General features: G+C 48.3%; 1 protein-coding gene across 1 annotated transcript; it reads right to left on the minus strand.

Annotated features, from left to right (window-relative positions):
* Nucleotides 1-8,656: 8,656 nt before the first annotated feature.
* HUNK (hormonally up-regulated Neu-associated kinase) lies at nucleotides 8,657-119,256 on the minus strand. Its single transcript, XM_042902983.1, has 11 exons — nucleotides 118,996-119,256; nucleotides 74,893-75,185; nucleotides 61,270-61,325; nucleotides 55,299-55,434; nucleotides 41,372-41,499; nucleotides 34,650-34,785; nucleotides 28,842-29,004; nucleotides 24,797-24,880; nucleotides 19,559-19,606; nucleotides 14,667-14,847; nucleotides 8,657-11,914 (listed from the first exon to the last, which is right to left on the minus strand). Exons 1-11 carry the CDS (start codon nucleotides 119,254-119,256, stop codon nucleotides 11,256-11,258), a joined length of 2,145 nt encoding a protein of 714 aa, XP_042758917.1. The 3' UTR covers nucleotides 8,657-11,255.
* Between the last annotated feature and the right edge of the window lie 24,923 nt (nucleotides 119,257-144,179).

The following is a 144,179-nucleotide window of genomic DNA, read 5'->3' on the forward strand; positions in this document are numbered from 1 at the left end:
ATTTCTCCTTCCTGCATTGTGTTCTGTTCAGGCTCTCAAGGAATTGAGTAGATGGCTGTCTACACTGGAGAGGGTAATCTACTTTACTGTGTCCTCCAATTCGGTAATGCTAATCTCATGTGAAAACATGCTCCCAGACACCCAGATGCACCGTTTAATCTGACCAGCACTCCAAGGTTAGTCAAGTTGACGGGGGAAATTGACCATCACAGACAGGATAAACATTTTAAGTCTGCACCATGAAGATTTCTGTGTGTCCAAAGAGGTGGCCTATGAGGCTGATGAAAGTCAATGACTAATCTTAAAAGGAACTTGCTCCAACCCGTCTGTGCCTGAGTGAAAATGACTGGAGGTTTTAAGAGCAAAAGATCTCAAAGTTTGTATAAAGCAAAACAATGGGCGTGCTAGACATTTGCTGGCATTAAAAAGAAGTATTTGGAGAAAAAGCCAAGAACAGATTGCAAAGAAGAGAGGTTTTGTCCCTTCCTTGTCACGGGAGGTTTAAGGAAGGCAGGAGACGGTTCAGCAATGGAGCACAAAGGAATGGCCTTGTCACTCACGAGAGCGATGGAAATACTGAAAGGTCAGCACGGGGGACAATGAATCGTGCGCACGCTGGCTGACGCGTATGTTCACATGGAAAAGAACTTGACCACCGGGGGAATTTCTGTGAAAACTTGCCAAGGATTCTGACTGATGAACTTAAAAGCAAAAGGCCTTGGCATTTGCTCTGATTGTTCGGGGCGGGGGGGGGGGGGGGGGGGTTGAAACAATGAAAAAAAATAAAATAAAAAAAGCACACATTTTTGAGTGCTCTTTTTCGATCACCGAACGTGGTGTTTCTATTATGATCCCGAAGCAAAGCGCCAATGTTAGTGGGAGAAAGCTTCCACATCCCTAAGACTGCGAAGAAACACCCATTTCAAGAGTGAAAGTGAAGACAGTGCTCATTTGTTTCTTTAACGTCCGTGACATTGTTCACGCTCACAAAACAGAGTGGACCAGATTTTTTTTTTATGCATAAACCATAGGCAATAGTTAATAGTTGCTGCTTCTACATCACACACTTTGCCCCAGAATGTACTGGGTGTCTTGTATATATTAACGAAAGAATCTCATTTACCCTATTACCTCAAATTCTTATTTTGCAGATGGTTCTGGGTCTGATGAGGCGTCCACTGATGCATCATGCTAAACGGCAAGAGCGAAAAAAAGAGTGGGTTTCATGCCTCTCATGTGGAGTTTGTACCGATGGCCCTTGCTAGCCCCTCATCTTTGGAGGATGGAACTGACGGGCTTTGTGAATGGGCCACATGTGGGAGGTGAGGGGAGAGTGTGGTCCAGGATGATGCCCAGGTTGGGGCATCAAGGTAGAGTCTGGGATGCCCTTTACCACGGGAGGGAGCACAAGAGAAGCTGGTGTGGGGCGTGAGATCATTTAGTTTGAATATACTGAGTTAATGTGAACCTTCTCTGGAGCTCGGTAAACATGCCTGAAGCTCCAGAGAATATTCTGTTCCAAAGATAGAGTGGATGAGTTGATAGACTTGAACTGGATTTTGTGGGGAATCACAGGTCGCGTCAAGATCCCATAAACCCCTGGGCACAGCATTCCCAAATTCAGCACCCCACCCCCTGGTTGTCCCTCTCTCGGGTTCCTTTGAGAAAGTCTGTGTCAGGAGGTGACCAGAACGTCGACCCGCTTCAATGTCTGCCTTCCTTGGGATGGGCACGCCAGTCACTTCAGGTGGTCAGATATGGATTCCTCTCTTCTCCACCTCTAAGCATCCCCAAGTTTCCACCTAAAATGTCACTTGCTGACATACTCTATTCTGGACATCTCAAGACTTTGCAGAGTTGGCTTCCCTTGTTGTGCCCAAGGGCCCATGTCAAGTGCAGATCTGCCAGGCTTCCGGCCCTGGTGACAGCAGAATAGGACCCTTAACCAGTATAGTGTGTCGTAGAGTGTCTCCTCCAAAATTCATGACCACCTGGCACTCCAGAATGTGATCTGATTTGCGGATGTGATTAATGAAGATGAGGTCATTTAAGATGGCTCTAAATTCAGAGGCCGGTATCTTTCGAAGTCATGCGAAGACACACATTCTACATTCATGTGGAACGCCACGCAAAGATGGAGCAAACATTGAAAAATTAGACCCTGGAGTCAAAGAACGGCAAGGTTTGCCTAGAACCACCAGAAGCTGGAAGAGGCAACGAAGGATCCTCCCTCAGAACCTTCAGAGAGAGACTCTGGCCCTGCTCCACCTCGATTCCAAACTTCCCTTCTCCAGAACCGTGAGGGAATTAATTTCCGCTGTTCGAAGGCACCAAGTTTGTGATCTCTTACAGCAGTCCCAAGAAACTAACGCAGCCCGATAAATGGGATGAGAAGACATCCTACCACCCTGTGACACACAGAGTGCACAGATGGACGATGGCCAGATCAAATACGACAGAACCCTGACTCGCGACCGCCGCGGTAACCAGCCTATGAAGCCCAACCCCTCCGCAACAGTCAGCCCAATTAGGCCTTAGTCAGTGACTGCCCCTGCTTCCACCTCAGAGCCAACCAGAAAAAGCCAGATGTCCTCCCCTAAGCAATCACAAGGGACGCCCCCCTCGGAGTTGGCCTGCTTCCGGCTTCCCCATGACAACCAATCAGGGCACGCCTGAAACCTTCCCTTTATCCCACTGTGAAGCTTTCCCACTCCCCCGCCTGCCGCGGAGTCTCTGTCAGACACAAGTGACGGCTCTGTCCCCTTCGCTACAGCAAAGCTCTGATAAATAGCCTCTGTTTGTTCTCGTTGGATGGTCTCCCTTATTTCCACACCTGCGATTTGTGGGTGTGTTGGTTTGCTATGGCTTCCATAACAAAATACCGCAGACTTGAAAGCATACACAACAGCAATTTATTTTCTCACAGCTCTGGAGGCTGGGCGTCCACGATCAAAGTGCCGGCAGATCGGAGGACTCTCTCTTGGGCTTGCAGATGGCAGCCTTCTCGCTGTCCTCACACAGTCTTTCCTCTGTGTTCTCGCACCCCTGGTGTCTGTGTAATCGAATCTCCCCTTCTTAGAAGGATACCGTCCAACTGGATGCGGGCCCACCCTAACAGCTGCTCGTTTTTAACTTAATCACCTTTTCAAAGACCCCCGTCTCCAAACACACTCGTATCCTGCCATACTGGGGGCTAGGCTTCAACAGATGAACTTTGGGAGAACACAGCGCGGCCCACGTGGGTGGAAGAAGGTCAGCTGGAGTGAGACAGAGAACGCCGTCTCCGTCAGCCACACACCAGCCTCGTAAAAGCGCATTATCTGTTTGCGGTTTTTAGATGCTTTGTGCGCAATAGAGCCAGAAACTTGGGGTGACGAGATGGGAGAATGAGGTTATCGGTATTTCAGGGTCAGCATTAGGAGGAGTCTGGGCCTCAGTGCACAGGCCAGTAAACACTGTGTGAGTGGAGGAGGGAGGCCAGGGAGCTGTCCCAGCCTCTCTTACAGTTTCCTCATCTTCTTGCCAAATCTCTATAAGGTCACCAAAGTTAAACCGTCAAGTGAACGTACGGGCATTCGGCAGATGAGGACAAAGGCTTTGCCACACAGCCAAGGTCTAGGATTACTTGTTTCCAGGTGGCAAATGGACTTACAGTAGGAGGGGGCATTTCTCTGGCTGCCCTCTGTGAAGGACATTGGTACTCAAAGTTAGTGCCCTCTTTATTTTCCGGGCCCATCATTGTTATGTTTATTAAGTATTTTGAGGGCTAGTACCCTGAATTAGGGGAGTATTTCCCACGCCCTTAAGTGCCCTTCAACCATTCACTAATCTAAATCATTTACATCCTCTCAACATTTATTTTCAATCCTATTCATTCCTCATTCCATCCACCCACCCATCCATCCATCCAACCACCCACCTATCCACCAGCTCTCCATCTACCATCCACAGTCTATGTGTTCACCACCCACCCATCCATCCACTATCCACCACTCACCCACCCATCTATTTACTATCCATCCATCCATCCATCCATCCATCCACCACCCATTCATCCATCCACTAGAGGCCAATGAGGGTTGGAGTCACAAGACTCACACTGACTTTGTATCTGAATACATGACACATTAGTCCTAAGTAAGAAAAAAAAAAATTAGCAGGAAGTTACAAACACTCTGCTCCAAGCAATTGCTTTGTGTTTATTCTAACAGCCCACATTTCCTGGTGCCTTTAGAGGACTGCCCCAAATTCCAGAGGACTGAGCCTAGGGCTGGGTGACCCCCAAGGTCCCTGTGATTCTGCGGCTTGGGCCTGAATGTTCCGAAAGTGGGAATGGCTCATGTAATCGAAGCGGTCGTAAGTGGGAAGGACTCTGAACGGGCTCTTTGGCGCTGATTCAGATGACACGATTCGTCTCTTAGTACAGGGGACACTTGTCCAACCTGTGGTGACACTGCATCATTCAGGTGTGAGTAATGGTGATGATTCCCCTATGAGGCATCATTCAGCTTCACGTCTCTTCTAGATTTAGACTTGTTCCCTCTGACTTTCGGGAAGCTCTTTCTTTATAAGCAATAAGAACCCATTTTCGAGAGGCCATTCACAAAGAGAAAAGGAACGCGGCTTGAATGGAAAATGATTTGTGTACCAGAGCGATGCCCCGTTCTGCGCAGATGAAGGCAGGGATGAATCTGAGGGTGAGGACTAAGTGGCAGTGGCAGATTCCTGACCAGGACAGCTCTCCTGAAGCATCGCCACGTCTGCGGATGGCAACCAGCCTTGGAAACCCACTGAAAGCAATACAGGAAGGGGCAGCAAAGAGGAAGGCCAGGTTCTCGCCTCACCTCCCAATCCCCTTAGGTCCAGTCCCTTCCCGACACCCTTCTCCGGTTCATTACTATGAATGACGCCTCCTTCCAAGCACCTACTGGCCCAGATACCACAAAAAAAGCTCTTCTCTTTCTTGCGGGTGGTAAACGAACACCCGTAGTGTATGACTCCAGTCCTGGGTGTGCGGACCAGGCAAACTACCTAAACTTACGGGCAAGAGACAACACGACCACGTTCCCGGGTTCTGGAGAAGGGGACAGCAGGAAGCTGAAGGGTCAAAGTCTGCTGTGGCCTGTTTTTATGTGCCCACCAGGTAAGAATTATTTTCACATTGTTTAAAGAGTTATAAAAACAAACACAAACTGAAAACAAGAAGAAGAATACACAACAGGCTGCATGATCGTCCACTAAATACAAAATATATTTACTACCTGGCCCTTTACAGAAAAAGTCTGTGGATCTCTGGATTAAAGGAAGAAGTATGCTTGAAAATAAATGGCACCAGGGCCTAGGGCACCGGGGACATTTGGGAAGGTGGAATTTCACCGCAAAAAAGAAAAGGACCTCCTGAGAGTAGTTTAGTTGTCAGAAAATGGTCAGTGGGATGGAACATGTGATTTGTGGCCTATATAAGTGTTTCTAAGTGTCTTCCCTGCCGCATTAGTCTTCTACGGCTGCCGTGACAAAGTGCCACATCCTCAACAACAGAAAGAAATTGGTTTCTCTTTAGTGCTAGAGGCTGGATGCCCAGGATGAAGGTGTTGGGAGGTTTGGTTTGTCCCGAGGCCTCTCTCCTTAGCTTGCAGACGGCCGCCTTCTCTTTGTGTCTCACATGGTCTTTCCTCTGTCTGGTATTCCTCTCTGTGTCCACATTTCTCCTTCTCCTTCGTTCTCCTTCTTTCTCCTCCTCCTCCTCCTCCTTCTTTTGTTAATGTTTATTTATTTTTGAAAGAGAGAGAGAGTGTGTGAGCCAGGGAGGGGCAGAGAGAGAGGGAGACACAGAATCCGAAGCAGGCTCCAGGCTCCGAGCTGTCAGCACAGAGCCCAACACGGGGCTCAAACTCGCGAACCGTGAGATCATGACCTGAGCTGAAGTCAGACGCTCAACCGATTGAGCTACCCAGGCGCCCCCTTATTATAAGAACACCAGTCAGATTGGATGAGGTCTTACCCTAACAGTGGCCTTATTTTAACTTATCTCCTTAAAGGCTCCGTCTCCAAAGACAACCACATACTGAGGTACTTGGGAGTTAAGGCTTTAATATATGAATTTGGGGGAGATACAATTCAGCCCATAACACTCCTTCCCTTAAATTAAATGAAACGTTAATAATTAACAAGGCTTATCCCTTTAATTAAAACAAATAATCCATACAACACGAAGAAGCGTTATACGTGTAACTATGGGAAAGACCAGTCCAGTCTTAGAGGGCCTTTAAGTGGTAAGCATCTTTACCTTCCCTGTGGCAGAAACAGTAGCTGTACCCCAAATGTCCACATGCGCCCCCACATTTCTCAGCCTCTGGCTCCTAGGAGGGCCATAGGACTAGTTTCAGCCCTCACAGCACACTCGAGGGCAGCAGAGAACCCTCTAGCTCGCAGCCAGGGAATCACGGTGAGTGGATGGAGCCATAGGTAGGAAGCAGCCTGGACCCCCGAGTCACCACATGGAGACGGCTGCTGTGGGACTCAGCCAAATGGCATCAAAGCGCGTGTGGGAACTAACCCTTCATTGGGCAAGTCACAGACATTGGGGGTTTACGTCGTTATCACAGCAAAGCCTCACCTATCCCACAGCAAAGCCTCACCTATCCCACAGGCTGGGTTGCCAGAGAAGACGTGAACACGGGTGAAGGGGTCACGGAAGGCATTCTCCTCTCACACCTGCCACGAGTTCACCGCCTAACTTTGGACGAGAAGCCTCGTTCCCGGCACAGGCTCGCACCCTTTTCAGCTGGCTCTCGTCACGAGGCCTGAACAGATATATTTGTGTTATTCCCAAGGGTTTATAGTGCCGGCCAAGGACTTTCCTTGCAAAATAGCTAATGGGTCGTCTGAGCAGGGCGTATGTTGTGTAAACAGCTCAGACCTATCTTTTTCGTCCACCTGTGAATAACGCAGCCTCCTGATGCCGCCCTCTCTGCCCCGTGCCATCGTTCAGTTTCACGTCACTAAGCTCCAGCTGACCCCTGGGTTTGCTCCACATCAAGCTACTCTACAATGACAGAGCTGGTTCCCCAAAAAGCCTCCTTCTCCACACGTCAGCTCCGACGTAGATCTACCCGTGGAAGGGGACTGCCAAGGCTGAAACGCTCCCCACGCTTCCCCCACCCCAGTCCCTTGGTGCCACAAACATCAGATCTCGGAGATAACCGTGTGTCATGAAAACGGGCCCACAGAAAAGAAGTTCAAAGGTGTATCCCATTTGTCTTTGGAACCAGATGTCTGAAAAGCTCCCTCGACGAAAAAGCTGCCACAAATAATACACTCATTTACTACTCAGGAAATACGCTCCTTTCATTGAAAAGTGATGACATTACATTGAACCAGTTCCCAGTACTGCTCTGAATTATTCGTACCGCGCCTGTAGCACATAGAGGGTCCTACAAAGAAAACAAATACAATAACTAAGAGGCTTCCGGATCCCCCTTAACAATATCAGTCTTGTACTCTTTCTGAATTTGTTTCATTTCACGACATGGCTATTTAAAAAATGTTTTGTTGATTGAATCTAGTAAAACCCAACAGCCTTTTAACAGCAAAGCAGATAACAAAGTATCCAGGGGTTGCTGCTTATTTGGAAGATCTGCTGAGAAAGAAAAAGTCTTTCTCTGTCTTCGAGAGTCGGTGGTGGACGGTGGAAAAGAGCGGGATACACAGAATCTTAAGGAGCTGTACAATTCTGATAATGACTTAAAAATGCCTAGACCTGGGGGGGCGCCTGGGTGGCTCAATCAGTTAAGCGTCTGAATTCAGCTCAGGTCATGATCTCGTGGTTCGTGGGTTCGAGCCTCATGTTGGGCTCTGTGCCGACAGCTCAGAGCCTGGAGCCTGCTTTGGATTCTGTGTCTCCCTCTCTCTCGGCCTCTCCCCTGCTCTCGCTCTCTCTCTCAAAAACAAATAGACGTTAAAAAATTTTTTTTTAATTAAAAAAAAAAAAGTTGGGGTTGAAGCACCTCATCTCAGGTCTCTTTCTGTTCTAAAATGTTCTGCCCCCTAAAAGAAAATAGCATCACCACAACTAGATACTCATTGTTGCTTCCCAACCCCATCAAACTTCAGAGAAACTCCACTTCCTCCATGCCACCCTCTGAGCCACACCGCCCAGGGGGACCCCAGGGTTCCAGCAAGGTGGTTATGTATGAAAACCTTTTGCGAACGGTAATGAATAAAGTCAGAGCTAGGACAATCCAACCCTTCTGCTCTACCTCATCACCCTTCTTTCCCATCCCTCACCAATCCCTAAGGCAAGGACAAAAGCTAGAGATAATGCTCACAGATGTCACTTTTCATGTGCCATTTTCAGAATCTCCAAGAGAGACCCCGAACCTGCTAAAAAAGAAAAGAAAAATGCTGAATTCTCTTGCACCGCCATTCGCTGTGTGCCGGTCGAAGGAGACTTCTTACATCACACGTGCTGCAGCTGAAATGAAGCAGTGATGTGGGGGCAGAAGATGCCCTCAAACACCCCACAGCGCGATTCCCACCGTATCCTGTCAGTTGCAAGGCCAAGGACTTTACGGAGAAGACAGCTCAGCGATTGCAACATACTCAGTGTTTGGAGATGTGTCAAATGCAAGTGAATGAAACAGTCATGGTGAGGGAATAGTGTATTTCACAGTCATTATAAAAGTACATATACTTAATGGTGACATCAATACAGTCCTTACTTACGACCAAATCACACAATAAAGTGGACTTTTCCTCCTGGACTTCACACGGTGACAGTTCAGTCATTTCCGTCAGTGACTACAGGCTGACTGAGGTCATGGGCACACACTAATGAGAGACAGTCGTGGGTCAAACAGACAACATACTTTGTACTTACCAAAGGTCCAGTTTCCCATATAAATATAATAAAATAATAAAGAATTTAACATCTCCTCTTTCATTCGGTTTCATAGATTTGTCAGGTGCTCACATACAAAAAAATACAGTTGACCCCTCCCCCCTGCCTCACTCTCACCTCTCACTGGGTCTGGAATAAACCTGAGTTCACAGTTCAAGCTACCAGTGGTGACACGGTCCGTGAGTCGTACGACGGTCTGCGGCTGTTCCTGAATCGAGGGACAGAAAGCATGTCCCAATGAGCTTAACTGACAGCGATACGGAAAAAACACTCGTGTTCTCAAGGAAAGTACAATACAAGGAAGAGACATAAGGGGAGAGAAGTTCACAAGGCACAGGGACACAGCCCGCGAGTCGGCGAGTCGGCAGAGCACGACACTTGAAGCCAGCAACCACGTTCGTAAAGGGTTCCTTCGCTGGTCGGAAACCAGACACGCTTCGTGTCAAGTGGAAAGAGGCCGCTTTCAGATGCTTTTCTTCTCTCTGCTTAACAAGCGCCACTTCCAATGGAAAGTTCTGGAACCCGGTCTGGAGCCACACAGAAGAACGACACCACAGCCAGGAGCCTGGCTCCCTCCTCGCAAGCCCCAGTGCCGGGATGATCCCATCGAGGTGGGACACAGCTGCTCCAGGTCTTGCGAAGTCAGCCGAGCCCGGGCATCTCAGTGGCTTCTAGAGTCAGCCAAATAGCCACGCTTTTCCTTGCTCAGCCAGAAACGTGTGGGGCAGGAGGAGGTCACCGCTGCTGAAGGAGAAAAGCTGAGGAAGCACCTCAGGGCTCTCTGGCACGGGCTGGTTGCCAGGGGAAACAAAGGCAGGCGTTGTTGTTCTCAAGGGCCGAGGCCCGTTTCCGAACCAGCGGGCAAGCCCCAGGGTGACCACAGCTGTGGGTCTGCTCACGCCTGCGCCAGTCAACAGCCGAAGACCCCAAGCCACTGTGTCACCTGTCTCCCGAGCTAACCGCTATCCGGCCTGTGCCAATTCCTCCTCTTTCTCCAATTTTGCTCATGACCGGTGGTCGCCACCAAGTGCCAGGGCCCGGGGCCCTGAGAGGAGACGGACCCCAGCAAGCTCCTGCTAGACAGGGTCAGACAACACTGAGGTCCACAAAATGCGCACACGGGGATGGCGTGGACACAGAACCGGAGACGCATCTTTGGTTCGATCCTTGACGAAAGGCGTGAAAACAGCGCGGACTCTAAGCGTGTTTGAGGAACGCTGCTTTCCTCCAAGAGGATACGGTGCTGAGTTTTTGGACACGATCCCCGCCAGGCAAGCCCTCTCACAGCTCACAGCAAATGAACTCAGCTCTAAGCCACCCTTGTTATCTTGGCAGCTTGAAAGCCGCACCGCACAGAGGTAACGGTGCCTTCCGAACGCATCCAAATTCAACCTCAACCTTTTCTCTTCCTAAATAACCAGCCGTGGCCATGTCCTATGCCTTCCAGAAGGATCAGGTCATGTTGACACAACGGGAGGGACACGGGGCCAGCTGCGATCAAGCCCTCCTGCAGGCCACGGGAGGCCACCGGCCACTGAAAACATCACGTGGGAGAGCTTCCGTGCCCTCCACGCTTATCCTTGCGTGAAAACGTGAATTTGGTAGAATCGCTTCTCATGGTCTCTCCAGCCGGGTTGTTTTTTTAATTATGTTACTTCAATTTGACATCACATAAAGAAACACCATCTTGGGAAAAGATCATTGAACCATTAGCAAGGTCAACCAAAAAAGATGGCAAAGGCGTGTCCCTTTGGGCCCTTCCTTTCACCAGGGTCCCCACCGTTTGGATCGGTCTTTGCCCCGATGCCCCCTTCCACTCAGAGGGGGTGGTGCTGCTTCCTGTCTTCCTCAGGCAGCGGGCTCACCAGCGACCACGGTCTGCGAGAGGAAGGGGAGCAGTGGCCTGGACGAGTCACTCTGTGATGCCGCCTTCAGTCCCCGGGTGACTGGCTGACTGCTGAGAAGATCACAAAGTGAGGAAAGATCTCATAACAGTCTGTGATCTGAGAGCTCAGCGGCCGGTGTGGGGTTTTCACCCAGCAGCCCAGCAGTGGGAGGTGGGCAGAGGGTCGTGGGTGGGTGGGCAGAAGGAGGACACAACTGGTTGAAACCGCACCTGTAACCACCCCTCCTCGTAAATCCCAGCGACTCCAGGGTCCCTACGCGAGCCTGGGGAGTGTAGGCTTTGGGTCTGTGGGTTTTAGCGGTTCACAGTGGGGACATTCCGTGGCAGGGGGCGGTGAGACCCTGAAGGAGGCTCCCATGAGGCCTTTCAATCTTCACACCCTGACAGATGTGAGGAGCTCTGTTCCACCGCTGTCCTTAGAAACACCCAGAATCCCGCCACTGGCCCGGGTTAGCACTGGCCTTTGACCCCATCAGGCATGTCGAAGGAGAGGCTCACGGGGGCCATGGGCTGCAGGGGGGGCATGCTGGCCTCCAGGGGCCGGTCTGCGGGGGTCTGCAGGCTCTGCTGTCGCTTCCTCAACATCTGTCCGATGCCCATCATGGGGAACCTGCCGCGGCTCTTTACGCAATTCGGGCTCCCCAGCGGCTGCGTGGCACCGTTACTGGGAGCCGGAGGTGGGGAGCACACGCCCTCCTCCTTCGGGGGGCTGCTCTTCTCTTCGTGAGCAAAGGAGACCAGAGTGGGATGCAAAGGAGTCTGCAGAGGGGACAGGCTTCCGGGCAGCAGGGCCGGGGAGAGCGTCCGCTCACCGGGATTCCCGCGGGCCAAGCCCCCAGGTGAGCTTAGAATCCGATAGTGATGAGACGGGGACAGTGGTTCAGAGTGGTCCTCGCGGTCCACGGACTCGAAGGAGCGCACCATATCCAGCACCGGGGGGTCTTCCTTGAGGGGGATGCCAGGGCCCCCAGGGCCCTGCGGAGGGGGCTCCGGTCTCTTGACGATCCTGGGGGTCCTGGGGGGTGGGACGGGGATGAACTCCATGGAAGAAGAAGTCACACAATTGGAGTCTGAGGTCTTGCGGAAGATATTGCGGCGGCCAAAGGAATCTGCACGCGAGAAAGCAGAGGAGACCATGAGGACGGCGGTGAGAAGGGCCCTCCTGCTTCACCGAGACAGACGGTTCCTGGGGAGGCCAGAAGGAAGCAAGAAGCAAAGGGCCCCCGCGTCCAGCGCTCCCCACAGGGGACCAGCTGCTCTTTCTAGAATGGAGGGGACAGAAGGCCGGAGACAGGAGGCCTCCCGAGTTCTGACGTGCCCACGGCACCACCTTAACATCTGCCCTCCTCCTGGCTGCCTAACATGCGGGACCCTGCCAACGAGTCTTTGAATCAAAAAGGTACCCGACTCAGAAGAACGCCACCAAACTGCTAGGAGCACACCCAGCCCAGGACCCGTGAACTTGGTCCTCAGATAGCCAACACTGGAAGGAGGGTTTCCCTTGTGCTTCCTTTTTTTTTTTTTTTTTTAAATTGTGGTTAAAAAAAAAAATACGTAACATAAATTTCTCATCTTAACCATTTTTAAGTGGATGGTTCAGTAGTGTTAAGTACGTTCACACTGCCGTGAAACAAAACTCTTCGTGTTGGGAATCTAAAAACTCCGTACCCACTTGGCAGTAACACCCATTCCCAGCCCCTGGCAACCTCCATTGGACTTTCTGTCGATGCATCTGACGTCGCTGGGTGCTCCATATAAGCGGAGTCTACGGCATCTGTCCTCTGTGACTGGCTCGTGTCCCTCAGCTGAATGTCCTCCTGGCTCACCCGTATGTAGTAAGTGTCCGAATCGACTTCCTTTATAAGGTTCCCTCCTGACTCCTGATCTTACCGGGGCCTCATCCGGTTCTGAAGGGGTGAAACAGTCCTCATCTATATCTTGAGGGCGATGAGCCAATCCCCCTGGCTTCCATCTCAAATTGGCACAGACCGGAATCCAGGGTTGCGGACTGTGCCAGAAAAGAGAGGGGAAACCCCACAGATCTGAAGCTGAGGGAAATAGAGCCAAGTTCCTGCAGAACGAGCTCTTAGCTTGGCTTTTCTACCATCGCGTGTTCTAGGCCCCCGTCGAGGCTCAGCTACAGGAAGAAGCAGAGTGATTCAGGAGCAGCCGAGGGCATAGGGCATCCTCGTGGCCTCATATAAATAAATACACAGATCCCAAAATAAATCGCCTCCTCAGGCCACCACAGGTGCCTGAGAGTCACCAGCAGAGAGAAGCAAAATTTCATCGGCGGCTGACGAATCCGGTGTGACAGCCGGGCACTGCAGCATCTCGTCCCCTCCCCTTCCGGCGATGGCCTTGTCCTCCAAATTTGTGGCCCAGGGTCCCCCTCTGCCCAGTGCTGCATCCTTCCCTTCTCCGGGTGATGTAGATCCTGAGAGGAAGCCTCCCACATTCGCCCTGCTAATCTCCATCTAGAGTCAGCCCCCCAGGGCCCTGGCCGGCACACTCCATCACCCTGGGCAGGAAGGACCTGGTCACCAGCCCCACCCTGTGAGCGCACCGGCCGGCTCCTCACCTTCCATCCCTATCAGGACGCAGGGGCCTGCACCAGTCAGGAGAGAAAGCTCTAGAGCCAGGCGGCCGGGTTGGAAATCTGGACTCTGCCACTTACGAGCTCTCTGACTTCGGCCAGTTCTCTCTGCCTATTTCCTCTGCTTCAGTAACAGAGGTGAGAATAACCTCACTGGGGTGAGCTGAGAGCTTGACACAGTGCTTGCCCCATGGCGAGAGCTCGGTCTTAGCAATTACATAGGGTGTCCACGCTTCTAAGCTAACATGCTCTCAGAAGGAAAAACTCGAAGAAACAAATGATACTTGGCCCAGGAAACTGCCAGGATGGAATCCAGCTCTGGGGTGGCAAAGTTATCCAACGCATCAGCACTGACCTAGACTTTGTTGGGGACATCCATGGGATGTCTCCGTCAAGGGCCTGAATTTGCTGCTGGTTACAAAGCCAGAAAGGAGAATCACTCAGGAGGGACAAGCAGAGTCATCCTGTGAGACCCGCTGCCTTTCTGAAACCTCAGGAAGGAAACGGAATCAAATGGAATTTTCCTCTCTGGCTGAGAACCAGGTCTCTCTTAGGGTAACACCTCTAGTCCTCGGTGCTGTTGGAACCTCCCCAACACTTTCCTGCTTCCCCCACGTCCCTCAGTGCTGTCCCGGAGGAGGGAGCCTCGCATTTATCAGTTACCTGATGTCCCACACTCTGAAAGAGGCGGACAAGCCAACCTATGTATCTCATTTAATCCACCCAGTAGCTCCAACGGGTGGGCTTCCTTTTGCCAGTAAGGGAACCAATTTTGGTCCTCTAAGGGTAAGGAGCTTAACCCACAATAAGCCACAGAGCTGGCTCTGAGCACCCCCAGCCCCACCCCAGAGCCCAGACTCCATCAACCATGCCTCAGTGTCTCTAGGTGTTCGCTATTCTGGGCAGGCTCTCGCCACACCGTGCCGCCAATCCCCAATTTCTGTCCCTGCAACAATGAACACCTGTCCCTCGTTCCATAACACTGTGCACCCCAATCCCTACTCCTGAAATACCTTATACCCTGATCTCTGCTCCCACAATGCAATGCACCCCACCTCTGCTTTCTCAAACCCTGCCTGCACGGGTGGCCAATACCACCCCGTCTGGACCTCCAGTGTTCTTGGGTTGCCTTGGGTGTGTTCACTGCTTTCCCAGGGCACAGGAATCGTGTATGTCCCAGGGGGTCCGCACAGCCACCCGGGAGGGGTACGCATGGCCGTGCAGCTTAACACGAGTGGTCTAGACTATACCTGGAGCTGACCCACCTTTGTCGGGGAAGCCGGACTTGGGGGCCTTCCGGTCCTTCAGCAGGGCTTTGGTGTTCTGAATGTGCGTGATGAGCGAGGCCGAGGGCTGTTTGTGGGAGGGGAGGTTCCTGTCCAGCTTCTTGGAAAACGGCCGATGAAGAAAATCCCCTCTCTTTTCTTGTTCTTTGGGTTTTTCATCCTTCAAGTCAGAAGTAAACACATGTACTCAGACACAGAGACATATACAATGTGACTCCCCTTTGAAGAGTTATCCAAGTGGATTTGAGAAACCCCAGCCTCTCAAAACTCCGTTCTCAGCTGCACGTTGAACAAGGGAGGAGCAGAGGCCCAGCAGATGCCCCAGGGAACCCACCTCCCTCTCCCTGGGCCACAAGCAGGCTTCTGTCATCCCCAGCTCCCCGCACGGCCCTATTTCAAGGTGTTCCAGCAAGGGCAAGTTCATCCCTAGGAGGTCAATTGTTCTAGAACAAGATGAAGGAACTGAGGCAAAACACATGAGGATTTCTGGAAGTCTGTGGTCTTACTCAGAATAGGGCTCTAGGATTTTGCTCACAGCAGTGGTTTTGCAAAGGTAACTTCGCAAATGAAACATAACCATTTCTATCTTAATGTTTACTCTTGTGTGTTCAGTCAGGCCAAGGAGGTGGACGGCAACCCCAGGAGCCCTGTGCCATCCTGGGTGAGTTTCTGACCCTTTTCCGCCCTCGGTCATGCAAGCCCTTGCTTGCGTCACTATGTGTCACTTGTGTCCCTCTGACTGGAGTGAATTTTACTATTTTATGTATCTTCAACCCCACAGCCTCTGGCATAAAGCCAAGCACATAGAGAAGACTTAATAGTTATTGAAATGTAAAAAAAAAAAAAAAAAAAAAAAAAAAAAGCCAGTAGAAACCAAACTGAATTAAAATTGCGTTCCAGCTTCTGGGAAGGGCGATACCACTCAGAAGTTTCTTCTCCAGCCGTAAAGACTTTGATGTTTACTGTTCAACAGATTCAACCGCATCCCTGACCTCACCACCAGATTCACGGTTTTTGCCTTAAACGTGAAGAATATTTACAATTCAAGAGAGCTCATCAGCTCCTCATTGATGTTGTTGAAAAGCTTCTCCAGGAAGCTTCTCCTTGGGCTTGCACAGCCCCTTCCAATGGGGATTTTCAAAGCCTGTCCAGATGGGGGTTCCTGATGCCCAATCGGCGGGTGGGAGAAAACAGCAGGGGAGGAATGGGAAGTGGGGGTGCCACGCCAACCCTGAGGGTCACCGTGAGGGCTCCAGTGCCTTAGGGCCCCAAGCCTGGGCTGCCATGGCCATCCCCAGTGGAGGGCTGAGGAGGGAAGAGAGGAGGGGTGAAGCTTCGCAAACTCCCTCCCCAGCATCCGAAGAGCCTTTTACGGGACGTCGAGTGCCAGGTGCTGCACTGAGAGCATGACCTGGGACAAAGCACAGCTGTCACCCCATCACGGACCAGCAAACAGCCAGAAGCGGGTTGAATAATTCATCTGGGAGCCGAGTGAAAACTCACGCCCTCTGGAAGCCTGGGGCAGGACGAGTCCGGGGCAGAGAGAAAGGCAGACACACGGGCCGGTGAGGGACAGGGACCAGGCTGTAGTCCCAGGGTTCCAGGTGGGCATCCGGGATTCTCGGGAGGAGGCTTGAGCCCCAGGTCATTAGCAGAATGCTACGAACGGGAAAGGGGGCCACCTGCTCCAGACCATCTGGGTCAAGGCCGCATCCCTCTCCTGGTTTCTGTGACCCCCCCAACAGCCCCCTTCTCTAAGGCAAAGGGGAACGAGCTGTCACACCCCCGCTGTGCCCCAAGCATCGAAGGGACGTGACAGGCTTGTCCTGAAAAGTCTGGCAAAATCTCTTCCTCTTGTGCTATTCTTCCTGTCTCTGTTCTAATGAGAAAAATCACCAGTTCTACCTGTTTACACTTTAAATGGTAAAAAAGAAACTGAATGCACTTCTATGAAACCACGTAAAACAGTGTTTGGAAGAAAAGACAAAATTGCAGATCCTCCCCCCCCCCCCCCCCCCCGCCATTTTCAGGATTGTTTTCTAGAATAGTGAGTACAGGGGCGCCTGGGTGGCTCAGTCAGTTGAGTGTCTGACTTCGGCTCAGGCCGTGATCTCATGGTTCGTGAGTTCAAGCCCCGTGTTGGTCCCTGTGCTGACAGCTCAGAGCCTGGAGCCTGCTTCCGATTCTGTGTCCCCCCTGCCCTCTGCCCCTTCCCCACTCACATTCCGTCTCTTGCTCTCTTCCTCTCTCAAATAACATTTAAAAAAGAAAAAAGAATGACGAGTACAGCTTCCTTCGGGGTGCTCCGTGATCCCTACACTTTAGAGGAAGCTGCTCTGCCTTTGGCTTCATGGCTTCATCTTGGCCCCTCCCCAACTCTCTTTGGGTTCTCCAAAGCCAAAGGATCAAGATGCAAAGTTTCTGGGGGGCCAGCATCACCACCCAGCTAGAGTTCATCAGCACTGAGAGGTGTACAGGACGTGAATTCCCTGTAGAAAGAGCCCAACGTTGGCTCTAAAAAACCTCTCTGGGAACTGACAAAGGGATAGCACCAAACAGAAAGCCTGCTATTGGGGCAGAGGGATGGGGAAATGACCTCAGGAACCCTGCTGGAGCCACCCTGTTGAACTTCATCCCAGGATCCTGCACCCGGGTGTTTTCTCCAAAAGCTCCCAGAACACCCTTGTCCAACCCAAAGAATGGGTGATTTCATAGTTACCAGTTTCTTACGGGCATGCCAAGAATCCACCACCCAAGAGACCCCTGCCGGGGACACACGGCTGGATCAGTCGTGTGGATGGGTCACCAGCCCACACAAGACATGTGTTTGTACAACCAGCCAATCTCAGCGCCCTCCAGGCACAGGTGACCAAATGCAACCCATCATCCCATTATACCTTTTCATTTGCATACCCTATTTTCTCCACAAGAGATCTTCCAGGGAGCAGGATGCTAAAGCACCTTATGTAACAGAAACAGATCTTCAGAGGGACTCATTATATTTCCCCTTCGATGTGCCTACACCCACTCCCGTGCTCCCCTCCCAGCAATCCGGCTGCCTGCACGGTCTCTCTGGCTTTCTTCTGAGTCTCATGTGCTCCCCACACCCACCCCGCCTCCCAAACTCCCCAAGGCAGATCGGAGAGGGGGCCACATGAGGCCCCAGAAGCCAGCCCCACACAAAACAGCTTCTGGTTTTCTTTAAACCACTTTCTACCCACTGCACATGTGCACGGACATTTACTAAACCGGACACTTTGAAAATGTGGCCTCAGGGCACCCAGGTGGCTCAGGTTAAGCATCCGACTTCGGCTCAGGCCATGATCTCGCGGTTTGTGAGTTCGAGCCTGGCATCGGGCTCTGTGCTGACAGCTCAGAGCCTGGAGCCTGCTTCAGATTCTGGGTCTCCCTCTCTCTCTGCCCCTCCCCTACTTGTGCTGTCTCTGTCTCTGTCTCTCTCTCAAAAATAAACATTAAAACAACAAAAAAAATGTGGCCTCACAAAGGTTTGTCTACTCAAGACTCTTACAGTGTCACAACTGTTTGGTAGAAGAGAGGAAGAAGCCAGGGAGTATGCTGCATGGGGCTTTCTGGAGAAAAGTAGGTTCTTGGCCTCTGACATCTGAGCTCCAGAGCTGGTCCCTTTGGGCTCGTCCCTGTGACTCCAGCCTCCTGCGTTCCAAAGAGCGAGAGCCCTCCCCCTTCCTCCCCAGCTCTGTTCCTATAGATACAGCAGGGTACACATCAGCAGCACACGGCCCCTTGAGAGAAGTGTTTCCCCACCTGCAACCGAAAGTCAGCTCTTCAGGCATAAACATGAACCTCACATCTCATCTGCGTCACAGTCTGAAAGGCCAACGCAGCCATTTCACAGGGACAGGGGCGGCCACACCTCCTCCCCACCCCGGGCTGCATAAGAGCTGCCTTGCACCCTCACGCGGTGGAAACTGACCACGGATGGCGTGATGCCGCAGCCAAGAGCCTGGGGTCTGCAGGTGAGCTGAAGCTGTTTTCTTTGGATGATAGTCCAGCTCAGCACGGGCTCTTCTGGAGCCTGCTGTCCCCTTGCTGACGAGCTAACCTCATGTGACTGTTTGGAACGTCAGAATCAGGTGTGGATCGTGAATACCTGGGGCGGCCCAGGTGCCCAGGCACTGCCTGCCGGTTGCTTTGGAAAAGCCACAGAGACCTGATTTTGCCACGGGAAAAACACAATGCGGCTGAGAAAGAGAGGACTTCGTTCATAAATTAGGCCACTAAGCTGGGAAGCTCGGGACTGTTGCAAACCCCACTTCTCATATAGGTAAAAACATGAATGCACAGCCCAGTGTGCAGCGACAGCAAGACAATTAAAAATGGTCAACAAAGAAAGCACCTGTCTGATCTGAAGGGATTCTGATAAACCCACTCACCATCGGACTCTGCGTTTTAATTCAGGACAAGGAAGGAGGTATGTAGAATCCAGAGCCCTAAGCAGAGATCCACCAGCCCTCAGGGTCACATGTGATGGTTCATTTCAAGTGTCAACTTGACCAGGCCACAGTATCCAGTTTTTGGTCAAACAGCAATCTAGATGTTGCTGTGAAGGTATTTTTCACATGGGATTAAATTAGTAGGCTTTGAGCAAAGCAGATGACCCTCCACAAGGTGGGTGGGCCTCATGCAATCAGGTGAAGGCTGTAAGAGAAAAAGTCTGAAGTGTCCTGAGAGAGAAGGAATTCTGCTTCCAGAAGGCCTTGGATTTTGAGCTGAAACATCCACTATTCCCTGGGTATCCAAGCATGAGACAGACAGACAGACACACACACACACACACTGTTGGTTCTCTCTAGAGAACTCAGACTAACCCATCATAACTCCCATGTTCTTACCTGCACAGCATGGAATTCAAGGTCTCTTGTCCAGGTGTCCAGGGAGGCCTGTGAAAAGCAACATTTTCAACAATTTGAGTAGCTGTACCTGCTATTTATTCCCTAAACTCTCTCTCCCCTACCACTTGCAACTCTGGGTTTGAGAATTATTCCTTTCAATGTTTAGAGACCAGAAACGAGACTCCTAAACCATCATGCAAGCGGGCAGCAGATGTCCTAATTCAGGCACCGAATAGATTTTCTAGGTGAGAAAATCTATTTTATTCAAGTCTAAGACATATAACGGAGGAGTGCTCTCAAGGAGACTGAGCTGCTCAGTCAACGCATTCTCTCCAAGAGCAAAAAATGTGCATGAGAGCTCCACCCGGATTAAGATATGGAGCCCAACCGGCCCCACCCGGAACCCCCTCCCCCCCCATCCTTGCCCTCTCCCAGTCCCCAAAGGGAACTACCCTTTTCATTTCCAACAGCACTGATTGTCTAATCTGATTTCAAACTATTTTTACAAGCTGCATAGATGTGAAATAAGATACAAAGTGAACATTTTAATATTTTACCTTCTAGCTTACTGCCCCTCTTATGGGTGGAATCGTATTCCCCCCCCCAAACTGGTACCCAAGAGTCCTAACCCCCAGGAGCTCAGCACGTGACCTTCTTTGAAGACAGGGTCAGGACAGGCCTATCGTGTCCCCTTTGATGCTTTGGAAGGGGGGAGGAGCACATGGAAAGCTCACTCTCTTTTGCCTTTGGGGAGGGGGCCTGTTGGTGTCGCCTTTACAGAGGTAACCCAGCCCTCCTGCAATGGGTCTGGTATTCTCATAAAAGGGAGAAACTGGACACAGAGGCGCACACACAGAGAAGGCCAAGGGAAGGTACAGGCAGAGATCGGGTGGTGCTTCTTTCTACAAGCCAAGGAATGAAGCCCAACGATGTCAGCAACCAGCAGCAGCCAGGAGGCAGGGGACAGGTTCTCCTCCACAGCCCGTGCAGGGAACCAACCTTGATCTCAGACTTCCGGCCTCCAGAACTGAGAGTCAGTGAAACTGCTGCTGTTGAAGCCCCCCATCCCATCCCACCCCACCCCACCCCCGGTGTGTGGCACTTTGCTCCAACGGCTGGTCACACTGATGCCGTCCCTCTGCCGCCCTCCACGCAGCTCTCTTCCAAGCCTGCCTCGTTACCCTGTGCTACCCAGAAGCCCTCCCCGCTCTATTTTCCACTGCTCTACAAATTAACATTTTTGGGGAAAGATTGTAACACAAATGGCCTCCGGCTCTATGTGGCTTTAATAAGCCAGCTTAAAAATGATGACTGGCCCCCCTGCCTCGATCTCCACGGTCCTTGAGGGCCTCTTTTTTTTTTTTTTTTTTTTTTTAGGAAGAGGAGTCTCCGGGGCCCATGCTCGAGGTGCTCTTGGATGAGACACGTGTCCCACTTTCACAGACATATCTGCTACCCTTTAAAGGCAGAGGAGGTGGAGAACGTGGTAAAGTCGTACAATAACAGCACTGTAATCCCAAGGGGGACGTTTTTGCAACTTAATTCAGCTGCTTTGTCTCGGAGGAGAGAAAGAACTGGGACTCAGAACAACGCAGAGGCCTCGCTCACTCCCCAGCCAGCCTGCGCACGACCTGAAACCCATCCGCCTCTCGGCGGCTTCTCCAGGACCAGCCGACGGCAACTGGAAAGAAGCCCACGGAGGCTCTGAGTGGGCTTTACCTAGAAAACCTGGGCCCTTTCAGATCTTCTTAACACTTTTCCGAGCTGGCCCCATTCCACTCTCTACGTTCCAGCAGAGGCGGGCTGGATGATCCAGTAATAGCCCGTAATTTAATTAGCACAAGTATCACTGCCGTTTGGAGAAAACAAATGGATCACAGAGAAGTGAAATGCTCTTTTCCCATTAGTGTTCCTATTTAAACCCTAACCGTTAAATATTTCAACAAATGTTTAAAACGCTCTCCATGTGTTTTCAGGCCAAATGAGATAATCATCCAAGGAAAATAATCTGGGTGAAAGAAAAGGCCCCTTTCCCATCATAGACGCTTTCAAAACAAACAAGCGCAGGGGTCAGGTTCGAGGGCAACCGAGGACATGGGCGTCAGCAAAGTGGAGTGGAGGCCACGTAGGGCACACAGATGGGACGCTGGGTGCATCTGTTCACATTGCTCCTTGAGGCCCTAAAGAGTCAAATGCAGATCCAGAGGCAAGGGAGCCTAGCCGTGAATTCTGCACTCTCTGCACGCCAGCCGAGGTGATAAGCCCTCAGAGCCCGTGACCGTGAGACGGCCCTCCCTGCTTCGGGGCATGGTCATCTGTAAGGATAACACGACTTGCACGCTATGCTCCAGGCGTTCCCCTGCTTTAGTCAAGCTAGCTGTCCTTCCTGGATCATTCCACCTTCTCCCCTTGGGAATCCAATTCTACCGGAGACCCCGGTCAAGGCCCACTTGCTTCTTTCCTTTGTTCGTTTAGCGAATGCCAGGCATCGTGTAGACTCTAGGGATACTGTAAGGAGCAAAAGGGACACAGTCCCCGCTCTCATGGAACTCACAGTCCAGAGTGGGAGAAAGACGTGAATCCAACACTCCCTGAGCAAACAAAACATGCGCATGGGACAAACCCCAGGATGCAGGATGCAGGATGCAGGATGCGGGCGGGGGTGAGTCTGTGCTGGAGAGATGTGATCCGATGGCAAAGGTCAGAGAATGGCAGGGGTCCGGGATGAAATGACCCTGCCTTGGAATCTGAAGACATAAAATAGTAATCAGCAAAGAGAGCTGAGGGGAACATTCTGGAAGAAGGGGCAGGGTGTGCATGGTGCTGGGAGCCAAGAGAGCACAGAAGTCTTAAGGCCTGCAGGAGCGAGCACGGAGCGAGAAGCAGGGCTGCGCGTGTGGGCCCGGGGGACGAGGCTCGAGAGGCCAGCAGACCACGGTCTAATCTGTGACGTGGTGGCCATGTCACCGACCGTGCCTTCCAGCTTAAGGAGGCATGCCTGGCGTGCACGAGGTGCTCAGTAAACATGTGCTAACTGGAGCAGGGAAGGGACGAGATTCCGTCTGAGCGCGGACGGCTCAGCTCCGGCTGGCGTGCGGAGAAGTGAGAGCCAGGTGTTCACGGAGAAGGGGGTAGACCGGTCAGGGCTGTGGCAGACATCCCCGCCAGAGGCAGAGGTGACAGTGGCTGGGATGGGGAGGGAGGAGAGAGACCAAGGCGGCGGAGGGGATCTGAGAGGTTGAGGAGTCACACTGGCAGAACTTGGGGACGGCCTGGCTCTGGGGGTGAGAAAAAGTACCTCCTGAGTTCCTGCCCTGTACCGAGGGTGGGGCTGCCATTTGGAGACAGACACTGGGGGCTCCAGGCACGATGGACTGGAGACACCTTCCCTCACGCAAGAGGAAGCTGAGGAAGCAATTGGCCTGAAGGGTCTGGAGCTCAGGGCAGTGTGGTCCCGACATCACCTCCTGCCCTCGGCCTGAAAGCCAAGCATGACCCACCCCCCCAAAGACTCCTCTGCATCCTCATCATGCAGGTGCCGGAGCCTGTCTCAGAGGCAGGAGGCCTCCAGGCCGTGGTCAAGGCTAAGCCCCACCCCAGCCATCCCTGGATTTCCTCTCAACTTCCCCCACCCTCACTCCTCCCCAACCCCAGCATCTTTCAGGCGGGGGGCTGACGTCTTTTCAGGGGGGCCAACGTCACCCACAGAGAGGTCTATGCTCACTGTCTTCACTTCCCCTCCTCCTCCTCTTCCGGAACCCAGGCCATCTCTTTCTGCCTTTCCCACTTCTGCCCAGCTGGTCTCTGTAAGGGCCCAGGACAACTAACTGCTCGGTCACCACCACTGACCACTTTGACCACAGAAAACGGAAGAGAGAAGTGGGCAGGCCCATCGGCCTCATGTAGGGCATGGAGGAAGGCTCCCTTTTGATTTCTGCTCAAATGAAAAAACTGTTGGGGCACACGGCAGAGGTTGCGAAGGGGAAATCAAGTGGGTTCCCAGGAAGATCACTGAGAAGGCCGAGGGGTCGCGTTTGACAAAGCATTGCATGAAGAGTCCTGGGCGTTGGGGGTGGGGGGACACCCTCATCCTGTGCCCCTGGCCCTGGATCCAGATTCCCAGGCACAGTGTCTTCCCAAGCACATATTTGGGGTCCAAATTTGGTACAACTTGCCAAATGATACTGCTTATTTTTAAAAAAAATTTTTTAATGTTTATTTATTTTTGACACAGAGAGAGAGAGAGAGAGAGAGAGACAGACAGAGCATGAGCGAGGGAGGGGGGGAGACAGAGGGAGACACAGAATCCGAAGCAGGCTCCACGTTCTGAGCTGTCAGCACAGAGCCCAACACGGGGCTCGAAATCACAGACAGCGAGATCATGACCTGAGCCGAAGTCAGATGCTTGACCGACTGAGCCACCCAGGCGCCCCATGATACTACTTTGTACTTTGAAATCAAAGGATCTTGGTATTTTAAGTATGTATCTAGCATCAAGTTGTCCTAGGATGCCTAGAAATACTTGTTTTCATCCAAAACTTTTTCCTGTCCCTCATTTTACTGCCTCCTTCTGATGCCAAGCATTACACTCATGTACAGTTTTGAGCATCTCATTTTTACCTTTTGAAGAACTGGCAGTGGTTTCCAACCTTGGCCACTCCATGGAATCTGCCAGGGAGCTTTGAAAACTACTAACGTGCGCCCACTTTCCCATTCCTGCCCCATGAGTTTCAGGAGAATTATGTGAGGTGCAATCTGGGCATCCAGATGTTTACATTTTTTATATATATATATTTTTTAATGTTTATTTATTTTTGAGAGAGACAGAGACAGAGAGTGAGCGGGGGAGGGGCAGAGAGAGAGGGAGACACAGAATCCGAAGCAGGCTCCGGGCTCTGTGCAGATAGCTATCCGCACAGAGCCTGACTCGGGGCTCGAACCCATGAACCATGAGATCTTGACCCAAGCCAAGTCAGACGCTTAACAGGCTGAGCCACCCAGGCGCCCCTCCCCCGGCGACTCGACCGTGTAGCCACAGCTAAGATCCACAGTCTAACAACTGAGAGACAGTGGCTCGGCCGTACGCCATTGTTTCGGGGACCCAGTTAAGTGACTAGTTGTCTCTTGCTGCTTTTCTGTCCCACAATAACCGGTTTCCTTTCCACTTTGCTCTCAAAATGGAAACCCACTCTTCCTAAGCGATCCTGGATTTTATTTTGGGGGGGGGGGGTCACTCACCTCATAGGGCTCCTTGCTGGGCCTGCACTTCTCTATCTGGTAGAGCTGGGTCTTGTAGCAAACGCTGTCCTGGATGTCAGATTTCTATCCGAGGAGAAAGGCGGGGAAAAAGCATGGCTTAACTCACAGGAAATAGAAGTGTCCATTAAGCAGTCATTAATTTTTAAACCAGCACTTGGCTGAGAAAGTGCCGAAACTGGTTGGCAAGCCAGGTAATCGCAATGCAAAGCCTCTTTGGAGGGTGGCCTGCAGGCATGATGCAGCGAGGGGACAGCCCCGGACCCAGAGTCGGGCAACCTACTTCTGTTATGGCTCTGCCAGGACAGGGCCAGGTGACCCTGGGCACGTCACTGCTCCTTGCTGGCCTCAGTTCTTTCATCTGTACGATGAAGACTACTCTGAGATGTGAAAGCAGAAACCGGATACGTGAGCTCGAAAGAATAACTCATTTTATTGACCTACCAAACAAGATACAGATCTTGCTTATTTCCTTAGTGAAAAACAGCCCGCATCCCTGCCCTCCCCTGCCCAGTGAGCCACAGCAATTCATAACACAGCTTACAGATGACAGAAAACCATATCTAGGATGATCTAGGTGCACGACTGAGGTGCCGGCCTGTGTGGAGAAAGGTGAATTAAATGACTGATGCATCTACCAACCAACAAAGAGTCACGGAACGGCCTTCCAGGCTCTCCAACACAGAATCCACGCTTCTTGGTTTTAGAAAGAGAAAACAAGAACGAAGAGAGAAAGGGAGAAATGACAGATAAGGTAGGTATTTTACTTGTCAGTTCACGAGTTTCGGTCTTAAAATTTTACGTGGGTTGTCAGTAATTGGTTGATGAGATTAATAGACGGGACAGTGCACACAGGGCAGTTAAATTAGCCGTGTGTGGAAATTACTGAGCTGACCGGCTGTAGCTGTCTGTGGGGATTAATTCACCCTAGTTAAAAGCAGCCACTCACCCAGACCCTAGTTCTCAAGACCAGGTACGTCCTAGGCTTTAAGGGTTAAGTGTGAAACAGACACAATAAAATAACCTTCTCCAGCTGGAACTACATTAGCCGAGTTTCCAGGGAACATTCTCAACAGACAAAGCCATGCTCAGCTTTGCAAGACTTGCACGCAACCTTTATGCCGATGCTCAGGCCGGGCAGAGAGGAGGTGCCGAAACCAGCAGATGGGAAGAAACAAAGACAAATTAAGACACAGCCTGAGAGCTTCAGGGATTGCTCAGGAAGAGCGTGAGTAACCAAAGTTCGTATCTGTAGCTGTGGAGGCAGAACAGAGGAAGGAAAGTATTTGAAAAACTAAAGTTCCTTGGGGTGCCTGGCTGGTTCAGTTGGTGGAATGTGTGGTTCCTGATCTCGCGGCTGTGAGTTCGAGCCCCACGTTGGGTGTAGCGGTTATTTAAAAACAAAATCTTTAAAAAGCAAAACAAAAAACCCCTAAAGTCCCTGCACATTATTGATCGGCATCCAAAGAAGTTCTGCCAAAAGAATGTTTGCTTAGGAAAGTAGTAATTTTTCCTTTAAACATGAAATTGTGAATTTTATAGTCAGTTTCAGCGGAGGCACTTTTTAAAAACTAATTTTTGAGTAACAGTCATCATTTGAAAAAAAAATCAGTGCGTTGATCCTCTTTCCTTCCTTTTAGTTGACAGCTATTTAAATTCTTGGGGCACCTGGATGGCTCAGTCGGTTATGCATCCGACTTCAGCTCAGGTCACGATCTCACAGTCCGTGGGTCCGAGCCCCACGTCAGGCTCTGGGCTGACAGCTCAGAGCCTGGCGCCTGCTTCAGATCCTGTGTCTCCCTCTCTCTCTGTCCCTCCCCTGCTCACACTCTGTCTCTCTGTCCTTCAAAAATAAGTAAACCTTAAAAAAAAAATTAAAAAAATAAAAATTAAAAAATAAATTCTTAACTACTGTTTTCTACCACAGTCATCCCCAAATGGTGCGACCTTGAACCCATATGAGTGGAAAAGGTATAGGAAGGGACCTATAATATATGCATATTTATTTATAAATTATAAGCATGCACCTCTGTACTAACATATCATGTACATCATAAAACATATAACCAAATAGGGATTTAAAAAGATAAGAAATTGGGGCGCCTGGGTGGCTCAGTCGGTTGGGCATCCGACTTTGGCTCAGGTCATGATCTTATGGTTCGTGGGTTCGAGCCCCGTGTCGGGCTCTGTGCTGACAGCTCAGAGCCTGGAACCTGCTTTGGATTCTGTGTCTCCCTCTCTCTCTGCCCCTCCCCTGTTCACGCTCTGTCTCTGTCTCAAAAATAAATAAACATTAAAAAAAAAAAAAGTATAAAAAGATAAGAAAGAAACAGGGGGCATGTGGTCTTCTTATAAAAGGGAAATGAGAAGTAGCTTCAAGTCCAATTATCTTTAAGTTCATCATCATGGAGGGACAGAGAACCTGGGCACAGTACAAGAGATGCTCCTAATCATTCCTTATAGTAAAATGATATAAAAAATATACTGTGTCAAAGGTCCTGTCTTTCTGGCCTCAAATTCCTCTCCCGCAGTAGCTCTCCTGTGACTGGACACCATCCCTCACATCCAGTCTCAAAGCTGCAGATTTGTCCCCATCAGAAGTGTCACCCCAGCAGGGCTTACACGGGACATGTATGTGCCATCCCACCCCCCAATAAAACACCGTTGTTATTTTCAAAAGCCTCTTATTTGTTGAGAATGTTTCTTCTCGAGTACAATTTTTCCTCTGGTGGTTCACCCAAAAAGTACTTCTGTGGATAATTTCCCACTGGAGCAAAATCTAGCAAATTCCCTAAGCTGACTCAGCTTAGAAACACCTGTGCTCTCATCCAACTGTTCAACAAACCTCCCAAAGAGCCTCTGTGTCTATTCAGCAATGTTTTGTAGACATCTCCCAAATCCATTTGCTAAAGAGACGCACTCTGACCATCTCGCCTTCTGGGCCTTATTGTGTGGTCATTTCTGCCAGACAGGGAGAATATCATTTCCCCAACTGTAGGTGGATTTTCATTTTAGCTCCAATCGAGAAACCTCACCAAAGGTTTCTAAGCCTTTTGCGAGATACTGGGTTGACTCTCACATGACTTTAAATAGCACTGAAAATGCACTAGAAGTTCTTCATGTTCTGTTTTCTACACGTGTTCCTAACACTGACAGCCCCATACCATCAGATCTCAGGGCACCACATACACAGGGTGATGGTCACCCTTCGTGACCGTGGATCTGAAATCAAATTTCCGACAGGCTTCCTGACAATTCTCAATCTCTCTAGCAGGCTGACCTCCCGTCAGAACTGGTCAGTCTCCTCTATTCGGAGTAGGAGAAACAGGAGTGGTCTGCAGAATTCTTTTCAAGTGGAGAGAGGATTTAGTCAGAAGCAGACACTGAAGCACATCAATTCCTTCCCCAGGCGCACATGAACTGCTTGTGGCGGAAGACCAAAGGCGACCGACGCATGAGGGTACCACCGTCCACCCCCATCCTAGGCTGCAAGACTCCCACACTTCCTCCCGTGGGGCACAGGACACCTGTGCTCTGTCACCCAGACTGAAGGCACCGGGGTCAAGCCAGCAAAGCTCAATTTCATTTTCACCTTCTGGAGAAGTACCAGTAAGTAATGCCTTCCTCATTAAATCATGCTTTCGAGATCAGTGCCTGAGAGGCTCTGCTCCCCAACTTTTACGACCACAGAAATCCCCAATGCCTTTAACATGGGAACCCAAGGAGCTAAGAGGTAGGCAGAGAAGGCAACGGAGAAACTGAAGGGAAAAGAGGCTTGACTCTCTCACAGTGCTGCCCAGGGCTTAACTCCGAGGGAGGACATTTGAAAAATACCTCAGATAAAAAGCGAGAGCTACCTGAGAAGCAAGTTTAGCTACTATTTTATCCCACATTCAGAAACTCGGCCTTCCATTAGTTCAAATTAACAGCTTAGATCAAGTGTCAGCAAGTGAGAAACACTCGAGGTCTAAGAAGAGCTCCTTTTTCCACAGAGAGCAGAGAGAACAGCCACCAGGGCCCCACTCACCCCTGACAAATAGCGCTCGAGTTTCTTGTTTAAGAGGAAGTAGATGGCGAGGATGTGGCAGGCGCGGTTGGAGAGCACAGTGTTGATCACGTCGCTGTTCTTGTAACCCAGCTTCTCCGTCATGTGAAGCACCACACTCGGGCTCAGGTCCTCCAGGGAAATCCTGCACCGTAGAGAGAGAACCGGTCACTTCTCCACGGCCACCGAGAGGTTCTGGATCCTCCTTGGTGGGGTCACAAACATGGCGGCACAAAGCACAGCCCCCCTCCCCATCCCAGGCCCTTGGAGACACTCAGACCCGTTCATTCATTCGTTAACTCATTCATTCTTTCGCTTGGCTTTTTGTGATGAAGAATTTCACACAGGAAAGTCGAGGGAACAGTAATAAATACCCTTTGTGCACCCAACACCAGAATATACCGCTGTTAACACTTGGCCATATTTTCTTCCTTTGTTTCTTGTTTATTGCTTATTTATATTATATATATATATTGTTTATTTACTGCCTATTTATTATTATCAAGTATTTTGAATCACACACATCATGACATTTCATTCCTAAACACCCCAGTGTGCACCTTTAAGATCCAAGGGCATCTCCTGCAGAATCACAATACCGTCCACACACCCAACAAAATTTTAATAATTTCTTGGTGTTCTCTAATATCTGGATTGTATTCAGATTTCCCCAATTGTCCCCAAGTTTGTTTGCACTTTGGCGTTGCTTTCTAAAAATGTACTTCTTGGACACGGGTGGAGCCTACACTTGTGTTGGGTGTAAGGTGGGTTAGGAAAGGAGTGCGTTCAGAAGCCAATGCAGACTGTGTTTAAAGAAACACCAAGAGCTCCCACATTCACAAATAAGAGTCTGGGGCGCGGCTGTAGGGTACTGTTATTTTCCCCATTTTACCAATGGAAGAAACTGAGGCCAACAGCTATGAAGTAACTTGCCCCGGGTCACATAGGCAGGAAGTTGCAGCCCCACAATACAAACCCTGACAGCCTAGCGCAGAATCTAGATGCGAAACCTCTACACTCACCGGCTCTCAAGTAAACAGATGTGTCAAATGGCTGTGGAGAACATGAAAGCAGGCTGAGGAATACAGAGTGTGTGTGTGTTGGTAACAGGTACATCATCAAATAGAACTTTCTAAATCCCTTAAGAGAGATACAGATAGGGCACTCTGAGCAGAAGGAAGGCACATCTGGCCCGAGAGCTCTGTAACCCACCCCTCACCCCCAAGGGTCTGAAGACATTTTTTTATGGGACTTCAGACCGTAACACCCTGAGAAACCACACAGGACAACTCCACACTGGGATACAGAAGAGGAAACTGACTTGCCAAATTCACAAGCCAGCTGAATAGGGCAGCAAGGGCAGACCTAGGTCTGCTGGCCATCTTCCACCACCCATCCATGTAACCTATGACAGCACTCCCTCGCTAGATAGGAGTAAGCGCCATCCAAAGAAAACGGGCCCAAAGAACCACGAAATCCGCCTTCCTCGCCCTGTTGCCCATAAAATCACAAATTCTAGATCACAGTGGTGGGGTGGAGAGCGGGGAGTAGAAGGACTACTGGTAAAAAATAACTTTTGTTAAAAAAATAATACTTTTGAAGTTTGCCAAAGCACTTACTAACGCCGAAAACTCCATTGTTGGCAACTCCCCAGTAATGTCTGCACGGGAGTGACCCTGCTCCTGGCCAATCAGATGACTGCCGTGTGCCTTGTCCTTGGCCAATCAGACCACAGCCTCATGGCCTTGCCCCTGGCCAATCAGATCAGGGCCACGCAAGGTGCCCCTGGCCAATCGACCCAGCAACACCTTGGAAGCCTGTTCTCCCCAGGAGCAAGCAGGGGAAGAGAGAGCTCTCTAGGAGAAGGGTGGAGGTGAAAAGAGGCCAGTAAACGTGGGCAGGCACTCCAACTCTGCCCTTCATGTCCACTGTCTTCAGAAATAGGAGAGCTCTGCCAAAAGACACTGCTGACTCTCTTGATTGAAAGTACTATTTTTTTTTTTTTTCATTTGAGAGGGAGAGAGAGAGCGTGTGCATGCATGGAGCCCCAGATGGGGCTCTATCTCACAACCCTGGGATCATGACCCGAGCCAAAATCAAGAGTCAGATGCTCAACCGACCGAGCCACTCAGGTGCCCCTATTTTAAACATGTTCAGGGGCGCCTGGGTGGCTCAGTCGGTTGAGCGTCCGACTTCGGCTCAGATCATGATGTCGCAGTCTGTGGGTACGAGCCCTGCGTCGGTCTCTGTGCTGACAGCTCGGAGCCTGGAGCCTGCTTCCGATTCTGTGTCTCCCTCTCTCTCTGCCCCTCCCCTGCTCATGCTCTGTCTCTGTCGCAAAAATAAATAAAACATTAAAAAAAATTAAAAAAACATGTTCAATAAGTGGCATGTATATTTGGTATTCTGCAGCATCAGTTATTTAATTTGTATCATCTCCTCTTTTTTGGGCAATACAGTCACTAGTCAAACGTTCTGGAACACTAGGTGCAATTCTAAGTAAATTCGCATTAAATCCCGTGTTAGACCACTTTGGCCCAATTCCTTCCTGTGTTACCCATGACCTCCTTCCCCTCCCACCCATCTGCAGAGCTAACTGGAGGGGTGGGAGACTGTCCAGGCCCCAGAAGGAAGATGGAGGAAAGCAGCCAAGGTCACCTCCATAAAAATATCTGCTCCCAGAACAGGGAGGCTAGCCTGGCACATGGCAAAACTGCTGACGGACTGGCTTGAACATTTATTATAAAAAGTGTACTTTTATACGTTTAAATTGTAAATATACAATTTAAAGATATTTTCCTCTTGCCTTTTGGAGATCAACTTGGAAGCCCAAATGACATAACAAAAGGCTTTACAGAAGAGTGATACAAAACGTAAGCCCTTTATTTTATCCATTTCCCAGAAGTAAAACCCTTTTTTTTTTTTTTTTTTAATTTCTGAGACAGAGAGAGACAGAGCATGAGCAGGGGAGGGGGAGAGAGAGAGCAAGATATAGAATCTGAAGCAGGCTCCAGACTCCGAGCTGTCAGCACAGAGCCCGACGTGGGGCCCGAACTCTCGGACTGTGAGATCATGATCTGAGCCGAAGTCGGATGCTCACCCGACTGAGCCACCCAGGCGCCCCACAAGTAAAACACTTTTAACAACATCTAAAATAATAAAATCTGAGGCTAGGTATGTTGAGAAGCTGTAAAATATACTTTATAATAAAGCCTATATTCCTTTCCCTGATCACATGTTCTTACTCCATTAATCTGTGTACTGGTCAAACCAGAAAAATAACTACCAGGGGCACCTGGGCGGCTGAGTCAGTCGAGCGTCCGACTTCGGCTCAGGTCGTGATTGCATCGTTGGGGAGTTCAAGCCCCGCCTCAGGCTCACTGCTGTCAGCATGGGGCCCGCTTCGGATCCTCTGTCCCCCTCTCTGCCCCTCCCCTGCTTGCGATCTCTCAAAAATAATTAAAAAAATAAAACCTTAAAAAACAAAAAAAAAGAACTATCAAAAGCACATTTTTTGCCTTATACGTTTTTCAAAATAAAGACTGTAAACAACATCTGCCTCCCCCAACAGTTTTGATTTCTGGTTCCAGCACTTTAAAACCCAACATTGGGGCGCCTGAGTGGCTCAGTCGGTTGAGTGTCCGACTTCAGCTCAGGTCATGATCTCACGGTCTGTGAGTTCGAGCCCCGCATCGGGCTCTGTGCTGACCGCTCGGAGCCTGGAGCCTGCTTCACATTCTGTGTCTCCCTCTCTCTCTGCCCCTCCCCCGCTCATGCTCTCTCTCTGTCTCAAAAATAAATTAAAACACTAAAAAAAAAAAATTAAAAAAAAAAAACCAACATTAACCTGCCTCTGGTACAAAATGAGCGACGGGCCACACGAAAACGGAAGGCAGCGAGCTGCTGTTTTCTTTGACATACAGGATCTTAACGGTGGTCCGAACCCAACTAGTTCACGTGCAGCCTTTATGCTTCTGACCAAATCCAAATGCAAAAATCACTGATCTGGCAAAACCAGCAGACGATACCTGGGTTGAAGTTGTAATCCACAAATGCCTATCTGCGACCTGTGGAAAAGCTATGGAATGAGGCGCCCGGGAACGACTCCTTGCAAATGAAGATGTGGCCATCAGGGAGGGGCAGGCTGTGTTTCTACTACCAGAGCCGCTTCCTTCCAACGGCTGCCATGTTGAGTGGATTGATTATACTCATTTAGGCAGCGATCACATTCACGTAATGACTCCTGTGGCTGTCACCAGTGCCCCCTCCTTTAGCAGACAGCATACCTGTGTGCTGCCACCTTTCGTGAGCCCTGGTAATGAGGCATGGCTCCTCGGCTTGGCTTTCCAGCTCACGTTGAGGTAATCTTTCTGGTGTCTGTTTCAGGTACGGGCCGAGGGGAGCCAGCGCTGGAAACGAGCAGTCTATTTCCAGGTTCCCTTGGTAACCTAAGTAACTAGACTTTGTTTAAATTACTTCTCATGAGTCAAATGCTAGAATTCTAGATGGCGGCTGAGTGAAACCACCTCAGCCCTGGTGAGTGTAAATCTGGCTCTGTGGCATGGATACGGACTCCACCCACGGCCTCTTAAGTTCTTCTAGAACTTTCTTCCCAAGACAGAGCCCTGCCTGCCCATCCTATTTGAAGAACTCAGTGTGACAGCTTTCCTAAGTCTTGATGGATGTTTCCAGACCTTCCTGGACATCTTGAAAATCTCTGTCCCTCCTTCATCAGTGGTCCTTTTGTCCTCATCTGAGCTTCAGACTAGAGTGAGCAGGCCCGGGACCTGGCGTGTGGGTCCCAGTCCTGGAAGGTATTTGACCTTCGTGGTGTTCATGTTTGCTCTAAGGGAACCAAGGTGAGGGTCCTCATGCCTTCACTTGGGTTGGTTAACAATACGTCCGATGAGTAGGAAGGAAGTACAAGCTAATGTTTTCTTATACTTGTTTTTCAATGTGTAGTCACTACAGCAGTGACAGAGACGTGTGGGCCATCACGAGGTGCCCCTCAGCATTTCCATGCCGCGGACCCCCGCCTGCAAGCCTGCCTTAAAGCATTCTCCTCATGGAAGCTGCTAAAGTGAAGCCTTCACAGGAAGTCCACAGGGAAACACGGCCTGAAGCGGCTGACCCCTCCTACTGCCTTTTCTTCCTGACCCCAACGTTCTAAGGCAAGGGACTCGGTGCTAAAATAAACATCAGAGCAAACAAGTGTCAGAAGAGGAGCCCAAGGGGTGGTCTGAAAGGGGAGAGGGGCAGTCCCGCTGGACTCTGCCTGAGGCTGGCAGGAGAGCCCACGGATGGATCTCACACACTCAAATACAACCACGTACACTCACAGACACAGACACGCACACACACAAACGCAACCAGATACGGCCACAGACACGCTCAGCACAGACACGCGCCCGCTCGCTCGGGCCACAGCAAGCCTAAATGGTCCCTTTGTGTGAATTAGAAAGAGGTGCCACTCTGTGAAGACAGAGGACGTGGGCCCCCGGGGCACGTCTGACAAGGGGAATGGGGTGTGGAAGGCAGCCTCCACCCACCCTCTGCTGGGTGCCCCGTGCAGGGTGAGCTCTGCATAGCCGCATGGGACGGCCCCGTCTACACTTCCTCTCGTGCGCTGAGGTGGGCTAGTCGGTGGCTGTAGGGGCCCGGAGGGGAGGGGGCGGCCAAGGGGAAATGCAGCTTCTCCTTGAATCACGCACAGCTTCCTGCCCAGAAGTGGTCAGGGCTCAGGCCTCGTGTGGCCCGAGAGAAGGGCCCCCTCTGCGTGCACTCGATTACCTGTTGGGATAGGTGACGTTACACGGCACTTTGCCCGTGTAATTCTCATTAAGCCAGCGATTGGCCAGGGCTTGCTGGATATTGGGCCTCTTCACAGGATCCGGTTCCAGGAGAGAGCGCAGGAAGTTGATGGCCCCTGTGAAGACATTCGGCAGACAGACATCCGCGTTACAGGCTGAATGCAGAGGCCACCGAGACTCAAGGCAGGTGCCCGACCATCTCTCCGGAGTCAATGCCAGCATTGACCTATTCCCTGGATCTCCGGGTGCCTCGAGTCCGACGAGTTTAAGGTATCTGTCCAAGGAATACAACTGGTACACGGTAAAGTAAGAGCCGATTCAGGTCTCTCCCCGTGCCCTGCACTTCCCAATACTGCGGTCTTAGCTTGGCGGGTCCATCTCTAAAGGTGAGCCAGAGGGATGTGAGACATACAGGCTGGTAATACAGGGATGAAAGGAAGTAAAGAGAAAACACTTGGCCTCAAGGTGGGTTTTTGAGTACTCAGAAAGGAACCAGAGAATGAAGGCATTCAAAATTCTCCCCTCTAACTTGACCCTCACCATGCAACACACAGAGTCTCCTGAGACCCAGGGAGGTCGTGCTCTCTTTCTGGTCCTTTCTTTTAAAGCCATTTTGCATGGCCATCTACTTAGTCCCCGGACTCTGGACTGATGACACAGCACCCAGATCAGCTATAGCCCACGCCTGTGAAGCCAGGCCAATCAGAGGGCCAGTCTGGGTTATGGTGTAAGTAAACTTTGTGACTCAATTTTTTTTAAAAAAATGTTTAATGTTTATTTATTTTTGAAGGAGTGAGAGAAAGAGAGTGACAAGTGGAGGGTCAGAGAGGGAGAGAGAGAGACCCAGAATCTGAAGCAGGCTCCGGGCTCTGAGCTGTCAACACAGAGCCCGATGCGGGGCTCAAACCCATGAGCCACGAGATCATGACCTGAGCAGAAGTCAGACGCTTAACCGAAGGAGCCACCCAGGCGCCCCTGTAACTCAAATTTTAAATTCCTTAGTTTGTGTACAATGTTGCAGAAAGCACCACACTATAAAACCACATCTACTTGAGGGGCCCATTCCTTTTGTGCATTCCCTCAAAATGAAGGGGCAGCTTGGGCAGGCTGTGTTGCCAATAAAGTCTGTCCTTATCTGGCAGCCTACTGGACTTGGCTGTGGTCACGTTAGTTAGGCTGAGCATGGTAGGTAAGGAAAGAGTATGAGAAGCAACTGAGAAGCCAGAAGATCCCTACAAACCCCTTCCCCTCCGTCCCAGGCAAAAGCCACAGTGATTTTTTCAAATGTCCTGGGTGTCCTTTCATTAAATGAACATTTACAAAGCACCTGCTGCCCAGCCAGGCACTAGGGATAGGAAGCTGGTTCATCTCTAAGGAGACATTTCCATCCTTTACGAGTATAACAATGGAGATAACTACACGACGTGGAAAAAAATATCTGAATAATGCACAGGAAGGTCACAGGCTCCAAAGCTGCTAGTGTGACAACAGGCATGAACACATATAGAGACAAAGAATGCCAGGGACTGATTACTTCCAAATGAAGATGGCCTGTCTTGCTTGAGTTGTGGGACTGTGATTTTGTTTTTATTCTGTACTCCTTATCTTACTGTCGTATCATCTTGGCACTATAAAAAGTATCCTTGGGGCGCCTGGGTGGCTCAGTAGGTTAAGCATCTGACTTCAGCTCAGGTCATGAGCTCGTGGCTCGTGGGTTCAAGCCCCATGTCGGGCTCTGTGCTGACAGCTTGGAGCCTGCAGCCTGCTTCCGATTCTATGTCTCCCTCTCTCTCTGCCCCTCCCCCGCTCATGCTCTGTCTCTGTCTCTCTCAAAAAGAAAAACATTACAAATAACTTTCTAATAATATTCTTTTATGTAGCCTTGCACATGATATCCAATTTCCAACATACCAAGTAATAGATTCCAGGAAATAATCCCGATTTGCTTGGTTCCCAAACTTTTCTATCCTTCTCCCCAAAGCTATCTTTCAGTTTTCTAACATAATCTAACCTTTCAAAGAAAAGTCGTAAGAATTCCCACATCCTCATAGGCTTTGGCTGTCATTTAGTTACCGTTCTTAGAGAATGGTGGGTGTTTTCTGTCATTGTTTTCCGTAGGGCAGAAATCAAGCCATCAAAAGAGGGGCTGATGGTGATGCCAGAATCAACCCAAAAGAAACAATTTTTACCACCAAGTAACTCCTCCAGTGGGTTTCCATACAGTTGGTGTGGTCATCAGGTTATTTCTCTTTAAGAATGTAGCGGGTAAAAGTACATGTGTAGACACAGTTATGACGGACATTTAATATTCTGAGGTTTATAGCTGAGTCTCCAAATAAAACTTTCCTAAAATGTTGTTCAATGGTCTGAAAAGCAAACAGATGTCAAACAAAAAAGAAAAAAAAAAAAAGGAAAGAAAGAAAAAGGACGTTTCTCTTTTTGGAACCTTTATCCCTCTTCTCTCGACTCCCGTTCATTGCAAGAGTCATCTGGATGCTTAATCAGGGACATCTACTGATCAAATAAAAAAGATGCGGCCTTAATGAATTGAAATGCGGAGGCTGTGAGTTCCGGATATTTCTGCGACATCTCTGTCGCTTACCCTCAAAGGACCCGTACAAGCCAGGCTACTGCCAGGCTTTTTCAGAGTATGATTAACCAGAAGAGCTAAGAACAGACTGGATGTGCGTTTTTGTTCTATTTTCAGAACCACGCACTCTGCACCTTCACAAACTGCTGATGAGCACAAGTAATTTTAGTTCTGATCTCTACTGATGAATTTTATTTCTTTGGACATCACAAACGTGGCATTACTATCCAAAAAGGACTTTGAAAATATCGTTAGAGTTCTTTGAAAAAGTTTGTGTTGGGGCCTTGAAAATCCCTATGTTTGGTGACCCCAAAGGGATTAAAATTCTCCATTTTCCTGGAAAGCCACGGCAGGCATGGCCACTCCTTGCCCCCTTGACAGAGAGAGACGGAGCATGAGCGGGGGAGGGGCAGAGAGAGAGGGGGACACAGAATCCGAAGGAGGCTCCGGGCTCCGAGCTGTCAGCACGGAGCCCAATGCGGGGCTCGAACTCACGAACCGTGGGATCATGACCTGAGCTGAAGTCGGATGCTTAACCAACTGAGCCACCCAGGCACCCCTGCCCCCCACTCTTCTAAGCTAGGAATTGGGGTCTCCATTCAGGCCCAAGGGTAGGGCTGACCCACACAGAGAGCTCCCTCTCCGTGTTCCACATCATATGCATCATACACTTCTGGTGCAAAACCTACTTTCCTCCTCCTTTCCAGAGTCTGGACTGGTTTGTGTGAGCGCCGTGACACTGTGCCCAGGGAAAGGGCTATAGGACACAGACAGAGCCATCGGACTTTTTGCAGTGGTAAGCCCATCACTTGCAAGTGGAGTCCCATCCCCACGCAAGTCTCCTTCCCTATCATTTCCTAGGCAAAAGCATCAAGAACAAGAATTTGACGGTTGAACCTTCTCAAAAATCTCAACTGGCATCGGCTCAATCCTTACAAAACGCGAACAACTCACCTTCAGCTTCACTTCCGTGATTTCATGGTGCAAAACCCTCTTGATCTGAAGTGATTGTTTGGAATGTGTAAGCACCATCACTGAGATGTAGTGATGTAAAGGTAAATTGTCTGAAAAACGCGTAAGCCACGAAAGGCATTCCCGACCCTGTGATAGGCAAGTGCCAACAACAAGCGGAAAGAGACTGTCTAGAAGCAAGAATTGCAAAGATCCCAGAAGCTTAAGTTCTCAAAGTACATGGTAGAGATGAGGGGCAATTCTTCGAAAGCATGCATAGTGGACTCACAAGGGCAATAACACTGAGGTTGTTTTGTTTTTTTTTTAACTCGGCCAAAATTCTCCCAACTGAATCTAATTGTACTATTATACGGTACACATGTAGAGATCCTTACAAATACGAATGATAGAATCATTAAATTAAAGATGTGTTGGCAAGACATTTAATGAAATTGGCGTATTTTCAATTTGGGCATCTCAATTTTGACATTACTCAAAACGTAAAAACAACAGATCATTCCCCCCAAATCTGGAGGAAGGGGAAGCATCTTACAGCAAATAAAATAAGGAAAGGGAGAGAAGCAGCCTGATATATTAGGCAAATCCAGGTTTGAGGGTGAAGCAGACATAAAATCAGAAACAGAGAAGCCACATAAGCTCATTGAGACTCTGTTTCCTCCCTGATAAATTGGGAATGAGAGTACTTACCTTGCAGGGTTGTTACGAGAGTAAATGGTAATGTACAAAGCACTTATACCTGGCCATTCAGCTGGTCTTGTTACTGGTGAGTATTTGGGGATGTAAACAAAATGGTGCCACACAGTATCACAAATGACGGGGGGGGGCCAGGCTAGTCGGGAAGGAGAAGAGGTAAAGCTGGCAGGGCATAAAGGGCAAAGGGTTGGAGAAAGCGGGGGCTGTCAGAAGGCATGGGAGTGATCCCCAAAACTGAAGTCATTCACTGTGTAAACAAGCCAACATCCTTTGCACTGCCCCGGCAGCCAGCATACAGCTCTGGGCCCCAGGGTATCAGGTCAAGTCCCATCCCTGAGCAGCTGGGCGGATCTGTGCCTTCCTGGGCCACACGCTTTGCCAGCAGAGTAAGCAACCTAGATTCCCTGAGCATCTACTCTGTGTAAACACTATGCTTGGTACCTAGCACGGAGCAGTAAAGCCCTAGTCGAGGAGAAACACTCACGAGCCAACTCCAGGGAGGCTAAAATCACTCAGAACATTTCTAACGCATCTTCTTTGGAAGTTCCTCTGGACTATGTTTTAAATACCTTCAGGGGTGTGGCTTTTACTTCTTTAAGGTAAAGTTAAAGTTCCCCATCAGAAAACACTTAGAGCCCAGCCTGCTAAGTCCAGGTAATATTACTAGGGTTAAAACAATGTCGGTTCTGACGCAGTTAAGAATGAGTTCCTGGGCTGCTCATCTACCTGCCTTGCCCTGCCGTGCAGCCCACCCCGGGGAGTATCACAGGCCGGACCATCTGCTCCTCCTCCCACAGCCTGTGACTCACACTCATGATGTTCAACAGATATTTCTGGCTTTCTGCCTTCTAGACACACAGTAGGGTTGTATTTCCCCATCTGCTTTAGTTAGGTGAAGCCAGGTGACATGCTTCAGAAAGTTGGGAGTTGTGAGCGAAACGCCGGTAGGAGACTTAATTGCTGATGAGAGGTGGTTCTAGACTTTTCTTTTCCTCCGCATGGACCAGATATGTTTGAAATGGTGGCTGCTCCATCAGTCTGGGACCCTGACTGACTAGGATGGGCAGAATCCTTCAACTCTGGAATCAACCCTCCACAGATACGTGGTATGAATGAGAAAGAAGTCGTTGTTGTCTTAAGCCACTGAGATTTGGGAGCTACTTGTTACTGTGCATTAACCTGGCCCATCCTGACTAAACCAGTGAGAAGCAGTTCTCCAGTTCCTCGGGATCTCACTGGGATTCAAAGTGAGCCCTGTCTGCCTTTTCCAGGCATGAGGGTACAAGAGATTCTATCCTCCCTAGCAAAGGGGAAGTACAGACCAAATTAGATCATTACATACAAGAATGCATTTCATGGGACACCTGGGTGGCTCAGCCAGTTAAGCATCCGACTCTTGGTTTTGGCTCAAGTCATGATCTCACAGTTCATGGGTTTAAGCCCCACATGAGGCTCTGTGCTGACAGCATGGAGCCTGCTTAGGAATCTCTCTCTCCCTCTCTCTGCCCCTCTCCTGCTCATGTTCTCTCTCTCTCTCAAATAAACAAATAAACATTTTTTTTAGAAAAAGAATGCATTTCAGCTTGGATTCCATTTGGCAAACATAAATTCAAGGTCGGCTTTCATGGATGCTTTATAAACTCAAGAGAAAAATGCCTAACAGTAGTAAAATAAAAATGTTGTATTTTAACCGTGTATCATAAGTTGAAATTAAACAATTACTTTTTTTTTTTTTTGTCACATGCCTTATCTCAGTGAAGCTGAGTTTATTCTAAGGAGCCAATTAAATGATCACCAGGACCAACCTGAGGCCAGGAACTTGAAGTGAATTGTGACCAAAACAAAAGAATGAATTGTGCTAATTTATAGGATCTGAAACCAAATCTTAATAACAACCTGTTTACTGAAATGTGAGCCACGTAAAGTTTGAGAATACTTTCCAAACACACCTGATGATTTAGTCTAATCGAGTTACTGAAACTATATATATTTCAAAGATTTTGAACAGGCTCAAAACCTCAAATAGCAAGACAAATCACAGACCAAACTTGAATGAATCTAGTATTTCTTTACAGTGAATTGACTAAGGAAAACACAATAGACATGTGATTATAAAAGCTTTTTTTCAAAGTCAACAGTACAATATGGTGAGTTTTAAAGCAATCAAGACTGCATTTCTTTTTCCAAGATCCTTTTGAAATATCGGTTTTGTGCAGAAGGAGGAAGAAGGAAGTCAGGGGTTCAGAATTATAGTGGAGAAGAAAAGGGTCAAGGTGAGATGAAGGGTTGCTTAGCGATGGGAAACTCAGCCACTCTTGAGTCACGGTTTAATCCTAGGAAAAGGCCTAATATCATTTCTGCAAAACAAATACTACTTCACAGATGGACCAAACCTGGTAGGCGCCCAAGTCCTGAAACCAGGAACCCAAGAGTAGCAGGCACATTACCTGTGGAGAGCTGGGTGGGGAGGGGGTTCATTTCCTTGTCCACCATCTTCTGGTACAAAGCCCTCAGGCTAAAAGGCTCCACTGTGAAAGGCAGGGTCCCAGTCAACATGGCATACATGTTCACGCCTCTGGAAAGAGAGACACCAAAGCATGAGACCAGACTGAGGCCCCCAGGAAGGGAAGACAGATAGGGCACAGGCTTGGCAAAGCTTCAGCCCTGTCCCTTTCATGCTGACCTCAAGGGGCCTTTTGTCTAGAAAACTCAGCACCACACTGAAGCAGCAAAAGTGAAAGGCACGGGTAAAAGCTTCCTTGTAGACTTGGACAGTGGACTGTGGAGATCAAAGGAGTCTAAGAAACTTCAAGAGCTACCCCCTACGGAAGGGAAACCAGGTCCTTCCTTCTGGAAGGAAGTCCAGACGAAATTATGCGAAAAATACCAGGAGCATGCTAGGACCCTTGAATAAAAGTCGTCTTGCCGTTACGTGGTTTTCCAAGTGTGGCTTACAAGATGCAGCCTGGAGGCGGCCAGAAAAAAAAATATGGGGCAAGACCCTGCCACGGAAGGCAAGCCACAGCCTAGCCAGCAGGCCTGGTTACCTTTCAGCCCTTTGAAACAAAAATCTCATATCCAAAACTGGCCGGTTGCTCTTCCCTTGAATGCTGTTTGGGCTTTTGTAACTAGAGAATTCCCTCAGGGGGGTGGGGGACGGGGAGGTGTCTCCTTCCCACTCTTATTTTTTATATCATTGTTCATTGTGAGATTCTGCCACCCGGCCCGGGCCCAAAACGTCAGATGTGGTCGAAATACCTTCTAAATGGGCTTAACTGCTTACATCCACAGCCAACCTAGCGACATCTTCTTGGAGGACTTTCATTTTCCTGATGTGCAAACCTAATATCATTTTGATGAGATTTCCTGATGAGGATGAAATGCCTGCCTGCCAAGAGGTCTCAAGTGTTCAAAAGTACCCAAGGGAATATGTTTTAAAAACAGGCAATAGGATTTCCAGTCAAAACAAATCCAATGAGACTGATGGAAATTAAAACCCTTGGGGGTCCGTTCCACTGAGGCACCCCTGAATTACAGGGCCCCAGATCATGACAGGTACAGAGCCCGCGGGGCTCCAGCCAGAAATCACTCTCATATCGCAGACAGAACGCTAAGCCTCGGCTAAGACGGTGTAACTCACAGTAGAGTTACACAGATTCGTACACATTCTGTCCACAAACATTTGCTGGCTGGCTCCCCCCCCCCCCGGCCCCCCCCAGGCAGTGCTACGGGTGCTGGGTAGGGCTGAACCAGACAAAGCCCTGCCATCTTGGCCTGTAGGGGAGAGACGGTCAACAAGTAACCAAATAACTAAGCACAATCCTTTCAAGGAGCAACGGAAGTGGGGGAGTTAAGAAATGAACACTGCTGCCTCTGACCACAGAGGGTTCAATTAGGGGAGGAAGAAGTCTACGATAAGTACTTGAAGACAGGTGGCCTGCGGGGGGAGGGGCGAGTATACGCGTGTGAGCTTCTGTGTCTTTCGGATGCGGGCAATAAACTGGGCAGACAAGAAATGGAGACAAGAACGAACCGGGCATACACAGAGCCATTTAGAGCGTTTCCCTATGTATTTGGGGGAACACGTTCCCCAGGATAAGAACAGATGTCAGGTGAATAAAAGTGCCACAGCCAAATGACTGGGGAAGCAGTCAGCTGGTATTAAGTGGATATCAGGGGCTCAGGATGGGGAGCAGGAGCCAGGGGCAGTGAGTGGGCACGCTGCTGGCGAAGTCTGAATGGGAGGGATAGCGGGCCACAGAGAGAAAGGCTAATAAGCACTAGATATCTGAAGGCGATGTGCCAAGTTGCAAACCTGGGAAGCGAGAAGAATGGTGGGAACAGTGTCAGGATTGAGGAAACTGAGGAGAGGGGAAGGGACGGAGTACCGGGGCTGGTGACACGTTTGGGGACCTACCACGCAATGCTGCACCGTGGATATGTTTGAGATACAGCTAAACATCCCAGCTTAAGGGATTCTTAGAGACCAATAAGAGAGAAAACTAAAATCCCCCCCCCCCCCCCCCACCAACTGTAGAATGTCCGCATCCAAACGGGTCTTGGACGCGTGGCTTTTGTAAATAAGAGCGCCCTCCCCCCACCAAAACATCCACAAAGTTGTTGTTGGAGGCCCCTCAGCAACCTTCAAGACAAGGGTTTCCAACCTCGCCAGTGCAGCTCATTCCATTGAGGGCAGCTCTGGGCACAAGGAAGGCTTCTCACTACAAAGCTGCGGTCCCTCTCTTCTACGCTGAGGTTAAGGGACAAGCCCAGTCCTCTCTGTCCCTGCTCGCTTCTGTGCACCTTTGTCTCGGTCCAACGTTCATACCTAAAGCTGAAGAGCCTGGTACTTACACAATATCATTTTTCCCCACAGGTGAATGTTTTCTTTTCTCAGACTGAGGTAGGCAGGACACGTCCTCAGGGGGTCAGCAGTTCCGTTTTTTATTTTCTTTTGGTGATAGACTAGAACATCTTGCAAATATCAACCCGGGCCATCGGACGGCCACCATATAACTAAGTACACACTGGATTTCAATCTTATAACCAACTATGCGCTGGATTTCAGCGCTTGCTTTTGCATTCGTGTTTACCAACACACCATCTTTGCCAAAATATATCACTTTCATTGTCACAGGCTAACGAGAAGAGGACATAAGTGGGCTTCGGGGTGATTCCCAAAGTGTGGTGCTCGGTAGGGCAGCAGCGTGACCTGGAAATGTTAGATCTGCAAACTCTTGGGCTCCACCGCAGACTCATGGGATCAGAAACTTTGCGGGGGGGGTGGTGGGGGGGGAACTCCGCAATCTGGGTTTTCCCAAGCCTGCCAGGTGCTTTGGATGCACTGTCAGGTCTGAAAGCCCCTGGAAGGTGACAATAGTGGGAGAATTGGGTGATCACACGACCATGCGCTGACCAGCTCGGAGCCTGTGCCCGGCAAGAATTACACCCAGAACGCGTCAGGCAGTTCAGTCCCCACAAAGCAGCAGCCACAGCAGCTAACTAATGCTGCTGGCTTTAATATTTTGCGATTCTTTTAGCCTTGGTTATACTTAACTTTGTAAATCAGTTTTCGGGTCTTATTTGCACAGAGCCATAAATGAAAAGAATTTAATTTTACATTCATGTACATTAAGCACAGTGTAAATAAAAACAACTTGAGTCAACACCGGGGATTACCAAGAATGTCCTTCCTTTTTTTATTTTTTTTTTTTTTAATTTTTTTTTTTCAACGTTTTTTATTTATTTTTGGGACAGAGAGAGACAGAGCATGAACGGGGGAGGGGCAGAGAGAGAGGGAGACACAGAATCGGAAACAGGCTCCAGGCTCCGAGCCATCAGCCCAGAGCCTGACGCGGGGCTCGAACTCACGGACCGCGAGATCGTGACCTGGCTGAAGTCGGACGCTTAACCGACTGCGCCACCCAGGCGCCCCAAGAATGTCCTTCCTTTAAAAGAAGAGTATATAGGGGCGCCTGGGTGGCGCAGTCGGTTAAGCGTCCGACTTCAGCCAGGTCACGATCTCGCGGTCCGTGAGTTCGAGCCCCGCGTCAGGCTCTGGGCTGATGGCTCGGAGCCTGGAGCCTGTTTCCGATTCTGTGTCTCCCTCTCTCTCTGCCCCTCCCCCGTTCATGCTCTGTCTCTCTCTGTCCCAAAAATAAAATAAAAAAAAATTAAAAAAAAAAAAGTTGAAAAAAAAAAAAGAGTATATAACACTCAAGTGTAAAGACCACTGCCCTTATATAATGATCTTTTGTTATTTCCCTTTATCTTTAGGGGACACAGAGTTTCCTATCACAGATGGAGTGCATAAAATAGTGCAGGATGTTACAGAGGGAAGACACTATGGTAATGGAGGGGAATCCAACTGAAGGAGTTGGGTGAATGTAGTAAGCAGTATGAAGCCAGAGAAGCGACTCTAAAACCTTTATGAAAGTTTCTTTCTTCGAGGAGTCTTGGAGACCTCTCCTTGCCCCCAACAGGCTTCAAAAGACGACATCCCGGGCACTGCCTTTCTCCAGTATCTGGCTGGGACCACAGATAAAGGTAAGCGCTTGTGTTAAAGACAGTGCTGGTGCACCTGCTCAGAGTAGTCCCACCAGAACCGAGCGAGTGGTTTTGATAATAACTGACTAGGTTACGAAACTGGCTGCAGGATTTCATTTTGCTTGGCGAAGGTTCTCATCAACAAAAACAGTCACAAGTCCTTAAAGAGGACCCCGCTCTCTCATCCAGGGTCTCTCGTCTACAAAACGTGGGTGACAACAGTACCTACCTCTCAGGTTGTATGAGGGGCAAATGAACGAAGCCACAGAAAGTGCTGGATGCTGGGCCGGGCAGATTCAGTACCTGATAAATGTGATCTGTTGTTTCATCACAAAACTTTTAAAAATAACACATACGGAGCTACAATTAGATTTGCGTCCCGTTGCCAAATAATGATGGAAATCTACATTAAGAGGCATCCAGTCCCAGGAGATTTTGTAAAGGAAACCAGATTGAGCATTTTCATTCCTCTCCCCCAGAGTTTTCATACATGTTTAATATCGGGATAAAGAGAAATCTCATCCCTTTGACATTTCGGAAGTATGTGAGAATACCAAGGGAAAAATGTGGAATGCAGTTTATAAACCTCTGTAATCCCGTAGAATTAGTAGGAGTCTTCAGACATGTTCAGAATTTCCTGACGTGTCTTTTGAAATATGGTCCAGGACTTTCTAGCCTCTCCATGGTACACACGGAGCCCCCAAGCATCACAAATGGTTTTAAAGAAAGAGAAGGATGACGGACTGGAATGAAGGACGCAACAAACAGACACACTCTGGGTTTTTCCAAACAGAATGAAGCAAGGCTGAGTCATCAGTGGGTGACAGAAAACCCAAAGGTACTGGCCAGTGTGGAGTCAAAAGAGCAAAATAAAGTGAATGAAGAACAACTAGAGGATGAGGAGATAGGACCCCATGAAATATAAATGGGGAATTTGGGGGATTAAGTCAGGAGCCCAATGGTGGTCCTCATATTCAGTCGGATAATGAAACACTCCCTGGAGGAAAAGCTGGATTGTCACCTATCATCCAAGGGAGGAAAGACAGAGTCACACCTTCCTGGAGAAGTCGGTCGGCACCTTTAACAAGACACAAGGGACAAAGCAATTGACAGAGCTGGGCTGGCCCGTGGGGGGTCTGGCTGCTGTTCATGCAGGGCTGTTGGGCAGGATCCTCGGGAACTGCCCAGGGTAGGGCAGAGTGAAGCTGAGAGAATCTTCAGCTGACACGCCTTGCTTCTGTGTGGTTCTTCAGAAAAGGAGCTGCCTCCGAAAAATTAAAAATAACCCTCTGGCCAGGGGCACCTGGGTGGCTCGGTCAGCTAAGCATCCGGCTCTTGATTTCCGCTCAGGTCATGATCTCAAAGGTCATGGGATGGAGCCCACATCGGGCTCCAAAGGTGTCATCGGAACCTGCTTAGAGTTCTCTCTCCCTCTCTCTCTGCCTCTCCCCTGCTCATGTGCACGCTCTCTCTCTCTTCTCTAAGTAGGGAAATAAACTTTAAAAAAATGTTGTTTAGCTTTAAAAAAGAATGACTCTCTGCCTAAAAGCAACATCTTCCCATTCTTCCAGTATCAACTTTCAATACAACTTCCAATTTAAAGTCTTAAAAATAGAGTGGGAACAGATCTGTCCATTTGGAAAATGTCAAACGTCGTGCCTGCTCCATTAAATGGTCTGTGTTCTACAAGAAATTACCTTCTTGTGGATGTTAAGACTTTTGCTTCTTTTTCCTTTCCTCTTTCCTCTCTTCTATTTTATAAACCTTTTTTTTAATGTTTTTGATTTTATTTTTGACAGAGGCAAGTGCGGGAGGGGCAGAGACAGGAGGACAGAGGTTCTGAAGCAGGCTCTGTGCTGACAGCAGTGAGCCCAACATGGGGTTTGAACTCATGAACGTCAATATCACGACGTGAACTGAAGCTGATGCCCATGTGACTAAGCCACCCAGGCGCCCCTCCCCTCTTCTACTTTAAATGCACACATTAGCTACCAAATACATATATATATATATATATATATATATATATATATATATATATATCTCGTAGAGTTTACAACTGAAAAATCTCAAAGGCTAAAGGAGATTTCTCCGTTAAGTCAAAAGCCCTAACCTACCTAAAAGAAGCCATAGGTCTGTTTCCAAATCCTTCTCCTGCCATTTTGAGGGGGTATACATGGAGAGAAAACGCTAACTTCGTATTTGACCACTGGGGCTATAGCTGGTGGAATCTGGTTTACTCTATTTACAAAATAGAGTCGAAGGGTTGATTGCCTAGGTCTATATGGGGATAGTAGGGCTCAAAACAAGATGGCTGCTCTCAGCCAACTTGTCTACCCAAAGGGACAGCATGTGGGAGAGATTTTTTTTCCCACTAAGTGAAAAGAGATTCGGTGAGACTGGGACAGTGGTTCTGGGTGTGCTGTGCACGACCTCCACAAGACACCAGGACTTCACACAAATGCTTCATCCGCCCCAGGCACCCCCAGGAGAGGAAAGAGGAGCTTTGGTTGAAACAATCTGGCATTTCCAATGCTTTGGGGATTGGACTCTCAGTTTCCACTTTCCTTACTCTTAGAGATTCACCAAAGTTCTCCGAAGAGCACTGGAATATTCTGAAAATAAAGTCAATTTTTAATCTTTTCATTTAAAAAGTATATCTGCGTTAGTTTGTTTTTTTTTTTAACTGGCCCATATGTCACTCTGAGGAAAAGTCAGTTAACCATGAAAGGTTCACTACCACAGAATGACCATTTTTGGTTTTGCGTCTGAAACCTCAAAGTTCACTTGGAGATCAAGATATTCCTGTCATCTCGATTAAAGGTAAGAAGCAGACGATTTGAAAGATATTCACGTACAAAAATGAAGACCATCGAAAATAATGGAAGGGCCCTAAGACAGGGTGCACCGTTTCCCACTGACATGGTTAGTTCCTGATTCACTAGAGGAGGGGGGTCCTGGGGGCCCCATTTGTCAGAAGAGCGTTCCTTCCCCTGGTTTCCTTGAGTCACACGTTGGTTTTCTTCCCAAGACAGTCCCAGGAGTCTTGGAGAAGGGCCTCATCCATCTGTCAAGGTCCAAAACCTCTAGAGAGAGAAGTTTGCTTTTGATTTTGGAAGTGAGCTTTTCATTCTGTTGTTTCACAGCGATAAAAAAGGGATGTTCTACAATAACAGTGTCTGACCCAGAAAGAAAATTGGTCCCATCTTCACTCTTTCTTAAACAGCCTTTTAAATTCTCTTTGGGTTTTCCGTTTCCAATTCTGCCAGCGAAGTCACTGAGCACCGAACAGAAACCTAACCACTATCTCAGACACAACACCCCAAAGCAGTGGAGAATTTCTCTCTTAAGGAAGGCTCTGAAGTTTTTCACTCTCTCCAAGATCAAGAATGACAGTAACCAGGTTTTCACACCTTCCAGCCTCTGCATATACTATTCCCTCTGCCTGGAAAGCTTCCTCTCCTCTCCTCCACCTGGCAAACTCCGCCTCATGTCTCAGAAGCAGATCCGACCCTCCTCGGATGCCTTCTTGAACTGACCCAGCTCTGCAGCCCGATTTGTTCTCTGCGCTGTGCCTCCTGACACGTCGTATTTGTTTACGGGTAAGTCGGTGTCTCAGTCAGCTCAGGCCGCCGTGACAAAATACCACAGACGAGGTGGCTCGGCCAACAGACATTCTTCTTCTCGCAGTTCTAGAGCCTGGAGTCTGAGACCAGGGTGCCGGCACATCCGGGGTGTGGGGTGCTCTCTTCCCAGGTTTTCTTGTTTTGTCCTCACTGTCCGAGAGCAAGCAAGCTCTCTGGAGTCTCTCCTTATGAGGACACTTAGCCCGTTATGGGGACGCTACCCTCGTGACCTCTCAAAGGCTCCACTTCCACCACACTGGGGAATTAGGGCTTCAACATATGGAATTAGCGGGGGATACACTTCAGTCCGTAGCAGTAGCTAAGTGTGTTGAATTGCAAAAAACAAAACAAAACACAACAAAAAACCCAAAAAACCAAAGCCCACAAATTCCTTGCCACTCCCCCACCACAGGGTGGGATCTTCTCTTTCTCCTCCTGCTTCTGGGTTGGCCATGCAGCCGGCTTTGCCCACTGAAAGGTTAGTAAATGTGACACAGAGGCTTCTTGAAAAGTGCTTACGCACGAGGGCTTGCCTCTCTTACTCCTGGGGACTCCTTCCACCATCGAGGGAGCAAAATTCTGCGTACCTTTGTGGTGTTCTTTGTTTCTGGTTTTCATGCAGCCAGGAACATATTACCTACAAGTAACAGCGATGATTGAGAATTTGGATTTACAATCAAACCATGCGGTGCTCTCTGCCGGGTGGCTGAGGGGGGCTGACACTCTGTTGGGTAAGGGATGACCAAGAATGCGGTTAGTCGACCTGAGGTGTCTGTCGGCGAACCTGATTCAGAAAAGAGATTCTTTCACACTTCCTGGGAAGGAGAATGGCTCTTGGGATCTGGAGCGGCGAGTTTTGTACTCTTCAGTTTACCTTGGAGCTTGCCTGAGATTTCAGAGCTTAAGCAACAGAAATTGATTTTCTCACAGTTCTGGAAGCTCGAAGTCCAAGAGGAGAGTGTCAGCAAGGTTGGTTCTTTCTGAGGGCCGTGAGGGCAGACCCACTCCATGCTGCTTCCAAGAGCTTCCCTCGGCAATCCGGTGTTCCTCGGCCCGTAGATGCATCACTATGATCTCTGCCTTCAGCCTCACACGGCGCCCCCCCTGTGTCTCTGTCTGCAAATCCCACCCCCCCCATTATAAACATGTCTGTCATACTGGATTTTATGACCCCGTTTTCACTTGATTACCTCCATAAAGACCTTCTCTCCAAATAACGTCACATTCTGACACACTGGGGTTAGGACTCCAGCATATCTATTGGGAAGCGAACACAATTCAATCCGTGGCGTTTGGTTACCCACCCGCTTATAATTTTCCAGCGGTCTCTCGCCACCTTTAGGGAAAAACCCAAACTCTTTCCCACACTTCCCCACCCCACAACCTTCTCACATCCTGTTCCCTGTGTCCAGGGCCTTCCTCCCTTAACACTCCTTCTTCCCAGAGTTCAGCCCTTCTCATCCTGAGGATTTGGCTTTGAGGTTTTCTCGGCTAGAGGCCGCCCCCATCCCATTCGATACCTCCCACCCACCTCTCCACAGCAGTCACCACACCCCGCTTATAGCTTTTATAAAAACTGTCTGCGCCACTAGAATGTAAACCCCACAATAAGCAGCACAACAAAATAGAAGCAAAAGCAGGAGAGGGTGGCAATTTAAGGCAAACTCTAGAGTCAAACCACCTTGATCAAATCCCAGCTCTACACCTAGTGGCAGTGCTACCTGGGCAAGTGCCTAAGACTCTTAGTGCCTCAGTTTCCTCATCCATAAAGTGGGATAACAGAACATTCCCTTGGAGGGTTGCTAGGCATGTGAGACGAGTTAATACTTGTGAGGCCCTTAGAACACTGCCTGTTGGGGCGCCTGGGTGGCGCAGTCGGTTAAGCGTCCGACTTCAGCCAGGTCACGATCTCGCGGTCCGTGAGTTCGAGCCCCGCGTTGGGCTCTGGGCTGATGGCTCGGAGCCTGGAGCCTGTTTCCGATTCTGTGTCTCCCTCTCTCTCTGCCCCTCCCCCGTTCATGCTCTGTCTCTCTCTGTCCCAAAAATAAATTAAAAACGTTGAAAAAAAAATTAAAAAAAAAAAAAAAAAAAGAACACTGCCTGTCACTCAACTGGAGGTACACGAGCATGAATAATAATCTTTGCAGGAACAGGGACCGACCAAGGCCCTTCGACTCACCCCTGCGCGCTCAGAATCCGGCACAGTGCCTGGCTCAACAAATATTTGCCAAACGAACAAATTTCTGGTAAGCTCTGTGTTGCTCACGTGACTTCTTTTTGTTTTCTAAGCTTTATCAGCAGCTTCTAAAGGGGCCTAATTTACGCCATCCCTGCGAACCAGACTTACGTCATGTGGCCTCATCCCCTAGAGAACGTCCCAGGTCGGCTAGCCCAGAGTTGCTCTGGGGAAACCTGGTTGATAAGAAATAAAACAAGGCCCTTCGTGGCTAAACAAGGGTGAGAATCTCCACCCCAGCCCCCCACCACGGGGCACCGGAACACGGACTCGTGAGCTCGCAGCTGCTAGTCTATGTAGAGACCCCACAACCCACTGAAAGACCAACATCTCTGCGGGGGGTGTTCCTAGTTATCAAAGACTTTCCCATACGTCACTCTGTGGCACCAGGACTAAGAATGAGGCCCGATCAGAGCTTTTCAGGAGACCTCAAGCTACACATCACCTTCTTGCGGCGGGGGGAGGCAACTAAGCGGAGGTTAGCAAAGAAATGTCCAGCTGCTCCAGACAGCCCCCCCAGAAGCCAGGGTAGAGGAGGGAAGGGAGTGTTTTGGGTCAAGAGAGACACAAAACAGGTGGCAGCAGACCAGGTCCCTTGACTCCAATCATGGGGCCCCGAGACTGAGAAACAGAGCACCCGTGACCGTTACATGCGGACTCCTTTCCCAAGTCAAGGGACTTGGCAGGTGGGGCGGGCACAGGGTCTGAGCTTACACCTGACCTCACACGGTGCTGCCTTTTGCCGCCGTGCTTTTCAGCCTCCCTCGGATTTCCCCAGACGGGAGAAATGATTTACTCCCAACCTATGGTCCGCACGAGGGGACGAGAGGTCCCGTGCAGGTGATGCAGGCCCGGGAGCTCCCCTCCAGCTCTGACGGCCCACCAGGCTCCCTCCTTCTACCGACACTTCTAGACCGTGAGGAGCCACCGGCTTCACCAGTCATGGAGTGGAAAGGTCCCCCTTTGTAGGCTGAGCCTCGTCGTCATGACAACTCGTGATGACGCTTCTCCTTCAGTCCCCGGGAGAGCAGGACACCAGGCTGTAAACTGTCACCTGCTCTCCAACCGCCGACTTCTCTTCCCCTGTGGTCATGATGCCTCCCACCCCCTCCAGTTACATGACGCCTCGAAACCTCCTGGTCTTTCAGGCTCCCTATTCCGCACAGCCTTTATCGTGCGGGTACACAAACCGTCCCTTGCGTAGCTCTCCGTTTAGCAAAAGTGAGTTCCCTACCTATTGAGGAGAGAAGGTGATTATAGACTCACACATGTATATTCATCCACTAATAAATACTTACCGAGGGCAGATTATGTGCCAGACATGTGTGAAAATTCTTAAGCATTGAAAAGGACCAAGAATGGATTCTATCTCAAGTGTGGACTCTGATTCATTGGCAGTGCGTCCTGACAGCCGTGTTGAGAAGGATTCTGAGGCCCTTTATTCTGGGCACAGAATAAAGAGTCTGTGAATTTGCAATGCCGGCCAAACGACCCGGCCGGCCAAACGACCCGGCCAAACGACCTCGAAGAGAAAGCTTCTCTGCCAGGGTTTCCTGCCACCATTCCCATCCCCCTGACAGCCCCTGCCCGGCCCCCTGCAGGGGTCATCAGCACACACAGAGCATGCTCTCCGTCTACAGCCCTGCCCACACCTCCTCTTGAGACGTCAGGAAAGTAACCGGGGGCTCAGGCTTCTGTGCAAGGAGCCCCGAGTGCAAAGTCCACCCCACCACTTACACACGCACCGCCAGGCCTCTCTCCCATCTGGGTCAAATGACCTCTGAGCACTTGGCCTGCCCAGGAATGGAAGCGGACTCCCCAGTGCCTTGTGGCCAGCTGTGCCCAGAGCCCAGGGGATCCTGTGGTCCTCAGAATCTCATGCTGGGCTCTGGTTCCCCTCACCTCCAACTGGAGCCTCCTGACCTCCCTTGACTTCCAGAACCTTGTACTGGGTCACATTCCTCTGTTTGCTTCCTCTGCCAACTATAGCCCCTGACCCTATAGCTTCTGTTCTCCAGGATGAAATGCCTGTCCCTCCCTCCCTTAGCCGCCTTCCTTTCCTTCCTTTCTCTGGCCGGGCTCCGTGCCATCGGCCTACAGTGCAGGGGGTCCTGGGAGGTGAGCTGTGACTGCAGGGCGAGCACCAGGGAAGCAGGGAGCAGGAAACCGACAAGACACCAGAGGCTCAAGGCCAGCCTGCAAGAGGCAGGGGTTGGGGGGGGGGGGGGGGGTCTGCCCAGGGGAAGTGGCATCCCAGAAAAGAAGAGGGAAAGAAAACGAGGACAGGACCAGAAAGAATTCCTGGCTAAAAGAACAGTGCACACAAGGGACAGGAAACAGCTAGAGAATGGATGGCGGGGGGGGGGGGGGGGGGGGGAGAGAGGGAGACAGAGAGAGAGAGTATAGCTTCCAATGAGGCAATGGGGCCATGTTCAGAATTCAGTACTTTGAGACCCTGAAGTCCTCGGTTCAAATGTCAGCTCCACTACTTAGTTAACCCTATGACCCTAAGAAATGTTATTAATCTCTCTTGTAATAAGCTTCCTCTTCCGTAAAATGGGGATAAGAGAGAGTAACGGTTTCACTGGGTTAGCATGAAAATGAAATGGCACGGTGCCTGCCGTGTGCCAGGCATGTAGCAAACGTTAGCTCGTTTCCAATCTGGACAAGGGAAGTGTAGTGAGGGTGGAGAGAAGGAGAAGGCATCTAGAAATGTACTGGATCAACACACCCTTGCTTCGATTAGCCCCTCTCACCTCCAGCTTCCCTCTTACTCGGGAGCCCACTCTCTGTTTACAGCCCAGCTCCTCTTGATAAGGAATTTAGTCCCCACCCCAGACTCCAGCACCCGGTATGGTTCCCTGCACCATTCACGCATGATGACGAGAGGCTTGCTCGGCATGGGGACCCCAAGGGACCTGGATTCAGGAACCAGAGCCCCTGTAGCAATTCGTCCCTTCAAGGTTGACGGACTTTGCCCCAGTGGCCCACACCGGGTGAGACGCTGGCGAAGCCGACCAATAATGGACCCGTCTCCGTTCAGTGTCCTTCCCGACTGGGGAGACAGACAATAAAATGATAGGCTGTGATGGGTGAGAGGGACTTGGGACTTGAGAGGGCGAGGAGACAGAGTCGTGGGGGGCCTCCCGACAGGGAACCCGAGATGGTCTCTGCAGTGGTGGCACTGGATCAAAACGGTCACATGGGAACAGACGGGCCATTTGAAGAGCCGGGAAATGATATTCCAGGCAAAGGAAATGGCAAGTGCAAAGCCCAGAGGTGGGAAAGATGAAACAGAGGCCAGCATCCCTGAAGAACCGTGAGCAGAGGGTAGGGTAGGAGGTGGAGAGGCAGGAGCGTGGGCCAGGCAGGGGCTGTTTTCTTCTGGTGCTGATAGAAAGCTAAGGGGCGATTTTAAGCAGGGGAAGGATGTGAGTGACTCATAAAACCAGATCGTGAGTTCTGTGGGTTCAGGACTTGGTTTTCTTGTCTCCCCAGCAACGGAATGAATTTTGGTAAAAGCCTCTCCGGTGGTCTATGGAGAACAGACCAGAAGGAACAGAGCGGGAAAGCTGCCCCCCGCCCCAAAAATCACCAAGTATCTATCTGAGAGCCTGGAATAGAACACGTCCTCATCAAATACTCAAAGGTTATGGGGCGCCTGGGTGGCGCAGTCGGTTAAGCGGCCGACTTCAGCCAGGTCACGATCTCGCAGTCCGTGAGTTCGAGCCCCGCGTCAGGCTCTGGGCTGATGGCTCGGAGCCTGGAGCCTGTTTCCGATTCTGTGTCTCCCTCTCTCTCTGCCCCTCCCCCGTTCATGCTCTGTCTCTCTCTGTCCCAAAAATAAATAAAAAACGTTGAAAAAAAAAATTAAAAAAAAAAAAAATACTCAAAGGTTATTTTGTAAGAAATGGAGAGTAAAGACGACCAGAGAGAGCATCCCCTTTTATAAGCGCCATAACTCACATGGACCAGACATCGATTTTGGGGCCATATTTCTTCCTGGCAAGAAGTTCGGGGGCGGCATAGGCTGGACTGCCACACTGCGTGCTGAACGGGTCCGAGTGGCCCAGGATCCCAGCACAGTTGCTCAAACCAAAGTCTGCAAAGAGAGGAAGACAAAACCAGCTCTGAATGAGAAAACCGTGAAAAAGAAGAAAAAAAAAAACCCAAAAAACCAACAAAAAAACCAGGGGGCAGCAGGAAAGGAAATATTCTCTCAGGCTAACACATCATTTAGCATCCCCGAAGGAAAACCAGCAGGGGCAGACCCTCATCGCCGGATATGGGTCTTAAGACTGGAAACCGTTTCTATCAGGCCTCACTATAAAATCCAGCTAGAGCTGAAAGTATGTTGAACCAAAACATATTTTCATCAAACCTTGGAAATGAGTCATCCAGGAAAAAGAAAGGCTTCGCTTTCTAGGACTGGGGCGGGAAGAGAGAACGAACAGAGGCCTTGGAGGCAGCAATCTGGCTTCCCAATGGCCACGTGGGGAAAAAAGCTGAAGAAAGATCCATTTTCCCTGGCTGGGGTCAGAGTCACCCCAAGTGACACGCGATCCCACCATTTAGAGTTGACTTGTTCAGTTCAATGTTTTCATTTCATGCAAGTCCCTTAAAAATGCTCCCTGTGCATGTGGCAACGTATGGGGATTTAAAGAGGGAAAAAAATACACACCCAATGATTTAGAAACGCTAAGTGTTGGCTGGAAAACTAACGCCAGGAAGACAGCAATGAAAACTGAACTAAGCGACATCATAGCACTGCCTTGTTCCCGGATGATTACGGCAAACGGGAAAAACACAGAAGAGGCTGCTGCGTCCAAAGCTATGCTGCGTCCAAAGCCTTTTGTTTCGTGTTCACTTTTTTGAGCCTAAGAATATGGCAACTGACAGGTAATCAGAGCTGTCTCGGTCCTCATCTGATACCTTCCCTGAATCTTTGCTGATCCCAGAATTAAGATGATGACTTAGGGGCCCCTGGGTGGTTCTGTCAGTTGGGCATCTGACTCTCGATTTCAGCTCAGGTCTCACGGTTTATGGTTTGAGCCCCCCATTGGGCTCTGCGCTGACAGCACGGAGCCTGCCTGAGATTCTCTCGCTTCCTCTCTCTGCCCCTCCCCCCTACTCGCATTCACTCTTTCTCTGAAAATAAACTTACTAAAAAAAAAAAAAAAAAAAAAAAAAAAAAAAAAAAATCATGGCTTCTCTTTGAACTTCAATGTAAATATTATGGTTCTAGTTCCCCAAACAGGAGATTCTGTCCACAGGGCTCAGTGGCCAGGACTGTCTCCACGTCTCGACAAAACCCTGTACTTTCTCAACTGGCAGGACTTCTATCTGATTTCACTACTGTGTTTTCTCCTTGACCAACGTGTCTCCACCTGCAAAGCACATGACCGCTGTAATAGCTCAGGAAAAGAGGAACACGGGACGCGGTGTGAAGTAACCGTGAGGCCATGAAGTGACTCACACCATGGGTCAAAATGCACCACCAGAAACTCTCCCAACAGTCACTGGCTTAGGCTGTATAATGACAGAGCGTTCCCAAAGAGAACCCCGTCCCCCCGCCGCCACAGGCAGAGCTCAGAAAACTCTTGAAGGCCCTGGGCTTGAAGATGAAGACCCAGAATCTACCCAGGGATGGATGTGGACACCTTTAACTCTTCCTTTGTTTTTGTTTTTTATGATTCTATCTTTTTATCTCATAACTTCCCTTTACTACCTACCCCCGCTCGGCCCCCATTTCCTTCCCCCCCCAGCCCAGCCCACACCAGTAGGTTCCCCCATAACCTGCCCAAGAAGGCCCCTTCCAGAGCCACAGGACTCTTGGCTTCCCACCGTAGGAGACCTCTGTACAAGAGGATCTGAGGGCCCCTATTCTCAGACCTCACCCTGTAGTATCACCGACACGGGAAAAAAAGGGAGGGGGGTATTTTTGTAAGAGGAAAAGTCATAGCGTGCTTGAAATTGGACGGTGGCTTAAACGCTCTGGGTTTGCAAATCAACCTAAAGGAATTTTAATAAAACAACAAATGCGTAAAGAGCACCATGGAATAAAGATTGTATTGTTCAGGGCAACATTTTAAGGGATGTTTCACAAACAGTCATGTGAGAAGGTCCAATCTCCTAGGAGTCCCATAAAATCTATCTCTAGATTTCTGACATGAAACCAAAAGACTCCGTGTCTAATCTCAATGGGGTTCCGCTAACAGCAAAGGACCTGCCTCATTCAGGTCACTGAAGCCTCCACTGCGGTCTGTAAAGAATTGCTTGATCCCAAGAGGGCAGGGAGAAGATAGAGAGCAGGTCACCCCCTCCCCCCCGCCCGCCCCCCCCCCCACCACCCTTTGCTCCCAGGCAAGCTCGAGAACACAGTGTCTTGCCGGGTCTGGAGGAATGTTTCAAGAAGATAAATTAGCAGAGGATCTGGTGAGTGGAGGAGATAAAATCTGCATTTTAAATGACTTAGTGTTGACCTAGCCAGAAGGGTTTCATTTAAAATATATTACAGAGAAATAACCGGCCCTTTTCACACTCATAAGGCTAATTATTAAAATTTTACGCATATGCCTGGAATCAGAATCGAGAAACTAGAGAGAAGTCCGCCTTGCAGTATGTCACATGGGTCTGCCTCAAGTTAGATCTGGCAAACATACATAAGTGAAACATCTTCAGTTTTCTGAAGGCTCCAAAATGAGTCTCACAAAACGCCCAAGTGAACGCTGCGGTGCAAAACTGTTCTCAGCTGGGGCTCTCCCATTACCACCTAAACCATCAGACATCAGACTGTTTTTGTGGAAAGAAAAAAAAAAAAAATCTTGATGAAATCAGATCTTTCTCCCAGTTAGCTCCAGTTCATTTGAAACGCAGCTTTAAGTACATTTATTTAAACCAAATTATTTCAAAGAAAGGAAACTATTAAGGGGAAATGGAAATAACTGTAATCCATCTTTGAAAAACAACCAGGTAATTCCTTTGAAGAAAAGGTTCAAGAGCTTTCAACTTGCAAAACGACAGTTATAGAAACATTTGATCCAAATGGCCCAAGCTGGGGGGGGAGGGGGTGGAGAGGGAAGGGGATTGGGGGGGGGGCAAGAAAACGTATGAGACACTGGGCCTTCCTTCCCTCCAGCACCCCCCACCCCCAGTTATTGCCTTTGTGACTGACCCATAGGGAAAAAATGAGAAAATGTAGATATTGGTAAACACAAGGCAATGCCCAGTTGCCCCTGGCGGGGGGGGGGGGGGGGGGTACTATAATGTCTGTTTTGATTACAAATGTGAGATAAGGCTTTTGGTTTACGCTGCTGCTCACGACAGAACCAGGAGCCACATAAAAGTGCAGATAATGGGAAATCCAGTGATCAGAGCCTCCTTTCCAGCAGTTTTGGAAAACTGTGGTTTCTGACTCCCAGTTTCTGACAGAACCCACTTCAGTCCTGGCTTGGGTGCCCGAATCAGCTGCCAAGCTGAGCGGTGAGGACTTGGAGGCATTTGAACAAAAGGGTCCCTGGAATCTAAAGAGCCACCAGCCCACTCTCCTCAAGGGGAACCGTGGGCTCTCATTTAGGCACATCATGTTCCTCTTACTTCTACAGGTCCACTCTAAGAGGGGTTTGTTACCGGGCCAATCTGTGAACTACTTATAAACCTATCCCACTGGGTACAGAGATTGGTTCTTCCAGAATCTTCTGAGCAAACTTCCACCCAATTAAAATTTCTGCGCTTTTCAACACTGTTCATTCCACAGTACATTTCTAGTTTTAGACGTGATGAGCTAGGGCTATCGCTTGGGGAGAAAGAGAGAGCAAGCCCAGAAGGGGAGGGAGGCAAGAGGGAAGGAAAGAAGCTGTAGGTGGCAAACAGCATCACCCCCTGGTGAAAGGCATCGTGCTAGAGCTACCAGCCTCAGTCTGGACGATGCGCGGTGCAAGGGAGTGATTTTAGCTTTTACTATGTAATGTACATCCGGCTTTCACGTGGCCTGTTTCCTTACAATCTGCTGCTGTGAGGGCAACTCCGTCTCTGTCACCTCCACATTTTCTGAAGGCAAGTTACAGGTCAGCCTGCCAGAGAACCTAAAGGATCCGCTTTCCTCCATTCCCCACCACCCCCCGACCAGGTCGGGCCTTTGCTTAATGCCACAGATCCCAGAAACAAGGACCAGAAAGACATCCTACAGACATGTCAACGGCTGTCCTGTTGAACGCTTCCATATTTGGCCCTCAGGACGACTAAAATGTAAGAGCGAAACGATAAGAAAATAATTCTTTGAATTGTCCGTTTTAGAGAATATCATCTTTAAAATCTTTTGGGGGAATAAAAAAAACTGGTATCCCCTTGTTAATTTTCTAACAATCGTTATATTCGTTCGTTAACACCTATCAGTGGTGCTTAATTACCCAGCCAAGGGGTCTGGAGTCCCAGCAGCCCCTTGCCTCTTTACTGGGTTTTGGGAGCCAATTGTGAGTCCAAAGAATCTAACTGGTTATTTGAATGATAACGTTTCGGAGAGTCTAGAAATGGATCTCAGTATTTGCCAAACAAAATTCCTTCTTGGGTACGAAAGTTAAATTCACAACATTCTATTGATCCTTCTCTTTCCTCCTAATATAAAGCCTTTTTCAGGCTATTGAGATGGAAGAAATTACTTGCACTTGAGGTGGGAAAGGAAAGAAAGAGCGGAACAGATGATGGCGCTAACATCTGGGTGTAAAAATGATGCCATGAGACTTTTGCCAAGAGCAATCATACAGGCAAACAAAAACGGAATTCTTCTAACAAATGAGTCATGGAGTGAACTCACTTATGGACCCTGAATTATGAACCAATTATGACTCACTCTATCCTGGAACTTCCTTATGATTACCTTCCTTCTAAATTATCCCTCTATGGGGACTTCTCTCTGCACAACCACCAATGTACAATGGGGCTTCAATAAAGATTATAATAAAAACAGAAGGTTAGTTGGGGTTCCCTTTGATTTCAGCACCCCAGTATTCACTGAAAAGTGAATTAAGCCATGGCTAAGCTAGGAGGAGTACTTCTGAACTAAATAGCATTTTTCACTGTTTTAAAGAAGTTTTATGTTTAAAAGAAGTTTTAAACTTATGTTTAATCCAAACAAAAATAGCCCCTCTAAAAGTTCAGATCTATCTGAAGTTATACAAAGTTGATGTCTGAATAATCCCAAGAACACATAACCGACAAATACTTATTTGTAGCTGTGAAATTCATCTTATGGTCACATTACAGTATATCTACCTTCCTAATTATGTTCATTATTAAAAGCAATTTGCATTTTCAAAACCATTATTGAATATTGGAGGTAAAGGAGATGATCGAGAGAGTATTATCTGGGATTAGAAATAAACTATGGATACTTTTCAAAGTCAATAACCCAGCAATAAATGAGAATTGACAACACAACACTTAAAGAATAGTCTTGCCATGGGGCTCAGTTGGTTAAGCGTCCGACTTCGGCTCAGGTCATGATCTCGCGGTCCGTGGGTTCGAGCCCCGCATCGGGCTCTGTGCTGACAGCTCAGAGCCTGGAGCCTGTTTCAGATTCTGTGTCTCCCTCTTTCTCTGACCCTCCCCTGTTCATGCTCTCTCTCTGTCTCAAAAATAAATAAATGTTAAAAAAAAAAAATAGTCTTGCCTTAAAAAAAAAAAAAAGTCGTACATGGATGTCTGGACTGGGTGGCTCAGTCGGCTGAGCATCCAACTCTTAATTTCGGCTCAGGTCATTATCTCATGGTTCGTGGGGTTCAAGCCCTGTGTCGGACTCTGTGCTGTGTCAGCACAGAGCCTGCTTAGAATTCTCTCTCCCTCTCTCTCTGCCCCTACCCCACTCATGCTCTCTCTCTCTCTCTCTCTCTCTTTAAAAATAAATAAATAAACCGAAAAAAAGATTTTTTTAAAGTCATACCAATCAGCTTGATATTATTGTCTTCATCCAGTAGCAAATTTTCTATCTTCAAGTCCCTGAAATAAACAAAACCACAGCATATTTCAGATAGACATTTGAAATAGTGGAATAACATTTTGCTTCTGAAGGCAAACAAACCGTTTAGAGCCGCTCTGAACCAACCCAAAACGCTCTCTGCCAAAACTCACACAAGCGGTAAGTAAATATTTATAAACATGATATAATTAATTGCCGCAGGCCGAAGAAGCCAAAGGGTTTCAGAAAAGCAGAGAGCACTGAGGGCAGAACACATCATGAGAAGTTTCCGGAAGAAGTGGGATCAAAGCTGAAACTTGGAATTTAAATAGACGGGGTTGGAAGAGAGTGGAAGGCATCATTCAAGACAGGCGCTGCCTGAGCAGAAATACACATGTGGCCACATGTTTGTGAGACAGTGAGTAACACCAGCCCGGGGAAGGAACAGATTTGGGGAAGGTGCTAAATAAATAAATAAATAAATAAATACTGCGGGGCACCTGAGTGGCTCAGTTGGTTGAGCATCTGACTTCAGCTCAGGTCGTGATCTCGCAGTTTGTGAGTTCGAGCCCCGCGTCGGGCTCTGTGCTGACAGCTCAGAGCCTGGAGCCCGCTTCAGATTCTGTGTCTCCCTCTCTCTGTCCCTTCCCTGCTCATGCTCAGTGTCTCTCTGTCTCTCAATAATAAATAAACATTAAAAATAATTTTTTTTAAATGTTGAAAGCTGACATAATTTATCAGTCCTACAAACTCCATGCTTGGAGCCCCAGTGTCATCCACAAATTGGCAGGTAAGAATAATCTGTTTAAGCAGGCAGGTATTGCGGTGGGCAGAAAAATGGACTCCAAAGATGTCAGGGTCCTAATCCCTTATACTATGCTTGAGTAAATGTTAACTGTTACATGCCCAAAGGGAATTAAGTTTGCAAATGGAATGAAGATTGTTAACGGACCGGTGGGTGACTGTGATCATTGACCCTAAGGTGGCTTGAAGAGGGGGAAGGGAGAAGTGTACTCAGGGTCATGCTGAGTGAGAGGTGCCTGCGGTATCTGTGTTAGCTGACTGTAAGCTCCCAGAGGGCAGGGAACATGTCTGCCCCACTTACCACTGTACCCCCAGTGCCTTTGTACATCCCAGGTACTCAGTAAGTACGAATGAATCTACATTACCAAAGAGATCGTTTTGGATTTTGGAAGAAGAAAATGGAGCAAAAGTATACATGTGGTCATCAAAACCATTGAGGCTGATGATTACAGTCCAAGCATCTTTAAGTTGTAGCCTGTCCACTCAGGCACACCTTGAGTATTAGATATGTAGGAATATTCTTTTACATACACACACACACACACACACACACATGCTCTATTCCACTGTTTTGAAGCACACAGCATTCTTGGTCTAGTTTATTTTTCCCACTTTTGAACAGAGGCACAGGCAAAAGAAATCCTTCTTCCTCATATCTCTACCAAAGGAATAGAATAGCAGAGTCATGATAAGCAAAAATGGCAACCGATAATACTACGTCAAAGTCATGAGACAAAAGGGAGCTTTTGCTAGGGCTTTTGGTAAACGGGAAAGCAGTGTCCCATTTAACGGGGACAGTTGCTCACAGCTCAGTCCCAACACCACCAGCTCATCATTTTCTCCAAGAGAATCTAGCAATCTGGACTTTATCCCAATTTTTAAACGTTGGCAACAAATTCACATTTAAAACAGTAACAGCCACATTGCATAGGCCAAACTTGCAGGCAAGTTACCTCCGGCAAACTACCAATTTTCAACCTCAGTTGGGGAGCTGAGCCTTGAAAGGACAGGAGATTGCCCAGGGAGAGGATGAAGGGCAGGGGGGGAGGAGATTGGGGGTTGGGGAGAAGAACCAAGGACAACATGCTGGTAAGGGGGGGGGGGGGAGGGAAAGCCCGGGACACAGTTGTCACAGGAACAATAAAGGGAAGCATTTCAAATTGGGAGAAGAAAAGGAGTCAAGTGAGAAAAAAAGGTGAGCTCTATAAAACATCCAACGTCTTTCAAAATTGGGAGGTGGCTGGTAGCTTTAGGGCTGCATACTTGGATGAGAAAGGGGAGGTCTGCTTTGAAACCTACAGCTAGGGCATATGGATATCCCCCCACCCACATGCACCCACCAACGGGAGGAAGAACTGTGTCCCTTTGCTTCAATCCAGGGGAAACAATGCACAGACTATATAAAACCTATGTCAGCCTATAAAAGGGATCATGGAGGGGCGCCTGGGCGGCTCAGTCGGTAAAGCGTCTGACTTTGGCTCAGGTCATGATCTCACAGTTCACGGGTTCAAGCCCCACGTCGGGCTCTGTGCTGACAGCTCCGAGCCTGGAGCCTGCTTCGGATTCTGTGTCTCCCTCTTTTCTGTCTCTGCCTCTCCCCCACTTGCTCTCTGTCTGTCTCTCTCTCAAAAACAAATAAAGAAATTTTTTTAAAAACATTAAAAAAATAAAATGTATCACGTATGTCCAAATACAGGGTGACCCCAAATATAAGGTAATCTCCCCCTCATTTTTCCAATGGGAAGACCCTGTTCCTCAGAAAAAGGGTTTTGGAAAAGACACATATGTAATTTTTAAAAACGCAATGGATTTACCAAATGATCATTCTATTTATCTTCAAGAGCATATAACATAATGTTAACTTTAGAAATATTGTTCCTACACCCTCACCTTTCATGAAACAATTTTACTGAAACTTGTCACAGTCAGGACAGGGATGACAGAGCCCTCCTTTGGTGTTACCAGGGTCGCATGACCTTGCGGTGGACTGGATGTTTGTGATAACGCACTTTGTGAATACTGGCGGGTAGTCTCAGCACAAGCCATTTGAATAATAAGCACCCATTTAAAATCTCTGCAAATCAACAACTCGGGTGAATTGTTTTTAGAGTTGTCGCAGACCCTCACAACTGTGAGGTTATGACCCTGAAAGTTATTATTAAAGCCGTGTAAAACGTCCTGGCCTGCCTTTCTATTCGTTTCCTCGGGTGACTTCTAAAGCTCCCAAAAGTCCTAAGTGAGTCAAGGTTAATGGGTCTTTTCTAGCTAGTACTTTGTTGTTGAAAATTAGACACTTCCTCTTTTCTGAAGAGAAGTAGGACATGATCTAATTTGACCTTCTATTCAAGCATTTACGGTAATTCCAAAAAAACTGCACGTACACACAAAACACTGGGCCAGCAATAGCCCAAACTGTGATCCTGTGCAAACTGATTATAAAGCAGCTGTGCTATTTAAATCTAAAGGAAGGCCACAGTTTGTTTCCAGCGAAATTAAACCTCTTTCCCTGGAAAGAATGGAAGCCACACTAAGGCATTAAAGGAGAAATTTGGTTCAGAACATACACTATGGAGAAAAACAATTGAGAGAGGTGAGGTATAAGAAAGCAACTGCCAAGAATTATAAAGCTAAGCTGGATAATTCTGGGCCCACAAAAGCCTAGTGAACAACCACAATGATGAGAAGAATGATATAAATGGAAGACTAAAAATAAGAAAAAATGCAAAAGAGGGGAAAAAAATGCCCACTTTTGAAACTGGGGAAATGTCATAAAACCAGGGGAGTAAGTATAAAATGTAATTGTTGGGCAAAGTGAGAAAAATATAATCAGTTTTCATTTCTACCCACCGCATCCCATAGTATCTATCCTTAGGACAAACGCTCAGAACAAACCTGTTACTGTTACTCGGTTGTTTACCTATTTATTACCCTTCTGTCAATGTTTCTAAATGTTTCGGACTGCCTAAACCTTCCAGGACTAAAGGTGAGCTACATTAGTCTCTGTTCAGGAAAGGAGTGTACCTCATCTACCCAAATGAAAGGAACATTCCACAACTTCTGGCTTTATCTATTGCTACCTTCTGCCTTGTCTTGAAATACATCTAGAAGGAGGGGGAGAATATTTTCCTTCTCTTCAGGAAGAAAGGCTTTAACATCATGTTTTTAAAAGTAGCTTTTGCGTCGGTATTTACCCAAAAGAGTCAAAAACTTATTTTTTTTTTTTTTACAGGAGAGGGAAAGAGAGAATCTTAAGCAGGCTCCACGCTCAATACGGAGGCCTACGTGGCACTTGATCCCACAAACCTGGGATCATGACTTGAGCTGAAGTCGGGAGTTGGGATGCTCAACCGACGGTGCCAGCCAGGTGCCCCAAGAATCCGAAACTTGTGGACAGCAATGTTCATAGGAGCTTTATTCATAATTACCAAACCCTGGAAGCAACCAAGCCCTATCCACCAGGAGATGAATGGGTAAACAAACTGGGTGGTCCACCCAGACAAGGGAAAGTTAATTCAGCAATAAGAAGAAATGAGCTACCAAGTCATGAAAAGCCACGGAGGAACCTAAATGCATATGATTGAGTGAAAGATGCCAATCTGAAAAGGGCTACGTACTGTGTGATTCCAACCATATGACCTTCTGGAAAAGGCAAAACCATGGAGGCAGTAAAAAGATCCGTGGTTGCCTGAAGGAGGAGGAGGAGAAGAGGTGGCCCATAATTTTCATAGGTGGCGAAGTTATTATGATGCTGACATCAGGCATTTGTCAAAATCCACAGAACTGCACAGTGCGGAGAGAACCCTAATGTAAACTATGGGCGTAAGCTAATGATAATGCATCAACATTGGTCCATCAATTCTAACAAATGTACTACGCTATCACAAGATATTAACCGGGAAAACCATGCAGAAGGGGGGTGGGAAGGCATGTGGGAACTCTACAGTTTCAGCACCATTTTTCTGTAACCCTAAAACTGCTCTAAAAAAAATATAAAATCTATTAACTCTTTAAAAGTAGCTTTTGGATATTTTTCTCCCCTCCTAGGAGATCAGTACTAGGAATGTTACCACTACAAGCAAGTGCCTCACTCAGGATGTTCACTTCGGGGAACGCTTACCACCTGAAATTAATTACGAGCCCCATTCGGCACAGTGGACCATTCAGACCCTCTGCCCAGCTCTTCAACAACTGACCCCAGAGACCACAAATATTCCCAGGAGACCACAAAATTGAGAGACATCTTCTTGAATAATAAGAGGGATGAATCTATCCATAAGGTTTTAGCGGTAGCATATTTCACTGCATCTTTTTAAAAACAAACAAAAATACTGGCAGGCCTCTGTTATCCAGAAAACCTCCCTGTGGTCCCCATGAAAAGATGCTACTTACACTAGCCCCATCCCCGAGAACAAGATATTTGGCTCTGGTAAGCGTGAGATTTGCCATCTGGGAAGGAACGTTCTGACAGCGGACTGGTTCGCACTTGATGAGGGAGGCAATCCTCAATTTCACAGCAGTGTCCCTCGATAAGATTCATCACTTTATTGAGGGGAGAGAGAAGTAGGAGGCTCCTCCCACAGTCTTGCAGTGTGAGCGGGTCTTCCCTGTGGCTGGCAAACTGCAACTTCGGAGTGAACGTAAGCCTCGGAAGAGAAGAGAGGGAAAGAAAGTGGTCCCTGGATGGCGGGAGCGGGCAGGGGGTGGTGAAGACAGCTTTTTCTTGGCCAAAGGGGCTTCAAAGAGGAGACAGAGAGAGGGGATGGGGCGTGGCCTAATACAAGGGGGCACCAGAGGATCGGGTTACCTGGACAGTGTTGGGGCGGGGCGCCTGAGTCTTGAGAATTTACCAAAAGCAATTACTGTGTGTCTTGGGAACAAAGGAGGGAGCTTGGCCCAGAAAAGGCCACCAGGGGCCCAGGCACAGAGCCTTCTCTGGACACCGGGCTGTTCCAGGAGCAATGCCCAAGGGCCTCATCATCACAGAGCTCTGGAGACCTGACACCGGGTCTCTCCGTCTCTACTAAACTTGGGGAAGGGGGAGACTGAGAGGGGTTGATGGGTGTTTCTCCGGAGACTGAGAGGGCCCGAGGGGAGAGCCCTAATCACCAGCCCTTTGTTCTAGTTTATTCCAAAAGCACAAGCTCCAACGGGCCAGGCCGTGACTAGCAATTAAAGGTCCACCCACAAGCTACCAAGCGGGCCCCTCGCCTTCCTTCCCCCTGCACCCACCCACTCACCCAAACTCTCCTTGCATTTCTTGAACGATGGTAACCTCCAAACCTTCCAAGGTTTGGAGGCCAGCCGCCAAGAACTCCAGCCACAGCCCTCCCAGACAGAGGGGTGTGCTTTGGGGAGGGCTCTGTTGCCATAACAAACATAAGGGGTCCTGGCGCTCAGTGTGTGAGGAGAGGAGAAGCAGCCGCTGGGACCCTTCAGGGAAGGCGGCCAGGAGAGTACTGGGGAGGTGGAGAGTGGGCGTGTGTGCCTGCACAGGTGTGCCTGTGGGTGGCCATGTCTGCATGCGCGTATGTGTGTGCACAGATGATCATTGTGTATGTGGGCATGCATGTGTGTGTGTGTGCCTGTAGGCGTGCGTGTGTGCACGTGAGCGGGTGTGAGGGCGTGCGTGTGGTGTTGCATACATATGTGCATGTGTGCATGGTCGTGTGTGCATGCTTATGTGTATGTAGGTGAGCATGTACACGCATGCACACGTGAGCACACTTGCGTGCACGCACATACACCCAGAACACTGGGGAGGAAGTGAAGGAAGGGGCTCTCCGCCGGCCTCTCCAAGGCCCTTTCCAGCCGGCACGGTCAAAGGTCAGGCCCCTAACAAACCTCAGGCCAAGTCACAGAGACCCCAGGTGCCACTCGGGTGGAGACAAAAGATGGAAGTGAAGACATGAGCGCAAGGCGCCTCCAAGAGGGGGGCAGCGACCCGGGGCAGAGACGCTGAGCACAGTCTCGGCCCCAGACCTAGCAGCTGGAGACAAGGACGGACAGGCTCTCTAACTGACCGTCCCGTGGCCGTGGGCAAGTAGTTTAAACTCCGAACATCTGATTCTGGTTTGAAAAACGGCGTCCCAAGAGTGGCTACCTGGCAGGGCCCTTAGCAGGAGGGAAACTGAGGCCCAGTGTCTTGTGGCCACTCCCAGGCTAACCTACCATTGGCAGAGATGAGGATAATAAAGGTGCTAAGAGCAAGTGCCCTCCTCTGGAGGAGAGCCCAGAAAAGACTTAAAAAGGTGATTAGTTGGGTGATAAGCAAACAGCACTGGGGGCCATTAGCCCTCCACGGAAAGGTCAGAGAGAAAGAGCCCAGGGGGTGGCCAGAGCAAGCTCACACAGGATCAGGTCTGGAGGAGACATTGGTGCCTGTGGAGATTGATTTTAGCAATAAGCTAAGAATAAAGCATCCAAGGGGCGCCTGGGTGGCTCAGTTGGTTAAGCAGCCGACTTCGGCTCAGGTCATGATCTCGCGGTCCGTGAGTTCGAGCCCCGCGTCGGGCTCTGTGCTGACAGCTCAGAGCCTGGAGCCTGTTTCAGATTCTGTGTCTCCTTCTCTCTGACCCTCCCCCGTTCATGCTCTGTCTCTCTCTTTTAAAAAAAAATCTTTTTTAAATAAAAAAAAAAAAAAGAATAAAGCATCCAAGAAAAGCACCTAACTCCCCAAGGCCATAGGCATTTTGCAGGGAACGAGTTTTTGGGGGGTTAGGTTTATCTTCAAAAGCACTGTATTAAAAGCAAATGATTTCTTAATCACTGATTTACTTACAATATGGGCATTCTGATAAAACACAAGAATCATTTGTGAAGCACGTACCTGATTTATTTATTCAAAATGAAACCTTTATTGAATTCCTACAATGCTCCAGATATGAACTGTTTATAAAGTGAAAGAGCTACTCACTCACTAAAAAGATGATACTCTACAAATTGGGACCCGAAAAATAAACAAACTGGTACTAAGTCAATGAAGAAACGCCCCCCTTTTTTTTTTTTTTTGCCTTTTTTTTTTTTAAAGTTTATTTATTTTTGAGAGAGAGGGGAAGGGAACGAGCAGGGGAGGGCCCAAGAGAGAGGGAGAGAGTCCCAAGCAGGCTCTGCATTGAACCGACACCCAAGAGTTGGGACATTTAACCGACTGAGCCACCTAGGCGCCTGGAAACTCCTTTGATATTCTAGGGACGATATGGAATATTCCAGAATGAACTGGCTGCCAAAAAGCCTCCATCCCAGTGCTAACTCTGACACTAGCTGTAGTCATTCAACTGGCCTTCATTCATTCCACAAAGTCTTGCTGTATGCTTACTGGGCTGCATGCTGGGCTACCTGTGGCCTGTGCAGAAAACAGATACCAAACAAGAAAACTACCGTTTGAAAAGTTTGGAATGCAAAGTAGAAATGCAGTGTGCGTCTAGGACCAGGGACCTAGCCTGGAGAGCCTCCTGGAGGAGGTGATCTTAGAACAAGGACCTGAAGAATGAGCAGGGCAGGATGAGGTACTCCATACTTACTGCCTCAGTTTGGACACTTCACGTGAATGGACTAATTGAATCCTCATGACAACCACGTGAAGTGGATGACCCATTATCCCTATTGTGTAGAGAGGCACATAAACCTGAGCGATTTGCCCAGGGCAGCTTTTAAGTGGCAGAACCAGCACGTGGGTGCAGGCGGTCTGGCTTCGGAATCAACGCCGCTGATCACCCTGCAACCCGCTCCATAAAGTTGCTGCGTTAGAGCTTTGTGAAATCTCATAGTTCCGATCCGATTTTTTAAACCCAGCTCAACACAAAACCTTTGCTAAATGTGACCAGCGTCTCCAGATATGTGCGGTCTCTCAGCAGAAGGCCCAGGGATCCCAAACAGTTGCTGAATGTAAGCAGAAGTCACCCCCTCCTCGTCCACCTTTCCTGCCCTCCCCTCTCCAAGAAAACCTGCAAGTTAAAAGAACTCAATGCCCCACCACTGCGTGGTGTGCCTGCTTCTTGTCAGACCCAAGAGAACAAAGGAGTGTCCCTTCTCTTCCACCACATTCCTCTTGAGCGGAGAGGGTCCTTTCCCGATACTGATGAATGAGGAAGGTCATGGCCCTGGGAGTGGCAGTGTTGACGTACATCCAAACACAGGCTCGCACTCCCTTTGATCATGAGTCTCTCAGCCCTGGTCCTGCGGGCCCCCTCGGCTCCTCTCTTCCTGCTCAGGGATGGCGGTATTGTGTTACACTGTTACGTTTTGTCTGTACGGTTTGATCGGACTTTGTTATTTTGAATGAACCGATGAATCTCAAATTAGCCTGTCCACGGAATCACACTTTTCATTGACTGATGTTAAGAGTCAACGCTCTATATACAACAGGCAGATCATCAGGTTTGGGCACCGTGCTGGGCGAGCACGTTTGAGAGAGAGAAAAAAAAAAAATCGTTATATTTTAAACGTGGAGTTTTCTCAGGCCATCCTAACACGGAGTAAGGAAGAAATCAGACCATACTCTACTTTTGTAAAAGTCAGCCACAGCCCTACTATAGCAAAAGACAAAGGAGCCGGCAGGCCCAGTGTAAAATGAATTTCTCTGCCGGCTGCTAAGGGAATCTTGCTATATACAGCTTTAGTTTCCTTTTCTCTTTTTCTGCTGACAATATTTACATGATTTTTAAAGATTTCCTTCCTGTAAAGGATATTTCAGTAGTTCCGAGTAGACAATTAAATATTTAGATTTCATATCACAGGAAACAAGGGCTTTGCCAAGCATTAAGCTGATGAGAATACAAGGATATAGTATCAGCCTAATCAGGAACTGTGCTGTTAGAGCATCCTCTACCACACTAACCAAAAGCCCTTTAAATCACTGGACAGGCACAGTCACCAAAACTCACCCTAAATCCTTTTGGGATGATCCAGTCTACTTGCTCAGAAATCTTCCCACGAGGGACTCCCAGGGCATCTCTGAAATACCATACTCTTTTATTCATTTGAAAAATCTAACTTCAAAATAATTTATGAAACAACAGTTTCAAACAGAGAGGGAGGCAACAAACTGAGGATTGATGGGGGGGGGGGAATGGGTGATGGGCATCGAGGAGAACACTTGTTGGGATGAGCACTGGGAATCATGGGAATCTACCCCCACAACCAAGAGCACACCATATACGCTGTGCATTACCCAACGTGACAATACATTACGTTAAAAAAATAATTTAAAAATCTGGTAAATACGAAAAAGAAAGAAAGAAAGAAAAAGAAATCCATTTCTTCTTTGCAACCTACAGGAGAGAAACTGCCACCATGGGAAAGGGCTACAGTAAAGGCTATACCAGCGGTGACCGGGTCATGTATGCTGTTAGTGGTACGGAATTTGGGAAAGTCAAGACATTCAGCTAGAGTCAGCCCATGAGTCTCTCCTGCACGATCATGTTCCTGTGATGTCTCCACCACCTGACCACCCACGTCCGTGCGCACTGGCACTCATTAACACGATCGCCAGAGAGAAAAACAAAGGACTCCTCCCTCAACGACACCTATGTTTCCAAACTCCCCTAACTTTGAAAGATCTGAGCCTCTACCATCGCCGGCTTATGAACGCCTTTCCAAGGACAGAGAAAGAAGGAGAATGTCAGAGATCAGAGGAAGAAAAGCACACCGTCTTTGCTATCAAAACATGATTAAATTCATTCCTTTGACGTCCTGACAGTAATTGTGCCGAGAGGGATGGGAATCTGTTAAAATGACTTTAAAAGCGTTGTTGAGAATTTCCTGCGGGAGAAGACAGTGAGCATGCACTGGATTTCCCTTTGTTGTCCTCAGGATCCTGCGAAGCTGGGCGCTCAGCTGGTTTTTGACAGCTCAAAACCCTTGTAATGACACCCCGAGACCTGCAGAAAGCTTGGACCCCCCGTTCTACTTGCCACTCTGACCAGCAGAGTCAGTAACCCAAGCTGATTCATTCGTGAGGTCTCTGCCTTTGTCTCCCTAATAAACAAAGCTACAACCAGGCACACTCACGGCCATTGTTCTCCTGTAAGGGCAGAGCTGTGACACGGCAGGCCGCACCAGGGTATTGATGGAAAGAGCCACAAACAGTGTTATTCCCTTAAAACTTCCCAACGTTCCCTTCCCTGCTGACCGGAACTCGAAGAGTTCCAATGAGGCGTGATTTCATGACAACATGTGTGACTAAGAAAACATGTACACGGAGAGACTGTCACCTCAGTGAGGAACCGATCTGCCTGAATGATGCCTGGCCAAGGCCCTGGAATCGCTCTGAGCCAGGGGACCTCCCCCACCGTGTCCACAGGCTTAAGCACCACGGGGTAGACCATCCAATCCCATTAGTCATCATTTAACCTTTTTTTTTTTTTAACGTTTATTTATTTTTGAGACAGAGAGAGACAGACCATGAACGGGGGAGGGTCAGAGAGAGGGAGACACAGAATCTGAAACAGGCTCCAGGCTCTGAGCTGTCAGCACAGAGCCTGACACGGGGCTCGAACTCACGGACCGCGAGATCATGACCTGAGCCAAAGTCGGCCGCTTAACCGACTGAGCCACCCAGGCGCCCCGCATCCAATCCCATTAGTAAGGAAAGGCCCTCTTCACCTTGAAAGTCTACAAGCTCCGTTAATTAAAGGCCTAGAGCTGCTTTCTTCACTGATCAGAATATGAATGGCTTTCAAACACATAAAACGCACCATTAGAAGCTGAATTTTTAAAAATATGTGTCTACTGGGGCCCCCGGCTGGCTCTATCGGTTAAGCGTCCGACTCTTAATCTCTCTCAGCTCAGGACATGATCTTGAGGTTCCTAAGCCTGAACCCCCTGCCGGGCTCTGTGCTGACAGTGTGGAGCCTGCTGGGGATTCTCTCTCTCTCTTTCTCTCTCTCCCCCCCATCTCTGCCCTTCTCCCACTTGCACACGCTCACGCACTCTCTCTCAAAATAAATAAGTAAACTTAAAAAAAGATACACACACACACACACACACACACGTGTGTGTGTTTACTCAAAAGGTCAAATGCAGAGTTAACATATAACCTAGCAGTTCCTCTGCTAAAAGCAGAATTCTTCAAAAGAAGTGAAAACACATGTTCATGCTCTAACTTGCACATGAGTGTTCATAGCAGCATTGTTCATAATAGACCAAGGTACAAACAACCCCACAGACTTTTGTTTCTTTTTATAAAAAATGTCCAGAGCAGGCAAATCCACAGACAGAAAGTAGATTAGTGGTTGCCAGGGGCTGGCAGGAGGCGGGAATGGAGAGTGGCTGTTGATGGGTACAGGGTTTCTTTTTTGGAGGGATGAAAATATTCTAAAATTAGTGGCAAGAGTTGCACAATTCTGTTACGATGCTAAAAATGCCTGAACTGTACACGTTAAAATAGTGACTTTCGTGGTATGTGAATTGTACTTTGATACAAAACAATTTTTAAACATGGGGCACCTGGGTGGTTCAGCTGGTTAAGTGTCTGACTCTTGGTTTGGGCTCAGGTCATGATCTCACAGTTTTGTGAGGCTGAACCCCAAGTCGATCTCTGCCCGAGCAGCGTGGAGCCTGCTTGGGATTCATTCATTCTCATTCTCTCTCTCTCTCTCTCTCCCGCTCTCTCTGCCCCTCCTGTGCTCACACTGTCTCTGTCTCTCTCAAAATAAATAAACTTTTATAAATAAATAAATAAAATGATAATCAATTAAATGTGACCCTAAGTTTTCTCAACAGCCCAGAGTAATTACTGATTATAATTTCAAGAAGGAAGAAGTATGAATTTATTGGTAAAGTCAACATTTTCTTGGGGGTAAAAAAGGGCACTTTTTAAACATTTTTCTTTCTTTTGTTTTCATTGTATTTTAATACAGCACTAAAAATAGGCCCCCACCACCCACGGCAACATTGCTAGGCATGCTATTTCCATTCACTTTTCCTTGTGGAGCTCCCCCTCAGGAGGGAACAGACTGTTAAAAAAAAAAAAAAAAGTTTGACTTTCATAATCATTTGCAAGGTTAGTCTGGCTCGTGAGACACTCCCCTTACTTTCAAGAGCAAATTCACAATTTAAACGGTGATTCAAGGGGCGCCTGGGTGGCTCAGTCGGTTGAGCATCAGACTTCGACTCAGGTCATGACCTAACGGGCTTGTGAGTTCGAGCCCCGCGTCGGGCTCTATGCTGACAGCTCGGGAGCCTGGAGCCTGCTTCGGATTCTGTGGCTCCCTCTCCCTCCATGACCCTCCCCTGCTCATGTTCTGTCTCTCTCTCAAAAAAAAAAAAAAAAAAAAAATGGTGATTCAGTTCTGTTGAATAAAACAGCTACTACCATATGTAAAGCAAATACAACGAAAGCATCATCCACAGCACCAGCTGAAAAACCATCCCATGCCACCTCATCATTGATTCGAGCAGCCAACACTTACATGTATGGACCCAGCACTGTTCTCAGCACTTTTCATAGATTAACTCATTGCATTCTCTACACGGACCCTTACAACAACCATGAGGCAAGGATCATTCCTCTTCCCATCTTACAGAAGAAGAGACTGAAGTTCAGAGTGGTGAAGTTACTTGCCCAGGGTCACACAACTGTGGAGGGGTAGAGCCAGGATGCAAACCCCGGCACTCTGGTTTCAGAGGTCACTCTTTCCACCCCACGATGGCGCCAACCCAGCTCACAAAACAATCCCCCGACACAGAAATCCGGAGACGGGGCACAGCGTGCTGCAACAATTCAGCCTTGCCGAGAGCGCACTGACCCGCTGTGCCGTCCGCTCAGCACAGAGTCGGTGATCGTGAGCGTGGCACGGCCCTTACCTGTGGACCACCCCAGCCCGGTGCAGGTGCTCCACGGCAGAGATGAGCTGCCGGATGTATCTGCGGGCTTCAGACTCCTCTAGCCGCTTCTTCTCATAGATCTTGTGCATCAGGTTGCCTCCAGGGCACAGCTCCATGACCAGGTAGTAGCTATTTTCCGTCTCCAAGATATCAAGGAGCTGGGTGATGTTGGGGTGGCGGATCATCTGCTGAATCTGCCCCTCTCGCCGAAGGTTTTTGGTGACGTAAGTGTCCTTTTTGGCTCTCTTCTTGTCAATGACCTTTATGGCCACCTGAGGAGACACCGAGAACATGGCTGTTGTCAGATGCTGCAAAGGTTATTCCTTAACTAGGCACAAGAACCCTAGGAAAATACATAGCTACTTCTCTGTACCAGGGGGAAAACCCCCTCATCTAAAAATAGCATCCAGGGGGAAAAAAAAACCCAAAAATGTAACATCAGGAACCAGACCCGATTATTGAGGAAGAGAGTGAAATTCACTTAGGCCAACTTGGACGGTCTGGAAGGCTCAGTGAAGAGTCAGTGTCAAACTTGGTTATCCCCGGCGTGAAATGCCAAGTTCCAGTCCAGCCAAGGGCCTCTCCTGGCTCCCTCTCAGGCTGAGCCATCATCCATCCGGGGGCGGGGTTCCCCCAGGCCTCCACTTCTGACAGAGTCAAATCTGCCCTCGTCTTTAGTTCCGGGTGGAGGACGCAATGCCCTCTCCTTCCTCCCGCCACGGAAGAGCATCCTTTTCTTTCCCTTGGCGAGTCATGGCTCACATTAGCTCTTGGCCCCTATGTCAGGGTGCAGCCAGTTGGTGGCCCACAATTGTGTCTCAGCTGCCCACAGGACACCGCTCCTGGGTCACTGCCCTCACAAGCAACGTGTCACATGCACAGACCCTCCAGCCTCCTGCAAAGGCAGGGAAAGAGGGACGGGGGTGGAGATGGTCTTTCCCAGCCAAATCTGCACCCCTTCCCTTTGGTGGGCTTCACCTCTCTGCTCACCAGCTCACCGGGCCCTAAAACACACCCCTGTTTTTGCCCTCTCCCGTCTTCACTCCTCTCACTAGGAGACCAGCCGCTGACATCATGTCGCTTCCTCCTGCTGATGCCTCCTCACCTGTCCTTCCTCTGTTCCCATGCCACCGGTCGGGCTCATTTAGGACTGTGCCTCCTATCCCCCAGACGGACCATCTCTGTGACTCAAAGTTGTTTGGGACATTCCCAAACCAAGGGACATTCCCGTGCAAGGCTCTCAAGGCAGGGGCCCCGCCCCGCAGGACCAAAAAGAGTGGGTTTTCCACTTCTGTTTATTTCCTTTTTTTGTGATTGTATTTTGTCACTTTCATAATATACCCCATATATTAGTACCAAGTTATGACACAGATAAAAAACATAAATGATTGAGGGGCGCCCGGGTGGCCCAGTAGGATAAACATCTGACTCTCAATCTGGGCTCAGGTCAAGATTTCACAGTTGGGGGGGATATCGTATCCAGCTCCGCCCTGACAGTGAGGGGCCTGCGTGGGATTCTCTCTCTCCTTCTCTCCACCCCTCCCCTGTGCTTGCTTGCTTTCTCTCTCAAAATAAAGAAATAATAAATAAATGAATGCTTGACTGATAGATGATTGATAGGTAATATTTATAGTGAGCTGCTCAAATGTTACTTCTTGACTCAGGTTTGTGATTAAAAACTAAATGAGGGGCGCCTGGGTGGCTCAGCTGATTAAGCATCCAACTCTTGATTTCAGCTCAGGCCATGATCTCATAGTTCGTGGGATCAAAACCCATGTGGGGATCTGCACTGACAGCATGGAGCCTGCTTGGGATTCTCACCCTCTCTGCCCCTCCCCTGCTCATCCGCGCTCTGTCTCCCTCTCCTCTCTCAAAACAAAACAAACATTAAAAAAAAAAAAAAAAACCCTAAAAAACTAAACTAAAACAAAGTCCAGTCACCTGGACTATGACATCAACGTCCTACCTCTTTTCCTGGCCCCCTAAAGTCACTCTATGCTCTGCCTCAAAATCCATGGGTCTGGAACTCTGATTTCTTGCTTAAAGCTCTTTGGGGCTCACTGCTGTCTGCAGGGCAAGGTCCACACTCCCTGGCCCAGCACTCAAGCTTCTCCGTCTTGTCAGACACTGCAAGCAAAGGTTATTCCCTAACTATTCACAAGAACCCTAAGAAAGTGCTACTTCCCTGTACCAGGAGAAACACCTTATCTAAAATGGCATCAGGGGCGCCTGGGTGGCTGAGTCTAAGTGTCCGACTTCGGCTCAGGTCATGATCTCACGGTTCGTGAGTTCGAGCCCCACACTGGGCTCTGTGCTGACAGCTCAGAGCCTGGAGCCTACTTCAGATTCTGATTCTGTGTCTTCCTCTCTCTCTCTGCCCTTTCCCCACTCATGCACTCGCTCTCTCTCTCTCTCTCTCTCTCTCAAAAATAAATAGGCATTAAAAAATTATTTAAATAAGTAAATAAATAAATAAATAAATAACATAGCATCAGGGGATGGCCTGGGGGCCAGTCTCCTCACTCTCCTGAACACACTGGGTTACTCTGCGAGCTTGAGCCCAGGCCACCCCCTCACCCAATTGGACACCCCAGTCCTTGAGCCACTAACTCAAATCCCACCTCCCTCCCAGGGGGTGCTTCAGCTCTCTTTCTCTTGTGCCCACAATCTGATGATATGAACTTTTAAGATGCTCTGTGTCAGCAACATGCAGATATACGATACGGTATCGTTAACAACAGCCACCATGCCACATGTGACATCCCTAGCCTTATTTATCTTATAACTGGAAGTTTGTGCCTTCACCCATTGTGATGGGGGGGTCTTCAGGTCTTTAATCCAAAGATATAACTAAGAAAGACAATCAGCCAATAGGGATGCAATCCTCCCATAGAGGGTTAAAAGTTATACTCAGGCTGGAGTTTGGCCCCCACGAGTAAATGCTAGACTGAAAGCTGTAAAAACTGTACTCACCCGTGACCAAAAGATAAAGAAAAAAAGTATATATACACATATATATGCACATCCATGCTTGTGCACACACGTACATATGCATAGACATACACAACCACATATACACGTGTGTATGTGTGCGCATACGTGCATGTAACATAGCCACTATCTTGTGGGGGTGGAGAGAAAGAGCGATGCTGAAAAGTACAATTAGACTCTGTCTTTGCTTGTGGCTTTGCTTGCAATGGTTTAAAAATGACACCCTTTGGCAATGAAATTCTTAAAAGTACTATGAATGAACAATAGTCTGAAAGCCCGGCGGTAATACAATATGCCTTTTTCAACAGAGCACACAATGGTTATTAGGATAATTTACTTAGCTCTTTAATTGCCTGTAGTCGATTATGTAACGGCCACCCAAAGACTTTAAATCCTAATCCCCAGAACATGTGAATATGGCCTTATTTGGAAAAAGTGAAGGATTTTGAGATGAGATTAACCTGGACCATCTGAGCAGGCCCTACATGGCAGCACAAGTGTCCTTATAAAATAGGAGGGGTGGGAGGGGGGTTCACACGAACGCACAGAGGAGAAGTCCGCATGAAGAAGGAGGATGGCCCACAAGCCAAAGAATGCCGCAGCCACCAGACTCATCAGACAGAGCACGGCCCCCTCAACACCTTGCTTTTTTGGTCCAGTGAAACGGATTTGGGACTTCCAGGCTCCAGAACTGTGAGAGAATCAATTTCTGTTGTTTTAAGCCCCCGAGTTTGTGATGCTTTGTGACAGCGGCCCCGGGAAGCCAGCACGCCACATGTGCCCCACTGTCATTTGGTATCTTGGTTTCCACGTTCTGTGGCTTCTGAGAGCCCCTCGGTGAAGACCCCTGAGCCCGAAAGCCACCTCATTAATGCCCCTCTCCATTTCCACACACCACCTCATCCCTGGGCTCTTTAATCCACCCCCTAAACTTACCAACCCCGCCTCGATAATACTGAAAATGGAATGTTTAACCAGCTTCATCTGTAACAACTAACATGGGAAACGCTGAACGGGAAATTAAGGAAAAGGCAGTCAACGATCAGCAAAGGAAGGCATCTAATTTGACGGTAATCAGACATTTGCAGGCAGAGTAGATCTAACGCTGATTCTACAAGGTTGAAGCTTGGCATGATGATGGGTCTCGAGCTGAAAGGATGAACTGCTTCAGTCAGGCCAGTTTTAAAAAGTAAAAATTAAGGGGCGCCTGGGTGGCTCAGTCGGTTAAGCGTCCGACTTCAGCTCAGGTCACGATCTCGCGGTCCTTGAGTTCGAGCCCCGCGTCAGGCTCTGGGCTGATGGCTCAGAGCCTGGAGCCTGCTTCCGATTCTGTGTCTCCCTCTCTCTCTGCCCCTCCCCCATTCATGCTCTGTCTCTCTCTGTCCCCAAAATAAATAAACGTTAAAAAAAATTAAAAAAAAAAAAAAAAAGTAAAAATTAAATGTGTGCAGACTCACTGAGGACCAAGTCCAAGGACCCCAACTGGAAGGGTGTGTTTGGAGAAGGGGGCGGGGGGGGGGGTAGTGATGTCAAGGGAGCGTGGCAGCTCGGATGTCACCCTGAGCACATCAAGAGAAACAATTTTGCTGTGAAAGGTAAATCAAACAGCTCCAGATCGTCAACAGACTCAAGCTTGCAAAGCTTCTTGAAATTTACAAAGGCCTCCGTTTTCAAAGATTGACGCCATGTTTCCAAGACGCGCAGCCGAGTCTCGCGGTGGTGCAAACATCAGAGCGAAACTAACACGGCTCCCGTGAGCCACGGTTGAAAACAGATTATTCACCAACTTCTCTCATTAATTAAGAAATCGCATTTCTCACAACATGGCAACTCCCACCCTCTTCCCCACCCCACCCTGCTCCCACCAAAAAGAAAAAAAAAATGCCTATCAGTGACGGGTAAGATCAGCAAATTTAAATGGCTAAGCTCCTGAGGCGCTCGGGTGGCTCAGTTGGTTAAGTGTTAGACTGTTGATTTTGGATCAGAGCACGATCTCACTGTTCGTGAGTTCGAGCCCCGAGTGGGGTTCTGTGCTGATAGCACAGAGCCTGCTTGCCCTCCAACACAGAAAAGGGGGAGGAGCACAAGCATAGGGATCCCAATCCATCAGGAGGAAGACAAGGTACAGAAAGGAGTTCGTGCTTAATGGCATGTAGTAGGAGAAAAAAAATCCAACACTGAATTTTACTCAGAATGAGGGACGCACAAAGGCATCCGACCCTGTTGCAGCACACACTGGGACCTAAGATAATGTGCAGAAAGCGCTCAGTACGATGTCTGACACATAGTAAGTGCTCCTTAAATTGGTGCTCTGACTAGTGTTACCATTCTACATTCACGGAAGCAGCCTGTAGAGAGGGTGGGAAAGCACTCCAGTTTGGTTCAGCTCAGGAAAAAAAAAAATGTGCATTTCCCTCCCCGGCAGATTAAAAAAGAAGCCTGAACCCCATTTCAGTGTCCCGAACTCTCTGGAATAGAGCTGCTTTTAAATCCCGAGGCAGTGGTTTAATATCAGCCTACTTCTCTCATCTTCTTTAAATATTGACTTAGTTGAGACTGTCTACATAGGATCAGCGTTAACAGGATTTAAAATTCATCCCTTCATCCCCGATCACCCTCCACTGCCTTTAAAATTCATGACTCTCAAACACTTCAAGAATCATACATGTGTCTAATCTCTAAAATGAAAAGACAGATATAAAATGGATCTTCCATATGAGTAAGAAAAAGAATGCTGACCACAGACCCCCTCTTTAATACCACAAAAACACACATGTATGTCCCCCACGTCTTATCCGTTCTACGGTGTGTGCTGTGTTTTTGAAAGTTCAGCCTTTCTTTAATCACAGTGCTATTATACCATAATGTTTTAGATAATCAGAAGGCACAGGGAGTAAGAGGCCCTGACCAACTGAATTTTCTTATTACATGGAAATTAGCCAAAAAAAAAAAAAAAAAAACAAAAAAAAACAAAAAGGAGCTTTCTTCCAGAATGCTTTGGTTTCTTTTTTATGTTTTAATTAAAAAAAAATTTTTTTTAATGTTTTTATTTTTGAGAGAGAGAGAGAGAGAGACAGAGTGTGAGTGGGGCAGGGGAGAGAGAGGGAGACACAGAATCCAAAGCAGGCTGCAGGCTCTGAGCTGTCAGCACAGAGCCCGACCCGGGGCCCTAACTCACAAACCATAAGATGATGACCTGAGCCAAAGTCGGATGCTTAACTGACTGAGCCACCCAGATGCCCTGCTTTGGTCTCTTAATGAATAATTTACGTTAAACTCAAAAGACTCTTCCCTTCTTCAGCAAACATTTATTAAGCACCTAAAATGTATCTGACACTGTTCCATGTGCCAAGTACACACTATGGAAGGGACACGGGTCTTCGGGCTCTTTCTCGGGGATAACTCAGATCCTTTGGAGTGTTCAAGATCACCATCTGTTACGGACTGAATTGTGCTCCCCCGCTGCAAAATTTGTATGTTGAAGCCCTAACCCCCAAGGTGATTATATTTGGGAAAAGGGAGGTAATTAAGGCTAAATGAGATAAGGGTAAGGCCTTAATCCAACAGGACTGGTGGCCATATAAGAAAATGAAGAGGGGTGCCTGAGTGGTTCAGTCGGGTAAGCGTCCGACTCTTGATATCGGCTCAAGTCGTGATCTCACAGTTCATGGGTTTGAGCCCCGTGTTGGGCTCTGTGCTGACAGCTCAGAGCGTGGAGCCTGCTTCGGATTCTGTGTGTGTGTGTGTGTGTGTGTGTGTGCGTGTGTGTGTGTCAAAAATAAACAAACATTAAAAAAAAAAGGAGGAAGAGATACCAGAGATATCTCTCTCTCTGCACATGCACAGGGGAAAGGTCACATGAGGACACAGCAGGAGGACGGCCATCTACAAACAAAGGAGGAGGTCTCACCAGAAACCAACCCTACTGGCACGTGATCCTGCACGTCCAGACTCCGGGGCTGAGAGACTATAAGTGTGTGTTGTTTAAGGCCCCAGTGTGTGGGGTCTGGTTACGGCAGCCAAGAGGACCACCTGACCATCCAAGCATCACGTACTACCACGGGGTTCCCTCATCCTGCAGGAGAATGAAAAGGTAGAGCCAAGGGCTCCTGTCCCTTCCCCGAGGGCTGGGGCCAGACCTCACAGTTCCTGGCGTGATCTCCGCCGCTTTCCACACCGCGGCGGGTGACAGGGTGGCGCAGCCTGGCAGCCGGGCCTGCGGGCTCGGGGGCCGGGAGCCTGGACTCCAAAGCCGGTCTCTGCCACTTGGTAGCTTGGACCTCTCCAAGCCTTAGCGTCCTCACTTTTTAAAACGACGCAGGGAGGGCCACTAACGCACACCTCACAGGGATGCTGGAGAAATGAGCGAGGCCACCCAGGGTGTTGAGCACCAGCCGCGCTCAGGAAAGCCCTCGGGAAGCGATCGCTGTTAGGAGCTGCATTTTTGTGCGAGACGAGGAGGAAGAAGACGCAGAGGCACCCAGCCCCACGGCTCCCTGGTCCTCACCACAGGTCTGGGGCCCTCAGACCACCAGTCAGGAGGTCAGAGCAGTGCCTCCTGCTTCTCCCCATGGCTCAGCCTTCCCAGCCTCCCCCCACCCTCACCCCCGCCTCCTCCCTCCTTCCCAGCCTCCCGCCCCCAGCCTCCTCCCTCCTTCCCAGCCTCCCGCCCCCACCCTCCTCCCTCCTTCCCAGCCTCCCGCCCCCAGCCTCCTCCCTCCTTCCATGCCACCAACATGCCATCCACCCACCTCTACTTCTAGCCCCTCCACTTCCACGCGCTGTGTATTCACACCCCCCAACACCTATGTCCTGCTCGCCTCTTTCCTGAGCCCTGACTGCCTGTGGGCACCTCCACTGCCTCTCCTGGGTCGCCTCCCCCCACCCCTGCCTGGAATTCCCTCCCACACAGCACTCTTCCCTGGCCAGGACCCGCTCCCTCCTCCACCCCAGACTGGCTCAGGTCACCGGGTGCTTCCCCAGCTGTCATGCTCATCACACACACTTAACGGTTTGGGACACCTTCACTGGAATCTCCCAGAAGGCAGCAGCTATATCTGGTCTCCTCACTTTTGTGTTCCCAGCTTCTAGGTCAGTACATGGCTCATGGGGAGCTCTTGAGGGAGAAAAAGGGAGGGAGAGAAGGAAGGAAAGAAGGAAGGTGGGGAGGAAAGGAGGGAGAGAGGAAGGAAGGAAGGGAAGAAGGGGGAGGGAAGGAAGGAAGGAAGGAAGGAAGGGGAGGGAAGGAAGGAAGGAAGGAAGGAAGGAAGGAAGGAAGGAAGGAAGGAAGGGGAAGGGGAAGGGGAGGGGAGGGGAAGGGAAGGGAAGGGAGGGAAGGAAGGAAGGAAGGAGAAGGGGAAGGGGAGGGGAAGGGAAGGGAGGGAAGGAAGGAAGGAAGGAAGGAAGGGGAAGGGGAGGGGAAGGGGAGGGGAAGGGAAGGGAAGGGAAGGGAAGGGAAGGGAAGGGAAGGGGAGGGAGGGAAGGAAGGAAGGAAGGAAGGAAGGAAGGAAGGAAGGAAGGGGAGGGAAGGAAGGAGGGAAGGAGGGAAGGAAGGAAGGAAGGAAGGGAAGGAAGGAAGGAAGGAAGGAAGGGAAGGAAGGAAGGAAGGAAGGAAGGGAAGGGAGGAAGGGAGGGAGGGAGGGAAGGAGGGAAGGAAGGAGGGAAGGAAGGAAAGAAGGAAGGAAGGAAGGAAGGAAGGAAGGAAGGAAGGGGAGGGAAGGAAGGAGGGAAGGAAGGAGGGAAGGAGGGAGGGAAGGAAGGAAGGAAGGAAGGAAGGGAGGGAGGGAGGGAGGGAAGGAAGGAAGTTAGGAAGGTCCCACCAGTCTGCCACAGGTGGTCAGTACGGTGACCTCTTGGTCACCTCTACTCCCGCCTTGGGTAGGTGTAACCTCGCCAGTCCTCCCCGCCCTCAGCTAGGATACGGGCAGACCAAAATCCTTCCCTTCAACCATTAAAACGATAAGACGTGATGCCACCTATGGGCGTGTTTCAGCTTCTGTGTGACTGATGCAGAGACACAGACTCCCCCCGCCTTGGAGAAATGTCACCTTCTCTGAGAGGCTCCCCAGACCCGCCTGATTCCGGCCGTGCCCCCGCACTCTGCCCCCACCGGGCTCTCACAGTCCCCTTCCTCTGTCTCTTAACAGGCCGTCGCTCCTTTGCAGCACAACATTCTCCCCCCTCCAGGCCCCCTTCCCAGACTCTGGGATCAGCCCTGCTGGACCCCTTGCACCTTTTTCCAAGCCTCATCCTGTTCTTGGAGCCCTCTTCTAGAACCTCCTTCTTGGCCCCAGCCCCACTGTCACCTCAAACGGTGGCTTGCCCTTGCAGGCCCAATGTCTGGCACGGCGTCAGGAACACAGGAGCTCAATAAACATGGACCAGAGTAACGACACGGCCGATGTGTGTGCAGGTTAAGGGAAGAAGGAGGGAGGGAAGGAGGGAGGGAGGGAGGGAGGACAGACGGCTGCCGCCATTACCTGTGTGACTTGTGGATGCCACTGCAGCCAGGACAGAAGCCATATGACTTAGATTAAATGGCAACGAAAGCAGATCAGAGGACGCTGAACAGAGTATCCCTAGTGGCCCTTTCTGGGTGAGTCAGAGAGAGAAAATGAAAGCCTGGGCGGCTGCCAAGCTAAAGGCAGTGGGCTGACATCCCCTGCTCCAGCGTGGACTGGAACCGTCCCACCACCCTACTCCATAAAGCCCTTTCTGGCTTCCTCAGCGTCTGGCTGAGTATGGAGAAGTCACCAGGGAGAACCCTGGAGAGGCGCCACAACCAGCGTTAAAGCGTGGCATTCCAGCCCAGAAGAGCCGTCACTTTTGCCAGCCACCCCCCTGTGCCACCCTACAACGTCAGCCCAACACCTAACTCTGGCCTGTGCACCTGCCTGCTAGCCTCTCTCCCCCCCCAAACTTGTCTACCATCTGTCACCTTCTCGAGAGCAACTAGTCTGGGGGAACAGGAAAGCTCCCCCAAATCCAGGACCAACCCCCGCTTCTCCTAGAGGAAGGAGCCAAAGAGCCAAGGATGCCCGCGGGTCCCCATCAGGCAGCCAGCTCGCTCTCTGACCTCGCCTCCCCCCGGCCTCCCTCCTGTTCCCTCAGCTCACCCACCGCCTCCTAGCTCTTCAGATGCGACAGGTGTATTCCCAGCTGGGGCCACATGCTGACCCCTTCGCCTCCACGACTTTGCTGAAATGTCCCCTCCCAGAGACGCTTCCCTGATTCACCTGTTTACAGCCACAGCCAGCTGCCACTGACAATCCCCTTCCTCCGGCCCATTCTCCCCCTTAGCCCTGGTCACCCCTTAAATCCTACCCAGCTCACTGACAGCATGTGGAATCTGCCTGGCCCTTGAAAGCTCCAGAAAGGAAGGCACGTCCTCTGTCTCCTTCACAGACACATTCTCAGCATCCAGAATAGTCTCTGGCACATAGACAGCACTCCAGCATTTCTTGAATGAATGACTGAATGAATGAATGATGACAAGTTGCAGTTGGAAGAAAAAGATCCTATTAAAACTACCAGAATCTGTTACAGACTGAATCGTGTCTCCCTGCCAAATTCATTTGTTGAAGGCCTAACCTCATGTGACTCTAAAGGGACAGGGCCTTTACAGAGGTAATGATAAGTGAACGAGAAAATAGGAGTGGAGCCCTAATCCAACAGGACTGGTGTCCTTATGAGAAGAGGAAGAGGCTGCCCGGGAGGCTCAGTCATTAAGCATCTGACTTTGGCTCTGGTCATGATCTCATGGTTCGTGTGTTTGAGCCCTGCATTGGATGAACACAAGCCCCGCTTCTCTCTCTCTCTCTGCCCCTCACTCACTTGTGCCCTCTCTCTCTCAAAAAAAAAAAGGAGGAGGAGGAGGGAGGAGGGGAGGAAGAGGGAGGAGGAGGAGGGGAGGAGGAGGGGGGGAGGGGGAGGAGGGGGAGGGGGGGAGGGGGAGGAGGGGGAGGGGGAGGAGGAGGAGGGGAGGAGGAGGGGAGGAGGAGGGGGGAGGAGGGGGAGGAGGGGGGAGGGGGAGGAGGAGGAGGAGGGGGAGGAGGAGGAGGGGGGAGGAGGAGGAGGGGGGAGGAGGGGGAGGAGGGGGAGGGGGAGGAGGAGGAGGAGGGGAGGAGGAGGGGAGGAGGAGGGGAGGAGGAGGGGGGGAGGAGGAGGGGGGAGGAGGAGGGGGGGAGGAGGAGGGGGAGGGGGAGGAAGGGGGGGAGGAGAAGGGGGGGAGGAGGAGGGGGAGGAAGGGGGGAGGAGGAGGGGGGGGAGGAGGAGGGGGAGGAAGGGGGGAGGAGGAGGGGGGGAGGAGGAGGGGAGGAGGAGGGGAGGAGGAGGGGGGAGGAGGGGGAGGAGGGGGAGGGGGAGGAGGAGGAGGGGAGGGGGAGGAGGGGGAGGGGGAGGAGGAGGAGGAGGGGGAGGAGGAGGGGAGGAGGAGGGGGAGGAGGAGGGGGGAGGAGGGGGAGGGGGAGGAGGAGGAGGAGGGGAGGAGGAGGGGGAGGAAGGGGGGGAGGAGGAGGGGGGGAGGAGGAGGGGAGGAGGAGGAGGGGGAGAGGAGGAGGAGGGGGGGGAGGGGGAGGAGGAGGAGAGACACCAGGGGTTCACGAGCACAGAGAAAAAAGGCCAGGTGAGGGCACAGAGAGAAGGCAGATGTCTGCAAGCCAAACAGGCCTAGGGTGAAACCAAACCTGCCAGCACCTTGATCTTGGACTTCCAGCCTCCAGAACTGGGAGGGAATAAGTGTCTGCTGTTTAAGGCCCCTGCCTGTGGCATTTTGTTACAGCGGCTCTAGCAGGAGTAATACAGAACCTTCACGAAAGTGATTAGTAATAACAGAGCGGCTTACTTTGTAAATCGCATTAGGACAGTCAAGTCTGGGTGGCACTGCTGGACGAAGCCAATCGGGCAGCTGGAGGGGCTGCCCCGAAAGCCATGAAAAACATGACAAGGGACAGAGGGCTCTGAGGCTCCAGGCTCCAGGCTCCAGCCCAAGCCTGAGTGGATGTAAAAAAGGCTGAAAACTGTGGTGATTAGCATGACCCAGTGGGAAATTCTGAAAATAAACGGGTTTCACGCCTTCTTCCAGGAAAACGATACGCGTAAATGCATCCGAGTGGAACGTGTGCCTGTGTGGAGGATACTTATTTAACAGAAAGCAGAAAATATACTTTGCCGGCTTTATAATTAATTTCAGGGTTGCTCCAGTTCACAGAGAGACGGTGCTAGACAGCAAACACACATCGCTGTCTTTTATAGGGGCCCATTAATTGCCGCTCTTTATGCAGTGGAGCGCGACAGCTCCTGACCCCTGGCTCCCCACCGGCCACCCTCCCGCTGCTGTGCACTAAAATCTGTCTTCTTGTAAATGAGGGGGAAAAAGTTTCCGTCCCCAATTTAAACAACAGTGCTCATTAGGACTGATTTGGCAACCCTAACAGAACCCGGCGCCGGGTACGGGTAAAGAGCTGAACCCTGGCTGAAGAAAAGAAACAAAGTCAGCTCGCCAGGCACGCCTACCCCGCGGGGCTCTGGAGCCACTGTCACCGGGATTGTCTGTGCCCAGGCTCCAGCTCCGGTTCGGAAAGCAAATCACGTCCCGACGCCCTAGAAACATCCTCCTGGTGGGAAAAACCAGAAACTGGGTTCCTGCAAGGAAGGAAAAAGGCAAATGGAGAATTTTCAGATGGCAAGGTGCACTGGGGCAGCTGCGTACCCATGTGAGCAGTAGCTGCACGACTGGAACTCTTATCAAAAGCCCATCTATGTAGACAGAATGCACATGCTTCTTTGTCATCAAAACAGAGTTATCATCCACAGGATAAAAGTGACCCCGAATTCCATGCCCAGAGTTCCCCACAACTCAGGAATCTTAAAGGGAGATGAAGTAGGAATTAAAACAGGTAGTGCTGGGGGGCACATGTGTGGCTCAGTTGGTCAAGCATCCAACTTTGGCTCATGGTCTTGCGGTTCATGGGTTCGAGCCCCACGTCGGGCTCTGTGCTGACAGCTCAGAGCCTTGAGCCTGCTTTGGATTCTGTGTCTCCCTCTCTCTCTCTGCCCCTCCCCCGTTTACACTCTGTCTCTCTCTCAAAAATAAATGAACATTAAAACAAAAACAAAAACGGGTCGTGTTAAAATCACTTCTCCTTGGTTTTGGAAAATGGTCAAAAGGCCCAGCTCAGGAACAGATTATAAGTTTTTTGACACCGCATATAATTCATCTTGGCATTCCCCAGCATGCCTGGCTCCTGAAAGGCCAAATGTATTGAATCGATAAATACCTAGGTTAAAAAACTAAAAATACCCAATTGTCTCAAATACCCTTCGACTCTGATCCCCCAGCATCCCCTTTCTGCTGCATTTCTCTTCCAGTTTGGCCCCGTTTTTAATTACCCAGAATATAAGTTGGTGACAGTGGAGAGAAAGCCTCAAATTACATCATCTAAAAGCAAATAGATACGTGAATCCAAAAACATAACGGGGTTGGTTCGGCATGACTATCCCGGCCAACGATCGCTGTCAATGTGCCGAGAAGACCATCCTTCCTACTGCCTGTGTGGACAGCCTGCCCCCCAGCCCTCCCTGACCAGCCTCTCCAAAATCACACTTGTCACTGTTCTCTGTGCTCCTGTCACGGAGGCCATCATCATCCTCATTTGTTGCCTGAGCAGTTGACTCTTCCCCTGCCTCCTCTCCAGCAACCAGTCACCAAGTCTTCCAGAAGGTTCCTTCCCTGCCATGTCTACTGGTCTGGCCAGCCTTCTAAGGGCTTCCACGCGCTCTTTCTGGGCTGCCCCCTTCTCTACATTGAGGCATTAGAGTTTTCTTTGTAAGAATGGTTATGATCATCTGCTGTGTTCAGAGACCTTTAAAATAAACTCGATTCCTTAATGAGAAATTGAAAAATCCTTCTTGATCTGGCACCAGCCCCTCCTTACTTTCTCCTCTTTTTTTTTTTTTTTGAACATTTTATTCCAACCATCCTACCAACTTTCACTGACCCAGCCATTTTCAGTCCAATATTTTCACATAATAGTCACAGTGAGACACAGTGAGACCACAGTGAGTCCTTAAGGTCTTGGTTGTTCTCTTCTATTATTTATTTTGATAAGACGCCTACCAGAAAATAAGCCATTATTAAGTATGTAGTTCAGTGGCATTAAGTATGCTCATATTTGTCGTGCAGACATCACCATCATCCATCTCCAGAACACTTTTCATCTTGCAAAACTGAAACTGCCAGTCTCTTCAAAAAGTGGTGCTGGGAAAACTGGGCAGCTACGTGCAGAAAAATGAAACGGAACCACTTTCTTACACCACACGCGAAAATAAACTCAAAACGGATCAAGGCCCCAATGCGAGACCTAAAACCATAAGAGTCCTAGAAGAGAGGGCAGGCAGTAATTTCCCTGACATTGGCTATCGCAACATTTTTCCAGATGTGCTTCCTAAGGCAAGGGGAACAAAAGCAAAAATAAACTATTAGGACAACATCCTGCACAACGAAGGAAACAATCAACGAAACTGTGCAAGTGACATATCCGATAAAGGGTTCGTATCCAAAATACATAACAAACTTACACAACTCAACACCAGCAAAAACAAACAATCCAATGAAAACATGGACGGCAGAAGACACGAACAGATGTTTCTCCAAAGAAGACATCCAGATGGCCAGCAGACACGTCAGAAGATGCACAACATCACTGATCATCAGGGAAACACAAATCGAAACCACAACGAAATATTACCTCACATCTGTCAGAATGGCTAAAATGAAAAAACACAAGAAACAACAAGTGTTGGTGAGGATGCGGAGAAGAAGGAACTCTTGTGCTCTGCTGGTGGGAATGAAAAACTGGTACAGCCACTACGGAAAACAGTATGAAGGTTCGTCAAAAAGTTAAAAATAGAGCTGCCATATGACCCAGTAATTCTACTACTGGGTATTTACCCCAAGAATGCAAAAACACTAGTTCAAAAGGATATATGCACCCCTAGGTTTACAGCAGCATTACTTACAATCGCCCAATTATAGGGGCAACCCAAGTGTCTATCGATACACGAATGGATAAAGATGTGGTGTATATACAGACAATGGAATATTATTCAGCCATAAAAAAATGCAATCTTGCCATTTGCACCAGTATGGATGGACGTAGAGGGTACAATGCTAAGTGAAATAAGTCAGTCAGAGACAAATACCACATGATCTCATACGTGGAATTTAAGAAACAAGACAGACAAAGAAAAAAAGCAACAAACCAGAAAACAGACTCTTAACTGCAGAGAACAAACTGATCGTGGCTACTGTAATTGTTAACGAGATACTTTACGTTGTCTTTGCAAAGCCTGACGTGTGTTTTACACACAGAGCACATCTCAGTTTAGATCGGGTACATTTCCAGTGTTCAGCAGCTACATGTGGCCAGTGGCCAGTGCTGCCCTGACCCCATGGCTCTGGCAAAGTCATTTAACCCTCTGAGCTCCAGAAGCAGCACACTGCCTGCCTGAGACACAGCACACAACAAGAACAACAAAAATCTGGTGAATGAATGAATGTGTGAAGAAATGCTCCACCGTCTCCTCTACCAACTGTGTAGATTACCAATCACACAAATTTGCGATGAGGATGAAACTGTGCCTCTCGGAACAAAACCAAGGCAGCAGCCCAGAACTGAGAAATCCCGGACAAAACAAAACAAAAAACAAACCTAACGTCAATAGACCTCAGACTGTTCATCAGTAAACTGGGGGTAATAACGGCCACCATCTTCTGTCACAGTCATGTGCTCGGTACACGGTAACCATTCACGAGCTGTCGTTAAAACTGAGCAAACACAGCGGACCACACAGCAGGGTGGGATATCACCGCTCTCTGCAGAGAGTGCTAACGGGGCAAGAAAAGAAAAGCCAGTACCGCTCGGCGACAGAGGGCTATCTCACGGAAACCTGGAGGGATGGGCTGCTCCAGGTGGAAAAGACTTTCAGCAGCACCCCGCCCCCTACAAAGTGGGGGAGGGCAAAGGTCCGGGGGAGGGAGAGATGTGGTGGTTCCAGGAAAGGGGAGTCGAAATGACAGCTATGCATGAGCTGAGCACAGGAATCCTTATCGGCCCTCCCGTCTCCTGCGCCTGGGACCGGAGCGAGCCCTTTCAGACGAGGTCTTCAATAACCATCTGCAGATGGTTTCCCCACGCCACGTGCTCACAAGGCTTCCTTCCCCTCCACTGAAATCACACGCTGCATGTCAGGGCTGGCCCCAGTGCCTGTGCTCATCAGAAAGGGAAAGGTAGGGCTTTGCTTCCCCACTCTGCTCTGATTTATACGTGTGCATTTACGGCGTCAGTCTGTATGAAAGCGGAATTTGTGCTCCTGCAATGACACCATAAATCCTCCTGGCCTCCCTTCTACTCACTGGGAATACCGAATGCTCTGCGTCCACTGACAGGCAGATCATGGCTCTCGGGAAGGGCGAGGAATTCACAAGCAGATAACCAGGGAACTCAGTGGGAGGCGTGTGCGTGTTAGCACGCACGTGGGCACAGGGTGGGTGAGGGCTGCAGGGAGAGGGCCTGGGTGAAACCAGAACGCTCGAGCGCTTGATTCTCTTTTCTTTCTTCAAACACAGACTGTGCTTTCCATCATTTTAATAAACACGTCCCAGAGCCTTCGTTTGCGAAGGCTGCCATAACGTAACTGCTTAAACAACAGAAATTTATTTTCTCACAGTCCCAGAGACCAGAAGTCTGAGATGAAAAGTGTCAACAGGTTTCCTCTGTGGCCTCGTTCCTTGGCTTGTAGATGGCTGCCCTACACCTGAGTCCGCACTTGGTCTTCCCTCGGTGCCTGTGTGTGTCCCAATTTCCTCCTATTAGGACACCAGTCTGACCGCATTAGGGCCCACCCTAAAGGCCTCATTTAAAAGTAATTACCTCTTTAAAGATCCCACATTCAGGGGCGCCTGGGTGGCTCAGTCAGTTAAGCGTCCGACTCCAGCTCAGGTCATGATCTCGAGGTTCACGAGTTCAAGCCCCGCGTCAGGCTCTGTGCTGACAGCTCAGAGCCCGGAGCCTGCTTTAGATTCTGTGTCTCCCTCTCTCTGCCCCTCCTCCACTCGTTCTCCCTTTCTCCCCCCTCCCTCTCAAAAATAAATAAACCTTAAAAAAACCTTTTTTTTTTAAAGATCCCATATCCAAACATAGTCACTTTCTGAGTTGCTGGTGGTTAAGACTCCAACATGAATTTTAGGGGGAGACAACTCCCAGCCAAACTTCTCACAAATTTGAGCAATAAGAAAGGCAGTCACGAATCTAAAGGAGACACCTCCACTGCCAAGTGGAGGCAATGCGATTTGAGTAAACTCAAGTCCAACAATCACAGTGCTTGCAGCTTCTTTCTATCTCTGTCACCTGTTTTCCCTGCTAATGAGTTTCAATACGCGGATTACTTTAAGTCATTAACTTTACTACAAACAGGCCTATCTTGTACATCTTAACTTCGCCTTTGCACATCCACTTCCTGCTTATCTTTGGAAAAGGAGGCCGACATCTTTTCATCTGCATTTGTCACAGCGGTCTTTTCTTCTTTTTCTTTTCTTTTCTGGCTGCTTTTAGTAATGCAAAAGGTTTAGGAAACATCAGATAAATATGCTTCGCACTCTTTACCACTGGTCCATTTAAAGTTTAGCAAAAAAAAAAAAAAAAAAAACAAAACACAAAAAGCAGAGACAGAAAGGGGCTGCAAAAGTAGAACCAAAAAGATCTCCTGAAGCAAATCCATGTCAAAAATCTGCCAGAATTTCAATATTTGAACCTTAAAAAAAAAATACCAAGCCCTTTGCAGTGAACAGTCATGACTTGAACACTCTAGACTAGGACTAATTGCTTAGCTTCCAGGCACGGGGCGGGGGTGCTCAAGACCATTTAGGAAGAAACAGAATTGGCTCCTTCAAGGTCTTTAAACCTCTGGCAGTAACTGCAACTGTTAGATGAGAAAGTCACACCCATCCCCAAAGGGGCTGTATTTTCTGTTGCTATTGTCTAGTGTTCTTAAATCGTGTCATGACTTAATAGTGTTCATCCCATTAGATACAATCTTAGAGTTTCCCTAAAACCTTTCTCGTATTTTCTCTAAATCCTCTCTCATTTGTGAAAGTGCATTTCTCTTAGCCGATCCCTCTGAAAATGTGACTGTTTAAGAAAGGATTGGGAGTTCCGTTTTGTTTCTGTTAGTGAGAGGGGTAAACCGTATTTAATAGAGGTCTGGGGACTTGCCCAGGGTGACACAATGTGGCAATTCCCAGACTGGAACACAATTATTCTGATTCTATCCAGGCCATCGATGTTCAGAACTCTTGTAAAAAGTGTAGACGTTTTTACCCATTATTCAGTCAACTGCCTCCTTGTAAAGGTGGTTATTTTTTTGGCAAGAATAAGTTAATCTGGCCAATAATTAAAATAATCTTCACCTCAATACTATTTTCAGTACCTAGCAAACATTTTTTTTTACTCCAATGGCAAAAAAAGTAACTAATGAAACAATATAAGATATACACATACAACAACATGAATATTTATATAGTCAAGTCCAATAAAAGAATCATTTCAAGAGAGCTATCACAGACTTCAAAAGTTTGTTTCCCACTTAAAAGTATGTGATCACTAACTCTGAAAATACGTTTTAAATTCTGAGCTATCTTTTTTTATTTTTCACAGAGGGGTTCCTGTGATTGGGGGTATTGTTCTTAGTTTGTGATTTCCTATGCTACTGGGTCCCTACTGTGAATTTGGGTCAAGTGCCAATTATCTATTTCTTCCATCAAAATTAATGGAGCTTTGTTATGTCAAAATCAGGCTGGAAAGATGTTAATAGTGTCTTTTATAGGAGACAAGATATACTGGTTGCAAACCTCACCTCTCCCCCTCCATCAAAAAACAAAACAACCAAACAAAAAGCTAGGCACTTTGATCATTACCATAGCTATTTAAAGTAGATCAAGAGTGATAATCTCATTAGATTGAACACATTTTTCTCATTACGTAAAGAAAATATTAACTAATAGCATAAATAGTATTAAAAATGCATGCTGTAATTAGGCATGGGTCTCCATGGTCCAGATCAATCAATCAATCAATGTAGGCGACTATCTGAATAACTCAAGCTCTATAAATAATCGAGCCAACTGGGAATCCATTTAGTGATCTAACTTACATAGTTTAGTTATCTATAAGCATAAAATTAATGAGCTATTTGGACAATTGCCATTTGTCTGTCAACTGCGGAGTGTGAAAACAAATAAAAAGGCACACGTGTAGACCACAGTGACCAAGCCATATAAATCTCAACTTGGGACCAGTCCCATTCAGCAAGCACTTGACAAACCAGACTCCACAGGACATATTACTGCACGTTGTCCCCTGAGACTCCCACAACCCTATGAAGAAAACCCTATTATTTTCCCTTTTTGTAGGAGGGAAAACTCTTGGTTTACACAGATTAAGAAATCTGCACGTAGGTCACCCAGACGGGACATGGGGCAACCTGGATTTGACTCCCAACCCACAGCAAAGCTGCTTCTTGCCATTTAGAAGAGCTATGTGATCTGCGTTGGAGGCCCAAGCCGGTTACCCAGTGGGTTATTCGATTATTGTAAATAGCTAAATCAGGAAAGTCAATGTAACAAAGAAACATAAAAACTTATCTTACTACCCACAGCGGTCGCTTTAAAAGTATAATCCCCCGGGGCACCGGGCTGGGTCAATCGATCAAGCCTCCCACTCGTGGTTTCTGCTCAAGTCATGATCTCACGATTTGTGAGTTCGAGCCCGCATGGGGCTCTGCCTGGCAGCACGCAGCCTGCTTGGGATTGTCTCTCTGCCTCTCCCCCTCACGCTGTCTCTGTCTCTCTCAAAATAAATAAACTTTAATAAGCAAATACATAAAAATAAAAACATAATTCCCAAACGGCGACATCACCCCAGTGGCTCATGAGACATGCTTAGCCTCGAGGAAGTAGTTCGATCACACCTGTTACCGGAACTTGGGGAGCAGAGGAAGCAACGGCACCCGTGGCTCAGTGTGAACAGAAAAGAGAGAGTTACAAGTTCAAACGGGGGCTAAACACCGGTGTGACTGATGTCAGGTCCTCACCTCTGACATCCCAAGGGCCCAACGAGCCCTGCTGACCACACGGGCAGGGCCGACCACCGCCTGTCCCCCAGGCCCCCCAGGCCGGTCACTCTTGCCAGCAGCCTGAGGCCTCCATGCAGGAGAATGGCTGTCACCACATCAACAGCAGAGCCAGGCCTGTTTTCCCAGGGACGGAGGGGAACAGTGTGGACAGAATGGTCACCCCGTTCTCCTCACCTCCATCTTCTCTGAAGGCACCCCCCCCCTGCTCCCCGCCTAATCTGGCGAGCTTCAGTGCCTCACCTAAGTCGATCTAGTGGACACTCCCCTCCAGGGAGGGCTGGAGCTTAGTACTTGTTATGGCTTGAACTGTGTCTCCCCCACCAAAAAGAATTCCACATTGGAGCCCTAGCCCCCCAGGACCTCAGAATATGACCTTCTTTGGAAACAGATGTAATTAGGTAAGATGAGGTCACTAGGGTGAGTCCCAATCCAATCCGATTGGTGTCCTTACAAAAAGGGGGAAATTCGGACATGGAGACACACACACGGGTCACAGATGAAGACGAAGGTCACGGTGAGGCGGCCACCAGCCAAGGAACTGCTGGAAGCTGGGAGAGAGGCCTGGAACAGATCCTTCCTGGAGCCTACGGAGAGAGCGAGCCCCTGTCAAGACCTTCATCTCAGGCTTCTGGCCTCCAGGACTGCGAGAGAATAAACTTCTGTGGTTCTAAGCAATCCTGGCTGCGATACTTGGTTACGGCAGCCCCGGGAAACGAACACAGCACTCTGAGGTTACCAGGATCCCGTCCGTTCCAAAACCTGGGAAATTCTTTCCAGCCACTCTGCATCCAAATCCATCAGGAAGTTGAAAATAAACCACAATAAACCGGTGGCTGACTTTGGACAAAGGCTTGTTTCCAGAGTACTGATGAACTGAGGTATCACACGGGGCTCGATGGAGGGATGTTGTCCAGAGGAAACCTTTGGCCTGTGACAAAGCCTTTGAAATGCAGCCAGAGCCTCCACGGAAGACCTCCGTTCTACTGAGCGGTCCAAGTACCACCATTTGGGAAACATCAGGCCAGGCACAGATGAGAATTTCTTCTTTCGTGCCCAACACCTGGTTCTACCTAATTAATCCTACAAATTCGTGAGGAAGCAACATCCGAAATGCCACGTGCAATGTAAAAGGTGACATTGCGGTAGGTTAAAAAAGGCTTCAGGCTGGGGGCAGAGCGGGGCAGGCAGGCCCCGTGAAAGAACGGGGCATTTCGGGGGGCTTAGAAGGGAGGGTGGGCAGGAGGGGCGAGCGGAGAGCAGAGGCGCACCAGCAGGCCCCCACGAAGGACACTCAGAGGACAGAGAACCCACCTTGCCTGGACCCGCACAAACGGTGTTGGGACAGAAGCGAGGACACAGCCCTGAGCACACAGGGCCCTGAATGCAGGGGACGGAATGTGGAATCCACTCTGTAGGTAAGAAGGGAGCCAACTAATCGAGGGCTTTTTTTCTTTTAGCAGGCCTGTGGCATGAGTAGAGTTCCTTTCTAAGTGGTGAAGATGGATTATGGCCGTGAACGAGGAGACACAGAGGATCAACAAGGACTAAACCTGAATGGGGCACAGGGACCGGTCGGCAGGAGGTGAAATCAAAAAGCAACATGGAGCAAAGGGGAGCCCGGGTGGCTCAGTCGGTTAACTTTGGCTCAGGTCGCGATCTCACGGTGCATGAGTTCGAGCCCCACATCGGGCTCTCTGCTGAGCCTACTTTGGATCCTCTGTCCCCCTCTCTGTCCCTCCCCTGCTCACTCTCTCTCAAAATAAGTAAACATTTAAAAAAAAAAATTTTTTTTAAAGCAACACAGAGCTAGAACTCACAGGAGATGCAAAGACCGAACGGGAGCAGCAGGGAAGGACAGAGAGGGGACTCACGAGGCACCTTGGTCAGTGGCAGCAGACAATTAGGGGTTGAACCATGTCCCTCCAAACAGATAGGTTAACGTCCTAACTCTCTGTACCTCTGAATGGGGCCTTACTTGGAAACAGGGTCATTGCAGGTGTAATTAGTTAGAGCGAGATGCGATCAGACAGGAGTAGGAAGGGTCCCTCAGCCAATATGGCCAGTGTCCTTAGAAGAAGAGAACGGACACGCGGAGCAGGTCTTGTGAAGATACACAGAGCCTGAGCCACGAATTTGCAAGCAAAGGAAGAGTGAAGGTTGCTGGTAAAGCACTAGAGGCTGGGCGAGGGGCAAGGAAGATTTCCCCACGTTTCGGTGGACACACGGACCATTCTAGTCTCCAGAGCTCCGAGACCGTTTCTGTTGTTCCAAGCTGCCTGGTTTGCGGCGCTCTGTCACAGCAGGCCCAGGAAAGTACCACAGAATAATGTAAGAACAGATCTAAGGGAGGTCATTTCAGCAGGAAATTGCTGCCAGCTTCAAAATCACGTCCGCCACAGCATCAAGGGCGGCAAAAGCTTCTCTCCTTACGCTCATCTGCCTACAGAGAGCAGTGGAAGGGGGTGATAACTTCAGAGCAACTTGCAATCATTAAGACTGTCTCCACTACAACATACATTATAAATGTGTGTAACATCAAGCCGTCAAAGAGTTCACGAAGGATGTTCCTCAAGAGACCCCTGCCAATGTCTTCAAGGCACACGGATCGGACGCTTTGTGGGGATTAAAGGCTTTGCTTTCAAACCAGCCTTTTTCAGGATGGACAGACACTGCCCTTTCTCTCAAACTTCCCAAATTCATTGCTTCACACAAAGCTAGTCTAACAATCAACCTCTCTTCACGCTTCTGGAAGCCTCTCTCCTACCCCCACCCGCCCTGTCCCACCCCACAGCAAAGTTCAATGCTGGACCTCTCCACGAGGGTGACCAAGAGACAGAGAATGGGCCTCCAGCGTCTAGAAGAAAAGAGAGCTCACAAAATGCATGTTCAACACCCCTACCTTTGCCCCAATAAAACCACAAAATACAAAGCTTCTCTTGATAATAACCACAAAACATAAAACGGTTGTGCCAGGTACAGATTCCCCATAGCCATACGGGTAACAATAAGGCTGCGAAATACTGCCCTGTGTTGCTCACTTCCTTGCCTTTCTATGGAAGCCAGCCCACCTAGGGGACTCAGAGCCCTGTGTCCAGGGTCTGGTGCATCCTCGACGGGAACGTCAGCATAACCATCTGCATTTCTACAGCACCTCTCTATTCCACCTGGTCTCCCAGCTTTCTCTCCCCCAAGTCAACTGTCACTCCACAGTGAGCCCCAAGCACCCTTAACAGTGGCCAGCATCCAGAAGGGATAGAGTAAGTTCAGTGTCCCAGAAAGCTAGAACACAGGGGTCAGAGGTGATGAAGCACCGTGGAGGGTCTAGGCACTGTTCTCCACCCAGAGCCCAAGGAACACCAATGCCCAGGCAGTGTATCTTTTGGTCCTGACCACTCCATCTTCTTCACCGTCCCCTTGACCTTGCCTGTCTCTTGCTCTTTGCTTTGAGGGTCCAAAGGCCATTCTGGGCTAGTGAGTGAATGAGACAGGACGAGGAAAAAAATCCTAGCATGATGTTATGGAATGGGTTGTGTCTCCCCAAAAGATGCTGAAGTCCTCACCCCCCCAGTACCTGTGGACACGACCTTATTTGGAAATAGGGTCTTTGCAGATGATGGAGAGGAGGTCATTAGGGTGGGCCCTAATCCAACATGACTGTGTCCTTATAAAAAGGGGAACTTTGGACACAGACAGTGGCACATACGCACAGAGAGGGAAGATGCAGGGAAAATCCCATCTACAAGCCAACGAATTCCCGAGGCTACCAGAAGCTAGGAGAAAGACCTGGAACAGATTGCCTCCCCCCACAGCCCTCAGAGGGAACCACCCCTGCTCCATCTCAATTTTAGACTTCCAGCCTCCAGAACCAAATAAGCTTGGTTTGGTTCAAGATGATAAATTTCTGTTGTCTGATCCACCCAGTCTGTGGTATTGTTATGGCGGCCTTGGCAAACTAACACATGTGACAGAATACTATGAGCAACGACAGTACGTTCAACGTAAACGTTGCAAGAGGTACACGGAAGAGCCTTGTCGGTTCACACAAATCATACGTGAATTATTTATAAGCCACGTTGTCAACATCTCATAAACAAACAAAATCTAAGTACCTCTATGGGCCGTCTTCATAATTCCGTATACTTAAATGTGTCCCTTAGGAAATCCTAGTAGAAACGTGAAACACTGTACTCTTCTGAAGGCTGTCGAAATAAATATACCAGGCAAACAGAAGTAATGTCGGCCCTGAGTATTTTCAGAGGGTCGGTTAGCTGGCTGGTTGGTTGATGACACGACTCCTACGTGGAACCAGACGGCAGGCAACCACACAACAACAACAAATCAGGAGTTCGGTCAGCAAGATCAATCTCCTTACTGAGCGGAGGGAGTTGTTTCCAGGTATTATACTATCCAGATATAATGCAATTCACTACAGTGAAGTTGCCCCACGTGGTCCTGAGGCTGGTCCTAGCTCTCAGGACACCTAGCGAATCTGGATGTATAAACGCCGTGTGTGTTTGCCGGGCCACAGACCAGGAGGCTTCAGCGACAGGATTCACGTTCTCAGAGTTGTGCAGGCTGGAAGTCCAGGATCAAGACGCCTGCAGGGCCGGTTTCCTCGGAGGGCCTCTCTCCTTGGCTTGTAGGTGGCCCTCTGCTCCCTGTGGACTCACATGGTCTTCCCTCTGTGTGTGTCTGTGTCCTATTCTCCTTTTCTTATAAAGACACCATCAGATGGGACGAGGCCCGCCCCCACGACCTCATTTTGCCAAAATTATCTCTTTAAAGGCCCCATCTCCAAATACAGTCACCTCGTGAGCGACGGGGGGGTTAGGACTCCAACATAGGAATTTGCGGGGGAGAGGCATGCAATTCGGCCCAAACAAACACCTCAAGAGATCCAAGAGGGGGGCCTCCACATGAGGACGGTCAAGGCGACAGCGGCCTGACAACCACCTCAGACCCAGACAGCAGCTCGCAAGCCCTCTCGGGGGCAGAAGTCACGCTGAGCTACGATATTCAAGAGATTGCGTGTGGTGTGCACCAATGAGGCACGGCCCACCCAGCTGTTGGTGCTGGATCAGAAGTGACTTTCCTGATGCTGAAATTCTCCTCTGTCACACGGAGACGGATGAGCCTCTCAGATTACACACAGAGAAACCCAAAACCATCACGTTCCTTTCCCCAGGAGTGGGGTAGGGGGTGGGGGACCTACGTTCAAAGACCCTCGCTTTCCTTCTCCCCACTTGCAAGGGGTGGGCACTGACCCCTTATTAAACGGTCACACTATCCGCCCATCCAAGGAAGGAATGGTGCACAGGGGCTGATGGGCAGTCAGCATGTAGGGGGGAGTCTTCTCTCTGAGCTCACAGAGAGGGGTCTCTCGGACCCCAGCTGAACAGCTGTGATAGCTCTTAACACACAGGAAGTCTCAGCCCGGGGCCCCTCCGTCAGGTTGAATGATGACTCAGGAGACAGGGGGTCACAGGTCTCGTGGCTCCAGTGAAGGGCACTTCCCCCCAAGATCTCCCTGGTTACGTGTGCCGGAATATGTCTTATGTCTCCTGGGCAGTGAGTGACACAAACAGACCTGAATTGATTTCTCATCAGGCTTATCTTTCTCTCTACAGCAAAGCAACAAAGTGGACTTTCCCAGAGAGGCACCAGGACACTCTGAGCCTGCAGAGTTTTACTGGAGATCCCGTAAAAGCCTAGGATACTCCATCTGTCACTTGTTAGGGAAAAACTGTCACCGTTACCACGATACGTTCTGTCTGTGGTTCACGGCTCGATTCGGACTCCGGGACCCAGGACTCTTGGAGGGAAGATCTGACTCTTGTGCCCACTCACATTTGGTGCCTTACACAAAAACATCCTTTGGAGGGGGCCGTTTGGGACAGAAACCCAGGCCTCACGTGGCTTGCCACCCTGTGTACGCTGGAGGAAATGTTTTGTGTGATTTTTTTTAAGAATTTTTTTTTTCTCTTCATTTTTTATTTCAGAGAGCAAGAGAGAATGTGAGTGAGCAGGGGAGGGGGGCAGAGCGGGAGAGAGAGAATCTTAAACAGGCTCCACACTCCGCACAGAGTCCGATGCAGGGCTCGATCCCACGGCCCTAGGATCATGACCTGAGCCGGAACGAAGGGTCGGAGGCTGAGTCAACCGAGCCACCCAGGTGCCCCTGAAATGCTGTCTGCTCACCAATCCATGGCCCTTGGCACTGAAGCCACTCAGAGAGAGCACCTTTTTCTAACTGGTCTGCCCAGAGGGGATGCCTTTTTCTCAATGGTCTGCCTAGTCATACCTTTTTCTAATTTGTACAAAAGCCCATACAGGTTAGCAGCAGGTCTGCATGAAGAAGGCAATCAATAGTGTTTGAATGCAAAAACACACGATCATCTCCAATGGCCAAGTAAAGAGAACGCTTTTTTGAAAAACTGGTTACAAGTGGGAAATTTCTCCAGCAGTGACCATTCTGATCTTATGGTACACCTAGCAAATGACTTTAGGTTAGGAAATCAATCTTAAAAAGGATGTGAAATCGATCTTAAAAAGGAGGTTCTGAAAACAGGAAGGGTTTTCAAGGGGTGTAGAGGGAATGATCTGACAAAGCAAGAAATCATCAGCTATTTTCTGTTTTCCCTTTTCTTTCTTCCTTTCCCTTCCCCTAAGCCTTAGATGACCTTCCCTTCCACAACAAAGAGATCATAGACGTGCTTTCTTCAATATTTGACATTTAATACTTAAAACTCCAAAATTAGCCCTAATTCAAGAAGTATTCCTGTCCCAGAGGCAGCAGGAAACAATCAAAAGTCTATTCTCCCATCCTGGGACAAAACTGGGAGCCAAATGTAGCTGAAAAAGGTACATGAACAAAGTAGCCTTTGGGTGGGGGGAGCTTTGGGGGACACCATAGGAACTAGAAACACAGAAATTTTGGCAATAATAATCCAAGACAAAATTCTCCACTCAGTCTTGGAATTTAGCCTTAGATCACCATGGAAATACTGGGGACTTCTAGCAAAGGGTCGGTTAACAAATGTAGCATCATTATCTCCAAAACCACAAACACAAACACAGAAGAAATCGTAACAGTAAAATATTTTGTTGAGTGCTGAATAAAGATTTGGCTACCAAACCCAAACGCGGGGAATTACGTTGTCCAATAAATTTTTCCACACGATGCCCATCTGGGAACTTGTGGAGAATTATCTATCTATAGGTTTACTCTTTCTTCCACTGTTAAAATAACTTTATACCGTTGAAGGACGCTTTGTGCCGAGACGGTGACAAGAAGGTAAGGCCAGTAAGGAATCAATGATCATACCTTCCTAGCACTCTGTCACCGATCGAAGAAATGTAAGGGAAAAAAATTAATACTTAGAGCTGAAAATGGGGTCCCAGGTGGCTCAGTCGGTTAAGCATGTGACTTTGGCTCAAGTCATGGTCTCGCGGTTTGTGAGTTCGAGCCACGCGTGGGGCTCTGTGCTGACAGCTCAGAGCCTGGAGCCTGCTTTGGATTCTGTGTTTTCCTCTCTCTCTCTCTCTCTCTCTCTCTCTGTCTCTTCCCCTCCTCACCTCTCAAAAATAAACATTAAAAATTAAAAAAAAAAAGAGAGAGAGAGAGCTGAAAGTACAAACCAGTCAGCAGAGAAACCACTGATAGTAAGGAGCTGTGAGGCAGAGGGGAGGGCAGACAGAGGAATATTCTGTAAGAGCCATGGAAATTGCTGGACGCCCCAGGCAGAGGCATAGGAGGGAAGTGGAATTTATGGAATGCAGGTATCCAGGCCCCCTGGAGCCCTGAGTGGCAGGCAGGTCCTCAGGGAGGTGTTGACTGTGGGGCTCAGGGATGCAGCCCGCTTTTCTTCCTCACCTCCCGTTATCTCTGAAATAAAACTTCATCACCCACGATAAACTCAGTGAGGATCTATTTCTCACTATCTGAAAAACCTTCATTCACACACCTTTAAGGGTTAACCATAAACACGAAAGTCGAAGAGAAGAGAATAACCAACTGTGGTTTGTTCACTAACACACTAACATTGAATACATTTTCAGGATAAATATGTGCTTTACACAGATGCATAGAAAGAAAAATCTATGTGGGGGCGCCTGGGTGGCTCTGTCAGTTAGGCGGCTGACTTTGGCTCAGGTCATGATCTCACGGTTTGTGAGTTTGAGCCCCACATCCGGCTCTGTGCTGACAGCTTAGAGCCTGGAGCCTGCTTCGGATTCTGTGTCTCCCTCTCTCTCTGCCCCTCTCCCTCTCACATTCTGTGTCTATCTCAAAAATAAACAAGCATTAAAAAATTATTAAAAGAATAAAAAAAATCTATGTGTATGTACATTGTATGTACGTATATTATACATATATTATATACATGTATGTTATATACATGAATATGTATATACTTTATCTATATGTATATTTTTATGCATAGGCATCTGTGTGTGTGTGTGTATAAAATCAAATGCCCATTGAATGCCCATGAGTTATTATCATTTTACAAACACAGAAACTAAAATTTGGAAGGTTTGAATACCTTCCCCAAGATCACACAGCTACTAAGAAGCAGAAAGCGGGGCACCTGAGTGGCTCAGTCGGTTAAGCATCCAACTTCGGCTCTCATGGTTCGTGAGTCCAAGCCCCGCATTGGGCTCTGGGCTGACAGCTCGGAGCCTGGAGCCTGCTTCAGATTCTGTGTCTCCCTCTGTTTGCCCCTCCCATGCTTGCACTCTGTCACTCGCATTGTCTCAAAAATAAACATTTAAAAAAAAAAAAAAAGCAGAAAGGCGGTAGGAACCAAGGCTGTTTGTTGGCCCCTAAAGCCTGTGCTATCGATACCATTAGGTTCAACTGCAACAGGTTAGAAAATACAGTCAAAAATCCCCATCCCACAACACAAAGGATCTTCTGCAGACAACAATGAAACATTGACAAGACTCATACTTTAGGCAGTAATAAATTCATTAAGCAAAACTAATAACAAACCCTCTAGTTTAAGCATAAAAAATAAGAAAATACTAAAAAAAATTTAAAAAGACTAATTGGTTTAACTAAACAAAATTAAAATCTGTATATGCCCCCCTTCAAAACAACAACAACAACAACAAAAAGGAGACATAAAATGAAATAATAGGCAAATGACCAATTGGGAGAAAATATTTGCAACATACCAAAAATAAACAGCTAATATCCTTAATATGTTAAAAGTTTGTATAAATCAATAAGAGAAACAGGAGAAAAAATGGGGAAAATCATTAACAGTAGTTAATAGCAGAAACACAAATTTTCAATCAAGTATACAAATTATGACTACCCCTAATAGTTACCAAAATGCACTTTTTAAAGTCACTCCCATACATTGTGTCATGTGGCATAATCTTTCTGAAGTGCAATTTGCAACATGTCAAAAGCCTTCTGAGTATTTATCCTAAGGAAGGGCTTACTGATGTACATATAAGTATGGTAATAGCAGTATCATTTATGTAGAAAATGTTAAAAATAACCTCAATACACGGCAGTTGGGAACTAGTTTGTACAACTACAGTAACTCTAAATAATGCAATGTTATTTATCACCAACAATCAAATCTTAAAAGAATATTTAGGGGGGCCTGGGTGGCTCTGTGGGTTGAACATCCAACTCTTGATTTCAGCTCAGGTCATGATCCCAGGGTCATGGGACTGAGCCCTGTGTCAGGGTCTGTGCTGAGAGTGGAGCCTCCTTGGGATTCTCTCTCTCTCTCCCTCTCTCTCTCTCTCTCTCTCTCCCTCTCCTTCTCTCCCCCACTTGTGTTCTCTCTATATATAAAATAAAAAAAATTTTTTAAAGACTATTTAATAACATGAGAAAATGTTCTCTACATATTAAGACGGGGAAAAAAGTAAAATTGCAACATGAACATTGGAATCTCAATTTTGTAATATACGGGTTCAAAGCAGAAAAAAAATCACCTCTATGTATACATGTATATGTGTACATATCTCCGTATCACACGTGCCCAGCCCAAACACCTAAAAATATTCACAGTGATTATTGCTGGGTTGTATGATGACAGGTGATTTTTATTTTCTTCTTTGTGCTTCTGTTTATTTTCCACAAGTAACCAGAGACAAAAACGTTTAATTCTTTTTTTAAAAAAAGGGGGACGATTGTTAAGGTATTTAAAACAAAAGGGGAGTAGAAAATGAAATGTGATTAGTAAAGTGTGGCAGCATTATTAATAAAGAGGGTGTATGTAAGTAGCTACGCAAGAAAAAAGACCTAGCGATGAATAAATATTAGCCCAGGATTTATTCTGATTGATTAATAACCTCAAATACTCTAGAAGGTACCTGTGACTGGCCCAGTTTAAAGAATTTTAAGACACAAAATACTTGGTCAAAAATCCTTTTATAAATTATTTAAAAAATACTTATAGTTGATTGCATGAAAAACAACTGTTTCATATTAGGGGATTAGTATTTATTTTTAAATACATACGCCCCATTGCAATCTGGAAGACAGTCTAAGTCTGATTACTGGACAGGAACATTTGTTATTTCACACACTCTCAGGTGCTTTAATGGCCTTCTAAGATAAAAAGGAAAAAAAAAATCATTCTGGATCTAGGAAAAAAGCATCTCAGAGTAATGAATTCGGCGACAGCACAACAGTCATATAGCCAATCCCTCCAGAGGGAAATTCAAATTTCATTACGTCCAACTGGGCTTGAAATTACAACTACTGCTCACAATGCTAGTTTTTAATAGAATACAATGTCATCCCATGGGAATGACACTTCGCAAACCTGGAGAAGTGTTTTCAAAACAAATCTGGGTTTTTTTTTTTATTAGTATTGCTAAATATAAATGTTCAACTGAGAACTGAGTCATAGACCAGTATCTCTAATTAAAGTTTTACCCTGGAAGAAAGGATGCACTTAGAAAGCTAGACTTCTACATCAGAGCAGCAGTAATGCTAACTAAAGACCAGATTACAGAAGTGATAACACTTATCTTTATCCATTTGGCTTCACCCAAGTAGAGTTCAGATAAAATGCTAGAAGAGCCTGACCCCAGACTCCACGGCCAACTTTCCCTGTGGCCTCTTTTTCACCGGGGCACTTCCTCATTCCATTTGCCTCCGACGCCCCTTCTCGACCCAAAGGGAGCTTGGAAAAGCGGGTCGAGGTCCAGATCATCCGCATAGCACGTAAAGTGAAAGCACCGTGTTTTGCTTTGTCTTTCGTAAGTAATCTGCGTTCGTTCTTGTAGGAGGGGGGTTTAACAAGAAGACTCCTAGGGGCTGTTTGGTGGGCTACACGGGACAGGCACCCGCAGCTGACCACGATTCAAACTCCTCTCTCCCCTCATATTTTTCCCCCTCCAGCACAAAAGCTAAGACTGAAGGCTAACCAGAGCTACTCAACGCAGCTACCAGTGCCCCTATTTCCTTCATTAAGAAAATCTGCTGCCAGAAGTTATGCATTTATATTTCTATTTAGCATAGTATTCTATGACTTCTATTTAATATGCATACACACACACGTTTGTGTATATGTATACACATACATACATTTACGTGTGTATGATTTACACATAAACACATACGCGAGGCTCAAGCTTTTCAATTAACAGTGAACCTGTAAAACCAGACCAGAACCACTGCCCACACTTTGAGACTCACAGTGCGCTGTGAAGCTGGCACAGTAGAGCCAGAGGAAAAGCACGCTTCACCCCCCGGGACCACACGCAGAGGCTGTCATCTACAACAAGCACCCCAGTTAGGTCTAGGACTTTGGGCTTTGGTTTATTCATTGCTGATTCATGACCTAATTAGCTGTTCATTGAAACTTTTATTTGAGGAGTGCCTGGGTGGCTTAGTTGGTTAAGCATCTGACTCTTGATTTCAGCTCGGGTCATGATCCCAGGATCGTGGGATCGAGCCCTGCGCCAATCTGTGCTGGCCGTGGAGCCTTCTTAAGATTCATTCTCATTCTCATTTTCTCTCTCTCCCTCTCTCTTTCCCTCTCTCCCTCTCTCCCTCTCTCTCTCGGGACACCTGGGTGGTTTAGTCAGTTAACCATCTGACTTTGGTTCAGGTCATGATCTCGCAGTTCATGGGTTTGAGCCCTGCATTAGGCTCTCTGCTATCAGCAAAAAGTGTGCTTCAGCTCCTTCGTCCCCCTCTCTCTGCCCCCTCCCCAATCTTGTGCATGCTCTCTCTCACTCTCTCTCTCTCTTTCTGAAGAAAAAAAAAAATTAAAGAAAAAGATTCCTGGGGCACCTGGGTGGCTCAGTTGGTTAAGCATCTGACTTCGGCTCAGGTCAGGATCTCACAACTTGTGGATTCAAGCCCCGCGTGGGGCTCTGCGTTGACAGCTCAGAACCTGGAGCCTGCTTCGGATTCTGTGTCTCCCTCTCTCCCTGACCCTCCCCTCTGCTCACACTCTGTCTGTCTGTCTCTCTCTCTCAAAAATAAACATTAAAAAATTTAAAAAAAAAAAGATTCCCTTTGCTCTTCTCCCCTGCTCATGCTCTCTTTTAAAAAAAAAATTAATAATAAAAATAAAAATAATTTTTAATGCTTTAAAAAACTTGTTTTTATTGAGTGAGAGAGGGCGCAAGTGAGCAGGGGTGGTGAGAGAGAGAGAGAAAGAGAATCCCATGAGGGGCAGAGAGAATGAAAGGAGAGGGAGAGAGAGAGAGGGAGAGAGGGAGAGAGGGAGAGAGAGAGGGAGAGAGGGAGAGAGGGAGAGAGAGAGGGAGAGAGGGAGAGAGAGAGAGAGAGAGAGAGGGAGAGAGAGAGAGAGAGAGAAGCAGGGCTTGTGCTCACCCCACGTGGGACCCAGAGTCACGAATCCTGCTAAACTTGAGAGTCCTGGGCCCCACGGGATGGCCAGTCACTCTGCAAAATCAGTACAACAGTACCTACCATAAAAGTCCACTGTAAGGAAAAAATTATATCATGCAGCGAAGCATCTAGGACATAGCCCAGCAGATGGTACAAGATCCGTAAGTGTTTATGATTATTATTGTTATCAGTATTACATCCACGTGCTGAAAGCAAAGAGCAAGCACTCATCGCTTTGCTGCAGGTTTTCGGTGATTCGGGAGGTCATGAAATCCCTGGGTTGCTCCACACACACGAAGGATTTGCTGGATCTGACTGCATCCGACCATCCCTACCCAGAAATAGTTAAGATTCCTGGAGGGCACGACATGTCCTTGCTTCCTCTGCCCTCAGCACCCCACTCTGTGCTCAGTGGGTGCCCATCACTGCCGTCCACTCTCCCGTGTTCCATTCGCAGAGCTCGGCAAACAGCAGGAAGCGATCGAGAGGGTACCTTCGTGAAACAAGAGTGGCTCAACAGAGGCAGAATGAAAGCCAGATGCCTTCCCGGAAAGCCACGGGATGGGATGTAACAGCACAAGAACTCAGTACGGGATAAAAATGGCAGAAGTAACGCAAAGAGGGAGACGAAAAGCAATCGAATGGCTCAGAGAACGGGCAGGAGAAGCAAGCCGGATGGCAAAATGTTTTGGCAGCGATTTGGTTTAGGAGACCGATCCACTTATTTAAAAATTATAGTCCAAGAGACAGATCCAAACCTCCATATATCTCCATGGGCAACATCCAAAAAAAAATGTATGTTTGCAAATAGCAACTCTGCCCATCTGTCGCGGTGTCGGCACATTTTCTCTGGGAAGAGCTGAGGGTCCATCAACAGCCCCATGACACGGCAAGATATGCTTCTGCTTCTGGCTGGTCACCTGTCACTCTGCTACCTAGGCGCCTTCCTTAACAAATCCCTACAAAAGGCACAGCTGTTCCGGGGCTGGGGTTTTCTCCCAAAGAACGCCAGCTGGACAACCTGTCCAACCACCTCATCCCTCACACATGCGTACCCACGCACTGCAAGGACTGGAGAGACAGCACCTGAGGACCCAGTCCCCGCCAGCTCAGGTTATCCACGGACCACCTTCGTGTCCTGGGAACATCAAAGCATTCTCTGATGCATCCAGAAAATATTTACGATGCACCTTGTCTGTTCCAGGTACTATTCCAGACACCAGGGACAGAGCGGCGATCCCTTCCTCACGGGGCTTACGGTCCAGTGGGGAGACAAACAACAAACACATCAACACATAAATATTTACCAGGGGGTCAGATGACATCATGGGTTGAATTTTGTCCTCCCCAAATTCCTGTCTTTAAGTCTTGTCTTAATCTGTCCGAGCTGCTATAACAAAATACCACAGATGGGGTGGCTTAGAAACAACAGAAATTTATTTCTCATGGTTTTGGAGGCTTCAAGGTCACGATCAAGGAGCTTACGGATTGGGCGTCTGGTGCGAGTTCCCTTTCTGGTTCACAGACAGTCATCTTGCTGTGTTTTTGCGGGGGCCACGGGAGATTTCTGGGGTCTCTTCTACAGTTTTATTCATGGAGGCTCTGCCCTCATGCCTAATCACTTCCTAAAGATCCCACCATCACTGGAGCTTAAGCTCCAACATATGAATTCTAGGGGACATAACCAATCAGACGATAGCAAGTCCTAACTCCCAGTACCTCAGACTGTCACCTGATTTGGACATACAGTCTTTCTTAATTTTTTTTTTTATTTTAGAGAGAGAACACAAGTGGGGAGAGGGACAGAGGTAAAGAGAGGGAGAATCTTAAGCAGGCTCCACACTCAGCGCAACTCAGGGCTGAATTTGATGACCCTAGGATGATGACCTCAGCCAAAGTCAAGAGTCAGATGCTCAACCGACTGAGCCCCCCAGGTGCCCCATGGACATACACCCTTTACAGAGGTAATCAAGTTAAAGTAAGATCATTAGGATGGGCTCTAATTTAATATAGCTGGCGTCCTTCTAAAAAGGGGAAATGAGGATACAGAGACAGACACACGCACAAGGAAGATGACGGAAGAGTCACAGGGAAAAAAAACACAGTCATCTGCAAGCCAACGAGAGAGGCCTGGAACACATTCCCCTTTACAGCCCTCAGAAAGAACCAGCCCTACTGGCACCTTGATTTTGGACTTTTAGCCTCCAGAGCTGTGTGGCAACGTGGCACCTGGGTGGCTCGGTCGGTTCAGCGTCCGACTCTTGGTTTCGGCTCAGGTCATGATCTCACAGTTCGTGGGCTCGAGCCCCATGTCAGGCTCCATGCTGATGGTATAGAGCCTGCTTGGTATTCTTTCTCCCTCTGTCTCTGCCCCTCCCCTTCTCTCTCTCTCTCTCTCTCTCGCTTTCTCTCTCCCTCTTAAAATAAAAAAAAAACTTAGAAAAAAGGCGGGGGGGGTAGCTGGGTGGCTCAGTCAGTTAAGCGTCTGACTTCAGCTCAGGTCATGATCTCATGGTTTGTGAGTTCGAGCCCCATGTGGGGCTCTGTGCTGATGGCTCAGAGCCTAGAGCCTGCTTTGGATTCTGTGTCTCCCTCTCTCTCTGCCCCTCCCCCGCTCATGTTCTCCCTCTTTTTCTCTCTCTCCCTCAGAAATAAAAAATAAACCTTAAAAAATTAAAAAAGAAAAAGATCTGTGCGACAATAAATTTAAGTTTGAGCCACCCAGTGTGTGGCAAGCAGCCCCCAGCAAGCTAATAGAGGGGATGAGAAGCACTTTGAGGAAAGACAAAGCAGGGTGAAGAAGGGGCAGAAAGCGACAAGCGTCATCAGAACAAGGTCATACTGACCTCTAGGATTCCAAACACCAGGATCCAGGTGTTCAGCCCACGAGCACCACTCTCCATAGGGCTTATGGGTAGACAAAAGATCCCACAGGGTCCCAAGGCATATTTTTACCCAAGTGCCTACCCTTGACTTAGCGCACTTTATGTCCAAGTTAAGTGGCAAAAGTATTCATTTCCCTCCATATTCCTCTTTTTCTTTCTTATCAACCACCCACCAAAAAATTCTTTCTATTGACTTTCCCCTGAAGAGATTATGGGACCAGGATTCAGAGTTGTCCCAGCAAAAGTCAAGGTTTTCCAAAGATGTGTCTACACTCTATCATGCCCTATGCCCATGACCCAGGCATAGTGGGAGCAGGGGGTCAGAATCACATGCCTAGTCCAAGGTCATGGTTGTAGAACCAGCCTGCCTGGTCTGAGTGTTATCTGCAATTTCAGCCCAATCAGCACAGGAGCTGGCAAACCAAGGTGACTCAAATCTTCATCCCAACAATGCACAAACCTCCATTCAGTCAGCAGAGTCGACAGAGGTGGGCAACGAAGCATTGGCTCTTAATATTCTGCGGGTAAATAACACCTTTTAGAATCCAATGGAAGTCATGGACGCTCTCCCCGGAAATATAATTATCCACAAACAATTTACAGGGGTTCATAGACCTGCAAAGCTCACCTACGGTCCCTCTCTAGTTTGTGGGGGCCAGGGATATAACCTCTGTGATGGCAAGAATCACCAGGAAACAAGGACAAAGATTAAGCAGGCAGCAGGAGAAGATAGCTGCAAAATCTGTCACTGTCCTTAACATACAAAGGGTGTCTATAAACCGAGAAGAAAAAGACCAAAAACCCAGACGCAAATGGTGGACAGGAACAACGAACAGCAATGACATGCAAATTGTTGTTAAACATGAAAGTATGCTCAGTGTCCTTGTAAATAAGAGAAACTGCAAAGAGGGGCACCTGGGTGGCTCAGTCGGTTGAGCATCTGACTTCGGCTCAGGTCATGATCTCACGGCTCGTGGGTTCGAGCTCTGCATCGGGCTCTGTGCTGATGGCTCAGAGCCTGGAGTCTGCTTCAGATTCTGTGTCTCCCTCTCTCTCTGCCCCTCACCTGCTCACACTCTGTCTCCCTCTCTCTCAAAAATAAATAAACGTTAAAATTTTTTTTAAAAAGAGAGAGAAACTATAAGGAAAACTGGATACCTTGTTTAATCTACTAGATTAGCAAAGATCAAAAAGTTTAAAGAGTGCCTTGTATTGACAAAGATATGGAAAGATACCCTCCACACACACACACACACACACACACACACCCCACCCCGCCATGTTAGGTTGACATGTGCAGAAACTGACCAAACTCTATGGAAGGCAATTTGACAATATTTATTAATAGTTAAAAACAGTCATACCCTTTCACCGAAGACTGGGGACTTATCCCTCCCTCAGCTATACTTGAAACGTTTACAAAATAACGGGCACAGATGTTTACTGCAGCAGAGTTTGAGAATAACAAAAAATTGGATACAACCTAAATGTCCATTCTTTAATTGCCTTTAATTCTTTAAGTAACGTCCATGGACTTCACCAACAGGGAATAATACAGTAAATACGTTAGCTCCGTACCGTGAATAAAATGCAGCAATTAAAAATAATGAGGAGGCGCCTGGATGGCTCAGTCAGTTAAGCGTCTGACTCTTGGTTTCGGTTCAGGTCATGATGTCACGGTTTCATGGGTTCGAGCCCCGCGTCGGGCTCTGTGCTGACAATGTGGAGCCTGCCTGGGATTCTCTGTCTCCCTCTCTCTCTGCCCCTCCCCCACTTGTGCTGTCTCCCTCAAAATAAATAAATAAAAAATTATAATGAGGCAATCCCATAGTCGTTTGGGGGAAGGATGTTCAACACGTATTACTAAGTGAAAAAGGCAAGACACTGAACAGCATTTACAGTGTAAAAAAGTGTACCTTTCTATACATTTACAATATGTATATACTGTATGTATATTGTATGCACATAGAGCGTCCCTGGAAGGATACACAGGAAACCAGAGGCAGTGTTGCCTCTGGGGAGAGAAAGAACTGTCTGCTGAGGCACACAGGTGAGAGGCAGAATTACCTCCCACCACATACCCTCACAAAGCTTTCGGATTTTAGAACACGAGTCTGTATTAGCCACACCAGATCTTAACCAAATGAAAAAACACACAAAAACGACTAAAAACCAAAAAGAACACACTAACGAGGAAGTGCATAGCTAAGTAGGGAAGAGCCAGCGTAGTGAGGGGGTAAGTGGACGTTAAGAAATGGCTCTGACCCAAGTAGTCTTTGGTTCCCCCGAATGTCTTAAATCATTAACTCTAATTGACAACAGTCCAGTTTCCCACAACTTCTCCCAAAGCCCAGAATGGATTGGGGGGGGGGGGGGGGGAGAGGGTCTCTCCCACTGTCTCTGAACTAGACACACTGGTCGACAAGTTAGCCAAACTCCGTTGACACAATGTTCTCCAGAGAAAACACAGAGAACACGTAAAAGTATCCTAAAAGCACCCCCCGCACACCCACACACAACAGAGCCCCCAAGAATTCCAACCGAAGAGAAATCTGCAGCCAGAACATTTCCCAAGACACTGAGAGGGTTTGGAGTGCAGACCCCGTGGATGCTCCCTCATTTCAGGTTGAGAGGGATCACAACCGGTCAGCAAGGTAGGGCGGGAAAGCTGTCCACTTTCTTTACGGAAACAGCCAGGTCTCAGATTCAGACTCCCTCCCACCCGGGGCCCTGGCCCTGTCTCCCCCAGGAAGCAGTGGACACCGGGCCCCCCGCCTTCTGGCCTTCAGAACTGTGATGGGATAAAATTAAGCCACCTAGTGTAAGGCTATTTGTTCCAAAGCCCTAAGAGCACAGATGTGAAGGCCAGAGGGAAAACCTACTCAGGGCTTTCCTCTGCTTCATCAACAGAGGTATGAACACCAGCAAGTTGGTTCCCGTCTGCTCAGGGCACCGCAAGTATATAGCGAGAAAATGCCCGAAGACCCCCAAATAAACCCCAAAACGCGCCACGCCACGGAGAGGTAGCACTCGTGATACAGGAGATGCAGTGGCTCTGCCCACCTTCGTAGAGGTTATCAGCCTCCTCCGGGCTGATGGAGGCCCCGAGGTTCACCTCCTTCCTCCTTCCTGGTCATCTTACCAGCCAGCAAGCCCCCCATCAGAGAGCGTGAAATTCAATGCAGGTCAGAAATTCAAAGCGGCCAGGGCCCCGGGGCTGAGCAGAGGAAGAGGTTTCACCAGTTTGCTAAAAATAAGGCTTGGGGGTTTATCTATGGGTTTCAATTAGCCAAGGGAGCAGGTCACTTGGTTACCATGAATAATCCAGAGGGGGGTGTAGATCCTGAGGACGTAAATGATACTTCTGCCCAAATCACCTGGTCACAGAGAACACCCAGCCTGCCCATCCCTCTGGGGCAGACACAGCTGCCGCTCCCCATGCCTCCAGGGGGGACAATCACCCCAATGGGGAGGCAGCCATCCCGCCCTGGAACAGCCAGAACAGAACGCTGTTGTCGAACTCAGCCTGCACGATGACTCAACACCTGCGGACGAAATTTAGGGTTGTACGGCTCTTCCTGGGCACTGCTCAGCACTGCTGTGCCAATGCAAGGCTCCCTTTGAAGTCCACGGGACCCGAGCATCAATGAGCACGAAGAACTGAGCCCTACGTGCCAATTTCCATCACTCACACGTACTTGAAAAAGATGAGACAGGGCAGGAAGTTCAGAAAGAATGCGCTCGCCACTGCAGCGTGCAATCTCGGAAATTATAGGCGCTGCCTTGTCACACGCGACACACAGAGCAGGTGTTTTTGCCAAACGCCTCCTTCTTGCCAAGAGATCCCTGCTGAGGATTAATAGGAATTTCCAGTTCTCGAAGCATTTCTTGTTCCTCAGAGCTATTACCCCTAAATTTCTAGCACTTCAAAAAAGAAAAAAAAAAAACCCACAGGATTTAGCACCTGTTTGTTTCAGAAATACTTGCTAAAAACAGATCTGCCAAAAGGCCATCTCTAAAATTAGTCCTATTTCCTGTTCTGCAACACATAGTAATTTCTATTTTTAGTAACTCCTTCACTCCAGGTATCTGGCACTGTCGTGCTCAAAGCATCATTACCGGCAACTTACTAAGCAGGCAACCCTTATTTTAAGCCCCAAAATAGCTCCGCCTTATTTTCCTTTTTTTTAACCAAAGGGTAGGAGAAGATATTGAGACATCTTAACCAATCATTTCTGTGCCCACCCTTGTACCTTAGAAAGACTTAATCACAAAAGGAGATAACTGTGGCCTCCACCATTTTCCCCTTCGTGCGGTTCTGCCTATAAAACCAGCTCTCTACCTGAGATCTACCTTGCTTTTTCTCTGTAAGCCTTTCCTTTATTTTACCAAGTTTTTAAAAAATGTAACAATAACCTATTATGTGCCCAAATGATGCATTTCATAGGTATCAGGGAACAATCTCAGTGACAGCAAGCCCAACCTCTCTAGGTCTTTCAAAGTCATCACTCAGTACCCTCCCCCCCCCCCCCCCCCCCCCCCCCCCCCCCCCCCCCGCCGTTCAACAACTTTGCTCTTGGTCTCAACGCCACACAAAACACTTTTCAAAATCTGATTTTGTGGTCAGTTTTCCTCCTCCCCCTATCATCAGGCTCCTTTAGTCACAGACACTGTCCTCAGAGCAGACCAGTTAAGAGCCTCACATGCCCAAGTGAATTATTTATTTTCAAAGCCGTATTAACAGAGAGGACGTCCACTCAAAGCCGAAGGCAGGCAAAAGTGGGTGTCACCCAAACCCATTCTTTCTTTTCAAGCAGTAACAAGGCCATCTAGATTCAAATGACTCTCAAACAAACCACTTCAGAGGAAAGGCTGGCAACTTGCTGTCCGGGAGACAGTGGCAGGAAAAGAAGCCTCTTGATGAGACAGAATTCAAAGTCAGGTAAGGGTGGTTTTCGGTCACCTGGACTGGGCAGTAACATCCGGCAAGGCACGGGGAGGTTCCTGCCCAAATCGTTTTGGAAACGTGCACCAAGTCGAAATGCAACACACACACGCACACACACGCACTCCAAGTGTCCCAAACCAGCAGTACCCTGGATTTTGGTATGAATCACCCAAAACACAGCGCATAGTTTGAGACTGCACCTGTGAAGTCCAAGGCCAAACATGGGTACCCCGTCTACTTCCATTTCTCCACCCCGGCTTTCAACTTTTTCAAGGGCTGATTCCCCACAAGCTGCCTTGGATCCTGCCACTGAGGGGATGGCACCAGGGCATGCATCCATTTCTTACTACAGTGTTCGTGACTTCATTCCCCTCCCACTGTGATCTATGTCCTTTAAAACAGGAAGGAAAGGACAAAAGTGGCGTGCTCTATCCAAAGTATGCACTCCATAAAGGGGGGCAGTATTGGGATGAGAGGCTTTCCAGGGCCGTTGACATCACACTGTGAGGGACACCTCATTTCCCTTCCCCCAGAGTACTGTCACTTCAAGGTCTCCCCTTGCTAGGCTCCCATGAGTACCCCGTCTCCAGCCTGAAAAGCTTCTTCCTAGCTCATCTTGTAAAAAGAGGGCAAGGCTGCACAGAGTAGGAGGTTGACTTCACCTTCGTTTGGCTTTCGTAAGACAATATCCAGAGCGCGTGTGGATGGGGACTCACAAACTCAGCAATCCTTCCCAAAGTCATGCATGCATGCATACACACACACACACACACACACACACACACACACACAATTTTAATCTCTACGATCTGCCAAAACCCTAATCTATTAGTTAAGCATCAAAGGTGTTGGATTTGGGAGATAAAAGCTATGAATGACACCCATTGTTTCCTTAAAGCAGGCAATTAAGCGAACTAAAATCCAGATTTCTCACGATGCTTGTACCCCCTGAAGCACTGATTCTCCTGGCTGGAGAACAACACATCAGAATAATCTCCCCAACATCCTCCCCCACCCTAGGAACCACCCTCAGTAACTAGAGCCAATCCAATAGCCTGGGAATGACAATTTTATATCCAATTAGTGCCACACACCCCCTGCTGAGATGAGGTGGAATTCATCATTTATGAAAGATGGGACGGCAGAGAAAGGGCATGAACACCTAAGGGTGAAGAAAGCTCCTCATCGGGACCCCATTCGGGCAAGAGCTCCCCGCATCCAGGCTGTCCTGGGGGCCCAGCACAGAGCTCCAGAAGCTCCGGACAGGGGCTGAGCTGTGAGTGCACCCTCGCTCAGTTCGGCCAAGGCTAACAGCCTTATGTTACGGAGCAAAAATGCACCGGTGAGGAGCTAGAGGCACGACGCGGCATGGGAAAGTGGAAAGAAGCCAGAAGAGGCTGAGCGGTAGGGCAGGCGAGATCAATGTGCTCGTAACGCTGCCCATAGGCCGTCGATATAGTCTCGTCCCTTTCTGCTAAGGTTCAAGCGGGAACATGCACAACCAGACTGAATTCCGAAATGTCTCAAAGGAAAATCAAGTTCTACCACCCATGCTGGCAGGGATTTACCCAGGGATGGGGAAGTGAGCGTACTGTAGTTAGCAAGCCGGGGGGGGGGGGGGGGGGGGGGGGGGGGGGGGGGGGGGGGGCGGCCTGTGCCGGGTGCACAAGTTGGCCAGTCCTCCTGGAGCCAAAGGAGTGAAGTATGCAGTGCTCCCTTCGGACTAGAATGAGGTTAGGAGTGTTTTTTCTTCTTCTTTGAAGAATTCCTCAATTTGGTGAGTTCATTCCACACACTCCTGTTTTACATGGAAATTCAAGCAAGAGGCACTTTTTAAACTACCCACTCTAACCCCACCTACTCAAAACAAAGGTACCCCACTTGGAGCAGCAGGTAGGAATAGATGGCCAGTGACAAGGGTGATAGAGACCTGCACTCAAATGCAAGGGGCTTCAGGACACAGTGGAGAAAGGAGGAGGGAAACCGAAGCTGGTGAGGTTAGGGACAGACGGGCAGGCCAGCTGGCTCTGGCATCAGGGGTCCAGTGTATGGCATTCCCAGGGACACCCAGGGTGGGCGGACGACCCCAGGTCAGTGGGCGGAAGGGTAGGTAGGAAGTCTATAGCTTCCCGATCCCCCCACAGGGCTGATGCTTCCCTGATCAATGAGCCACTCCAAGCCTCAGAGGAGAGCAGGGGAGTCTTGAGGCTGAGACGACCACGAGCTTGCCCCAAAACTTGGGCAACTCCCAGGCTGGGGCAGCCTCACCGCTTGGGGTGACCCCGTGCCTCTCACCTCCAAAGTAAGTCATCATATCTCGGGGTTCTCACAGTTCCAAGTCACAACTGAGATCTACCTCGGCAGCACCTAGCAAGGGTTCCCAACCGTCTAACTTCTCACAAGTCCGGAGAGGGTGCCCCTCTAGGTCTCTGGGTCTCCTCCTTTGCCTTCCCTTCTCCAAAGATATGAAGGCACCTCCCAAGCCGTGAAATCTGGGGGTATCAGTGTGCTCCCTGCAGGAGCGGGGTCCTTACTGAAGCTCCCACCCGGGGGCTGAGGAGAACGGGGGAGGGATAGAGGGAAGGAGATGGGAATGGCTGAGGGTGGAGGGGTGGGAGATACCCGAAAGCAGGAGTGGGAGGGAACGGGTGGGTGAAGGGGGGCCATGTGAAAACCCTCGTCTGAGCACGAAAAACTTCCCTAGCTGCCCCCAGCCCGCAGGTGGAAAAGGCCCCTGGGGTCTCAGCCTTCCCCCAGCTCCTAAGTCCAGGAGGGAAAATCGGACTCGAAGCTCCCCAAGCGGCTCTCCCACCCTCAACCTAGTGGCCCGCGCGCGCAACGTAATGGCCTGGCTCCTGTCGCTCCGCAGATCTGGGGCCCCTGCGGACGCCAAGGGCAGAACCCCTCCACGACCCCCCCACGCGCTGGTGCCCACCAGGCGGCGCCCTTCGAGGAGCAAAAAGGCAGCAGGCGGCTTCGCGGGTCAACGAGCCGCCCCCACCGGGGAAGCCGACCCCAGACCGCCCCCCGCCCCGGGAAAGGCCGGCAGTCCGGCCGCGGGGGCCCCCGCGCGCGTTTGGCTCGTCCCCTCTTTCCACCCGCGAGGAAAAAAACGGGATGAGGGGAGGCGCCGGGACTACGGGACTGGACTCCCCGCGCAGTGCTCCCGGCAGGGTCCCCGCCGCCACCCCCCCCACCCCGCCCCGGGGCCCGCGCCCCGGGCGGCTCACCTTCTCTCCGGTCAGCACGTGCAGCCCCTCGCGCACCTTGGCGAAGGAGCCCTCGCCCAGCTTCCTGCTGCCGATGAGGTAGTTGCCCACGCGCTTGTGGTGCTGGAAGTCGCGGAGCCGCTCGCGGGGCACGCCGCTCACCCAGGCGGGCAGGAAACTTCCCTCGCAGGCCGCCGCCGGCCTGGCCGCGTCCTCGGCGCCGCCGCCGCCCCCGGGCGCCGCAGGCTCGCCCAGCAGCCCGTCCCCCGCCGCCGCCGGCATCGCGCTCGCCCGCGGCCCGCCGGCTCCGCTCGGCTCCCGCGCTCGCGGCTCCTCCTCTGCCGCCGCCGCCGCCGGCGCCGCCGCCTCCTCCGGCCGCCCGGGCTCCTCCCGCCGCCGCCCTGGGCCCGGCCCCGCCCGGCCCGCGTCTCCCGCGCCCCGGGCCGCCGCCGCGCGCCGCGCGCAGACAATAGCCGGCGACGGGGTGTCGGGGACCCGCCCCCAAGAAGTTCTTCTTCGGAGGGTCGCCCGGGCCCCCGCCCGGGTCCCGTGCGGCGGCTGATGACAGTCGCCCCGCTCGCGCGCGCGCGAGGAGCCGGGCTGGCGGGGGGCGCGGTCGGGTACCGGGTCCCGGAGCCCGGGAGCCTCCGCAGCCTCCGCCCTGCCGCCGCCGGCTGGCCCGCGCGGGCTCGGGGCCGGCTCGCTCGTCCTAGCTGCGCGCCGGGGGAGCGCTCACGCCCGAGAGCAGCGCGCGGCGGGCTGCAGGCGCCCTCTGGAAAGCAGCAGAAGAAAGCCCCATTCAGTTTGAATTTGCAGAAATTCAATCCGGTCGCGGGCGGCGGGAACAGATGCGAGCTCCGCTCCGCAGCCTGTGCACTTTCAAATCCCTCGTAGCCCCTCCTTCCCCCGCGCGCCACAGCCAAACTCGACCCTCGCTGGAGAGGGGAGGGCGCGGGGAGGGGAGCGGCGGAGTGGGCGGCGGAGGCACCTGAGCGCCAGACAGGGGGACCCCGCGCGGCCTCGCAGACGCGCGCTCCCGGGCCGCCGGAGTCGGGCTCCTCCGGCTGCGCCTCTCGCCCGGATTCTGGGCTTGGGCTTTCTGGACCTTTCGGCGATGAAATCCAACCCCCACCCCCAGCCGCACCCACCCGGGGCAGGAGGAAGGGAGGGCCGAGGGAGGGCTCTCGAAGCCAGTGGACTGGGGTTAGGTGCTGGGTGTCCAGTCCGGGCCTGGCACACAGTAGGGCCCTGTGGACCCTGGATAGATGGGTCTGTCCGGGCTCGCGCGCAGACCGGATCGCTGGGTTGGAGGAGGAGCAGCCGCAACAATAATAGTGGCGGCAGCAACGTAGGAACCTGGGCGTTTGCTGCCTCTGCTTGTGCGTTTACACCTTTGCTTTCCATCGAAACGAAGCCGGTGATTGCAGGAGGAGGTGGATCCGCGCTCCCTGCTCCTGAAGGCTTTTGTTCTGTGCGCGCCGTGACTGTGCTCATCCCTCATAAACAAGTGCAGCTGCCCAGATGACTCTGATTTTCTCCAGCACCCCCAACGCCTTCCCGAACCAAACATGAAGAATCTCGGGAGGGAGAAGCTTGGGGGAGGGGGAGGTACGTGAAGGGAAGCGTTTACAAAATACTACCTGTTGAGCAGCCAGATAAAAGGCGCCGGCGTTTAATGCATACTTAACCCCTGGCATCGCATCAGAGTTGAAAGGAGGATTCGGTCCTAATCAAGTTCCTTAATTGACTCCTCGGTGAATGAGTGTGGCACGATCCCCGTCAGTGCTCTGATTTGGGGCGGGTGGGGCACAGCTGTCATTGATTCACTTGGGGGGTCCTCTGACCCATCTGAAAGGCAACGCAGAGAAACGCCCATTTTAAATAGATCTAATGTGGAACACGCTGTAGTCATCTACTCACAAGTTACGAGTCACCAGCCTCGTTAATGACTGAGCTTGTGTTTTCTGTCCGGCTTCTCATTGTCCCCGTTTTCCAGTATTACATGTTTTTCGAATGTTTTTTCTTGCTATGCTTACAAGGCTGTGCCACCACCCTACCCCACACAATTTCTGCAAAACCAATCCAATCGCTTTAATGCCTCTTGACTCAACAAATTTGAGGACAGTTACATGGGGGGGGGGGGGGGGGGGGCGCTGTATGACCCGTGCTAGTGCATGCAAAGTAAAATGGCCAACAAATGTCTAGTGAATGAAGAATATAGAGCTCCCTTTGGGGTCATAACCATTCTGAATCACGTTTTGGAGTTTCCCCCAATGTTGTTTATTAATAAAGTATGATTTTTTTTTAATTTTAGGACATTGTATATGAAAATTTGGAGGTTCCTTTATTATGGTATAAGGCACATTTCAGAGACAAAGTTATCTTCTGGGCCTTAAAAAAGTTAGCCTCAGGCACAAAAATGGTTGAAGATGTTTACAGTAGAGATTTTCTTTCCTTTTAATTATGCTGTCAGGGTAGAGGTCAGAAAAGGGGTGAAGAAGAGAGAAAATCCAGGGGCGCCTGGGCGACTCAGTTGGGTAAGCATCCGACTTCCACTCAGGCTATGATCTCACAGTTCGTGAGTTTGAGCCCAGGTCATGATCTCATGGTTTGTGAGTTTGAGCCCTGCATCGGGCTCTGTGCTGATGGCTCAGAGCCTGGAGCCTGCTTCGGATTCTGTGTCTCCCTCTCTCTCTCTCTGCCCCTCCCATACTCATGCTTGCTCTCTCTCTCTCTCTCTCTCTCTCTCAAAAATAAACATCAAAAAATTAAAAAAAAAAAAAAAAAGAAAGAAAAAAAAGAAGGGGCGCCTGGGTGGCTCAGTCGGTTAAGCGTCTGACTTCAGCTCAGGTCATGATCTCATGGTTCGTGGGTTCAAGCCCCGCGTCGGGCTCTGTGCTGACAGCTCGGAGCCTGGAGCCTGCTTCTGATTCTGTGTATCCCTCTCCCTCTGTCCCTCCCCTGCTCACACTCTGTCTCTGTCTCTCAAAAATAAATAAATGTAAAAAGAAATAAGAAGAAGAAGAGAGAAAATCCAGGCCCATTAAATCTTTTTCAAGCCTGATGCCTGGGTTTGATTCAAGTTCACTGCTAATTCCATCAGCTGGGATGAATGCCAAAGAGAAGTCCAAATCCTACCCCTGCCTGAGCTTAGGAACTGGCATTTGAACTATAGGTCCTATTCTCTGAAGTGGTCTTGGTTAAAAAGGAAACACCCCAGAAATTCCTTTATGTAAAACAAATTAGTACCCCAAACAATCTACTGCTCTCATAGATGTGCAGAAAACATGCGGTTGAAAAGCAACCGTGCAGCATTGAAGATTCTCTATGAATTATCCTCAACTAGATTTCTCATCCTCCTGAGGGATCTCCCTGGGCACTGCATTTCAGTGATCTTCCTCCAGAATAGGGCTTCCTCGCCTCTGCACCTCTCCTTATGCCAAACCCACCGCACCAGTCTGCTGCCGACCCATTTCTACCCAGCACAGACGTTCCCTGTCCCATGATACCCTACCAGGGGCTCATCACGGCTCCAACCTCTTTTACTATATATCACTCATTTCATACTTGTGTGTACTGCATTACTTATCACGAGTGTCTTTCTCCCCTCTTAGGCTCACTGAGAACCTAAGGAGCTGTGCCTTAATTTATATTTTATTTGCCCCAGGGCACCTAACACAGTGCCCAAGACGCAGTCCTTATTCAATAAATATTTGTTGAATAAATGAATGAAAGTAACCATTCGCTAATTCTCCAGTGAGTAGAGTTTCGTGGCTCCTGACAGCAAAACTCCATCTGTCCCAGGGAGGAACATTTCTAGTAAGTCTCTAAAAGCATTTGCAGTTAGATTGTTGGTTGCCGTTGAGAGGTCGACTGAAACCATTTGTCTTGCCAAAGATGAGCCAGTGTGTAACTTGGGTGAGTGACCCCTGTAAGAAACATGACCGATTACGGTGGCCTGGAAAGCCACAAAAAGCTTTGTCCCATGGACTCGTACCAGCCGCTTCCTTCCTTCCCATTCCCTCCCTCCATATGGCTGGTGACGGTCTCTGTGCTCCCACAGAACACCAGCTAGGAGACCCAGCTGGAAGCAGTCAAAGACAATTAGAAGTAATCAGGCTGGCACGGCCAGGAAATGAAAGTTGGCTAGAGGGGGTTAGGCTGGCAGAAGCCGGCTGGTGACTGGAGAAGGAACCGAGAGTGAAGCAAAGACAGCAGGCACGAATAAACTCTGCCTGGAAGACATTTTGTAAGCTCTGCTCGTTAATTCTCCCCCGACGAAGCTGCCAATAAATTCTAGAGGCAGGATTTGCACCCATGTCCCCAGAGTTCATGTCCGCCATTATTGTGTCACAACATCCAGCTGCTGAATGCGCCCCGTGCAGGGCTGAGGAAGGAAGGATTCCTCAGAAATAAAGGCGTGTGTGGAAGCGGCCTAGTGTCGTGCCGGAGAGCAAGCTGCCTGCCACACCCCACAATGAAGCACTTCTCTGGAAATGAATCGTGACTCACCCCCTCTCTGCGCCTCGGTTTCCTTCACCTGTAAAGCTGCGATATTAAGGAAGTACGGGGATTGAGTGAGATTGTGCACCCAAGGCCTTCAGCCTGGTGCCTGGCACTTATAAGCATCTAGTGACCATTATCAATACTCCTTTTGATACCTTTATTAATAGTACATTAACAATTAATTAATACTAATTAATTAATTAATAATTATTTTAAAATATTATTAATAAATATTGTACATGATATATTATTATATATGATATATTATATATCATATATATAAATATGTATATAAATATATAATAAATATAATGATATAATATGTCGTATATAATATTTATATAAGATTAATATTATTAATAATATTAATACATATTTTAAAATATTAATGATTGATGATTAACACTTAATTAATAATTAATTAATACTACATTAATACATCTCAACACTGAGAGAAGTCATGTGAGAATGCCCCAGAATTCCACCCGCACAATTGTCTCTGTTGCTGAGAAACTCAAAGCATTTTCTCCAGGTTGGACTTCTTCCCTGAATCCAGACTTGTGTAGCCAGTCTTCATCTCCACAAGGCTGTCTGCCGGGATCTCAGACTGAACCTGGGCTCACCACACACACACACACACACACACACACACACACACACACACTGCTCCTTTCCTAGGGCTTCACCCCAAGTGCTCCCTGAATCTAAGGTTCAGCCTTTGCTTCCTCTCCTTCCCGACCCTCAGCAAATCCTACGGGCTCTGCCTTCATGATACCCCCGCACCTGACCTCTTCTCACTACCCTCACCTCTGGCACCCCCTTCAAGCCGCCATCCTCTCTCCTCCCCTGACTGCCATCCTGTGCTCCCACACCAAAGCCAAAGCCATCTCTTAAAAATGGGAATCAGCTCACACCAGCTCCCCGGCCCAAACCCTTTAATGGGCCCCCACCACAAAAAGATCCCCCGAAGGGCTTATCCTGGGGCGGCCCCTGCCTCCCCCTTCAGTGCCTGGCCTCCCAAGACCAGCTGCGCATCCCTCTCCCTCTTCCTTCAAGCCACCAAGCTCGTTTCCACTTCAGATCCTTTGTCCTTGCCGCTCCCTCCGCCAGCAACACGTTTCTTCTAGAACTTTGAATGGTCTGTCCCTCCCTTCACTCATGGCTCTGCTGTCTCGATCTGAGAGCTGTCCTCTTCCCCCACACCCTGTGCAATGCTTCCTCGAGCCATTCATCAGGAGCTACAGAAGAGCGCACATGAGCTTATATGTTTACTGCCTCTTACTCCCTGCAGAACTTAAGGTCCACGAAGCCAGGACCTCTCTGATTCCCAACCCGCGTGCACACCTGGCATGTTGCGGGTGCTCAACACCCGATGATGTGTAACATCATCTAACTCCTGATCCGCCCTGGGAGAGAGGAGAGAGCCCCTGGACTTTGGGTGGCATGGCTCCTGGAGCGTGATGGAGCATGGATGGCTCCAAGTCTGCCCTCCTACGGCTGCTTCTCAGCAGCACTGAGCTGATGTTCAGGACAAGGACGGCCCATTCTTTGAACAAGTGCTGATGGCCACCCCTAGGAGAGCCAGCCTGTCACCACGATTGGTTTCCATCAGTCCTGAAGAGCCAAAGGTCATGGCTATTTCAGTAAGAAAAAGGTGTCTCCCACCTCCCAGCCATAGGGGACCCAAGGCTTTAGGACTCTACATCTTGAGGTTTGCCTGCATCTTCCAAATTCCAGACAGAGGCTATTAAGAAGGAATGAAGGTTAGAATATTCTACAGGAAGAGGGCCTCACACGCAATCCCCTGGACTGTTTCTGCTTGCTTGAATTTCTTATCTTCTATAAAGTCACTACCAGCATCACTCCTGTGACCTACGAAGCATCCTGCCCTATAAGGGACCCGAGCTCCTTGTCTTATGTCTTCACTTCTCTGACCTCACTTTCCCTGTTCAAGCTGCCCGCACGCTGCTCCCCACGGGTTACCGCAGTGGGCCCTTTACATGGTCATCAGTCCCCTGAAATATCGTTCCTGCAGATATCTGAAGACCGGGCTCCCTTACCACCTTTGCGTCTTCACTCAAGCGTCCCCTACTCTGCAAACCTGTGTCTGACCTCTTCATTTACCGTGCAAATTCCCCCCCAACTCCCTATTTTCCCTTCTCTGCTTTTTTTTTTTTCTTCACAGCCCTTAACACCATGTGACAAAAGCTGTGTTTTCTCTTACTTATTTTGCTGACGATCTGTCTTCCTTCCTAGGATGGAGGTTCCATGAGGGCTGGGATTTTTGTTAAGTGCTGTATGCACTTAGGAAGTACTCAGTACAGATTTGCTGTGGTTGAATGAATTTGTAATTCACAGGGTCTCCCGCTGCAGAGGAGAAGACTGTAATACACGAGAAAGTAGAAAAAAAGAAACACGACAAAACCGAGTTCCGCTGGAGAAAGCATGCGTCATAAAGACACATTTTAAAAAAATCAATATTCATGCCACAAAGATAAACCTCCATACCAAGCTCCACATTTGTATTATGGCAGGAAGGGAAAGGCTATTATTAGCACTAAAGTCTTGAAACTTATGGCCTCCATTTATGGGTGCTGCTGCCTGTCCATTTCTTGCTGGCGACTAGGCAGAACCAGGCAGCATTAAGCGTCTCCAGTGGGACCCAGAGAAGGAGCACACGCAATGGGGCAACTCTAAAGTGTATCCAGGGGGTGGGGAAGGGGTGAGAGGAAGAACCGTCTGGAACTGAGAATAGTCACCAGTCACAAGAGGGGCATTGGGGCAGACTGATGGCAGAAGCCTGCTCTGGGCAGTCAGGTGGCCAGACGCAGCTGAGGAGAGGCAGGCGCCCCCTGCCGGTTGACTCGGCTCTGCTTTCGCTCCACGGACCGAGAGGAAGCCCAAAGGAACCACAGACAGAACACCAGTGTGGAAACCAGAACCTCCCTTACCAGCTGGCTCTGTGACCCTGAGCAGGGCGCTTCCCACCTGTGATCGTCAGTTTTTCTCCATCTAATAGCTCCTGTCTGTCCTTCCTAGCCCCCAGGACAGTTGCAGGGATAAAATAAGGCAAACACAGGTGAATGCGCCACAAAAACAGAGACTATCTTGGTTATTGTTGTCTTACGTCAAAATGGAAAGGTGTCTGGGACATAGATTAGAAAACAATAAATTTAAAAATAAGTAACAAACTAAACAAACAAATAAATAAAGTGAAGAGTTGACAAGACGTGGCTGTTTAGCGCCCCTTCCTTTCAAGGGGGAGGTTTTCTGGTGGTCCCTGGCATGGCTATAACTATCTTTATACTTTGTGCCCACTGTCTTAGGTCCAACCACATGCCCCTACCTCAGACCTCCTTAACCCCAATCTTCCAATTTTTCTCTTTCCAGGCTTCTGATCAACTGGCCAACCCATTTGTTGCTGCCCATGGGTCTCTGTGTATAGAAAGATAGATGGATGGGTGATAGATATTCCCCATCTAGACCAGGTATAAGCAAGTGTACCACAGAAACTCCACCCACTGGAAGGAATTCACTTCGCTGCTGTCTTTAAGGCTAAGATGTGGGCAGCCACAGTGTAGTCACTGTCTGTTTTTTGGCTTATACCCACACACCCCGGGATCCAAGAGCCAAGCTCCTGCTTCTTCCTCCTCCATCAATGTGTCATAGGGGATTTCCCTTCCCAATGTAGCCGTAGGTGTGGACAACGGGTTGTGCAAACAATGGCGCAGGTTATGGAGGTCTAAGCTGCCTGCTTATATAGCTTGCTTGGACCCCCCCCCCCCACCCCACACACATACATGTTCAATTCTGGAGGCAGAACTTCTATCTTGCAGTGGAGGCTGCTGAGCCCAGGGGGTCTTATAACCTCATGACTCTGATAGAATCCAGCCTATGAATAGCAGTTCTGGAGGTATGGTCACTTGGTGTCCCATATACAGATGCTCTATCTCTATCAGGGTCCAGTAGTGATGATGCACCAGGAGCCCCTTTTTGAAGAATGTGAAATTCCCCCACGGCAACTGCATGGCCTCGCTCCAGAATCCGAGACGTCTGCTTTATGATTCTCCCATTGGGACTTATTGTCAACTGCCCGTAGTGGTCTTTTCTCACCACTGATGTCTCTAGTAACTTGGGGGTCTGCTGGCTCGTATGGTCTATGCAAGCAGGGACACTTGCACGGCAGCCTGGATCTCCTCCAGAGCCCTCCCTCTGGACCTAGCAGCTGGCAGCCTTCTGTGTAACCCAGTCTGTGGGTCAGAAGAATATTCTCGGGTATGGAATATGCCACCTCCAGGAATTACAGGACCTACAAGCATTGTGCTTCCTTCTTTGTCGTGGGAGGTGTGAGGTGCAATCATGCATCCTTTATTACAGAGGGCACACTCCAGCCGGCCTCAGACCACTGGATTCCTACAGTGTAGGAGCTTAAAACAGCAATAAATATTCATTATCTTACGGAGTTTCCATGGATAAGGAACTTGGGAGTCACTCACCTGGGAGATTCTGGCTCAGGGTTTCTCATTAGGTTGCAGTCAAGATATGGGCTGGGGCTACAGTCATCTGAAGGCTTGACTGGGGCTGGAAGATCCTATTCCAAGATGCATGGCTGGAAAGTTCATGCCAGCTGTAGCAGGTAGTTCCAGGTCCTTGTCACATAGGACCTCTCCAAAGGGTAGTTTGACTATCCTCATGACAAAGCAGTTGGCTTCCTGCATATGCAGTGATATTTAAGAAAGGGCAAGGTGGAGGGGCTCCTGGGTGGCTCAGTCAGTTAAGCGTCTGCCTTTGGCTCAGGTCATGATCTCACGGTTTGTGAGTTCAAGCCTCTATGCTGACAGCTCAGAGCCTGGAGCCTGCTTCGGATTCTGTGTCTCCCTCTCTCTCTGCCCCTCCCCTGCTTGTGCTGCCTCTCTTTCTCTCAGAAATAAATAAACATTTAAAGAAATGTCTTTTTAAAGAAAGGACAAGGTAGAAGCCTCAATATCATCTTCCCTCTTTTATTGTTTTAGTTGACAGTTTAAAATTACATGTACTTAAGGAATACAAGTTGATGGTTTTATATATTAAACACTGACATATTCACCACAATCAAGTCAACGAACATATCCATCACCACACCTACTTGCCTTCTTTGTGCCTGTGGTTGAGAACGCTTATGATCTTCCCATGTAGCAACTTTCAAGTCTATGATACAACATTGTTAACTATAGTCACATTGTAGTACATTAGATCTCCAGAACTTCCTTATCTTAAATAACTGAAACTTTAGACCCCTTGACCAACTTCTCCCCATATTCCCTTCCCCCAACCCCTGGTAACTACCATTTTACTCGGTTTCTTTGAGAGTGGCTATTTTATTTTATTTTATTTTTAATGTTTATTTATTTTTGAGAGAGAGACAGAGAGACAGAGCATGCGTGGGGGAGGGACCGAGAGAGAGGGAGACACAGAACCTGAAGCAGGCTCCAGGCTCTGAGCTGTCAGCACAGATCTCAACCTGGGTCAAACTCACAGACCACAAGTTCGTGACCTGAACTGAAGTCGGATACTTAACTGACTGAGCCACCCGGGTGCCCGAAGATTGGCAATTTTAGATTCCACATGTAAATGACAGCATGGAAAATCTGTCTTTCTGCATCGAGCTGATTTTACTTCGCATAATGTCTTCCAGGCCCACCTATGTGGTTGCAAATGTCAGGATTTCTTTTTTCTTTCTTTCTTTCTTTTTTTTAATGGCTGAATAACATTCCATTGCATATATACACTTCCTTTTTTTTTTTTTAATTCATCTGTGGACATTTAGGTTGTTTCCATATCTTGGCTCTTGTGAGTCCTGTTGAAATGAACACAGAAGTGCAGAGATGAGTTTCCCTTTTCTCCGCCTCCTTTCCAACTTTGGTTATCTTTTGTCTTTCTGAAACTAGCCCTTCTACCAGGTAGGAGGTGGTATCTTGTGGCTCCAAGTTGCAGTTCCTTGATGATGAGTGAGACTGAGCACCTTTTCACGTACCTGTTGGCCATTGTGTGATTTATCTTGAGAAATGTCTAATCAGGTCCTTTGCTCATTTGTAAATCAGGATGTCTGTTCCTTTGCTATTGGGTTGCATGAGTTCTCGTACATTTTGAAGACTCATCCCTTCTCGGGTACATAAACCATATTTTCTCCCATTCCGTAGATTGCCTTTTCATTTTGTTGATTGCTTCTTTTGCTGGGCAGAAGCTTTTTAGTTTGGTGTGGTCCCATTTGCCTATTTTTACTTTGGTTGCTTATGCCTTTGATGTCAGATCCCCCCCCCCCCAAATAATAATAATGACTGCCCAGCTTGTTAGGCTCAATATCCCAAGAGAGTGCTCCCAAGTTGATAAGCTCTTCCTTATCCAACTTTATGTTCCACTCTCCCTGATCCAGAACCTGCGAATCCAGTTCCTTCCGTTCTGTTTTTGGCTTCAGCCAACACATGTTGGCTAAGTCCTACAGCTTCTTCAACATATGGTCACATTGCTCCCTTATTCAGACCAGCCCTTCGCCGGCTGTGTTAGGTTGTGTCTTAACCCTAGCGACCGGCCTCTTGGCCAGGAAGGGAGATCGGATTAGGCTTTGCATCATCCTCCAGCAAGGGGGCTGTCCTAGCCCTAGGCAGGGAGATGAGACTATGAGTTCTCTGGTGCCCAAGAAATGCAAACACTAAGTGCTGTCTTTAGATCAAAAGCATAAAATTCAAAGCAACAACTAATCTCAAAAGAGAAACAATAAAAAATAGGTGCAGCGACACTTGCACAAACAAATCTAAATGCACAACAGCCAATTCAGAGTCCAGACTTGCAGCAAAACGTGTATTAAAGATTTCAGTGAGGTCTACCTTACAACCTGAAGTATAGCTTTTCAGTGATAACACTACATAGTACAAAAGAAAATAGTGGTGACTGGCCAATGGTCTGCGTCTGCCCTTAAGAGAATGTTGAAGACTACTGAGGAAGAAAAATCCAGGCACCAAGGTAAAAGCAAAAACTCAATGGAAATACTCTGAGAAGAGATACTGGGCATTCCACGCCCCCCCCCCACCCCATTTAATCCTCAGGAAAAAGAAATGTGAGAAGGAGCTGTCATTCATGAGCTGAGAGAGTGGAGTAGTTCTATTTCAATTTATTTATGCCGTCCATGAGTTCCTGGGCTTCCTGGAATTTTAATTAAGAATAAAGATATTTTAGGGGGCGCCTGAGTGGCTCAGTCAGTTAAGCGTCTGACTTCGGCCCAGGTCATGATCTCGCGGTTAGTGAGTTTGAGCCCCGCATTGGGCTCTGTGCTGACAGCTCAGAGCCTGGAGCCTGTTTCGGATTCTGTGTCTCCCTGTCTCTCACTTCCTCCCCTGCTTGCACTCCGTCTCATGCTCTCTCTCTAAAATAAATAAATACTTTAAAAAAAATTTTTTTAAGAATAAAGATATTTTAGAAATATTTTTCATAATTTTTGCAAACTCTAAACAGGATCAGATAGGTCCAACTATCATGTGGACCTGAAACTTGGTGTGGGGACTATGGAAACATGTGGAACTTCTCACAGGCAGCAGGAGAGACACTTGAGTTGCCATGTTTCATGGCATCTGAGTTATGGATATAAACCATCATCATTATGAGGGTGGACTTCTTTGCAAAGGGACTTCTGTATCCTATAAAAATGACAGGAAATAATACAAACACTCCTAAGTACCCATGGTTATCCTTCAGAGCCCAAACATCCCAGAACCCCTGTTGACCTCACCCAGCTAGGACACCGTGTTACAAATGCATACTCCTTGAGTTATTCTAGTCCCAAAGTCCTAGCTGATACAAAGTACAAATGCTTCGGTATAACAGAAATTTGGTTGGTCTGACTAAAAAAAATAAAATAAAATAAAAAATATTGCCTCAATCTGTTGAATGAATTTACATGAACTAATCTGAACTAATTTGAGAAAAAAAAAATATTAAAAAAAAAAAGATCTTCGGGGCCCCTGTGTGGCTCAGTCGGCTAAGCGTCTGACTTCAGCTCAGTTCATGATCTCGCGGTTTGTGAGTTCAAGTCCCACATCGGGGTCTGTGCTGACAGCTGAGAGCCTAGAGCCTGCTTTGGGATTCTGTGTCTCCCTCTCTCTCTGCCCCTCCCCTGCTCGTGCTCTGTCTCTCTGTTTCTCAATAATAAATAAAGATTTAAAAAAAATTTTTTTAAGATCTTCAATCATTAGTTTATTTTACCTTCTTAAACTCAATGTATACCCCTTAATGCACACATTTTCACCTTCTTTCCAGAATCAGAGAAGTAACTGGGAGAAAGTGCCAATTCCTCTAAGGTACCGGTCAGGAAAATGAGAAAGCAAGATGTGAGCTCATAGTCACAAACTCACTCATAGAAAACTGTGGCTGAACCAAGATTCCAACTACACCAAAGGATTCCTCATGATATCAAAAATCACGTAACTAACACAAAAGAGGACACGCTAGAAGGGCAAGAATTTAGAAAGACATAGTAGGAAACCCCAGCTGAACAAATATCTCAATACTGTTCATTAGAGGCTGGCATCGAGAATAGCGACAAGATCATTGAAAATCTGAAACCCTGCTACAGAGTAGTCATCTGCTGCTCTTATAATACTGCCAAAGAGAAAGAATACAGATCATCTCAATGGATGCAAAAAAAAAAGCGTTTGACAAAATTCATGACAAAAGTTTCCAATAAACTGGGTCTAGAGGTAGCATACCTCACCATAAGAAACGCCACGTATAATAAGCCCACAGCTGACATCATACTCAACAATGAGAAACTGAAGCCTTTTCCTTTAAGATCAGGAACAGGACGAAAGTCTCCATTTTCAGCATGGTACTTACTAGAAAGAGTAATAAGAAAGAGAGGAAGAAAGAAAGAAAGGCAGAGAGAGAAGAAGAAAGAAAGAAAGAAAGAAAGAAAGAAAGAAAGAAAGAAGAAAGAAAGGAAGGAAGGAAGGAAGGAAGGAAGGAAGGAAGGAAGAGGGAGGGAGAGAGAGAGAGAGATCCAAACCAGAAAGTAAGAAGTAAAACTGCCTCTATTTGCAGACGACTATATAAAGATGACATACTATATATAGAAAACCCTAAAGGCTCCACCGAAAACTGTTAGAACTAATAAAAAATTCAATAGTCATAGGATGCAAAATCAATGTATAAAAATCTGTTGTTTTTATACACTAACAGCAAACTGTCAGAAAGAGAAATTAAGAAAACAATCCCATTTATGATTGCATCAAAAAACAAAAAAAACAAAAAAGCCCTAGGAATAAACTTAACCAGAGGTGAAATATTTGTACACTGGAAACTTTAAGGTATTGATGGAAGAAATTGAAGAAGACATAAATAAATGAAAAGATATTTCATGCTCATGGACTGGAAGAATTAATATTGTTAAAATGCCCATACTCCCAACACAATCTACAGATTCAACACAAGCCCTATCGAAATTCCAATGGTATTTTTCACAGAAAAAGAAAAAAATTCTAAAATTTGTATGGAACCACAGAAGACCATAAATAGCTCAAGTAATCGTGACACAGAGAAATAGAGCTGAAAGAATCATGCTCTCTGCATTCAAAGTATATTACAAAGCTCTGGTAATCAAACAGTATGGTATTGGCATAAAAACAGACACATCTGTCAGTGGAACAAAACTGAGGGCCCAGACATAAACCCACACATTTATGATCGATTAATTTATGACAAAGGTGGCAAGAATATACAATGGGGAAAGGATAGTCTCTTCAATAAATGGTGTTGGGAAATCTGCACAGATTGTGTCTATGCACCAAGAATGCAACTGGACCACAATCTTACACCATACGCAAAAATCAACTCAAAATGGAATTAAGTCTTGAAGATAAGAAACCATAAAAGTCCTGGAAGAAAAGATAGGCAGTGAGGTCCTGGATAACAACATCTTGACAACGATTTTTTGGATGTGATACAAAGAACAAAAGCAATGAAAGCAAAAATAGATAATTAGGACTACATCAAACTAAAAAAGGCTTTATACAGCAAAGGAAACCATCAACAAAAATAAAAAGACAACCTAAAGAATGGGAAAAATATTTGCCAACAATATAATAGATAAGGGGCTAATATCCAAAGGATATAAAAAACATGTGCAACTGAATAACAAAACAAAACAAAAAACACGACTGACTTTAAAATGAGCAGAGGAACTGAACGAATGTTTTTTGAAAGAAATATACAAATGGCCGGCAGGTACATAAAAGATGCTCAACATCACTAATCATCAGGAAACGCAAATCAAAACTACAATGAGATATCAACTCACACCTGTTAGAAATGGTTATCATCAGGGATCTTGGGTGGTTCAGTCAGTTGGGCATCTGACTCTTGGTTTCAGCTCATGTCATGATCTCATGGTTCATGAGTTCAAGCCCACGTGGGGCTCTGCTCTCACAGTGCAGAGCTTGCTGGGGATTCTCTCTCTTTCTCTCTCTTCCTCGCTCCACTCATGCACATTCTCTCTCTCTCTCTCTCTCTCTCTCTCTCTCAAAATAAATAAATAAACTTAAAAAAAAAAAAGAAATGGTTATCATCAAAAAGTCACGGGATAACAAATGTTGGCAAAGATTTGGAGAAAAAGGACCTTGTACACTGTTGATGGAACTGTGAATTGGCACAGCCACTGTGAAAAATAGTATGCAGCCTCCTCAAAAAATTAAAACTAGAACTACCTTATGACCCAGCAAATCCACCTCTGACGTTATTATCTGAAGGAAATGAAATAATTATCTTGAGATATCTGTACTCTCATGTTCATTGCAGCATTACTTAAAATACCTAAGACATAGAAACAACCTAAGTGTCCATCCACAGATGAATGAATAAAAATGAGATTATATATTATATGTATCATTTTATACAATGATGGGGGCCTGGGTGGCTCAGTCAGTTAAGTGTCTGACTCTTGATTTCAGCTCAGGTCATGCTCTCACGGTTCGTTAGATCAAGCCCTGTGTTCAGCTTCAGATTCTGTCTCTGTCCCCTTCTCTCTCTGCCCCTCCCACACACTCTCACTCTCTCTTTCTCCCTCAATATAAATAAACTTAAAAAAAAATTCTCATAACAATCAGAAAAACTAAAAGGCAACCAACAGAATGGGAGAAGATATTTGCAAATGACATATCAGATAAAGGGTTAGTATCCAAAATCTATAAAGAACTTACGAAACTCAACGCCCAAAAAGCAAATAATCCAGTGAAGAAATGGGCACAAGACATGAATAGACACTTCTCCAAAGAAGACATCCAGATGGCCAACCGACACATGAAAAAATGCTCCACATCACTCATCATCAGGGAAATACAAATCAAAGCCACACTGAGATACCACCTCACGCCTGTCAGAATGGCTCACATGAACAACTCAGGCAACAACAGATGTTGGCGAGGACGCGGAGAAAGAGGATCTCTTTTGCATTGTTGGTGGCAAGGCAAGCTGGTGCAGCCACTCTGGAAAACAGTATGGAGGTTCCTCAAAAAACTAAAAATAGAACTACGCTACGACCCAGCAATTGCACTTCTAGGTATTTATCCATGGGATACAGGTGTGCTGTTTCGAAGGGACACATGTACCCCCATGTTTATAGCAGCACTATCGACAATAGCCAAAGTATGGAAAGAGCCCAAATGTCCATCGATGAATGAATGGATAAAGAAGATGTGGTGTGTGTATATATATATATATATATATATATATATATATATATATATACACAGTGGAGTATTACTCAGCAATCCAAAAGGATGAAATCTTGCCATTTGCAACTACGTGGATGGAACTAGAGGGGATTATGCTAAATGAAATTAGTCAGTCAGAGAAAGTCAAAAATCCTATGACTTCACTCATATGAGGACTTTAAGAGACAAAACAGATGAACATAAGGGAAGGGAAACAAAAAGAATATAAAAACAGGGAGGGGGCAAAACACAAGAGACTCATAAATATGGAGAACAAACTGAGGGTTACTGGAGGGGTTGTGGGAGGGGGGATGGGCTAAATGGGGAAGGGCACTAAGGAATCTACTCCTGAAATCATTGTTGCCCTATATGCTAACTAATTTGGATGTAAATTTTAAAAAATAAAAAATTAAATTAAAAAAAATTTTTAAAAACTAAAAAAAAAAAAATTCTCATTACTAGAAAAAAAGTCACTACCTGTATATGAAGTAGTGGATATTAACTAAACTTGTTGTGGTAACCATTTCACAATACCTACATATGTCAAATCGTTATATTGTACACCTTAAACTAAGACAATGTTATATGTCAATTACATTTCAATAGAACTGGGCAAAAAGAAAATTACTATAAATCATTTTATATTTAATATAAAGACTTGGAGCCTTTCGTATTTTATGCCACCAATCTCATTTGCTCTAAGGAAGATAGACACGCAAACAGATAGATGTGTGTTTTAGACGCCATCTTCCCGATACGTTAAAGAAGTTAGACATCACACTGGCTAAGCTATGAAACCAACTGATTCATAGAATGTGCAAATTTTAAGCATGTAGCACTTAAAAAACCACTTTAGGGAGAGCTTGATTACACACAGATCATAAATTGTAACTGCAGCTATAGCCACCTAAGATATATGAGATATGATATGATACGATGATATGACACGATACGTGACAACATACTTCTTTACTCTGAAACTTTAGTGAGACTATAAAAACTAGATTATGTATCAGTATAACACCCACCGTTAATATAACTAAGGGTGTGCAAAAATGAAAGAAACTGGATGATCCCCAACAAGATTAAAACTCACGGACTACTCTCGTGTTCTAAGGAATAAGGTGTCAAGACCACTGTCATGAAACTAAAAACTTGAATTTTCTCTTAGTGTACATCTAGACTCTGGGGTCTTGTTCAAACTAGTTTACAAGTCATGGGTAATGTGTAACAGTCACGCCTCTCACCGTGCAATTTTCTTTGCTCCTTAGAACTGAGATGAATTGGTTTGCAGTGGGATTCAATTACTGGGGACACACTCCATTTTAAATCCGAACATTTTTGCAAAGATGTGATATTTTTAGACAACCTCCTGGTGTTTCTTTTCAGAAGCACCTCTGATTTTATTGCAATATCAACTATAAAAAAAAACCCTAAATATAAACATTTAAAAACAGATGAAAATACATTTATGCTTTATTGTTTTAAAGAAAATAAATGCATGTCAAAACTCGCTATAAGACTTTTGTTGAATGTTCAGTTTTGATTCCTCAAAAGTGAGAAAATCATGGTGTATGAAAATATTTCCGAGATCTTGGAAACACACATCCCTTTTGACCCAGAAATTTTACTTCTAGGAATTTGTCTTTGAAAGAATTTCTAGAAAAGAGTTCAAAGACATGCACACAAATATGTTTATTGCAGTATTTACTTACCGCAAAGTACTGGGGAAAATCCAATTGCCTAATAAGGGAAAATCCAATTGCCTAATAAATAAATAAATAAATAAATAAATAAATAAATAAAATACGGTGCCTCCAAAACGTGCAACTACAGAGCCCTATTTTGGGCTGGAAGAAAACCTGGGGACATGGGAAAGTCATAATGTTAAGTGGAAAATATTATAATGCTAATGGCACTTATAGAAGTAATCGTTGAGCAAGAAGAACATAGACAGTCCATGTGTTGAGAAAATATTTTAATAGCAATTATCTCTAGGGAGTAGAATAAGTAACATTTATTTTGTTTGGCTTAGGCTTTTCTGTGCATGCAATCAACAAACATTTCTTGAGTATCTTCTATGCACTAGGAACCGTGTTAGGTGCCGAGCATGTGAGATAGTGTGAACATATCACCTGAATTTTTTTTTCCAGTGTTGTTGAAACACACTGGAAATAGACCTTTGTGCAAGTTTAAAGTACAACGTGATGATTTGGTATATATAATAGTGAAATAATTAACACAATAAGGCTAGTTAACGCATCTATTATTTCACATAGTTCCTCTGGGTGGGGGGGAGGTGGGGCAAGGACACTTAAGATGGATTCTTTTAGCAAATTTCAAGTATACAATACAGTATTGTTAATTAGAGTCACCACGCTGTGCATTAGGTCCCCAGAACTTGTTCTCTTATAACTGGAAGTTTGCATGCTTTGACCATCACCACCCACTTCTCCCAACCCTCAACCCCTGGAACCACCGATGTACTCTATGTTGCAACGCTTTTGGATTTTTTCTGATTCCACAATAAGTGAGATACAGCATTTTCTTTCTCCGTATGACTTATTTCACTTAGCATAGTGCTCATGCGGTCCATCATGTTGTCCCCAAATGGCAGAATTTCCTTCTTTTTTTATGGCTGAATAATATTCTAGTGTATATGCCACATATTTTTTTCATCAATTTTTTAAAATCTTCTCTGATTGAGAGATCTGTGCTCTCTCCTCTTGAATCTGAGTCCAAGATGGTTGCCACCACTGGAGTACGACAGAGGTGATACGCTGTGGCTTTTGAAATTAGGTCATAACAGGCCAAGCCACTTCTGCCTGGCTCTCTCTGAAGGCTCACTGTCCAAAAACAGCCCTCGAAAACTCCCTTTATGAACCCATCCTATCAGACACCCTATGAGACACCCAGGTCCCATGGGAGGCCGTGCCTAGGTGCTGCCGGCAAAGTCTCAGCTGCCTGCAAACCTCAGCCAGCCCAGCCCAGGAGCCAGGCAGATGAGTGCAGGAGCCCTCTGACAAAGAGCTCCTGCAGACTTAACCCTTCCAACCCCTGGCCTTGAGTCCTGCCAACTGAGCCCAACACTTGCTAGAGTAGAGAACCCGCATCCTCATGATGCTTTTTCCAAATTCCTCCCCCACACAATGTGTGAGCACAATAAAATGATTGCTGTGTAATTCACTTTGTTTGTTACACAGCAAAGACAACCAGAACAGCATGTAACAGTGAATGATATGCCCTGGTAGACAAGGTACATAACGAAAAAGATACCAAGCGAGACAGTTACAGATGATCGCAGTGATGGAGAAAATAGAAGGCTACGGGTTTTCTCCATTGCATTTATCACTATCTGCTGTACTGCATAATTTATTTTGCCTATTTATCTGGTCTATTTATTCATCAAAATTCTGCAGAGAAACAGAACAAATAGGGTGTGGTGTTTGTGTGTGTGTGCACAGAAAGAGAGAGGTGTATTTTAAGGAATTGGCTCACATGATTATGGAGGCACTGGCAACCCCAACATCTGCAGCAGGCTGGAGGTAGACTTCTTTCTTCTGCGGCCGTGGTCAGTCTCTTCTCTTCAATCTCTTCAACTGATTGGGTGAGGCCCACTGGCACGGTGGGGGATAATCTGCATTACTCAAAGCCTACAGATCTACTTGTTAATCACACCTGAAAAATACTTTCGTGGCAACATCTAGACTGGTGTTGGATCCAAAAATCTGGGCACCATGGCCTCACCAAGTTGGCACACAAAATTGACCATCACAGGGGTGCGTGAGTGTCTCACTCGGCTGAGCATCTGACGCTTGATTTCAGTTCAGGTCATGATCCCAGGGGTGTGGGTTCAAGCCCCTCATGCTTAGGATTCTCTCTCTTCCTCTGCTCCTCGCCCCTGCCTGCTCTCTCTCTCTCTCTCTCTCTCTCAAATAATAATTTAAAAAACATTAACAATCACATCTGTTGTTTGACCCTCACCCCTAGAAAAGTAACATCCCTGTGGGCAGCTATTCTTATCTGTTGGATCCACTGTTCCGACACATAGAACATGCCTGGCACATCGTGGACACTTATTGAATATTTGTGGAATCACGAAGTAAGCGTGTGAATTGACTAGGGCAGTCACTTTATTGGGGTGTGGAGGGGAGACCTCTCAGAGGAGGCAATTTATCTGGACCAAGACCCAAAGACTGAGAAGGAGTAAGTCACGTGAAGAGCCTTGAAGACAAAGAGACCCACGACTGCCACAGCACAGAGGTGGGAGCGAGCACAGTCACAGAAGGAAGGTGCTCCCTGTGGCTGGAGCCCTGGGAACAAGGGCAATGAGAGATGGTGATGGGGAGAGAGCAGAAGGCGGCCGTTAGAGCCTTGCAGCCAAGGCAGCTTTGCACAAGTTCGAGAAAGGCACTTTCCGCTGGGAGTGGAGGTTCACCCAGCGGGCAGGACACAAAACAGGTCAGGTGGGATGTCAGCCCCCGGACCACGTCGGACATGCATCCCAAGCAGGACCCTCACTGCCCAACTGTACCCCATGGCTTTGCTTAGCTCATCATAAGGAGCCTGGACTTTGTTCTTAGGACCCACGGGAGTGACGAGTTTTGACCCACACTTTGACAATTCGAGTCTGGCTTTTCGGAAACGGGCAGAAGCGGGAAGGCCCTAAAAAGGCTCCTGTGCAGATGAGTGAGTGACAAAGGCCCCTGGGGGGAGTGGCATGGACACAGAGTGGCGGGAGGGGAACAGATTTGACATCTACTTTGGGAATCGGGCTGACGGGTCTTCATGAGAGATTCAGTGTGGGCAAGACAACGGGAGAGGGGAGAGGGGGAGAAACGGAAAATAGTCAGCAGTGGCCCTGGGTGTGGGGCTCTGGCAGCCGGGCAGGGGTGGGGGGTGCCTGACCACCACCGGCCAGCCTGGTGAGGAGCACGGTGTCCGGTGGAGGGTAGCGTGCACAGTTGGGCGCAGAGATCAGGAGATCCATCAGACACCCGGGGGATGTAAGTACGCTTTTGGACATGCAAACCCGGAGCTCAGAAGAGAAGACCTGGAAGATGGTGTAAATTGGGGGGGGGGGGGGGGGGGATAAATATCATCGTCTAAAATATAAAAGTGCGTCACGTTGAAGTTCCTTGTCATTAGAAACAGTTGGCACACCGGGAAGGGAAAATGGAAGATAAATCCATGAAGGGAGGATCGTCAATTAAAGGGTGGGCAGAGCTGAGGGAAAGTCCCAGGAAGGGAAGGGAAGCCCGCTGGGGCTGGGGAAAGAGGGGACAGTTCTCAGCCTGGGACTTGGAGGAACAAGAACACGGACGGATGTCATCAAGCCGTGGCCTGAAGCGGACAACTGCAGCCCTTTTACCAACAGCACCCAAAAGGGAGGCAGCTGGGGGGCAAAGTCTCCCCTCCTCTCTCTCTGTGGCCCCTGGGGCCTCCTGATGCCCAAACCCAATGGGAATCCAGAGGGCAAGGAGCCGGGCGGTGTCCTTCGAGAAGCCCCAAGGAGGGTGGAGAATGCTGAGGGCAGCCCTGGTGGGGAAGGGAAGGGGACCACGCAGGGTAGCCACCTCCGCTTGCCCCAGAGAGCAGCCAGCTCGCCACGGCACTCTTGAGCTTGAGGTTTTCCTGGCTCAAGTCAAACACCCGCCTGTCGGGTCCCTCCATCTGTGGCATATACAGAGCAAGCTGAGTGGTCCCATGGGAGCCCCTAGAGGAGTGTGCCTCCCATCACCCTTAAAGCGGGGAGAGATTCCAAATTCACCGACCTTCTCTAGGAAAATCCTCCTCCTGCTGCAATCTTACTTCTTTACACACCCGATATTTTTGAGACGCCCGGGGTCACAAAACCTAGCTTGAGTCACCCTTCTGCCACCCCTTTGTGGCATTCCCACGTGGTACCTGAGATGTGGAAACTGCTCTCTTCAGAAGCCAGCTAAAATAAGACAAAATTGTTGCATTATCACCTCCTGTCACCTATGTATAGGTGGAATTCATTTTTTTTTCAACGTTTATATTTTTGAGAGATGGAGACAGAAACAGAGCATGAGCAGGGGAGGGGCAGAGAGAAGGGGAGACACAGAATCCAAAGCAGGGTCCGGGCTTCGAGCTGTCAGCACAGAGCCCAACATGGGGCTCGAACCCACGAACTGTGAGATCATGACCTGAGCGGAAGTCAGACACTTAACCGACTGAGCCCCCCAGGCGCCCCTGGAATTTAACATTTGACACAGTGGGTGTTTAAATCAGGAGGGAAAAGGCTGGCCATTTAAGAAATGGGGATAGGACATATGGTTATCACTTGAAGGGGGAAAAAAAAAAACTAAACTAAATCCCCACTTAAATAAATTGTGTCAGGAGTAAAACCCTATTTTTAAAGTGTTAGCTGTAAATGGAGGATAATATGTTCATCTTCAGCATTCTTAAGAGACAAAAAGCAAAAACCATCACCAAAAAAAAAAGATAAATGTGACCCCATCTGTGGAGGTTGTGAGAATGTGTCTCACAGACGTCCAGTTATGGGGAAGCATGAATGACCCAGGGCCCTGCTTGCTAAGCTCTGCAATCCATCACACATGGAGCTGAGGCCACCCTTCCCGAGGCCTGTTCTCGGGCGGTGACTGAGCACAGTGGGGACACTAAGGCAGCCAATTCCTGGGAGCAGGGCTGGCTTCATGGGACCCCACACTCAGATCCGTGCTTGGTTTAGTGATGAGTGGTTAACCACTTTTTAACAAGGGTCCCTGCATATTCGTTTCAGCCTGGGCCCCACAAATCATGTAGCTGGTCCTGCCTGGCAGATAGGTGACCCCCCCCCCCCCGAAATGGGCTTGAGGACTACTTGGCATCCTTGCAGAACCTTCATAAGCTGCAAATCGGTCTGGGACACTCCCACCCAACCTTTCCTCCCTTCTCTCAAGGTCTGCAAGCTCTCCCAAATTTTGGCTGGTCTCTCTCCCCATTTTCTCACAGTCATTTGCCCTAATAAAATCCTTGCACGCTTAAGCCCCTTTCAATGTCTGCTTCTTGGAGGACCCAGGCTAGCTTCGGTGGTGGCCAGAAGAGGTCAGACAGCACAGACGGAAAGTGGGAATCTGTGACTCCCCCACCTGCCACCTGGTGGGCGGAGAGGATGCCCTCTGGGTTGGTAGGTGGGGGAAGGACAGTCCTGCCTCAAGGTAGCAACCCACTTGCTAGATTTCACCAGTGGTAGCCTGGAAAAATGTCCCAGCGGAAGAAGCTTCTGTAACAGGTGCAATGATGTGGGCATTTTTAAAAATCTGGGGGACAAAACCTACAGAGAGAGCAGCGTTGGCTAAGTGACGCTAAGTCATGCTGGCGCCCCGCAGAAGGAAATGGATAGCTGGTCACCAGCAGCAAATGGCAGGTGGCAGGAGCCAGAGGGCTTTGGTGGGCATTCACAAAGAGGCTCCTATCAGCTACAAAGGAAGGATGGACACAGGCCCGCAGCAGGCTAAGACCTAATTCTGCAGAGATGTTTGAATGCTCAGCTGAGGCAGGTATGTTATGCAAAATCCAAGACCCAGATGGATACAACCCAGCCTGCAGAATAAAGCCAAACAGAAATAAGGAGAGACGGGGAGACAGAGACAAAGGCCACACATTATTGCGTGAGCTCCTGCATCCAGCCATACCTGAGGCCAAATCCACCCCTGGACTTTTCAGCTTTGAGAACCAGTATTAGTCCCTTTGGCTGAAGATGCCTTGAGTCAAATTTCAATCACTTGCACTATGAGTCCAATCATAGCTTTCTCTTTGCACCGAGACGCATGTTCCCTCTGTGTAGTCCAGCTACGGCAAAAATTTCTATATGCTTTCCTTCGTGCTTTTGCACAAAAGGGGAAAATCATAGATTCACAGAGAACATGACTCCATAAGTTGGTCTTGGTTCAATCAAGAAAATCCTCTTGGTAGTCTGGAAATCATTTCATTCCTTCATACTTTGCAACCCTTTGAGGCTTCCTGTTGGCGGACCATTTGTTTTACATAGGATGGCTCCAGATTACTTTTTAAGCCCTGTTTTATACAATCTGGCTCTGGAACTAAGCTCTTCAACTCCCTGGGGTTTACAGCCTGACTTTCTGCTGATGCAAATTTCTTCTTAATCCTTAGAAGTCCCAGACCTTTTTCCTTCTAATATTTAGAACTCATTTTGAAAAGGCAGAAGGGATGCGGGGTTGGGGGGATGGATGTTATGGTTTCTTTACCCGATGTTGAAGAGTAGTTGTTACTGTGTTGTGGTAATAAAAATGTTGAGATTATCTTAACCTGATTTCAGCTCTTCTCACAATTCACAAAAGCACACAATTGTGCATTTCTACTCAAAGAGACTGACTCCTCTGGCTGGGATTTGAGAATGCATTGATACATGATTATGTATTGGATAGAGTTGTTTAATCAACAAATATTTGCTGAGTGCTACGGCACTTTGCATTATCATTTGCAAATATTTGCGGCCCCTCCCTATGGGAAGAATATATTTCCTTGTGCCAATGACATCAGGCAAAGTCACATAACTGGCTTTAGCCAGTGAAAAGTCCATAGCAGTGGCATGTGTGATTTCCAGGCAGAAGTTGTAAGAGCCAATATAGGTTCCGGCAAGTTCTTTCACCCCCGCCATGGGCCAGGAAAGAGGATAGAGGATGCTCTGTCAGCGTACGTCCCAAAGTAGGATGACATGTGAAACACAGCCACAGATGTGCGATGGACATATAATATGAACATGAAATAAACCTTATATGTTTGGAGTCGCTTTTTTATAGCAGCTAACGATAGCCACCCTGAATAACACACATACCCACTAGGTGTTCATCCTTGTGCTGGGTGTACAATTTATTTATACATACAGCTATTAAGCCATGGTCCCCAAATAGCTTTGCTTAATAGGAACTTCTTTTAAAATAAGGGCGCTATGTCACAGAGAGAGGATTTCAAACT

This window comes from Panthera leo, chromosome C2 (assembly GCF_018350215.1).
Source record: "Panthera leo isolate Ple1 chromosome C2, P.leo_Ple1_pat1.1, whole genome shotgun sequence".
Classification (NCBI taxonomy): domain Eukaryota; kingdom Metazoa; phylum Chordata; class Mammalia; order Carnivora; family Felidae; genus Panthera; species Panthera leo.

Bases quoted from the DNA above. Each gene is read 5' to 3' on its own strand.
- HUNK (XM_042902983.1), bottom strand. From the start codon at position 119,256: ATGCCGGCGGCGGCGGGGGACGGGCTGCTGGGCGAGCCTGCGGCGCCC. The intron at 34,786-41,371 runs GTAATGTGCCTG...ATGTCTTCACAG, and splicing joins CCCCACCCAGCTCTCCACAG to GGGCCATCAACTTCCTGCGC. The intron at 29,005-34,649 runs GTAATCGAGTGC...TCTACGGTGCAG, and splicing joins AACGTCACCTATCCCAACAG to GATTTCCCTGGAGGACCTGA.